General features: G+C 41.5%; 6 protein-coding genes and 1 pseudogene across 22 annotated transcripts; 2 read left to right on the top strand and 5 right to left on the bottom strand.

Annotated features, from left to right (window-relative positions):
- Positions 1-15,170: 15,170 nt before the first annotated feature.
- LOC111975342 (volume-regulated anion channel subunit LRRC8C) lies at positions 15,171-61,095 on the bottom strand. Of its 4 annotated transcripts, none has more exons than XM_024003574.2 (7): positions 60,887-61,095; positions 32,905-33,050; positions 26,473-26,856; positions 25,700-26,298; positions 24,964-25,285; positions 21,913-22,275; positions 15,171-21,697 (listed from the first exon to the last, which is right to left on the bottom strand). In XM_024003574.2, the coding sequence occupies exons 2-7, from the start codon at positions 33,040-33,042 to the stop codon at positions 21,131-21,133; spliced, it is 2,373 nt and encodes a 790-aa protein (XP_023859342.1). In that variant the 5' UTR covers positions 33,043-33,050; positions 60,887-61,095; the 3' UTR covers positions 15,171-21,130. The 4 variants fall into 4 exon arrangements, with proteins under 4 accessions (XP_023859342.1, XP_023859340.1, XP_023859343.1 ...); XM_024003572.3 differs by having other exon boundaries at positions 32,905-33,047; positions 60,887-61,094; XM_024003575.2 differs by having other exon boundaries at positions 26,482-26,856; positions 32,905-33,047; positions 60,887-61,094.
- A 5,047-nt stretch (positions 61,096-66,142) lies between these two features.
- On the top strand, positions 66,143-78,525 carry glrx2 (glutaredoxin 2). 10 transcript variants are annotated; one of them, XM_024004008.2, is made up of 5 exons: positions 76,568-76,649; positions 76,775-76,863; positions 77,409-77,478; positions 77,555-77,731; positions 78,178-78,525. In XM_024004008.2, exons 1-5 carry the CDS (start codon positions 76,575-76,577, stop codon positions 78,340-78,342), a joined length of 576 nt encoding a protein of 191 aa, XP_023859776.1. In that variant the 5' UTR covers positions 76,568-76,574; the 3' UTR covers positions 78,343-78,525. The 10 variants fall into 10 exon arrangements, with proteins under 10 accessions (XP_070303749.1, XP_070303750.1, XP_023859783.1 ...); XM_024004011.1 differs by lacking the exon at positions 76,568-76,649 and adding an exon at positions 76,678-76,695; XM_070447648.1 differs by lacking the exons at positions 76,568-76,649; positions 76,775-76,863 and adding an exon at positions 66,143-66,474 and having other exon boundaries at positions 77,409-77,464.
- A 104-nt stretch (positions 78,526-78,629) lies between these two features.
- LOC111975603 (ubiquitin carboxyl-terminal hydrolase isozyme L5) lies at positions 78,630-87,994 on the top strand. 3 transcript variants are annotated; one of them, XM_024004006.2, is made up of 11 exons: positions 78,630-79,005; positions 79,550-79,613; positions 83,388-83,493; positions 83,993-84,118; positions 84,243-84,304; positions 84,541-84,671; positions 85,325-85,388; positions 85,494-85,596; positions 86,457-86,570; positions 86,716-86,814; positions 87,042-87,994. In XM_024004006.2, the coding sequence occupies exons 1-11, from the start codon at positions 78,930-78,932 to the stop codon at positions 87,084-87,086; spliced, it is 990 nt and encodes a 329-aa protein (XP_023859774.1). In that variant the 5' UTR covers positions 78,630-78,929; the 3' UTR covers positions 87,087-87,994. The 3 variants fall into 3 exon arrangements, with proteins under 3 accessions (XP_023859774.1, XP_070303748.1, XP_023859775.1); XM_070447647.1 differs by lacking the exons at positions 78,630-79,005; positions 79,550-79,613 and adding exons at positions 81,558-83,004; positions 83,135-83,242; XM_024004007.3 differs by lacking the exons at positions 78,630-79,005; positions 79,550-79,613 and adding an exon at positions 81,558-83,242.
- A 2,989-nt stretch (positions 87,995-90,983) lies between these two features.
- LOC111975786 (regulator of G-protein signaling 21) lies at positions 90,984-92,749 on the bottom strand. The gene is made up of 5 exons (XM_024004367.2): positions 92,601-92,749; positions 92,394-92,492; positions 92,152-92,213; positions 91,725-91,891; positions 90,984-91,600 (listed from the first exon to the last, which is right to left on the bottom strand). Exons 1-5 carry the CDS (start codon positions 92,687-92,689, stop codon positions 91,406-91,408), a joined length of 612 nt encoding a protein of 203 aa, XP_023860135.1. The 5' UTR covers positions 92,690-92,749; the 3' UTR covers positions 90,984-91,405.
- Positions 92,750-100,937: 8,188 nt separating this feature from the next.
- LOC111975292 (regulator of G-protein signaling 21) lies at positions 100,938-103,203 on the bottom strand. Of its 2 annotated transcripts, none has more exons than XM_024003492.2 (5): positions 103,021-103,203; positions 102,603-102,659; positions 102,092-102,156; positions 101,789-101,955; positions 100,938-101,603 (listed from the first exon to the last, which is right to left on the bottom strand). In XM_024003492.2, the coding sequence occupies exons 1-5, from the start codon at positions 103,104-103,106 to the stop codon at positions 101,415-101,417; spliced, it is 564 nt and encodes a 187-aa protein (XP_023859260.1). In that variant the 5' UTR covers positions 103,107-103,203; the 3' UTR covers positions 100,938-101,414. The 2 variants fall into 2 exon arrangements, with proteins under 2 accessions (XP_023859260.1, XP_023859262.1); XM_024003494.2 differs by having other exon boundaries at positions 102,092-102,153.
- Positions 103,204-105,798: 2,595 nt separating this feature from the next.
- LOC111975985 (regulator of G-protein signaling 21-like) lies at positions 105,799-112,141 on the bottom strand (annotated as a pseudogene).
- Positions 112,142-121,044: 8,903 nt separating this feature from the next.
- LOC111975336 (regulator of G-protein signaling 21) lies at positions 121,045-123,687 on the bottom strand. 2 transcript variants are annotated; one of them, XM_024003559.2, is made up of 5 exons: positions 123,531-123,687; positions 122,936-123,005; positions 122,765-122,856; positions 121,880-122,046; positions 121,045-121,692 (listed from the first exon to the last, which is right to left on the bottom strand). In XM_024003559.2, exons 1-5 carry the CDS (start codon positions 123,595-123,597, stop codon positions 121,516-121,518), a joined length of 573 nt encoding a protein of 190 aa, XP_023859327.1. In that variant the 5' UTR covers positions 123,598-123,687; the 3' UTR covers positions 121,045-121,515. The 2 variants fall into 2 exon arrangements, with proteins under 2 accessions (XP_023859327.1, XP_023859328.1); XM_024003560.2 differs by having other exon boundaries at positions 122,765-122,835.
- Positions 123,688-136,828: the final 13,141 nt, after the last annotated feature.

Genomic DNA, 136,828 nt, shown 5'->3' with positions numbered 1-136,828 from the left:
ATGGTTCAGTGCTTACAATTTAGGCTGTGTGTAGAATGGGGCATAAAGGAAATTACCTCTACTAATAACTTACTACTAGATTATAGTGATAAGGAAAACAACATACACATTTGGCTTGTGTATTCATTTGCCTATAACTATTCATAATTCCATTATTTTTRCATAAAAAWGAGAATACTTCAAAATGAGAAGATCCTGCCATGGAAAAGATGACTGAGCGGACATAAAGGGCAAAGGAGGGGAAATAACTCACACCATGCAGCAGGACACCTTCAGCTGTGGGGTCTTTGTAATGCAGGTTTGATAGGTATATTTTCAATAATGAATGGTTAGCTGTTATGTGACAATTAGGTAAAAAACTCTATTTTATTTMTTTGGTGTAGATGGCCAAGGAAGTTGCACAGAACTTCCCCAACATCCCCTCCCAAATTGATATGGAACCTTCAAAAACACATGGAGCAACTGCGAAAAGAAATGGCTGAGGATATACTAAAAATGTCTGGTATGTAATGACATTTAATTCAAAGTAAATGTAAATTCTTTATTTTTATGTAGTTGTGTGGGACAGCCATATGTTCAGTTCATGCCTATGATTTCAGAGTTCAACAATGCCAACAACTGCTTCATGTGTGCCACTGATAAAGAACCTGGATGTGACCCAAAGACTGACTGGGTTAGTAACTTTATTTAACATGTTTAGAATCTTTTGACAACAGTGACGGCATGTAAGACAATTTATGATATAACACAATGGACGGCTAATTCGTCACACTGCATTGATATTTGATATTATTTGTAACGTGTTACACTTTGTTTTGTTTTGATTGAATGTGTTGCATGCCAACTGAGGTTCCATGTGCTGTGCCTAGGAATGAAGATAAAATAGTTCAACAGAGTAAAGAACACAAACTGGAAGTGCAGTCTTTGTTGTTGAAAATGTATGCTATACCCCATCCACACTGAAGAGGCTCGGACATGTACATCAACCAGGGATAAAGAGAAAGTTAACACGGTGAAATGTTTCGTACTTAATTGAAGTTAAGTGTCTGTTGACATGTTGGAAAAGATTAAAGGTCTACAATTTGTTTAATTTGTCAATATTATATTTTTATTYATTGATTTACTGGCCACCATTACTGTGGTTACATGTTCAGTATATGTATTGACCAGCAAACCCACTGCAGCCTACCTCACCAGCTCACTCTCCATCCCTGCTTTGGACAATTAATAACATGACTCTCGTACTTTGCCMTTTTCCTTTATGGTTGATATTAACAACGAAAGGATATATTATCTGTCTCTCTCCTATTGTGTACCGCTGTTAAATACTGTGGAAAAATAAAAAACTGGGAAAATAAGTACTTAGAACTACCAATTATTGTAGAGAAATATGAAAGAAAAGGGTAAACACAACACTGGACTGTACCCCTTAATTGTCAAACTAATTTTAATGTACAACAATATAGAAGATACATAACTAGAGGTTATGCAATATGGGTGTATATCCACTGCATGCTTCTTGGGTGTGTAAATTGACAGCCCAACTGGCTATTCGACTTGGAAACGAGCACTCCTCTTTCGTGTACCTGAGTAGAAACAGTAGCGACTCAGCGGGTGATGAAAATACTAATGACTATTATTTAGTAAGACGAAAGACACGCAACGTAAATAGGCACTTGGACTATAATAAACAAAATAACAACACGAACTAGACAGACCTAACCACTTCCGCAACTCACCTAAGAAACTCACTAAAAAACTAGACATACAAACACTTAGAAGCCCACCACGTATTTTACAGAAACGAAAGCAACCTCGAAATGAAAAGCAAGGAGAAAATGAGAGACGGCAACCTGAGCAAATGGGACAATCTGAGAGAACACGCAAGAGCAAGCGACTCGATGTAAATGCAGTGTGTGCACACAAAACAGCACAAGCGACAAATCCAGATTCTACAATCAATACAGATTTGAGCTAAAAAAACTATCATGTCATATAGATTCTCGAATTAATGGCGGTAGTATAACACGCAAACACGCGCAGTATGACTGAAATTACAGGAAAGCCAAGACCCGCGTCACACAAACCACGATAGAAAACACACAATAGCCTTTGCCTCACCCAATCTCACGACCCTGAGTATGCATAATCGACATAACAAAATAACAGTTACAACAGGTTAGGTAGGGACAGTCTATTATGCAATATTTGAAAAGTTATGAATAAGATGGTACGTTACACCATGCGTGATTTTTTACAGTACAGTCACATTTTAAATTTTTCAAACGACAAAAGTCGAGTGAAGTGCAAAAGGGTAGGTCAGCGAACATAGTTCGTTCAGCGATTCCGACAAAGGATGTCGTTCTTGAAGAGTTCTAGCATTTCTGAAAATTATTTTGAATAAATCTTCGTAGAGATGGCAAGGGACTGTGAAGCAGCTAACAGATTTGCAATAAGAGGGCCCGGGTGGAGGAGGGGAAACGTTTTGGTGGAAGCACCGCCAAGGTCAACATGCCTCAAGAGAGCTATTGACAACTCTTGACTAACACTCATATTTGGAAAAGATAACATGGGTCAAGATTCATGTTGAGGTACCAGAATGCGATAAAGCTATTTATGGTGATGTTCAATGTGTAGGCCCACGGAGTGTTAGGACATTCTGAACCTACTTGTTTGAAAGTGAGCGAGAGTACATGACCAAGGGAGCTAGTCAGAATTCTACATTTTGAGACAAACATTAATTTGTAGCTAAATCTTGTGAGAGTCGATAAGTGGTAACAGGCAAATACAAGACGGTTGGCAAAGTAGTGGATTAGATCGCGAGCTGAGCTAGACATTCCTGAACGCTTTCGTATTTGAAGTCACCTCTTTTAGGTGCGATATGATTAAAGACGTACTATTTGAAATTCGAATTACATTTGTAAAAATCTCTGACGTAAGTCCATGGAGATAATCAATAGTGGATTTGGTAATCTGCAAAGGGGTGTGCAATAAAGGCGATGGACCGACTGCTTACAGAGTGGAACATTTTATGAAGAAGCGAGTTATGGAAGTCACAAGGTCAACGAGGCAACCAACGGGAAGAAGGCTGATTGAAAAATAATACTATTAGAGTGGTTGAAAGAATCCATGTAGAAGCCTAGGATCAAGAGAACACGTGAAGATGAAAAATGGATAAGGAACTACAAGGGTAAGTATGCAAAGAAAAGTAGATAAGGCCCGCGACATGAGGAGAGAGTAACAGTGTAATGGAACAATGGTGTGACAGTAACCAGAGGGTCACATCGACCAGGAGCTAGGTAGGGACAAGATTACAAAGGAAGAAAAAAATGAGTGGAGAGACCATGTGAGAGAAAAACGCGGACCATAACGAAGAGTGTGCCACAATATAAGAAACAGCGGTAAGTCAGTGGAACATTTGGGAACCTATGTTCTAAAAGTCACTAGGTGCACATGACCAAGGAGCACCGATTGAATTCTACAGTTTAGGAAAAATTCATGAATAAAAACCATGTGAGGATGAAAATGAGACAAAGCTAAAGGGTGTGCAATGTGGTGTTACTAAGCATCGGGTAGCTACAACCGAGTTTTGAAAGTGTTGGAGTAGTTTTAATAGGAGCTATTGACATTGGTGAAAAATGATGATTTTGTCACAAAGTTGACAGGTCTTGCCCAACTGCTGTTGGTAGGACGTAAGGAAAACCAAGGCGAATATCCGTCGAAAATATACCAGTCCTGAACTGTCTTAGCCTCGGTGTGAGAAGGTAATTGACGAATGGCTGGAACACAAAGAGTAATTATTTCAGCCATGTTACCGTTGTCGAACATACACAGCACTGTTTGTCAGTGGCTTCTATGTCTCGTGCTTCCGATCAGGAAGAAAGAGTGTCTGACGAAAATAATGTATAGGGTAGGTCAAAATGTCTTGCACGCCACTCAGTCTTTGAGGCTCTCAGAGATCCGCATTAAAAACATGTAGTTTGGAATATAGAAGAATAGAAATACAGGACATTCATATACATAACATGCGAATGCCCCACAATACTAAATCAAGAGAATGATAGAGAGAAGACGAGAGGTAAAAGAGTAAGCCCGACCAAAACAAGAAAATAGAAAACATTAAAAGCTATCGACAGTCAGAGGCGTGACTACCACAGCCCCCCCCCCCAAAGGTGCGGACTCCGGCCGCAAAACCTGAACCTATAGGGAGGGTCTGGGTGAGATCTACTTACCGGCGGAGGCGGTCTTGATGAGGAGAGGACGTGGACACCGGCTCCACTTCTGGCTTGGCCCACTTTAGTAATGCCTCTGGAGCGGGAACCCTCACCGCCGACCCCGAGACATAGAGACGCAAACTGGACGTGATGGTCGAGGAGGGTCGGAGTGAGTGGCACCTCCGGACTGACGGGGGGCGGCTCTGGCAGCTCTGACAGGGAGGAGACTCTAGCAGCTGCCGGACAGGAGGGCGAACTCTGGCAGCTCCGGACAGGAGGGAGACTCTGGCAGCTCCGGACAGGAGGGAGACTCTGGCAGCTCCGGGACAGGAGGAGACGCTAGAGGCTTCCGGATTAGAGGGCGTCTCTGAGGCTCCGACTAGAGGGCGTCTCTGAGGCTCCGGACTAGAGGGCGACGCTGGAGGCTCCGGCTAGAGGGCGACGCTGGAGGCTCCGGCCTAGAGGGCGACGCTGGAGGCTCCGGACGAGGCTCTTGGCTCTAGGATGGCGCTAGCGCTTGAAGGCGTCGGCAGTGGAAAGGCTCCTCAGAGTGCCATCCGCTTCAACCGGGCATGGTCCTTGGAGGGGCTCGTGCCATGATCATCACTGGAGTTGCATGGATCGATGACTCGAGAGGCTTCGTGCCAATGGAATCATGAAAGCTTGGATAGGCATCATGGCTTGCCATGGATACATCCACTGAGTGCTCGTGCCATGGACACATTGGAGTTATTCATGGATATGGAGCTTCGCTGCCATGGATCATCACTGGAGCCTTCTTGCCATGGATCATACTGGATGCTATCTGCCATGCGATCATCACTGGAGGCTTCGGCCCATGGATGCATTCACTGGGAGGCTTCGGTGCACAACGAGAGGTGTGGCCAGTGCATCACTGGAGGTTACGTATGGCCATGGATCATCACTGGAGGCTTCTGCGCATGGCATCAGCACTGGAGAGCTATCGGTTGCCAATGGATCATCACGTGCAGGGTGCTGGTCTCTGGAGGCCATGGATCATCACTGGAGTGGAGAGACACACAGGCACTGCTCTGGGAGCAGGCACACAGGACTATGCAGGCTGGGGAGACATGCAGGAGGGTTAGGGCTTAGCACAGGCACAGGACTCGCCAGGGCTGGGGAGACATGCAGGAGGCCTTGTCCTTGGCCGAAGCACCGGATACACGGGGCGTGGAGGGGGACGGCGCACTGGAGGTCTCGAGCAAAGAGCCTAGCATCAACCCGTCTGGATGTATCGGCTGCTTTTGGCCCTGCGACATAGCGGAGAAGCAGGCACAGGACGCACTGGGCTGTGCAGACGCACTGGAGACACAGTGCGCAGAGCTGGCGCAGGATAACCCGGGCCGAGGAGACGCACTGGAGGCCAGATGCGCTGAGCCGGCATCATCCCTCCTGGCTCGATGCCCACTCTAGCCCGGCTGATTCGAGGAGCTGCGATGTAGCGCACCGGGCTATGCGTGCGCACTGGGGACACCGTGCGCTTCACCGCATAACACGGTGCCTGCCCGGTCACTCTCTCGCCACAGTAAGCACGGGGAGTTGGCTCAGGTCTCCTACCTGACTCCGCCAAATTGCCCGTGTGCCCCCTCCCAATTCTGCGGCTGCCTCTCGTGCACGTTACCTCGAGCCAATTCCTCATAGTGTCGCCGCTCCGCTCTAGCTGCCTCCAGCTCCTCTTTCGGATGGCGATACTCTCCTGGCTGTGCCCAGGGTCCCTTGCCGTCCAATATTTCCTCCAGTGTCTAGGAGTCCATCAACCTCTGCTCCCTGTTACCCCGCTGCTTGGTCCGTTTGTGGTGGGTGGTTCTGTCACGGCATTCATCGGAAGAAGAAGAGGAATCGTCAGACCAAAATGCAGCGGGGTACGTGTTCATCTTTATTCGCTTAACTGACTGAACACTGAATACAAAATAACAAAAAAAGAATAGCCGAAACAGTTCTGCAAGGTGCAACCAACACTAAACAGAAAATAACCACCCACAACTAACAGTGGGAAAACAGGCTACCTAAGTATGGTTCTCAATCAGAGACAATGAAAGACAGCTGTCCCTGATTAAGAACCATACCCGGCCAAAACATAGAAATACAAAACCTAGACATACAAACATAGAATGCCCACCCACATCACACCCTGACCAAACAAAAAATAGAAACATACAAAGCAATCTACGGTCAGGGYGTGACAACATCACACCCTGATCTGTTTCACCTGTCTTTGTGCTTATCTCCACCCCCCTCCAGGTGTCGCCCATCTTCCTCATTATCCCCAGTGTATTTATACCTGTGTTCTATGTATGTTTGTTGCCAGTTTGTTTTATTTCTTCAAGCATACCAGCGGCTTTTCCTGTGCTCCTGTCTGTCGTTAGTTCCTGTTTTCAAGCTTTCCTGGGTTTTGACCATTCTGCCTTMCCTGAGCCTGCCTTCCCTGAGCCTGCCTGCTGTTCTGTACCTTTCGGACTCTGCTCTGAACTACTGACCTCTGCCTGCCCTTGACCTGTCGTTGGCCTGCCCCCCTGTTTTTGTAATAAACTTTTGTTACTTCGAAACTGTCTGCATCTGGTTCTTCTCCTTAGCCTTGACAGTTAACATTTGGAAGGAAAGGAAATTAGGAAAGGAAAGGCAAAAATGGAGCTAGAGAGGAAAGAAGGAAAGGGATCTAGAAAAGGAGGGAAGAAAAGGGAGCTAGGAAAGAAAAGGAGGAAAGAAAACAAATCCCAGAAAGGATAGGAGGAATGGGAAAGTAGAATAGGAGGAATGGAAAGGAGGATAGGAGGAATGGAAAGGAGGAAATTAAAGGGAGCTAGGAAAGGAGGAAAGGAAGCTAGGGAAGGAAAGGGTTCAAGGAAGGGAAGCTTAGAACGTATAGGAAGAAAGGAAATGAGGAATGAAGATAGGAAAAGAAGCTAAGAAAGGAAGAAAAGGAGCTAGGAAAAAATATAAGGTGACCTTGGAAAGGAAAGGGAGAAAGTGAGCTAGGAAAGCACTGTTGGGGAGGGGAGGAAAGGAAAGGGTGCTATCATAGGATGCAATGAAAGGAAGCTTGGAAAATATTAAATGAAGTAAGAAAGGAAGCTAGGAAAGGAGGAACGAAAGGGAGCTTGGATAGGAGGAAAGAAAAGGATGAAAGGGATCTAGGAAAGAATAGGAGTTCACATTCATGTGGTAGGGATTAATTACGGCCGGTAGATGGCGATAGTAAACTATTGGATTTAGTGAGAGGTGAGTTTTATCTGCCCTGGGTTACTTATCTCCCTGCTGGATTATAATGCATTCCTATGGGAGTTTACCTATAGTGACATATACTGGACAGGTTTGCTGTCCCATTCCTTAAAAGTTACAGAGTATGTAATATTATCTATCATTGTAACCAGTAGACTTCAGATAACATTAAAGAAAATGTTTAAGGGTTTGAATGTAAAACAAAACTTAAACTAGAGTGAAATCATTGACATTTTTTGTCAATGATTTCACTCTAGTTTAAATTTTGTTTTACATACGTAATCCGGTTAGAGCACTTTCTCACCACTTTCCACTTTTTTTTTTAAGGACACATAATTATATATGCCATATCTCTCCACACCACCTCAAACATTTAAGCAGTCATTGGGCATTATATAGCAATTATTTATGGAAATACAGCCATGTGAATCCTGTCCTATTTGGTGCCATGGAACTGGTTGCTGGCCATATTGGAAAACAGCTACCCTACAGTGTAATAGATTAAATCTGCATTGTTACTATACTTAGACACGTTGTGTCATCATAAAGGAATTTTGTTCAAATGGGTTACTTACAGTACCAGTCAAAAGTTTGGACACATCTACTCATTCAAGGGTTTTAATTTATTTTTACTATTTTATACATTGTAGACTAATAATGAAGATATCAAAACTATGAAATAACACAAATGGAATCATGTAGTAACAAAAAAGTGTTAAACAAATCAAAGTATCCACCCTTTGCCTTAATGACAGCTTTGYACACACTTAGCATTCTCTCAACCAGCTTCATGAGGTAGTCAGCTGGAATGCATTTCAATTAACAGGTGTGCCTTGTTAAAAGTTAATTTGTTGAATTTCTTTCCTTCTTAATGCGCTTTAGCCAATCAGTTGTGTTGTGACAAGGTAGGGGTGGTATACAGAAGATAGCCCTATTTGGTAAAAGACCAAGTCCATATTACGGCAAGAACAGCTGAAAGAAGCAAAGAGAAACAACAGTCCATCATTACTGTAAGACATGAAGGTCAGTCAATGCGGAACATTTCAAGAACTTTGAATGTTTCTTCAAGTGCAGTCTCAAAAAGCATCAAGCTCTATGATGAAACTGGCTCTCATGAGGACCGCCACAGGAAAGGAAGACCCAGCCTTACCTCTGCTGCAGAGGATAAGTTCATTAGAGTTAACTGCAGAAGAGATTGCAGCCCAAATAAATACTACACAGAGGTCAGAAACATCTCAACATCAACTGTTCAGAGGAGACTGCGTGAATCAGGCCTTTGTGGTTGAATTGCTGCAAATAAATCACTACTAAAGGACACCAATAAGAAGAAGAGACTTGCTTGGACCAAGAAACACGAGCAATGGACATTAGACCGGTGGAAATCTGTCCTTTGGTCTGATTAGGCCAAATTTGTGATTTTTGGTTCTAACATGTCTGTGTGAAACGCAGAGTAGGTGAATGGATGTGTGGTTCCCACCGTGAAGCATGGAGGAGGAGGTGTGATGGTGTGGAGGTGCTTTGCTGGTGACAATGTCAGTGATTTATTTCGAATTCAAGACACACTAACCAGTATGGCTACCACAGCATTCTGCAGCGATACKCCATCCCATCTGGTTTGTGCTTAGTGTGACTATCATTTATTTTTCAACAGGACAATGACCCAAAACACACCTCCAAGCTGGGTAAGGGCTATTTGACCAAGAAGGAGAGTGATGGAGTGCTGCATCAGATGACCTGGCCTCCACAATCACCCGACCTCAACCCATTTGAGATGGTTTGGGATGAGTTGGACCGTACAAGTGCCAACAAGTGCTCAGCATATGTGGGAACTCCTTCAAGACTGTTGGAAAAGCATTCATCATGAAGCAGGTTTAGAGAATGCCAAGARTGTGCAAAACCGTCATCAAAGCAAATGGTGTGTACTTTGAAGAATCTCAAATAGAAAACATATTTTGATTTGTTTAACACTTTTTTGGTTACTACATGATTCCATGTGTTATTTCATAGTTTTGGTGTCTTCACTATWATTCTACAATGTAGAAAATAGTAAAAATAAAGAAAAACCCTTGAATGAGTAGGTGTGTCCCCCCCAAATAAATCCCACATTTTGTGATATCCAATTGGTATTTACAGTCTTACGGACGTGGGAGAGGCGAAGGTCGAGAGCCATGCATCCTCCGAAACATTACCCCGCCAAGCCAAACTGCTTCTTGACACAATGTTCGTTTAACCCGGAAGCCAGCAGCACCAATGTGTCATAGGAAACACYGTACACCTGGCGACCGTGTCAGCGTGCATTGCGCCCAGCCCGCCGCAGGAGTCACTAGACCGCGATGGGACAAGGACAACCAAGTCGGCCAAACCCTCCCCTAACCCGAATGACGCTGGGCCAATTGTGTGCCGCCTCTCCCGGTCTGCTGCGATGTGGCACCAGGTGTGTCCAAATTTTTGACTGGTACTGTATCTCCCTGCTGGATATAATGCATTCCTAAAGGGATTTTATCTATAGTGATGTGTACGTGACATATTTCCTGTTAAATKTCCTCAAAGTGACACAGTATATAATATATTATATATCATTGTAACCAGTAGACTTCAGGGATGATGTATATACCTTTTTTGGAGTGTAAAAAGTAATTTTGTATTTAATACTTGCTTTTCATCATTGTTGCGATCATCAAGGTAAACGCAAAGACCATGTGGGTTTGGTTGTTCCCCAAACCAATACAAACATTTTAATTTTACATTTACATTTAAGTCATTTAGCAGACGCTCTTATCCAGAGCGACTTACAAATTGGATCTACACTACATGGCCAAAAGTATGTGGACAACCCTTCGAATTAGTGGATTTGGCTATTTCAGACACACCTGCTGCTGACAGGTGTATACAATCAGTCACACATCCATGCAATCTCTATAGACAAACATTGGCATTAGAATGGCCCGTACTGAAGAGCTAAGTGACTTTCAGCATGGCACCGTCATAGGATGCTACCTTTCCAACAAGTCAGTTCGTCAAATTTCTGCCTTGCTAGAACTGCCCCGGTCAACTGTAAGTGCTGTTATTGTGAAGTGGAAATGTCTAAGAGCTACAACGGCTCAGCCGCGAAGTAGTAGGCCACAGAAGCTCACAGAACAGGACCACCGAGTGCTGAAGCACGAAGCTCGTAAAAATCATCTGTCCTCATTTGCAACACTCACTACCGAGTTCCAAACTGCTTCTATAAGCAATGACAGCACAATAACTGTTCGTTGGGACGTTCATGAAATGGGTTTCCATGGGCGAGCAGCCACACACAAGCCTAAGATCACCATGTGCAATGCCAAGTATCGGCTGAAGTGGTATAAAGCTCRCTACAACTGGACTCTGGAGCAGTGGAAACGCGTTCACTGGAGTGATGAATCACGTTTCACCATCTGCCAGTCCGACGGACGAATCTGGGTTTGGTAGATACCAGGAGAACGCTACCTGCATGAATGCATAGTGCCAACTGTAAAGTTTGGTGGAGGAAGAATAATGGTCTGGGGCTGTTTTTCATGGTTCGAACTAGGCTCCTTAGTTCCAGTGAAGGGAAATCGTAACACTACAGCATACAATGACATTCTAGACGATTCTGTGCTTCCAACTTTGTAGCAACAATTTGGGGAAGGCCCTTTCCTGTTTCAGCATGACAATGCCCCCGTGCACAAAGCGTGGTCCATTAGAAATAGTTTGTCAAGATCGGTGTGGAAGAACTTGATTGGCATGTACAGAACCCTGACCTCAACCACATCGAACACCTTTTGGATGAATTGGAACACCGACTGCGAGCCAGGCCTAATCGTTCAACATCAGTGCCCGACCTCACTAATGCTCGTGGCTGAATGGAACCAAGTCCCCGCAGCAATGTTACAACATCTAGTGGAAAGTCTTCCCAGAAGAGTGGCGGCTCTTATAGCAGCAAAGGGGAGACCAACTCCATATTAATGCCCATSATTTTGGAGTGAGATATTCGACGAGCATGTGTCCACATACATTTGGGACCATGTAGATCTGTAAGAGCAGGCAAATGCATTTTCACTATTGATCTATAGGGAGAGCTACAGGCCAACCTGAGGCTTGTTGAAATGGCACTATCAGGTAATGTTCAACGTAAAAAAATATACAAGTATGCCAATTTTCACGCTTCAATACCAAATCGAACAATATGGCATTTTTGGGGAGCTTATTTACTGAACTATATATATGTGGTCATAGGCAATGTTTCTTCTAAACTGCGCGCAGCTCCCGGAGACTGCAATGCAGAACAAATATCAGCCAGCGAAGAGAAGCACGAGATTGAACTTCACTCAACTTTCTAGTTTTCCCCGTTAACAATATCAACGTTTCCCTTTACTGTGTAATCGAATCAACGCAATATTAGCAATTTTCAATGCAACATCCCGAAACAAAACGAACTATGCAAGACTTAGTATGTAAAACTAACTATGCWAAATATTTTATTGTAGGCACAACGCATCKGAGTAGGATTCKATTACATTGACATGCATAACTCAACCATACTCTACATAGACCGGTGCAGAATAACCAAGATGTTTGTTTTGAGATTAAAGCTCAATCCTCATATCCTGTTCATGTTCTTTGCTAGTTAGTGAGTTATTAGCCCAGCTATAGACAATTTGTTGTCAGTAATCGCGAGTGATTGCTTCCTACAATAATTCTAAACGTTTACATATCTAGATATCTTTGAAAAGCTAGTCTGGTAAAGAGCTTTTTGTCTTCAATAACAGCTTTTTCCATGTTAAAAAGTTTAATGCATGTATTTTATCTATTGTTTTTGATGGTTGGTCATTCTGGAAGGCCTACATTGTGATCATATAGCCACAGTTGCCTACTTGACCAACGTCAGAAACTGTTGATACAGCCTCAGTGTTCACAGTAAACACGCACTGGAAGTTGATAAAAATATTCATGTAAGTAGTATAATATACCAACTCAACGATTCTATAAGATGCTCAATATAATGTATTTTCAGAGCCACTGAAATTACTGTCACAGTAATTCAGGCTTTAAAAGAAGGAGCATTGTTCATGTCAAACCAACATAGTGTTTGCTGTACCTGTAGGGGGACCATTCTTTCTAACCCCCTAAATTTTACCCCCTTTTCAACGTATCCAATCGCTAGTAATTACTATCTTGTCTCATCACTACAACTCCCGTACGGGCTCGGGAGAGACGAAGGTCGAAAGCCTGGCGTCCTCCGAAGCACAACCCAACCAAGCCGCACTGCTTCTTAACACAGAGCGCCTCCAACTCGGAAGCCAGCCGCACCAATGTGTCTGAGGAAACACCGTGCACCTGGCCCCCTTGGTTAGTGCCAACTGCACCCGGCCCGCCACAGGAGTTGCTGGAGCACGATGAGACAAGGACATCCCTACCGGCCAAACCCTCCCTAACCCGGACGACGCCACAAGGACCTCCCGGTCGCGGCMGGCTGCGACAGAGCCTGGGCGTGAACCCAGAGACTCTGGTGGCGTAGCTGGCGCTGTGATGCAGTGCCCTAGACCACTGCGCCACCCGGGAGGCCCTAGACCTGTCTTTTCAACATGAGTACAGCATGAGGTAGTTGATTTCTGTCCTGCTATTCAAAACATTCAATAAGTGCTGCATCAGAGTAAGAGTGGGTTCAATCATATTCATTCCTTACATAAAGCCCTGGCCTATTATATGCTGCCTCTATAACAACTGTTAAAGACTATGGTGTATGGCATCTAAAAAACACTTCCCCAAAGGGGTGTAATGAACTCGGTCACACAGAAATAGGCCAGGGCTATCATGTTTTGTTTTATGTGAGGATGCCTAACCCAGTGCCCACCCAAAGCTCGAACAAATATGGCCAGCACATTGTTCACAATAGCCGTGTTTTGTTAATCTTGCTCCACCTGGATGCTCTCGACCGGCGCTGCAGAGTAATTGAGGAGAAGACCAGCTAAATCTGGTATATGTGAGGTACAACTGAGGTACACCTGACAAAACTAAACAAATAAAAACATGGAGACATTTTTATATGTCAAATCAAAGGAGATGATTACGATAGTTGACCCACTTTGCAGTGTGTCAAGCAGAGAGCGGTGCAATAAAGAACTAAATTATTCTGTATTATGTTAGCCCTACATGTAACAAAATGAACATCTGGGACAATACAGTTTGAGCCATTACACCGCTAAAACAACTAATAGTTTTATCCCATCATTTCAGAAATGGCCCTGCTGRATATATGAGCCAAGGTGGTACTCAAAACCAATATAATTAACTATAGGTTATGGGCCTAAGTTGTAAAGCGATAAGGCAATTAATAGTTCTCCTCCCTTGTTTTCTTCTGTATTGAAACATTAGCTCTGTGGAGTCAACACAGTTGCATAAGACTCCACCCAGTTCCGTATATATGGCACCCAAGTCATTTCCATGATGACTACTGTGTACTCTACTCCTTCCTGTTTGAGGCATAAGACTACGTGTCCTCGCTGGGAGGGCCTCGTCAAGCTCAAACGACAGCCTGGTASAGCCCAGCTCCCCCACCTACTGAACAACAAGCTCACCCACAAGCTCAGCCTGGATCACTTCCAAGAGTTCTTCAACACCATAAAGACCTCCAGTGGCACTTAACTACTGTGTTTGGAACTGGAGCCGTTGTAAATCTATCGTTTTCTGCATCGTAGTGGCCAACTACTTGTTTTCTTTCTTGTTCTAAACAAATACCATCATGACCTCCAGTTGTGTCAGGTTACATACCGACTGCTGCTGGTCTACTGTCTGTTGTTTCACCTTAGCTTATAAGAGAATAGAGTTTTACATTTAATATTGCAACCCTAAAGGACTGGTGGAGGAGGCACTCCACTTTAGATGAGTTACAAAGCAATAATATCCTAATAGAGTGGAGAATTCCACAGCTAATCTTTTCATGTGTAATAACTGATAACTGATTATAAGCAGATATTAAACACAATTAAACTGTTTGAACCTCAGAACAGCCCGCCACTAGCTTGCCAGCTTCTAAGAAATACACACAAAATGTTAAAATACAATAGGTCATGGATTTCTGCATTAAAATATCAGTCTGTTTGGCTAGGTGGCAAATGGTCCAATCAAGTACCGATCGAGCAATGTATGTACCGATCGAACAATGTATGTTGTCCCGAGAATGGACAGTTTGATGAGCTGGTGATCCTTCTTCTCTGCGTCTGAGGGCATTGTGTACATCAACAGGGTACGGATATCATCAGCCTGAGGAAGGAGGCGGATGTGGTCAGAGGGAGAGTTACTGGGTGATAAGGGGTTTCCCTAGCCATGTGTGTCAAAATATATTTGATGGGAATTATTGTGAACAGACTACATCCTTGTCAGACAGTTGTGCAACTAGAAAAATATAACACATGCATACATTCACTATGTCTACCATTTTGAGTAAAGAAATAATGAGAGCTCTCTTGTTTATGTTGASAATCAACATATAATACTGATGGTACCGTGTCGTTGGGGTAGGCCGTTGTTGTAAATAAGAATTTGTTCTTTACCGACTTGCGTAGTTACATTTAAATAAATCAAAAATATGAAAAATCAAAGACTAAGATTCTAGCTGCAAAATGGATGGTTTAGAGATTTTATTTTTAAAGTCCCAGATCTTAGAACTGCTTYGTGATTTCTTCCTCTTTCATGACTCAAAAAGTACATCACTTTACAAACAATATTTTTTTTATTGACAACCCAGCATTGTTTGCAGATTAGAACCTTTTAGCACCAAGTTCAAAGGTGTTTGTGCAGATAGATGTTTTTTTYCAACGTAAATTGACTTTTTCACAAATCTGACATATCTCACATGTGAAGGAACTCTAAAATATCCAACTCTATGTGAATGACTAAACTCAGCAACAAAAAAAAATATCATTTTTTCAGGACCCTGTCTTTCAAAGATATATCGTAAAAATCCAAATAACTTCACAGATCTTCATTGTAAAGGGTTTAAACACTGTTTCCCATGCTTGTTCAATGAACCATAAACAATTAATGAACATGCATCTGTGGAACGGTCATTAAGACAATAACAGCTTACAGACGTTAGGCAATTAGGGTCACAGTTATGAAAACTGAGGACACTAAAGAGGCCTTTCAACGGACTCTGAAAAACACCAAAAGAAAGATGCCCAGGGTCCCTGCTCATCTGCGTGAACGTGCCTTAGGCATGCTGCGAGGAGGCATGAGGACTGCAGATGTGGCCAGGGCAACAAATTGCAATGTCCGTACTGTGAGACGCCTAAGACAGTGCTACAGGGAGACAGGACGGACAGCTGATCGTCCTCGCAGTGGCAGACCACGTGTAACAACACCTGCACAGGATCRGTACATCCGAACATCACACCTGCGGGAAAGGTACAGGATGGCAACAACAACTGCAAGAGTTACACCAGGAATGCACAATCCCTCCATCAGTGCTCAGGCTGTTCGCAATAGGCTGAGAGAGGCTGGACTGAGGCCTTGTAGGCCTGTTGTAAGGCAGGTCCTCACCAGACATCACCGGCAACAACGTCGCCTATGGGCTCAAACCCACCGTCGCTGGACCAGACAAGACTGGCAAAAAGTGCTCTTCACTGATGAGTCGCGGATTTGTCTCTCCAGGGGTGATGGTCGGATTCGCGTTTATCGTCGAAGGAATGAGCGTAACACCGAGGCCTGTACTCTGGAGCTGGATCGATTTGGGCGATGTGTCACAGCATCATCGGACTGAGCTTGTTGTCATTGCAGGCAATCTCAATGCTGTGCGTTACAGGGAAGACATCCTCTTCCCAGGCTCATCCTGACATGACCCTCCAGCATGACAATGCCACCAGCCATAGTGCTCGTTMTGTGCGTGATTTCCTGCAAGACAGGAATGTCAGTGTTCTGCCATGGCCAGCGAAGAGCCCGGATCTCAATCCCATTGAGCACGTCTGGGACCTGTTGGATCGGAGTGTGAGGGCTAGTGCTATTCCCCCCAGAAATGTCCGGGAACTTGCAGGTGCCTTGGTGGAAGAGTTGGGTAATATCTCACAGCAAGAACTGGCAAATCTGGTGCAGTCCATGAGGAGGAGATGCACTGAGGTACTTAATGCAGCTGGCCACACCAGATACTGACTGTTACTTTTGATTTTGATCCCCCCTTTGTTCAGGGACACATTATTCAATTTCTGTTAGTCACATGTCTGTGGAACTTGTTCAATTTATGTCTCAGTTGTTTAATCTTGTTATGTTCATACAAATATTTACACGTTAAATTTGCTGAAAATAAACGCAGTTGACAGTGAGAGGACTTTTMTTTTTWTGCTGAATTTATTTTAACCAAAATGACAGTTAGAACCTTATAGTTCCGAGGTCTCGAGTTACTGGTACGTAGGTATGTGTGGTTTATCTACAAAAGTAAAGGTACAAATAATAACACGCAATAATGTGCATAATTATGTGGCTGTTAACTTATATAATATGAATATCAATGCAATGACAATATACAAATACAATGTAAATGAGTAAAGCTATACATAATTAGTGCAGCAATGCAACAAATCTCATGGCAAAGAGGCTGCAAGAGCATGTGGCATAGAAGACAAAAGCTAGAGCAAGCTAGCGGTGGCTACATAGCATAGCATATGGCAGGCAATCAAACAATATAAAGCTCACGAAAAGATTTCAAGCAGCAAAGCAATAGCCACAAAAAAGAGGCCTTAATTAGCATAATAATAATAAACGCTCAAAACGCTCAAAAGGTAACAACTGCTGGATCCAAAATAGGTATTTTTGCAAAGGTCACAAAAAAATATAATCTTAACGGCTGTTCATGCAATAATCAAAACAACATTGTAAGCAYACAAGAACCCAAATTAGGGTTTTTGTTTAGACGTAAATCTAGATATTACTTCTAAACAAAAATGGGCGCAGTTGACGATGGGGTCTTTCTGCCTCCAAGAATCCTGTGCATCCTTGCCTGATGTGAGTGTGTCATGTACTAAAGAGTGGACTATGGGCAGCGCCATTGAGGGCATCTCCATTTTAGTAGTACATTTTCTCCAAGTAGTACATTTTCTTCTTCTACTACTTGAAGTTAGGGCTGGGCATGGTCTAAAAATTATATCTCGATTTTTTTTAATTTGTGGGTGATTCCCGATATATCTTTAAAATKTTTACAAATGTTTTCTCTAAATATGCTTTGTTGTACAATTAACGGTAAAATACACTGCATTTTAAACAGTCAGCAATACTCTAATGAATTCAGTGCTTGCAAAGTTATATTTAGGCTCAATATAAGCCTTCCACAACCATAAGACCCACTAATAAATGCAGTATTTTATCTAAATAGTTTAACCTGGGTTTTTGCAATACTCACTGATCTGGCTTTCAAGTCTGTCTATGAAAATGATCTTGTTGTTACAAATTTGACCAGAACCATGCATAATGCACATTCACTAATAATGACCAACTTCTTATCRCAGGCATTTCGCTGATGTCGTTCATTACGAGAAGTAGCCTATACTACAGAAATGTGAAGTTGAAAATAAAATAGGTTTGCTAATATGGGTAATTGTTAATGGGTCAATTGATGGCTACAASCATCAAATTAGTAGTAGTAGTTTAAAGGATAATTAAAAAAAATGTGGTGCACACACACACCTCTTAAGGATCAGACCCTTATTTTCCATTTTTGCCTAAAATGACATACCCAAATCGAACTGCCTGTAGCTCAGGACCTGAAGCATGGATATACATATTCTTGATACCATTTGAAACGAAACAYTACATTTGTGGAATTGGGAAATTAATTAGGAGAATATAACACATTAGATCTGGTAAAAGATAATACAAAGAAAARAACATGCATAAAAAAAAATGTRTTCCATCTTTRAAATGCAAGAGAAAGGTCACAATGTATTATTCCAGGTTAGGCGCAATTTAGATTTTGGCCACTATATGGCAGCAGTGTATTTATTTAATTTAACTAGGCAATTCAGTGAAGAACAAATTCTTAGTTACAATGACAGCCAACAGGGAACAGTGGGTTAACTGCCTTGTTCAGGGGCAGAACGACAGATTTTTACCTTGTAAGCTCTGGGATTTGATCCAGCAACCTTTTGGTTACTGACCCAACGCTCTAACCTGCCGCCCCTAGGCTACCTGCCGTGTATGGGCAAAGTTTTTGACTGATCCAATGAACCATTGGATTTCTGTTCAAAATGTATCAAGTCTGCCCGAATGTGCCTAATTGGTTTATTGATACATTTTCAAGTYCATAACTGTGCACTCTCCTCAAACAATAGCATGGTATTCTTTCACTGTAATAGCTACTGTAAATTGGACAGTGCAGTTAGATTAACAAAAATGTAAGCGTTCTGCCCATATCATTTGTCTATGTCCTGGGGGACATAGGGGGGGGACACTGATCCTGTAGAGGTTAATGTTATAAACGTATCGTTATATTTATCGTTATCACATCAATTCAGGCAATTTATCACAATATAGATTTTTGTCACCCAGCTCTATTACCAAGCACAAGCCCCCAGGTGCTAGTGAGTAGACAGCTCATCTTTATACTTAAAGTCAAGCCAACTTGGATCTATTTGCTAGCTAGCAAGGTAGAACAGTTGAATTATTATTAACATACCCTTCTGTACATCTCCAACTGTTTGAAGAGCATTCTAGCCTGTCCACTTTGTTCAGATGTTGAAATCAAGTGGACAACCTTATTTCTTAGGAGAATGAGTTGCCGATTCCTTATATAATTGCACATGTATAAAACAAAGACAACTAGTATAACAGTCTGTGGCTAAAATGCTTCTATAGGTATGTGGTACTGCAATGCCAAGCGCAACAGAAACTGAGCATTAGTTTTCTAGAATCAATGCTCATTGACAATCTTGTTTTAGTAGGAGGAGACATAAAAAGGGTATCAAGGGTTAAAGTTCTCCTCTAAACCTTTGAAAAACTTCTTATCATGAACCATTTCCAAATAACATGGTATGTAGCCTCATGGTACATATCTTAGTAACTTAGTTTGAGAAAAGCTAAGGGATTGGTTTGGAGATGTCTGATTTATTGATAAATCAGAAAATCAGATTTTATGGGTCTGTCCATTTAATCCTTTAAGCTACTAACAATTAACTATGTAACACTTATCACCCAAAAATATTCTCAWAGACAAAAGTCAGATTCACTCCAATGTTGGTCTTTGGACTCATCACAATAGTCCCTAAAGAGTTAACATTGATGCATTCAAAGATATTCACACTATACCAGCAGATGCACAGTAGCACATACGCTAATATGCTCAAATATAATAAAAATACTTTAAGCATGCTTTCCAGTGTGAGCTCACTGCCTCTATAATATCTGGCMTACTCACATGAAAGAGGGAACAGCTGTCGTTGGTCTACTTATTGTCCCCTTCCCACTCGCTCCACCCTCCCCGAAAAAAAAAAAAAGCCAGTGAGATATCTTCTTTCCCTACAGTCTCTGGGGCACCCCTTCCGCAGGGTCAGGGCAATAAGTAGACCAGAGTGGCCCCGCCTCGATCAGGAAAAATGTGGGTGTGGGATGTTTCGCTTCTCTACCGTCTCTGCCGGAATAGAAAGGAGGTGCCTTCAAACCTGCCCGTTTTTGTACCTAGCCATAGAGCTGGTTAGATGGCACACCTGTCTGAATGCCATTTGTCCTTGAATGCTTCTCCCCACTTTTACCCCACAGACTAGAGAAWTCTTAACAATTTCCATTCTATCTTTCGATTATAAGCCTGCATTCTATCCAGTTTATGTTGAATTAAAAGYGTGCTAGACAAACTGCACAATACATTACAGTGTAATAAATAACAGTATCGACAATACAAGAACAAGCAATCTAGTAATTGATATCTTCTGATGGACAGTATACCTTAGCTTGGTCCCATATCTGTTTATGCTATCATCCCGCTCATTGCCACTCCATGGCATGCAAAACATTACGAGTACAAGCAGTCGAATGTTAGCACAAATCAATGACTGTATATATGAATGGACAAAGACATCCATCACATGACACCATTCCTTTCCTATGTGAAGATGCAATAGCGCATTGACCACGAAGATTGTCATTTATTCATTCACTATAATGGGGATCCTGTTTTTTGCTATCAATGCCTGCAAAACCGCAGTCAGCCATGAACTTCCGTGGCTTCAATTAAAGTGGGCATTTGTTGTCCCCTGGCACAAATAGGCTGGTACCAGGGCTAAGTATACCTTGCCTGTGACTAATTATATTGTTAAGAACCATTAAATTACAACATAAAGCTATATTTCCTTCTGTTATATAGCAACACTTAGACATAATACTCAAAAACATACACCCATGAATATCATAACTGTTCCCCATTACGAACTGAGGGTATAGTGTTTAGAGTTTGATCATGATGAGCTAAGTATACAGTAAAATCTACCATTTTGGTCGACTATGATTGTCAGATTAAGACATAATTGGCATTTTATTTTTGCACAGACATGTAAATTGGCTTGTCCAAGCCAGAATGGCCCCTTATGGCAGAAGCCAATCTCCTGTTTATGTAAGGCAGCTTAATGTACAAGTACAACCCTTGGAAAGGACGCTAGTGTATGGCAGGGCCTTTTGCATAGATTCTGTAAGGCATTTCACTCAGCCTTCATTTTGTCTCTGATATCCGAAGGCAAGGTTTCAAACAGAACGTCCTCCACCACTAGGCCGCCACGCTTCAACGCCCGGCAGAACCGCAGCTCTGGAGGCAGGAGCTCAAAATGGTTGCCCTTCAGTTCCAGGTGTGTCAATAGAACCAGGTATGAGATTTTTGGTGAGAGCAACGACAGCATATTCTTGCCCAGCTTGAGGGTTTTGAGCTTCTTGCAAAAGAAGAGCTCATCTGGGAGGTTCTCGATCTTGTTGCACGTGACAGAGAAATACTGAAGACTCTGTAGGACGCCAATCTCCGGCGGAACGAACCGGATGTCGTTGTTGGACAGGTCCAAGTAACGAAGCTTGTTGCATAAGAACAGGTGCGGGGACAAGATCTCTATCTTGTTGTGACTGAAGTAGAGGCGCTCCAGGCTGCCCAGCTTCTTGATGTGCTCAGGGATGTAGCAGATACTGTTGTGCCAGAGTTTCAGGCACGTCAGCTTGTGGAGGTGCTGGCAGCTGACTATCTCCTCAATGGAGCGCAGGTTGTTTTCCTTCAGGTCCAACTCCTGTAGAGTTAAGAGTAAAACATTTTTATTATAAGTGTCATTCCACAATATTACAGCAATTGGCCATACATATATTTTTTTGCAACCCGGGTTGTGTGAAACTGTATGCAATCATAGCAGGCAGTTACAGCAAAGCACACCTGTAGGCCGACTACTCAGAGTTTTGAGACACTGTAGACGATCATATCAGGCAATCATAGTATGGTATATCATACCTGTAGGTTTGTGAGGCTAAAGACAGCATGTGGGATGCGTTCCAGGTCACAGTGCACTAGCTCCAATTCAGTCAAGTTCACCATTTTCTTCAGGTTGTTGAGCATCACCAGCTTGGTGCCATCATTGTAGATGTACAGCCTCTGCAGGTGGCTGGACACGTCTACGATGGACTGGGGGATCTTTGTAAAGTTACTTTTGATCGAGAGGGTCTTCAGATGCTTCAGCTCCCTCAGGGACTCCAGACCCACATTCTTCGAAGCGTCAGGACTCAGTGAGCCAATGAGGTAGAGCTCCTCTAGATTCCGCAGGTGGTACAGCCAATGAGGCAGCTCCCTGCTGTCATCAAACTTCACCCTGAGCACCTTAGATAGAGATAGATACTTCATTAATCCCTGCGTAGAAATTAAATGTCAACAACAGCAGACAAAATACACATGGGTTGTTCCAATAAAATGAGTGCCTTTGATATTTTAAGTAGAAATTGTACACAAATGTTGAATTTTAAAAGCATCCCTGAGTCGCCTCTTCACTTTTGACGTTGAGACTGCTGTTTTGTGGGTACTATTTAATGAAGCTGCCAGTTAAGGACTAGTGAGGCGTCTGTTTCTGAAACGAGACACTCTAATGTACTTGTCCTCTTGCTCAGTTGTTCACCGGGGCCTCCCACTCCTCTTTCTATTCTGGTTAGACCCAGTTTGCGCTGTTCTTTGAAGGTAGTACACAGCGTTGTACGAGATCTTCAGTTTCTTGGCAATTTCTCGCACCTTCATTTCTCAGAACAAGAATAGACTGACTAGTTTCAGAAGAAAGGTCTTTGTTTCTGGATATTTTGAGCCTGTAATCGAACCCACAAATGCTGATGCTCCAGATACTCAACTAGTCTAAAGAAGGCCAGTTTTATTGCTTATTTAATCAGGGGAACAGTTATCAGCTGTACTAACATGATTGCAAAAGGGATTTCTAATGATCAATTAGCCTTTTAAAATGAATAACTAGGATTAGCTAACACATGCCATTGGAACACAGAAGTGATGGTTGCTGATAATGGGCCTCTGTATGCCTATGTAGATATTCCATWAAAAATCTGCCGTTTCCAGCTACAATAGTCATTTACAACATTAGCAATGTTTACACTGTATTTCTGATCAATATGATGTTATTTTAATGGACAAAAAAAATAGATGTTCTTTCAAAAACAAGAACATTTCTAAGTGACCCCAAACTTTTGAAAGGTAGTGTACATTCAACACCGAGGCGCATTCGGTGATTACTCACATAGATGCACACATTCCTACAGGTTACAGACGATGTACAGTGCCTTCAGAAAGTATTCACACCCCTTGACTTTTCACATTTTGTTGTGTTACAGCCTGAACATGAACTTGATTAAATTAAGATGTGTTGGTCACTGAAATACACACAATACCCCATAAAGTGAAATTATGTTTTACATTTTTTACAAATTAATAAAAAATGAAAAGCTGAAATGTCTTGAGTCAATAAGTATATACCCCCTTTGCTATGGCAAGCCTTAATAATTTCATGAGTAAAAATGTGCTTAACAAGTCACAAAATAAGTTGCATGGCAATAATATTGTTTAACATGATTTTTTAATGACTACCTCATCCCTGTACCCCACACTTACAATTATCTGTAAGTTCCCTCAGCCGAGCAGTGAATTTCAAACACAGATTCAACCACAAAGACCAGCCAGGTTTTCAAATGCCTCGCAAAAAAAGGGCACCTATTGCTAGATAGGCGTATCAATACCTCCAGTCACTACAAAGATACAGGCATCCTTCCTAACGGAGTTGCCGGAGAGGAAGGAAACCACTCAATGGTGACTTTAAAACGGTTACAGAGTTTAATGGCTGTGATAGGAGAAAACTGAGAATGGTTCAACAACATTGTAGTTACTCCACAATACTAATCGAATTGACAGAACGAAAAGAAGTAAGCCTGTACAGAATACACATTTTCCAAAACATGCATCCTGTTTGCAACAAGGCACTAAAGTAATACTGCAAAAAATGTGGCAAAGCAATTCACTTTTTGTGCTTAATACAAAAGTGTTATGTTTGGGGCAAATCCAATGCAAGACATTACTGAGTACCAATCTCCATGTTTTCAAGCATAGCGGTGGCTGCATCATTTACATTTACATTTTAGTCATTTAGCAGACGCTCTTATCCAGAGCGACTTACAGTAGAGTGCATACATTTTATTACATTTTTACATCATGTTATGGGTATGCTTGTAATCGTTAAAGACGGTGGAGTTTTTCAGGATAAAAAAAACCCAGAATGGAGCTAAGCACAGGCAAAATCATAGAGGAAAACCTGGTTCAGTCTGCTGTCCACCAGACACTGGGAGATTAATTGACCTTTCGCAGGACAATAACCTAAAACACAAGGCCAAATCTACACTGTAGTTGCTTACCAAGAAGAACGTTCATCAGTGGCCGAGTTACAGTTTTGACTGAAATCTGCTTACAAATCAATGGCAAGACCTGAAAGTGGTTAACTAACAATGATCAACAACCAATTTGTCAGAGCTTGAATTTTGAAAAGAATAATGGGCAAATGTTAACTTTTTATTTTTATTTTTACAAATGTTAGAATTTCTTCTATCAGGTATTTCGTGTAGACCGTTGACAAAATATGACAATTAAATACATTTTAATCCCACTTTGTAAAACAACAAAATGTGGAAAATGACAAGGGGTGTGAATAACTTTTGAAGGCTCTGTAACTAGGCTTAGGACCTCTAGACAAAGCGAGTGCATCAATATCCATAGGCTAGTTATTGGGGTCATAACAATACTTGACTCCAAAAACACTACAGTAAATACTACCATAATSTCATCAAAAACAATACAGTCCGCAAAACACTACAGTAATTACTATAGTATATACTACATTATAAACTGGGTGATTTGAGCCCGGAATGCTGACCCACATACTGTACGAGACAAAAACAGAATACAGAATAAAAAGTCAAGAGAAATACAAAAAAYATGCCACACCAAATGACTACCAGAATAGCATACCTTGAGTTTTTCCTTGAGGAAGGAAGTGGCTGTGGTGTGGATCTTTAAGCAACACTGATACAGAGACAGCTCCTGGAGGTTTTCCAGCTGGGCGATGGAAGCTGGGATGGTTACGTTGTTGATGATCTCTAGCTTCAGGGAYTGGAGCTCTGTCACCTCGAAGATGGTGTCCGGGAGCCCAGACAGCATGAACAGCTGCAGCTCCAGTCTGTCGTTGTGGTTGGTCAGCAGTCTCTGACGCAGCTTCTCTGGCGTCCATTCATGGTTCAGGTTCAGCTGTTTCAGTTTGTTCTCGCTGACCTCAGACAGGAACACTGCGAACCTGAGAGAGAGACAGAAAAGAAAGAGAGAATAAGAAGATTACTTTATTGTCCAAAAAACAATGTAAAAGGATGTGCAATGGAAACTTGTCTTCTGCTTTATTCAAATCAAAATCATATTTGTCACATGCACTAAATAAAACAAGTGTAGACCTTACCATGAAATGCTTACTTACAAGCCCTTAACCAACAATGCAGAGTATTTAAAAGTAAGTTTGAAAAATGTGCTAAATAAACTAAAGGAAAAATAGTAACACAATAACCCCTTCGAAGGGTTGGAGCAGATGGCAGCTATACATTGGCACATGAATAGTTTGTTTTACAATTGGAGGCATTACATACTTATCAATAACAACAAAGAGCTGAATCACTTGAAAGAATTTACAATTGTCTAATTTAAAGAAAAAGTTTTGCACCTCTTGGAATACAGTGGATCATACTGGTCGATCATGTGCARCATGAAGGCAAAGTCATTCTTCACGTCTGGGATGTCATCGATTCCCGTTTCTTGCCGCACATATTCAAAGGAGTACTCCTTCAGCGAGCGGTAGAAGAGCCAATAGGAAGTGTAGAGGCAGGTGAATCCGTACACAGCCACGAAGCACAGGTAACAGTACGACAACTTAGAGAACAGGTGGGCCATGGTGTGATTACAGGAGAAATGCTTATATCCCGTCATGTCCTGTATGTCCACACTGCACTTCACTGTGATCTGCACCTCAGAGACTAAAGCACTGTTATACGCGATGATGAGGAGGAACTTGAACACTTTGAGAACAGTCTGGCGAACATACATAACATAGAGGATGTCCCCCTCTTCGACGTGCAGGCGGAACTTCTTCACCTTCTCAAATAGAGCTTTGGCCTGTTCTCCTTCCTTCTTATCCAGGGCGCTGGCTGTGGGCTTGTCCACTACGATCTTCTCTGGGATGGATTTKAGGGACTGGGTCTTCTCCAGGCTGTCCAGGTTCCCCTCTACAGACACATTGAGGATCGCTCTACTCTTCTTGATGTCCTTGAATTAATTCATGAATGAATGGATTAATGCATTTTATTTAAAATATATCCAATATAGGGCTGTTTTCAGGGATACAGATTGAGACTAGTCCTGGACAAAACATAATTTTACGCATGCACACACCCACACACAGTAAATACATACATAAATACAGTACATACAAACACATACCAACAATACCTTCTCCTCTGGGTTCTCTCCAGACACCTCRGACAGAGCTCTRGTAGTCCAAGGGGAATCAAAGCACTTTCCCAAGATGGAGATGAAATGCTCTATCTTAGAGCTGGAGCCTGGGAACTTGAACCAGAAATTGCTACACACCATGAAGATGAGGGTGTGTATGAGGACTAGGTAAGGGAAGTACTTGGCGTACCAGTGCAGAGCTTTCTCATAGCACATCTGGTTGATGAAGCTATACTGCTGGAAGTCTAGGTTCGTTTTCCGGCCCATCATCTCGTGCACATCCGGCTGCACAGCAGTTTTATTTGGTAAGAGTATTGTTTGGTTGTACATGGTCATTTTTTGGGGAAGGCAGATGATTTTGTCCTGCCTCACCTGAAAGAAAACAAAGAACAAACAATAACTCTGCAAGCCAAAATTGTTTCTGTGAAAGATCCCAGAACATTCGTTAGGTCACGACAAATGTTCTCATAACACAAAAACTGTCCAGTTGTGCTGATGATTATACAATGTTTGTATAAAACATTTGACTGATGTCGACAGAAAGTTGCTCTCAACTTTTGATGCAGCAGTATGTTCTAAAACATTACTGGTGCATTGTGTTATTACATTACCTCAACAACGAATGAGCATGTTTGGGGAATGTTCTGTGGTGCTTGTTGCAGATGTTGTTACAATGTTATTTCATTTAAAATAAATCTGAATTAAAAATACATTTTGTTATCAAAAACATTCCTTGAATGTTATTGGGATGTTATCATCCTAATGTTAGATAAACCCCTAACTAAAACTTAATGGGAACCTTAGCTAATGTTCTGGGAATGTTCCCGGTTTTCTGKGAAGAATCAAGCTAGCAACACAGCAACATCAAAACTTGGAACTTGAAACTAGTCTATTACATTAAGTTAGTTAGATACAGTGATCATACAAACAACGGGGGGAATATCTGATAATCTGGCCTGGTTTCCCAAAGGTTCATCATTAGAACCTTTTGTCGGAGGATAATTAAACCTCTGAGCTGTTTCCCAAAACCATAGTTACTAAAGTTGCATTTGAAAACACTTGTTATTTACAGCTAAGTGCATTGTTAGATGCTTTTTTGCCTTCTTCGTCACTTTATTCACAGAAGATCAAGATGTTTATCTGTCTGAAAATGATGCTGATTACTTCAATTACAACCAAATGAAGGATACAAATATGCTTCAAATGAAAGCCGAAATGACTGCATTAATTAAGGATCGGACCCTTTTYCCCCCCAATTTTCGTCTAAAATGACATACATGTACCCAAATCTAACTGCCTGTAGCTCAGGACCTGAAGCAAGGATATGCATATTCTTGATACCATTTGAAAGGAAATGCTTTGAAGTTTGAGGAAATGTGAAATTAATGTAGGAGAATATAACACATTAAATCTGGTAAAAGATAATACATGTGTTTTAATATTTATTTTGTCCCATCATTTTGAAATGCAAGAGAAAGGCCATAATGTGCTAGTCCAATTTAGATTTTGGCCACTAGATGGGAGCAGTGTATGTGCAAAGTTTTAGACTGATTCAAGGAACCATTGCATTTCTGTTCAAAATGTTGTATCTAGACTGCCCAAATAKGCCTAATTGGTACATAACTSTCACGACTTCCACCGAAGTCGGTCCCTCTCCTTGTTCGGGCGGTGTTCGGCGGTCGACATCACCGATCTTCTAGCCATCCCTGATCCATTTTTCATTTTCCATTGGTTTTGTCTTGTCTTCCTTCACACCTGGTTCCAATCCCATCAATTACATGTTGTGTATTTAACCCTCTGTTTCCCATCATGTCCTTGTCGGAGATTGTTTGTTTGTATGTTTGTGTATTTTGTATTGGTGTGCGACGGGTTCTTGTACCCACTTTTATTTATCTTGTAATTTTGGTTATGGAGTTTTGTTAAGTCTATTAAACAAGTCCATTTATACCAAGTTCGATTCTCCTGCGCCTGACTTCCCTGCCACCTACACACACGCTATTACAGAATCTCCAACCAGGATATGATGGGAAACAGAGGGTTAAATACACAACATGTAATTGATGGGATTGGAACCAGATGTGAAGGAMGACAAGACAAAACCAATGGAAAATAGATCAGTGATGGCTAGAAGATCGGTGACGTCGACCGCCGAACACCGTCCGAACAAGGAGAGGGACCGACTTCGGCGGAAGTCCTTGACAATAACTATGCACTCTCCTCAAACAATTGCATGGTATTCTTTCATTGTAATAGCTGCTGTAAATTAGATAGTGCAGTTAGATTAACACAAATTTAAGCTTTCTACCCATATCAGATATGTCTATGTCCTGGGAAATGTTCTTGTTACTTACAACCTCATGATAATCACATTAGCCTACGTTAGCTCAACCGTCCTGTGGAGGGGACACCGATCCCATACAGGTTATATATAGGTTACATGGGCCTATAMATTTCAATCATATTGAAATAAATTCTACAGTATGTTCAATCAATTGAGTTCTATTTTGACAATAGGCTACTGTCTATAATTTATGACTCAGTGTATTGCATGTGTAACATGTGCACAAGGATGTGCCCAATCGGTAATTTAGCGCATTCTTATTAGGTAAGCATTATAAGCCGCCTCAATATTTGAAGCCATATGTGGTAATATCTCTAGGAGCTGATCCGTCATCAGTATTGCAGCGTAATTCTAATGTTATGGGAAAATTTRAATGGAGTAAGCTGATTCGAGAGCAGCGCTGCTTTTCTTTTGGTCTTATCAGTATCGACACATGGTCTAACGACACATTTAGCGAATATTCTCTCTACGTGGTGTTTGGGAAATGCATGTTACATCTTCACCTGTTGTAGGAATGATGCATCGTTAAAACACTCGTAAGCCTAAGTTCCATTGTTATCAGGAAACCAGGCCATGTCTCATTTTCTGCTCTGACGTCACTGGTAGMGATGTGACTCAGACAGGAAATAACCAATTAGTGCTTTAGCCAACCGCAGACTGAAGAGGGAGACACTCACTCTAATGCAATACTGTACCAAAAAAATAATTTGTTATGCTTTGACCTGCCATTGCATCTTTTATAAACACTTAAAACATATAGATATTTTTTTCTTTTGAAATCATAGATGAATCATGGACCCAAGTTGTGGTGATGTAATTACAGTGASAAAAACAAAAWAWAWWTTTTTTCTTCTTCAGCGTCGAAAGGTTTTACATAGATCCAGATCAGTGTGGTTTATGGGACAGAGGAAATTAGGCTCATGATTGTGCTGCACCAGTACAGGGCAGGAAAGGAGAAACACAGTCGGGCCTGCTGAGTATAATCTCTGGAGAGAGGAGCAGCAGAAATATTTATTTCTATATATACTCTCTATCTCTCTCTCTCTCTCTCAATCTCTCCTCTTGCTCACTTTCTCTCACTCTCACTATCCCTTTCCCTCTCACTCTCTCCCCTTGCTTACTCTCACTCCTTCTCCTGCTCTGTCTCTCTGCCCTCCCTCCTTCTCTCCCTATATGTGGTAGCTAGTGTGTAGAGCTATTCATTGGCTTCTCTCTGTTATAATGTCCCTTTGGCCGAGCCAGTGTTAACCTTCACTAATCTAAACTCAGACACACAGTCCCATAAAGGCAGGAAATGTATTAATTAGAGCTAGTACACTGTCTTATTTGACAAGGCTGCAGTTCGCCAATATAAACGGATGGAAGTTATCACATGGGTGGTGTTTTGAMAAACTGGTCCCAGGCAGTGGTGTAAAGTACTTAAGCAGTACTTTAAAGTATTTTTTACTTAAGTAATTTTTTGGAGTATCTGTACTTTACTTTACTATTTATATTTTTGTCAACTTTTACTTTTTCTCCACTACATTCCAAAGAAAATAATGTACTTTCTACTCCATACATTTTCCTTGACGCCCAAAAATACTCATTACATTTTGAATGCTTAGCAGGACAGGAAAATAGTCTAATTCACGCACTTAAAGAGAAAATCCCTGGTCATCCTTACTACATCTGATCTGGTGGACTCACTAAACACGAATGCTTTGTTTGTAAATTATGTCTGAGTGTTGGAGTGTGCCCCTGGCTGACAGTAAAATTAAATTGTGCTGTCTGGTTTGCTTAATAAAAGGGATTTAAAATGGTTTATACTTTTGATACTTAAGTATATTTAAAACCAAATATTTTTTACTTTTACTCAAGTAGGATTTTACTGGGTGACTTTCACTTTTACTTGAGTCATTTTCTATTAATGAATCTTTACTTTTACTCAAGTATGACAATTAGGTACTTTTTCAACCACTGGTCGCAGGGCAATTCGCAAGATGTGGTAAGTGAATCTGTTCCCTCCATTTAGTATGAAATATTACGTTAGGTTACATTATGAATAGAATAGCGATCGTACAATATCATACGAATTAGAGGACGTATAGTCTCAAACATCTTAACCAGTCATTCAAAAACAACGAATTGGATGAGTTAATATAATATACATCTTGGAGAACGTATAGTAGCATACGTCTTTCTCTGAGACCAGGTTGATTGTTGTGTCCTAACAACAAAGGAGCGTTTCGGGGAGAATTTACATTGTCATTAGTTCTCCTAAACACCAAAGGTTTATATAATTTATGTAGCAGGTTAGGTGAATTGGGTTAAAGTTAGAATAAGGGTTAGGGGAAGCTAAAATGCTAGTTGTCCCTGACGTGGCTCGAACACGCAACCTTTCAATAGATAGGGCTTTCATCCTCCCTGACCAACCTCCCTACTGTTGTTTTCTAACTAACCTTTAGTGCATATCATATGTCTTCGAGGTGCTCAGAAATACCAATTGTATGTTTCATGTGGCTCTGAGGCCAGGCTTGTTTTGAAATTGCCCAAAATTAACAAACAGTGAAAGCACCTTTTCTAAACACTCATTCTGTCTTTTTGTAGAGATCCTTCCCCTCAGCTCAAGGGGACAACAGGGGATATTTCTACCCTAACAAAGTTCCTATCAATGGTGTTTGGTGGTTTCAAAAAAGTATTTGTTCTAATCTACAGGGGTTTATATATAGATGGAGCCCCTATGGGCACTGGTCAAAAGTAGGTCACTACTTAGGGAATAGGGTTAATTTGGGACGCAGCCTAGAATCAGCAGATCGAGCTCCACCATCTSCAATTGATCAGAGTGGTGAAGAGAAGTGACAGGTTATGGGCCGCTGGAATCATGACTACATTCCAAATGGCCTCCTATTCTGTATTTATTGCATTACTTTTGACCAGTGCACTTTAGGGAATAGGGTGCCATTTTGGACAAACCCATTTGTTTATGAAGAGGGGGTGGGGCAGGCGAGGTGCCATTTTTGGTGCGCGGTGCAGTGTGTGTTTCCCATGTGTTCCCCATGTGTTTATGAAGAGGAGGTGGGGCAGGTGGGGGGGCCATTTTTGGTGCGCGGTGCAGTCTGTGTGTGTTTCTGTGTGTTTGTGGAGTGCAGAAATTTCTTCCCCTTCCGCTGGTAAACTCCAGCCAGACTGCTGCTTATATGAACCTAACCTCCTCCCCAGGCTTGAATTGACGGGACGTTAAAAAAAATATGAAAATCACCCATCAAAATGAATGTTCTATCACAGCAAACATACTATTTTTGCAGTGCACAATTGATTCTTAGTTCGGGGATATAAAGTTTATATTTGAAAACTTTCTGATTTCCCAAACTCACTTCCTTGTTTAGCACATTCTTTGCTATGCTCGCACATTGAAATCCACAAAGAGGGGGAGGTTCTAGATGGTGCTGGAGTGAAAGATCAGCCAATTAAAACCTGCAGATGTTTTCTCCACGCCTGCCATTGACTGCCATTTAAGCCCCGTTCTGAGGCGCTCTGAAACCAGATGTCTCGCCAGACAGAGCCAGCTGGTGGGTGAGATTAACATGAACCCAACATTGGGTTGTTTGTCACTGCAGGACCGGCCACAATAAAAGGTCTAGAGCTGTCACCCTAATTACTTCTTATTTACCATTTATTTTAATATCTGCTATTCAGCAAGTCACTTTAAAGACTTGATTTAACCATTTCAACATATCTCTAATTATATCTAGGTGGTACTAGCAGATAAAGTAAACATAATATATGCTATAAAAACATGACTGTACTATACACAGAACATAAGGCAGACTATGTGAACTACAAGAGTAAAACTTAAAACTACATAATTACAACCAGAAATCTGAAACATAACATAACTTCAACCAGTTTTGCCCTCTGGGTATAGGCTTATGCTACAAAATGTTTAGAATGTGTATGCACCTCATAGAAACAATTGCTTATTCATACATACTTTTATGGAAGAGATTTTGAAGCTGTCTGATGCTACTGACCTGTCGGGTGCATCCGAACACTCAGATCATTAGCATGACCACACACAGAGAGGTAGTCTGTACACTAACCTGTAGGGTGCATCCGAACACCCCGATCATTAGCATGACCACAGAGAGGTAGTCTGTGAACACATCCCACCAGGGCTTCAGAACCCGGAACTGTGGCTGCTGCTCTGAGAACTGCCGGAACTCCGTCACAGGAATCATGGCTCCTGCTGGGACAGAGCTGACATTGGGATTGTTTGCAAACAATGCATTTGTAAATAAACAATGTATAGCATAAAAATATGTTTAGTCCTTGCGTGCCAGTTATTACAACCATAGCTCCATTTATGAATTTAAGTGTGGTGACATTTCTCCATCCTCATCCCATTGCTTTGGAGCAAACCAAGTGGCAGGGCAGATTTTTCCCCCCAACAAATTAAGGATTTTGCCTTTAAGCCTCCATTTAAATCCCCTTGTCAATTTCCTTGAGGATTCTGACCTATACGTTCAATATGTTCAATATGTCACGTATACTCCCTCTCCGGCCTCGGTCATCGGTCACCTAGGTCATCAGGCTGCTGATTATCCCGCACACCTGTCACCATCGTCAAGCGCACCAGCGCCACATGACACTTTCCTGGACTCCTTCACCTCCTTGATTATCTTCCCTATATCTGTTACTCCCCTTGGTTCTTTCCTCAGGTGTTATTGACTCTATTTCATGTCGGTGTGTTGTTTGAGTTTCGTGTGAAGTGTTTTGTTTATTTTTTAAAAACACTCACCTCCTGTACTTGCTTCCCAACTCTCAGCGCACTCATTACAAATATGGCCAGCTTCTAGACTAGTTTGATAACATTAAAGATTTGACTGTACAACAACCAAACTCAATAAACTGGTGTGATGTATCAATAAACTGAGGCATGATAAAAATAACATGCATGCCTTGCCCACCTGAGGATCTGTCTTTTCCTGTGTTTAGGGGTGCCAAATCCACTTCAGTTAAATCTCGCTGGACTGATTACTTTCATTTTACTCCTGCGACTCTTTCATACTTTTGCTGTCATTTTTTCCTGTTAACGTTACGACCTCGGAAATGTTTAAGTAATGATCTGTCAAGAAAATGGGTTTTGTGGGATACATTGGCTTTCAGTTGAATCTATAAGAACGCTAAAGCTTCGTCTAAGATTAACACACCGTCTCGACACTTACTGTACATCACAAGAAAGAGAAGAAATAACTTTATTTTGATGGGTGTTCATTTGTGTAATTGAAAAAGGTACAATTTAATACAGTTGATACAGTATGTCTACAAATTAGACAGAGCAAGTGTTTGGTAGTTGCAGCCAGGGACTTAGTGGAAGGGTAAATGCCATTTATGCCCCTTTTTATTTGTGAAATTGAATTTACTCACCTTTTTATTTWGTTAATTATCGTTTACCCACATATTATTGCGTTCCGAGCATTTATCAATGGTCTGAACGCTAATATTATTGATCTGAGTTCTAATTACACCTGCCTCTGTGAACGAATGGAATCATGATTCGGTTATGCTTGTTATACTAAAGCGACTGAAATGACTGCAACACTCAAAGAGCTGCAGTTAGTTTCAGAGTGGGTGGCAAGGAATAAGTTAGCCCTAAATATTTTAAAAACTAAAAGCATTGTATTTGGAACAATACACTCACTAAACCCTAAACCTCAACTAAATCTTGTAATAAATCATGTGGAAATTGAGCAGGTTGAGTAACACTAGATTGTAAACTGTCATGGTCAAAACATATTGATGCAGTAGTAGCTAAAATGGGGAGAAGTCTGTCTTTAATAAAGCGATGCTCTGCCTTCTTAACAACACTATCAACAAGGCAGGTCCTACAGGCTCTAGTTTGTCAAACCTTGACTACTGTTCAGTCATGTGGTCAGGTGCCACAAAAAAGGACTTAGGAAAATTGCAATTGGCTCAGAACAGGGCAGCAAGGCTGGCCCTTGGATGTACACAGAGAGCTAATATTAATAATATGCATGTCAAATCTCTCCTGGCTGAAAGTAGAGGAGAGAATGACTTCATCACTACTTTTATTTATGAGAGGTTGAATGCACCGAGCTGTCTGTCTAAACTACTGGCACACAGCTCGGACACCCATGCATACCCCACAAGACATGCCACAAGAGGTCTCTTCACAGTCCCCAAGTCCAGAAGAGACTATACTATGGGAGGCACACAGTACTACATAGAGCCATGACTACATGGAACTCTATTCCATATCAAGTAACTGACGCAAGCAGTAAAATTTGATTTTTAAAAAACTGATAAAAAACACCTTATGGAACAGCGGGAACTGTGAAGCAACACATACATTGGCACAGACACATGCATACACACACACACACACATATACGATAAGATACATACTATACATACACATGGGTTTAGTACTGTAGATACGTGGTAGTGGTAGAGTAGAGGCCTGAGGGCACACAGTCTGTTGTGAAATCGGTGAATGTATTGTAATGTTTTTAAAATGGTATAAACTGCCTTAAGTTTGCTGAACCCCAGGAAGAGTAATGGGGATCCATAGTAAATACAAATACAAATGTTTGCCTGATACCCCCAGATTTGCATTGTTAGCAGCGCATTCATTCACCAACAGAAAACTGCCCACGGCACAGGCCGAGACGTGAAACAAACTACCTCAGCCCAGGCCAAAGCTGGCAAAATGTCCATCGACTCCTGCCTTGTCAACAGATATCCCTCAAAAAATATATCTATATTTCAGTCAGGTGGCTAGCTAGCTAGCTAGTGCAAGGGCTCTAGCTACTGTTAGCCAGATAGCTAGCTAACATTAGCTATAACTAGCTGGCTAGAAGGATGAAGTTAGAACCTAACTTTAAAAGGAGCCTGACCTAAGCAGGAGCAGTTGACTGAAATTAAGATATAATCTTAACAAAAGATAGGATAAATAAATTCTCATAACAGAATAAATTTGCTTTACTATCCAGGTTTCCATCCAATCGTTTTATGCGAGTAAAGTACATGCCGGATAAAAAAAAATTTAATGGCATGTCTGATGGAAACAGTACATTTTTGTTAAAATTTACAAATGTTGACAAAAACAAAATAGCCAGACAAGGTAGTATCTTTTTGTGTGGGTGAAATTAATTATGCGAGAAATGTCAGTGGAAATGCTTTTAATGTGCAAATATTGATATAATAACCATCATATCGAAGTAAACTTGGAGTCACGTGATGACGTGTGGTCCTCCCACTACGAGACGTCTTATAAGGCTAAAGATTAAATAAGTTRTGATTAACTTTACAAGGTGGTGAAAGTGCTAGATGATGAGCTAGATGCTCCTTTCCAATAAACATTGAGGGTCTTATTCTGGTGACATGTTCATCGATGCTTGGCTGCCATTTGACATATAAAATGTTTTTTTTTTAAATGTATTACATTTTATTTGTCACATGCCCCAAATACAACAGGTGTCACCTTAGTGAAATGCTTATTTACGAGCCCCTAACCAACAATGCAGTTTAAAAACAGAGAGAAATAAAAGTAACAAGTAATTAAAGAGCAGCAGTAAAATAACAATAGCGAGACGATGTACAGGGGGGTACTGGTACAGAGTCAATGTGCGGGGGCACCAGTTAGTCGAGGTAATTGAAGTAATATGTACATGTAGGTAGAGTTATTAAAGTGGCTATGCATAGATGATAACAACAGAAAGCAGCAATGGTGTAAAGGGGGGGGGGGGAAATGCAAAAAGTCTGGGTAGCCATTTGATTAGATGTTCAGGAGTGGCTTGGGGGTAGAAGCTGTTTAGAAGCCTCCTGGACCTAGACTTGGCACTCCGGTACCGCTTGCCGTGCGGTAACAGAGAGAACAGTCTATGACTAGGGTGGTTGGAGTCTTTGAAAATATTTAAGGCCTTCCTCTGACACCGCCGGTATAGAGGTCCTGGACGGTAGGAAGCTTTGTCCCAGTGATGTACTGGGCCGTACACACTACCCTCTGTAGTGCCTTGCGGTCGGAGGCTGAGCAGTTGCCATACCAGGCAGTGACACAACCAGTCACGATGCTCTCGATGGTGCAGCTGTAGAACCTTTTGGGGATATGAGGACCCATGCCAAATATTTTCAGTCTCATGAGGGGGAATAGGTTTTGTCGTGCCCTCTTCACGACTGTCTTGGTGTGCTTGGATCATGTTAGTTTGTTGGTGATGTGGACACCAAGGAATTTGAAGCTCTCAACCTGCTCCACTACAGCCCCGTCAATGAGAATGGGGGCGTGCTCTGTCCTCTTTTTTCTGTAGTTCACAATCATCTCCTTTGTCTTGATCACGTTGAGGGAGAGGTTGTTGTCCTGGCACCACATGACCAGGTCTCTGACCTCCTCCCTATAGGCTGTCTCGTCGTTGTCGGTGATCAGGCCTACCACTGTTGTGTCATGGGCAAACTTAATGATGGTGTTGGAGTCGTGACTGGCCATGCAGTCATGAGTGAACAGGGAGTACAGGAGGGGACTGAGCATGCACCCCTGAGGGGCCCCTGTGTTGAGGATCAGCGTGGCGGATGTGTTGTTACCTACTCTTACCACCTGGGGGCCGCCGGTCAGGAAGTCCAGGATCCAGTTGCAGAGGGAGGTGTTTAGTCCCAGGGTCCTTAGCTTAGTGTTGAGCTTTGAGGGCACTATGGTGTTGAATGTTGAGCTGTAGTCAATGAATAGCATTCTCACATAGGTGTTCCTTTTGTCCAGGTGGGAAAGGGCAGTGTGGAGTGCAATATATATTGCATTATCTGTGGATCTGTTGAGTGGTATGCAAATTGGAGTCTAGGGTTTCTGGGATAATGGCGTTGATGTGAGCCATGAACAGCCTTTCAAAGCACTTCATGGCTACAGACGTGAGTGCTACGGGTCGGTAGTCATTTAGGCAGGTTACCTTAGTGTTCTTGGGCACAGGGACTATGGTGGTCTGCTTAAAACATGTTGGTATTACAGACTCGGACAGAGAGAGATTGAAAATGTCAGTGAAGACACTTGCCAGTTGGTCAGCGCATGCTCGTAGTACACGTCCTGGTAATCCATCTGGCCCTGCGGCCTTGTGAATATTGACCTGTTTAAAGGTCTTACATGTATCGGCTGCGGAAAGTGTGATCACACAGTCGTCCGGAACAGCTGGTCCTCTCATGCATGTTTCAGTGTTAGTTTCCTCAAAGCGAGCATAGAAGTAGTTTAGCTCGTCTGGTAGGCTTGAGTCACTGGGCAGCTCTCGGCTGTGCTTCCCTGTGCAGTCTGTAATGGTTTGCAAGCCCTGCAACATCCGACGAGCATCAGAGCCGGTGTAGTACGATTCAATCTTAGTCCTGTATTGACGCTTTGCCTGTTTGATGGTTCGTCGGAGGGCATAGCAGGATTTCTTATAAGCTTCCGGGTTAGAATCCCGTTCCTTGAAAGTGGCAGCTCTAGCCTTTAGCTCAGTGTGGGTGTTGCCTGTAATCCACAGCTTCTGGTTGGGGTATGTGCGTACGGTCACTGTGTGGACGACGTCATCGATGCACTTATTGATGAAGCCAATGACTGATGTGGTGGACTCCTCAATGCCATCGGAGGAATCCCGGAACATGTTCCAGTCTGTGCTAGCAAAACAGTCCTGTAGTTTAGCATCTGCTTCATCTGACCACTTTTTTATTGATCGAGTCGATAGAATTATGGTCAGATTTGCCAAATGGAGGGCGAGGGAGAGCTTTGCATGCGTCTCTGTGTGTCGAGTGAAGGTGGTCCAGAGTTTTTTTCCCCTATGGTTGCACATTTAACATGCTGATAGACATTTGGTAAGACCGATTTAAGTTTCCCTGCATTTAAGTCCCAGGCCACGAGGAACGCCGCCTCTGGGTGAGCATTTTCCTGTTTGCTTATGGCGGAATACAGCTCATTGAGGGCGGCCTTAGTGCCAGCATCGGTCTGTGGTGGTATGTAGACAGCTACGAAAAAATACAGATGAAAACTCTCTAGGTAGATAGTCTGGTCTACAGCTTATCTTGAGATACTCTACCTCAGTCGAGCAAAACCTCGAGGCTTCCTTAGATATCGTGCACCAGCTGTTATTTACAAAAATACATTGTGCTCCGCCCCTTGTCTTACCAGATGCCGCTGTTCTATCCTGCCGATACAGCGTATAACCAGCGCGCTGTATGTTGATAATGTCGTCGTTCAGCCATGACTCCGTGAAGCATAAGATATTACAGTTTTGAATGTTCCATTGGTAGTTTAATCTTCCGCGTAGGCCATCGATTTTATTTTCCAAAGATTGCACGTTGTCTAGCAAAATGGAAGTCAGTGGGGGTTTATTCGATCGTCTACAAATTCTCAGAAGGCAGCCCGCCCTCTGGCCCCTTTTTCTTCGCCTTCACTTCACGCAAACGACAGGGATCTGAGCCTGTTCCCGGGAAAGCAGTAAGTCATTCACGTCAGGCTCGTCAGACTCGTTAAAGGAAAAAAAGGATTCTGCCAGTTTGTGGTGAGTACTCGCAGTTCTGATGTCCAGAAGTTAATTTCGGTCATAAGAGACGGTAGCAGCAACATTATGTACAAAATAAGTTAAAAAATAAGTTACAAACAACGCAAAGAAACAAACAAAAAAACACAATTGGATAGGAACACCTAAAACGTCAGCCTTCTTCTCTGGTGCCATCTTTATGAGAATTATTTATCTTATCAAACATACTGTATTAAAATGTTGTATTCTATACCCATCTCACTCTTTTGTCCATGATAATCTCATTACGGCTATATGTGCGCTCTAGCTAACAACATGCAGATAGAGTACTTTATCTGCACCCTGCCGCACTGTTGGCTAGAGCACACGCGCCAATACCAGAGTGGGCACACTCGCTATATAGCACAATTTTTTCACGAAAACCATCAGTAGAGTTGAAAATGCAATGGAAACCTATTTAACTTGTATTTATTATTCGTTACATGGGAATTTAACTGTAAACAGTATTTTTATGTGCAGTACGTCATCACACACATGCGCATATTGTTTTAATGCAGATTTTAGAATATTCTCATGAAAATCTGTCGCCATTTGGATGGAAACCTAGCTACAGAGAGTAGTGAGACAGACAGTGGTGAGGCAGGCTGCAATGCAGGAGGCAAAGAAGACACAGAGAGAGGATGCAAGCAGAGAGAGAGAGGTTAGTAGTACAGGGTTTCCTAGCTTGAGGGGTCCCCTGAAATATATATAGGGACCCTGGAGAGATTTTTTTATCTTAAATAACAGATAAAAATGTTGTATTCTATACCTATGTGAAGAGAAACAAATTATTAGAGTCAACTAAGGGCCTTTTACACTGTTAGAATGCACTTTTATGCCATTATGTTTTGGGACAGCATGTGGGGCCTAACATTTATTGAAATATAAAGACAATTTAAATAAAAAAGACAATTCAATATTATTCTTAAATATATAAAAATCTATTGAAAAAAAAAACTGTTTTACAGAGAGTAGTGACACAGACAGTGGTGAGGCAGACAGTGGTGATGCTGAGGCAGGCTGCAATGCAGGAGGAAGCAGAGAAGACACAGAGAGAGGAAGCAAGCAGATAGAGGTCACAGTGGTACCCAAACATGGGTCCGGGGACCCATGTGGTGTCCCCTGAAATTTAAATGGGGTCCCATTAGTCCCATTATTTCAGCTTTAATTTCTTTCATCACATTCCCAGTGGGTCAGAAGTTTACATACACTCAATTAGTATTTGGTAGAACTGCCTTTAAATTGTTTAACCTGGGTCAAACATTTCGGGCAGCCTTCCACAAGCTTCCCACAATAACTTGGGTGAATTTTGGCCCATTCCTCCTGACAAAGATGGTATAACTGAGTCAGGTTTGTAGGCCTCCTTGCTCSCACATGCTTTTTCAGTTCTGCCCACAAATTTTCTGTAGGATTCAGGTCAGGGCTTTGTGATGGCCCCTCCAATACCTTGACTTTGCTGTCCTTAAGCCACAACTTTGGAAGTATGCTTGGGATCATTGTCCATTTGGAAGACCCATTTGCGACCAAGCTTTAACTTCCTGACTGATGTCCTGAGAAGTTGCTTCAATATATCCACATAATTGTCTACCCTCATGATGCCATCTATTTTGTGAAGTGCACCAGTCCCTCCTGCAGCAAAGCACCTCCACAACATGATGCTGCCACCCCCATGCTTCACAGTTGGGATGGTGTTCTTCGGAGTGCAATCCTCCCCCTTTTTACTCCAAACATAACGATGGTCATTATGGCCAAACAGTTCTATTTTTGTTTCATCAGACCAGAGGACATTTCTCCAAAAAGTATGATCTTTGTCCCCATATGCAGTTGCAAACCGTAGTCTGGCTTTTTTATGGCAGTTTGGAGCAGTGGCTTCTTCCTTGCTGAGCGGCCTTTCAGGTTATGTCGATATAGGACTTGTTTTACTGTGGATATAGATGCTTTTCTACCTGTTTCCCCCAGCATATTCACGAGGTCCTTTGCTGTTGTTCTGGGATTGATTTGCACTTTTCGCACCAAAGTACGTTAATCTCTAGGAGACAGAACGCGTCTCCTTCCTGAGTGGTATGACGGCTGCGTGGTCCCATGGTGTTTATACTTGCGTACTATTGTTTGTACAGATGAACGTGGTACCTTCAGACATTTGGATATTGCTCCCAAGGATGAACTAAACTTGTGGAGGTCTACAATTGTTTTCTGAGGTCTTGGCTGATTTCTTTTGAATTTCCCACAGGTACACCCCCAATTGACTCAAATGATGTCAATTAGCCTATCATAAGCTTCTAAAGCCATGACATCATTTTCTGAAATTTTCCAAGCTGTTTAAAGGCACAGTCAACTTAGTGTATGTGAACTTCTGACCCACTGGAATTGTGATACAGTGAATTATAAGTGAAATAATCTGTCTGTAAACAATTGTTGGAAAAATGACTTGTGTCATGCGCAAAGTAGATGTCCTAACCGACTTGCCAAAACTATAGTTTACTAACTTCTTATGGGCAGGTGGGATGGTAGTGTGCCACCTGGCCAACACCCAGTGAAATTGCAGAGCGCGAAATTCAAGCTTTATTTAAGCTTTATTTTGATGTATTACACTTGTGATTTTATGAAAGTTAAATATTTATAATTCTGTAGTTTGAATTGTACCTTAAGCGGAAGCAAGCAGAATGAAACAGGGATGGACCTACCTGAATTTGTCTAAGAGAAACTCGTTTGGCTTTGTTTGCTTCCATTTGGTTCTTAAACGGTAAACGGTTTCCATAATGACTACACCCCCGTAGACCTACTGGCTGGCCTAAACATAAACAAGCAGTTTTCAATACACCCACACCCAGCAAAGTCCACTTACTATGTCATGGACGCACGCAYTAACACTAGCGTGTGTTGTCAGAGTCCAGGGCTTCAGGAAAAAGGTTAGTTGGTTGTGGCCCAGCTGTTGGTGTGCAGGGCAGAGGTTTATAAGAGAGCTCCTCACTCTGCCACTGCTTGCTGAAGACTGAGAGAAAGTGGCAGGAATTGGGTATCTGTGACCCCAGATGACTGGCTGTGATTGGCTGACCCCACAGTTGAATAAGGCAATCCTAACAACCTGGCCTGGCAACAGAGGTGTGAAGTGCAAGTTTATGGCCCCTTAGGCTCCAGTGGGGGTGGGGGTCTACTTTGTGCAGTTAGAAGTCCCAAAGTTGTGCCTCTTTGTCCCAGTTTCTCTCTATGTCCTCTCTCTCTCTCTTTTCCTCCCTCACTCTCTCTCTCTCTCTTTCTGGTCACCTTCAGCAATCTGCTTATTACGGGTATCACTCTGAAATCTATCCATATTTTTTCCCTCCAGGATTTTGGGAATGAAGCACTTTAATATCTACTTCCCTGGAGTCAGATGAACTTGTGGATACCATTTGTATGTCTCTGCGTGCAATTTGAAGGAAGTTGATAACTAGCATTAGCACAATTGCTAACTAGCATTAGCGCAATGACTGGAAGTATATGGAAACTGCTAGTATGCTAATAGATACCATAAACGTCTAGTCATTGTGCTAACGCTAGTTAGCATTGGCCCGCGAAATGAACTTCCTTCATACTGGATGCAGAGAAAAATGGTATCCATGAGTTCATTTGACTCTGGGGAAGTAGATAAAGGGATCCATTGCCAAAATCCCAAAGTATTCCTTTCGAAACAAATAGTCCAACCATATAATGTGCAATTTACTGTATAAAGTCCATTATGTCAGAGTGTCCTAAGTTTCAGCTTAAAGCTGCAATATGTAACTTTAAGATGACAGACCAAATTCACATAGAAACGTGAGTTATAGATCTTCACATTAAAGTCTATGAAGCGGTAGATCTGTTCTATGTGCACTATTTCTATGCATCCTRTTTTTAAGTTCAGTTTTTTTATCTTTTACTTTCGTTTTTTATACCAGCTTTAAACAGCTAAAAATAAAATATTATATTTTGGGTTATTGCAGCGGTTTACATGGTACAATGATTCTCTACACTTGTTTTGTCACAGAAACTGAAATAAGGTGAACTATTAGAATTTTAGCAACCAGGAAATGACAATTTCTCCATATTGCACTTTTAACTGCAGGAAATGCAATACACAACTGACTGATTTTTTAGACAGGAGTTCCATAGAAGGATGCCTTTCTTTGGAAAGTTCTGACTCACGGGAATTAACATGATTCTACTCTGTCCGCAYTTTAGTGCACAAGTAAAACAATACAACTCAGAATAGAAACCCACTGGGCACAAACTGGTTGAGTCAATGTCATTTCAACAATACAATTCAATGTGATGACATTGAATCAAAGTGATTGGATATTTTTTTCATCCATTTCTACCCTAAATCCAATGAGATGGTTAACATATTTGTTTATTTCACTTTAAATTTGCGTTCGTTGACAACTCAAATGTACAGTGCATTTGTGAAAGTATTCTGATCCCTTGACTTTTTCCACATTTTGTTACATTAGAGCCTTATTCTAAAATGGACTATGCGTTGTGCAGACCTCACTACCCTCTGGAGAGCCTTGCGGTTGTGGGCGGAGCATTTGCCGTACTAGGCGGTGATACAGCCCGACAGGATGCTCTCGATTATGCATCTGTAAAAGTTTGTGAGTGTTTTTGGTGACAAGCCAAATTTCTTCAGCCTCCTGAGGTTGAAGAGGCGCTGTTGCCCATTCTTCACCAGGCTGTCTGTGTGGGTGGACCATTTCAGTTTGTCCGTGATGTGTATGCCGAGGAACTTAAAACTTTCCACCTTCTCCACTACTGTCCCATCGATGTGGATAGGGGGGTGCTCCCTCTGCTGTTTCCTGAAGTCCACAATCATCTCCTTTGTTTTGTTGATGTTGAGTGTGAGGATATTTTCCTGACACCACACTCTGAGAGCCCTCACCTCCTCCATGTAGGCCGTCTCATCGTTGTTGGTAATCAAGCCTACCACTGTAGTGTTGTCTGCAAACTTGATGATTGAGTTGGAGGCGTGCATGGCCACGCAGTCATGGGTGAACAGGGAGTACAGGAGAGGGCTGAGAACACACCCTTGTGAGGCTCCAGTGTTGAGGATCAGCAGGGTGGAGATATTGTTTCCTACCCTTACCTCCTGGGKGCGTCTCGTCAGAAAGTCCAGGACCCAGTTGCACAGGGCGGGGTCGAGACCCAGGGTCTCGAGCTTAATGACGAGTTTGGAAGGTACTATGGTGTTAAATCCTGATCTGTAGTCGATGAACAGCATTCTTACATAGGTATTCCTCTTGTCCAGATGGGTTAGGGCAGTGTGCAGTGTGATTGCGTCGTCTGTGGACCTATTGGGGCGGTAAGCAAATTGGAGTGGATCTAGGGTGTCAGGTAGGGTGGAGGTGATATGATCCTTGACTAGTCTCTCAAAGCACTTCATGATGACGGAAGTGAGTGCTACGGGGCGATAGTCGTTTAGCTCAGTTACCTTAGCCTTCTTGGGAACAGGAACAATGGTGGCCCTATTGAAGCATGTGGGAACAGCAGATTGGGATAGGAATTGATTGAATATGTCCGTAAACACACCAGCCAGCTGGTCTGCACATGCTCTGAGGACACGGCTAGGGATGCCGTCTGGGCTGGCAGGGTTAACGCGTTTAAATGTTTTACTCACGTTGGCTGCGGTGGAGAGTCTGCAGGATTTGGTAGCGGGCCGTGTCGGTGGCACTGTATTGTCCTCAAAGCGAGCAAAGAAGTTGTTTAGTTTGTCGGGGAGCAACACATCGTGGTCCGCCACGTGGCTGGTTTTCTTTTTGTAGTCCGTGATTGACTGTAGACCCTGCCACATACCTCTCGTGTCTGAGTCGTTGAATTGCAACTCTACTTTGTCTCTATACTGAAGCTTAGCTTGTTTGATTGCCTTGCGGAGGGAATAGCTACACTGTTTGTATTCGGTCATGTTTCCGGTTGCCTTACTCTGATTAAAAGCAGTGGTTCGTGCTTTCAGTTTTGCGCGAATGCTGCCATCAATCCACGGTTTCTGGTTGGGGAAGGTTTTAATTGTCGCCGTGGCWACAACATCACGGATGCACTTGCTAATAAACTCGCTCATTGAATCAGCGTATACATGAAATTTGTTGTCCTACGCTATCCGGAACATATCCCTGTCCACGTGATCGAAGCAATCTTGAAGCGTGGAATCATATTGGTCGGACCAGTGTTGAACAGACCTGAGCACGGGCGTTTCCTGTTTTAGTTTCTGTCTGTAGGCTGGGAGCAACAAAATGGAGTCGTGGTCAGATTTGCCGAAAGGAGGGCGAGGGAGGGCTTTGTATGCGTCGCGGAAGTTAGACTAACAATGATCCAGAATTTTTTCAGCCCGGATCGCGCATTCGATATGCTGATATAATTTAGGGAGCCTTGTTTTCAGATTAGCCTTGTTAAAATCCCCAGCGACAATAAATGCAGCCTCAGGATATGTGGTTTCCAGTTTACATAGAGTCCAATGAAGTTCTTTCAGGGCAGTCGAGGTGTCTGCTTGGGGGGGATGTACACGACTGTGATTATAATCGAAGAGAATTCTCTTGGTAGATAATGCTGTTGATAATGCATTTGATTGTAAGGAATTCTAGGTCAGGTGAACAAAAGGACTTTAGTTCCTGTAGGTTGTTATGACTACACCACAACTCGTTATTCATAAGGCATACACCCCCTCCCTTCTTCTTACCAGAGAGATGTTTGTTTCTGTCGGCGCGATGCGTGAAGAAACCAGGTGGCTGTACCGACTCTGATAACGTATCCCGAGTGAGCCATGTTTCCGTGAAACAGAGAATGTTACAATCTCTGATGTCTCTCTGGAAGGCAACCCTTGCTCGGATTTCGTCTGCCTTGTTGTCAAGAGACTGGACATTGGCTAGTAGTATACTCGGGAGCGGTGGGTAATGTGCCCGTCTACAGAGCCTGACCAGAAGACCGCTCCGTCTGCCCCTTCTGCGGTGCCATTGTTTTGGGTCACCTGCTGGGATCAGATCCATTGTCCTGGGTGGTGGACCAAACAGATGATCCGTTTCGGGAAAGTCGTATTCCTGGTCGTAATGTTGGTAAATTGACGTTGCTCTTATATCCAATAGTTCCTCCCGGCTGTATGTAATAAGTCTTAAGATTTCCTGGGGTAACAGTGTAAGAAATAATACATTAAAACCTCTCTAGGATAGGGGGCAGCAAATTCACTATTGGATAAATAGCGTGCCCAATTTCAACTTCCTTCTACTCATCCCCAGAATATAAGATATGCATATTAGTAGATTTGGATAGAAAACACTCTGAAGTTTCTAAAACTGTTTGAATCATATCTGTAAGTATAACAGAACTTATGTAGCAGGCAAAACCAGGAGGACTAACCATAAAAATAAAATAAAAATTAAGTCACTGTCTGTTCAATGAGTTTCATTGGAATACTGGATTTCTAATCACTCTTTTTTCAGTTCCCACCGCTTCCCGTCCCACATATCCTAGAGAAGTTAAAAAAACAAAATACTGCATAGTTTCCTAAGAACGCGAAGCGAGGCGGCCATCTCTGTCTGCGCCGGATACAATCATAGCCATCACTCTGGTTGTAATTCCGATAGTGTCCACAAGATGGCAGCAGTGTATGTGCAAAGTTTCAGATGGATAACTTGAAGTCCCCAGGTACATTAGTGCAAATCATGAAGGAGACATTCGCATTCATATTCCATTTTTCCGCAAGAATATTGTCAAATCTGTATACTTGGACTTTGATTTAGCTTTCCAAGTATTAGTAGCCATATTATAAGTTCAACATTTGCAAAACAACCAGTTTTCATAACTTCAGAACTCTGAATATCCTCATAATGTCCAAAATAAAAAGGCATGCTGTCGTACAAGGTTAGAAGCTACATTTTACGACTTATACATGGTTTACGGATACTCCCGTGAAGCCCAGCGCATTGGCTATCTAGCTAGCTTTGTTTGATAAAGATACAGTCGTTCAAGTGATGGCCGCCCGTGTCATCGGCGTGCCATGAAGGTGTCGCTCTCTGACCAAATATGATGTCCTATAGGATATACTATACCCCTAATGAATAAGTGAAGTCTTGTTACCTTCTAGGATCTCAGAGGAATAGATACGAACATGATTTGTCTCTTTGAAACAACGTTTAGGGTGAGATTTTCACAGATTCCTTTCTTTGCAAATTGAACGAGTGGAAATACAAAATCAATCGTGCATGCTATATGGACCTTTTTAGGATATGAAAAATGATTTTATCTAACAAAACGACACTTAATGTTATCTCTGGGACCCTTTGGATGATAAATCAGAGCAAGATTTCAGAATGTAAGTACACATTTCACCTTCAGAGGTGAATTTATCAAACCTATCGTGGTGAAAAAACAGTTTTGTTGTTAGGAGCTCTCCTCAAACAATAGCATGGCATTTTTTCCCCTAGATAATAGCTACTGTAAATTGTACAGTGCAGTTATATTAACAAGAATTTAAGCTTTCAGCCGATATAAGACACTTCTATGTACAGACATTTGTTGTTACTCTAAAATCAGCAATCTTGACATAACGCGCTGAATGATTTACAACTGTCCCGTTGACGGGACGCTGATCCTTAATTAAGTATGATGCTACAAGCTTGGCACAGCAGAGAATCTTGTTTTTCATGGTCTGAGAGTCCTTTAGGTGCTTTTTGGCAACCTCCAAGTGGCCTGTCATGTGCCTTTCATTGAGGAGTGGCATCCATCTGGCCACTCTACATTAAAGCACTGATTGGTGGAGTGCTGCAGAATGGTTGTCCTTCTGGAAGCTTCTCTAATCTCAAAATGATGGCAGCCATTGTTTTCTTGGGGACCTTCAATGCTGCAGACATTTTTTGGTACTCTTCCCCAGGTCTGTGCCTTGACACAATCCTGTCTCGGAGCTCTACGGACCATTCCTTCAACCTCATGGCTTGGTTTTTGCTCTGACATGCACTGTCGACTGTGGGATCTGTAAAATGGTATAGAATCAGCTTGATCCCCTCTGTCGAAGAAGCGTGGACTTCCTTTTTTGAAATTTTCATTGGTATTTTTTTTAAAGTTTTTTTTTTTTAAGTTCAGCACCTGGTTCGACCGTGATCTTGCAGAGTTACTCCACCTCAAGAATTGCATTTGGCGAAAGGCTCGGCAAACGCATACTCAGGCTGACTGGCTCTCGTTCAGACAATTGAGAAATAACTGCACTCAGGCTATCCAGAAAGCCAAAGTTATTTACTTTAAGGAGCAGTTCTCTCTTTGTGGGTCTAACCCCAAGAAGTTCTGGAAAGCAGTTAAAGACCTGGAGAATAAACCCTCTTCCGCACAGCTGCCCATGTCCCTTAATGTTGATGATGTGGTTGTTACTGACGAGAAGCACATGGCTGAGCACTTTAATCACCACTTCATTAAGTCAGGATTCCTATTTGCCATGCCTCCTTGCCCGTCCAACATTTCCTCATCTCCCACCCCTTCTAATGTGACTAGCCCTGACGCTTCTCCCGCTTTTTCCCCTGCCCACAACAAAGTTTATCCCTGCAGGTGGTCACTGAGTCCAATGTACTAAAGGAGCTCCTKAAACTTGACCCCCAAAAAACATCTGGATCAGATGGTTTAGACCCTTTCTTCTTTAAGGTTGCTGCCCCTATCATCGCCATGCCTATCTTCAACTTTTTAAACCTGTCTCTCCTTTCTGGGGAGGTTCCCATTGCTTGGAAGGCAGCCACAGTTCGTCCTTTATTTAAAGTGGGAGATTAAGCTGATCCTAACTGTTATAGGCCTTCTATTTGGCCCAGTTTATCAAAATTGTTGGAAAAACYTGTCAATAATCAACTGACTGGCTTTCTTGATGTCTATGTTATTCTCTCTGGTATGCAATCTGGTATCCGCTCAGGTTATGGATGTGTCACTGCAACCTTAAAGGTCCTCAATGACGTTACCATTGCCCTTGATTCTAATCAATGTTGTGCTGCTATTTTTACTCACTTGTCTATGGAGCTTCAGGAAACAAATATAAGCACTTTTTAATTCATGCTAAGACTCCATATGTTAGGGGGTTGAATTATATTTTGGGAATTTTTGCACTTTGAATGGTAGACCATTCCATTCTCGTGGGCCAGCTAAGGAGTATTGGTGTCTGAGGGGTCTTTGGCCTGGTTTGCTAACCATTTCTATCAAAGAGTGCAGTGTATAAAGTCAGAACATCTGCTGTCTCAGCCACTGCCTGTCGGCAAAGGGAGTACACCAAAGCTCAATCCTAGGCACCACACTCTTCTCAATTTACATCAACAACATAGCTCAGGCAGTAGGAAGCTCTCTCATCCATTTATATGCAGATGATAGTCTTATACTCAGCTGACTCCTCCCCAGATTTTGTGTTAAACTCTCTACAACAAAGCTTTCTTAGTGTTCAACAATCTTTCTCTACCCTTAATCTTGTTCTGAACACCTCCAAAACAAAGGTCATGTGGTTTGGTAAGAAGAATGCCCCTCTCCCCACAGATGTGATTAATACCTCTGAGGGTTTAGAGCTTGAGGTAGTCACCTCATACAAGTACTTGTGAGTATGGCTAGACGGTACACTCCTTCTCTCAGCACATATTAAAGCTGCAGGCTAAAGTTAAATCTAGACTTGGATTCCTCTATCGTAATCGTTCCTCTTTCACCCCAGCTGCCAAACTAACCCTAATTCAGATGACCATCCTACCCATGCTAGATTACGGAGACATCATTTTTAAGTAAAGGGTGAGGGTGCTCTCGAGCGGCTAAATGTTATTTACAATTCGGCCATCAGATTTTCCACCAACACTCCTTATAGGACACATCACTGCACTCTATACTCCTCTGTATACCCATTGCAAGACCCACTGGTTGATGCTTACTAATAAAACCCTCAAACCTTATCCTCCACATACAACACCTGTTCTGCCAGTCACATTCTGTTAAAGGTCCCCAAACACACACATCCCTGGTTCGCTCATCTTTTCAGTTCGCTGCAGCTTGCGACTGGAACGAGCTGCAACAAACACTCAAACTGGACAGTTTTATCTCAATCTCTTCATTCAAAGACTCAGCCATGGACACTCTTACTGACAGTTGTGGCTGCTTTGTATGATGTATTGCTGTCTCTACCTTCTTGCCCTTTGTGCTGTTATCTGTGCCCAATAATGCTTGTACCATGTTTTGCGCTGCTACCATGTTGTTCTGCTGCCATGTTGTGTTGTCATGTATTGCTGCCTTGCTATGTTGTTGTCTTAGCTCTATCTTTATGTAGTCTTGTGTTGTCTCTCTTGTCGTGATGTGTGTTTTGTCCTATATTTTAATTTTATTTATATACACTACCATTCAAAAGTTTGGGGTCACTTAGAAATGTCCTTGTTTTCGAAAGAAAAGCAAATTTTTTGTCCATTAAAATAACATCAAATTGATCAGAAATACTGTGTAGACATTGTTAATGTTGTAAATGATTATTATAGCTGGAAACGGCTGATCTTTATGGAATATCTACATATGTGTACAGAGGCCCATTATCAGCAACCATCACTCCTGTGTTCCAATGGCACGTTGTGTTAGCTAATCCAAGTTTCTCATTTTAAAAGGTTAATTGATCATTAGAAATTCCTTTTGCAATTATGTTAGCACAGCTGAAAACTGTTGTTCTGATTAAAGAAGCAATAAAACTGGCATTCTTTAGACTAGTTGAGTATCTGGAGCATCAGCACTTGTGGGTTCGATTACAGGCTCAAAATGGCCAGAAACAAAAAACGTTCTCCTGATACTCTTCAGTCTATTCTTGTTCTGAGAAATGACGGTGCGAGAAATTGCCACTAAACTGAAGATCTCATACAACGCTGTGTACTACTTCCTTCCACAGAACAGCGTAAACTGGCTCTAACCAGAATAGAAAGAGGAGTGGGAGGCCCCAGTGCACAACTGAGCAAGAGGACAATGAGGTATCTGTTTTTCTAAAAACCTGTTTTCACTTTGTCATTATGGGGTATTGTGTATAGATTGCTGAGGATTGTTTATTATTTAATCAATTTTAGAATAAGTCTGTAATGTAACAAAATGTGGAAAAAGTGAAGGGGTCTGAATATTTTCCGAAGGCTACTTATATATACATACACGTTTTTATTTTTCATTTTATTTAACCTTTATTTAACTAGGCAAGTCAGTTAAGAAGAAATTCTTATTTACAATGACTGCCTACCCCGGCCAAAGCCTCCCCTAACCCAAACGACGCTGGGCCAATTGTGAGCCGCCCTATGGGACACCAGATCATGGCCGGTTGTGATACAGTCCGGGATCGAACTCGAATCTGTAGTGACGCCTCTAGCACTGCGATGCAGTGCCTTAGACCGCTGCGCCACTCGGTCCCACTAATAGGTATGTTTCAAGTTTTATTATTCGTATGTAGATATGGTATACACTGTCCAATGAAATGCATACTTGCAGGTTCCTTCTTGACAATGCAACAACAGTAAGAAATAATAAACGATAAGAATACGAACATAAAGTAAATGGCTCAGTAGAATAGAATAAACATTTCACCCATACAGTCCCTTCAGAAAGTATTCATACACTTTGACTTATTCCACTTTTTGTTGGGTTAAAGCCTGAATTCAAAATTGATTAAATTGATTTTTCTCACCCATTTAAACATGTTTTTAGATTTTTTTTTGCTAATGTATTGAAAATGATATACAGAAATATCTAATTTACATAAGTATTCACACCCCTGAGTCAATACATGTTATGATCACATTTGGCAGTGATTACAGCTCTGAGTATTTCTGGGTAAGTCTCTAAGAGCTTTGCATACCGGGTTTGTACAACATTTGCACATTATTCTTTWAAAAATTCTTCAAGCTCTGTCAAGTTGGTTGTTCATCATTACTAGACAAGCATACCCATAACCTGAGGCAGCCACCACCATGCTTGAACATATGAGGAGTGGTACTCAGTGATGTGTTGTGTTGGATTTGCCCCAAACATAASACTTTTTATTCAGGACAAGTTTTAATTTAGTGCCTTATTGCAAACAGGATGCATGTTTTGGAATATGTTTTATTCATTACAGGCTTCCTTCTTTTCACTCTGTCATTTAGGTTAGTATTGTGTAGCAACTACAATGTTGTTGATCCATCCTGTTTTCTCCTATCACATGCATTAAACTTTGCAACTGTTTTAAAGTCACCGTTGGAGGCAACTCCGTTAGGAAGGACGCCGGCATCTTTGTAGTGACTGGGTTTACTGATACAACATCCAAAGTGTAATTAATAACTTCACCAGGCTCAAAGAGATATTTAATGTCACCTTTTTTTTACCCATCTACCAATAGGTGCCTTTCTTTGCGAGGCATTGGAAAACCTCCCTCGTCTTTGTGGTTGAATCTGTGTTTGAAATTCACTGCTCGACCGAGTGACTTCACAGATAATTGTATGTCTGTGGTACAGAGATAAGGTAGTTATTCAAAAATCATGTTAAACACTATTATTGCACACAGCGTGAGTCCATGTAACTTATTATGTGACTTGGTAAGCAACATATTTCTCCTCAACTTATTTAGGCTTGCCATAATGAAGGGGTTGAATACTTATTGACCCAAGACATTTCAGCTTTTCATTTATAATAATTTGTAAAAATCTCTAAAAACATAATTACACTTTGACATTATGTGGTATTGTGTAGGCCAGAGACATTAATCATTTTTAAATGCAGGCTGTAACACAACAAAATGTAGATAAAGTCAAAGGGTGTGAATACTTTCTGAAGGCACTTTAAGTATAATACAGGAATTTATAGTCCAATAGTCCAAATTGTGCAGTATTTAGCAAATATAATACGAGTCTGGTAGCAGAAGTTGTGATGTGTGTGTAGCATGAATGTATATAAACGTCCCTTTTTCAGGACCCTGTCTTTCAAAGATAATTCATAAAAATCCAAATAACTTCACAGATCTTCATTGTAAAGGGTTTAAACACTGTTTCCCATGCTTGTTCAATGAACCATAAACAATTAATGAACATGCACCTGTGGAATGGTCGTTAAGACACTAACAGCTTACAGACGGTAGGCAATTAAGGTCACAGTTATGAAAACTTAGGACACTAAAGAGGCCTTTCTACGGACTCTGAAAAACACCAAAAGAAAGATGCCCAGGGTCCCTACTCATCTGCGTGAACGTGCCTTAGGCATGCTGCGAGGAGGCATGAGGACTGCAGATGTGGCCTGGGCAATAAATTGCAATGTCCGTACTGTGAGACGCCTAAGATTGTCTCACAGTGAAAGAATTTGTGTAACAACACCTGCACAGGATTGGTACATCCGAACATCACACCTGCAGGACAGGTACAGGATGGCAACAACAACTTCCCGAGTTACACCAGGAACGCACAATCCCTCCATCAGTGCTCAGACTGTCCGCAATAGGCTGAGAGAGGCTGGACTGAGGGCTTGTAGGCCTGTTGTAAGGCAGGTCCTCACCAGTCACCCCCTGCACACCCACCATTGCTGGACAGGACTGGCAAACAGTGCTCTTCACTGATGAGTCGTGGTTTTGTCTCACCAGGGGTGATGGTCGCATGCGTGTTTATCGTCAAAGGAATGAGCGTTACACCGAGGGCCTGTACTCTGCAGCGGGATTGATTTGGAGGTGGAGGGTCCGTCATGGTCTGGGGCGGTGTGTCACAGCATCATCGGACTGAGCTTGTTGTCATTGCAGGCAATCTCAACGCTGTGTGTTACAGGGAAGACATCCTCCTCCCTCATGTGGTACTCTTCCTGCAGGCTCATCCTGACATGACCCTCCAGCATGACAATGCCACCAGCCATAGTGCTCGTTCTGTGCGTGATTTCCTGCAAGACAGTAATGTCAGTGTTCTGCCATGGCCAGCGAAGAACCCGGATCTCAATCCCATTGAGCACGTTTGGGACCTGTTGGATCGGAGGGTGAGGGCTAGGGCCATTCCCCCCAGAAATGTCCGGGAACTTGCAGGTGCCTTGGTGGAAGAGTGGGGTAATATCTCACAGCAAGAACTGGCAAATCTGGTGCAGTCCATGATGAGGAGATGCACTGCAGTACTTAGTATCTGGTGTAGCCACCAGCTGCATTGACTGTTACTTTTGATTTTGAACCCCCCTTTGTTCAGGGACACACTATTCCATTTCTGTTAGTCACATGTCTGTGGAACTTGTTCAGTTTGTCTCAGTTGTTGAATCTTGTTATGTTCATACAAATATTTACACATGTTGAGTTTGCTGAAAATAAACGCAATTGACAGTGAGAGGACGTTTCTTTTTTTGCTGAGTTTATATGTGTGTGTGTGTGTGTGGATGTCTGGGTGTTTCCATGAGAGTGCATGTGTGCTAAGATGCGGAGAAACAGAGCAGGTGGTCAGTTCAAGTGTTTGTGTATAGCTTGTAGGGCTGGGCAGTATACCGTTTTTTTGCGATATACCAGTATTGATGCATGGACTGGTTTGGGTTTTTACTTTACCTTCTATAACGTTATTTGAATGTTTGGTTTGTTAAATGTGATACACAGTGTCTAACGTCCATTTTTATAGTTTACCACATGCCACTTGTTAAATCCACTTCAATCAGTGTAGATGAAGGGTAGGAGACAGGTTAAAGAAGGATTTATAAAGCCTTCACACAATTGAGACATTAATTGTGTATGTGTGCCATTCAGAGGGTGACCGGCCAAGACAAAATATTTAAATGCCTTTGAACGGGGTATGGTAGTAGGTGCCAGGTGCACCGGTTTGTGTCAAGAACTGCAACGCTGCTGGGTTTTTCATGCTCAACAGTTTCCCGTGTGTATCAAGAAGTGTCCACCCCCCAAAGGATATCCAGCCAACTTGACACAACTGTTGGAAACATTGTAGTCAACATGGGCAAGCATCCCATTAATGTGTATATAGTCTTTAGCACTAAACAACTATCAAAACATGTCTCAAGAGAGCTACAGCAAAATATTTTAGTACTTCCAATAACACTAATATTTTAGCACTTTCAAGCCCAAAAAATGTGATTGTATGTGATTGTGATGTGATTGTGATTTTTGTTATAGATGTTTCTATAAGCCAAAGTATGAATTTTTCTGTTGTGGCGATTTAGAGCATCCAGACCAGGCCTCGTCTAAGGGATGGCGTACTCTGGAGATTCCTTCAATATTTTTGTAATTACAAGACTGCTCTGAAACAGAGACCTTGGTCTCAACATGACTCTGTTTTAAAATAAAGGTTCAATTAAAAACAGCTGCACTGTTTTAAATAGACCACCATGCCAGTAAAAAACAATACTCTTTAACCAGGGTTGGTCAGCATACAAGTTTGTCTGAAAGTCACAGACAGATTCTGAGCATTTCACTGTGGAGACTATACAGTACTACTAACATCTCTAATTGTACTTCACAGCATTGAGTATGTTTACATGCAGACTAATAAATAGATGTTAAACTGATTGTAGCAGTAGGCCCAGTATTGAAATAGTCATGTAAACACCTTTCCTTGCTTATCTTAATTGGCATAAGGTCAAAATCGAAGTAAGCATACGCCGATTAAAACATCTAGTTTTCTAAGCAATCTTTCAAATTATTAGGACATGTAAACAGCTTAATTGGCATTCCAGCTGTGTATTTGATCTACGCATATGCCAGCACCGTTAGCAAAGTCTCCCTTTTATGAGTGAAGTGATTTCGGAAAAACTGAAAGCATGCATCTTAGAAATAGTTTTCACATACAAACCTTATGTCCCAACTCAGAATCAAAAAGGTTTCGCAAAAATAACATGGTCACTGTGGTAGAATTGTTATTTTGATTACCAATTTTCTGCATTTATCAAAAGTCCCATCAGGTAGCCTGATTTTTATAATATGGATTATATTAATCTGACTATCCACAATAATCATATTATTATGTGTTTGCTCATTGTTTCTTTGAAGAGTTTATGAGTAAAAGGACCACCAAGTTAAGGAGTAAAAGGACGACCAACTTTACCCATTTCATGTAAAAAATGTAAAACTGCTATTGGGTAAAACTGTAGCTATTTGAATATAACGTTGAATCTCCCTTTCTCTTAAAATCAATGTATTAAGATGATTAGACGTTTATTTATTTTTTCACAGTTATTGTCCATGGACGGTTACACTATAATACGACAATTGTGCCAGCGCTAGATCCCACCCAGTCTCCAGTCAGTCCCCAGGATAACACATCCTGTTCAATATGGATTCATTAGTTATTCATTAGGACCAGGGAAAAACACTGTAGAAATTATTAGACTCTAGGGTCCCTTTGAGAGAATAGAGTGAACTTGTAACAATAGGTCTTAAATGTTAACAATAATGCAATAACGTCAGGCTTACGTAGGACAAATCCTTTAACAATAACTTGTACAATGGAAACCGGAAATATATTATAAGCTACAACTGGTAAATATTATTCAACCGCATAATGCAAACTGCTGAGCCTATTTTCTGATCTTAAAGCAGACTGTTAGATTGGTCTTTCCCAAAAAACAACAACCATAAACCATCCCCTCTGGACAGGATATTGACAAACAGTATAAGGCTATTCTATGGTGTGAATTCTCTGCCTCGTATAAATAGGCACTCATTCTACTAACCAGTTAATCATATACCCTGTGAAGCCATGGGGTGGAGAAGCAGAGGGGTAGGAAATGGGGAATAGGTGATATCATTATCCAAACTACAGTAATCTCCACCACTTTCATATTTCTACCCTTTAAACAAAATAATAAAGGCTAAGTGTGGGCAGTCAACTAATTGAGTTATGTGGTATATGCCTAACTCAATATCAGCAGTCTTTAGTAGCAGTACCAGAGTGCAGAAGGCTCAGGTTACATGGGCTATAGACAGGCGAAAGTAAAAAATCTTTATCTATTTCTCTTAAAATAACATGGTCGCTTTGGTAGAACGTTTATTTCTATTTCCCCATCAAGTAGCCTATTTCAGATGTGTCCATGTAAACAGGATTATTAGGTCAAATGCTGTTCTTGCAACGGATGTAAACATTTAAATCAAACTATCAAATTAATCTGACGATTCACAATTATCGTATTATTGTGTGCATGTAACTACTCATTCTAACAAAATGTAAACAACATGGACCTTTACAATCAACCATAATACAATAACAAAATGTGCCTTATGCCTAATTCACATTATATCTGAGCAGTCCGTTGCATGGTGCCGGATGGCATTCATTTCAAGGGGGACCGTCGCAATGGAGTCGTATCGCAATGTTGCAGTTGAAGGCTCTGTTGAGAAACGGATGCCGCATACATATCATTTTTTACAAACTTTGAGTCGTCTTTAGTGCAGCTAGAGTCGGTCAAAAGAACAGGAATTACCAAACCACAGAACAAGATGAAATGTGGTTTTCGGTGATGGCTTTATCGAATAAGTAGCAATGTGTAAACAATTACCCATTCCTATAAGTGAACACTATATTAATAGTAATGTCAAATAATACACTTTGGCTGTTAAGCAAATTACAGTGCATTCGGAAAGTATTCAGACCCCTTGACTTTTTCCACATTTTGATACGTTATAGCCTTATTCTAAAATGCTTATGAAAAAAATCATCATCATCAATCTACACACAATATCTCATAATGACAAAGCAAAAATAGGTTTTTAGAAATGTTACACATTTCATAAAAATTTAAAACTGAAATATCACATTTACCTAAGTATTCAGACTCTTGAAGCACCTTTGGCAGCGAGGACATTCAGAGACTTGTCCGAAGCCACTCCTGCATTGTCTTGGCTGTGTGCTTAGGGTCGTTGTCCTGTTGGAAGGTGAACCTTCGCCCCCAGTCTGAGGTCCTGAACTCTCTGGAGCAGGTTTTCATGTACTTGGCTCCGTTCATCTTTCCCTCAATCCTGACTAGTCTCCCAGTCCCTGCCCCTGAAAAACAACCCCACATCATGATTCTGCCAACACCATGCTTCACCATAGGGATGATGCCAGGTTTTCTCCAGATGTGAGGCTTGTCATTCAGGCCAAATAGTTCAATCTTGGTTTCATCAGACCAGAGAATCATGTTTCTCATGGTCTGAGAGTCCTTTAGGTGCCTTTTGGCAAACTCCAAGCGGGCTGTCATGTGCCTTATACTGAGGAGTGGCTTCGGTCTGGCCACTCTACCATAAAGGCCTAATTGGTGGAGTGCTGCAGAGATGGTTGTCCATCTGGAAGGTTCTCCCATCTCCACAGAGGAACTCTGGAGCTCTCTCAGAGTGACCATCAGGTTCTTGATCATTACCCTGACCACGGCTTGTGGTTCCAAACTTCTTCCATTTAAGAATGATGGAGGCCACTGTGTTCTTGGGGACCTTCAATGCTGCATTTTTGTGGTACTCTTCCCCAGATCTGTGCCTCGACACAATCCTGTCACGGAGCTTTACAGACAATTCCTTCGACCTCATGACTTGGTTTTTGTTCTGACATGCACTGTCAACTGTGGGACCTTATATAGACAGATGTGTGCCTTTCCAAATAATTTCCAATCAATTCAATTTACCACAGGTGGACTCCAATCAAGTTGTAGAAACATCTCAATGATGATCAATGGAAACAGGATGCACCTGAGCACAATTTCAAGTCTCATAGCAAAGGGTCTGAATACTTATGCAAATAAGCTTACTTTGTTTTTTATTTGTAATAAGTTTGCAAAACTTTCTACAAACCTGTTTTCGCTTTGTCATTATGGGGTATTGTGTGTGTAGGTTGTTTTTTTAAGGCTGAAACATAACAAAATATGGAAAAATACTTTCCGAATGCACTGTATATTATATGACTGTTGTCTGACGTTTTACTTTTTGGTAATGGTAATGACGTTTGTTTTTAATTATAATTATTAGGTGGCGGTCGCTAGCTACAGTATCTTCAACATAGCTTTTAAAGATTTTAGCTACCTAGCAGCTCTGTAGGCTAGTGTGACTTGGCAGAAAGTTAGAGAAAGAAGTTGAGGAAAAGTAACTAAGTGAAACATGTTTTATTATCACTTGAAACAATGTTTCTCCTGTCTTAAATGAAAAGGTTTAATTTTGCAATCTCCCAAAACAAATGTGATCACTGACGAGAGACTAGGCTCTCCTCCATCATGTTCTGCATTGTGAGGCTTAGTCCTGAGTGGCTCAGTTGATAGATCAGGGCACTTGCAATGCTACAATAACGAAAATGTATGCATTCACTACTGTGTGTTGCTCTGGATAAGAGTGTCTGCTAAATTACTAAAATGTCAATCTTATGCTCTCCGTAGCGGAAAAAGATTGAGTGGAGATGACGTACGGTGTAATGAAATAAGTCACAATGTGTACAGGGCTTGTCCCTAGTGATGTCCGTCCGACAGCCTTGGTTCTATAGTGGATGTCGATGGGTGTTTTCTAGGGCAGCTGTGTTCTTGTGGATCCGGGCTGCGTTCAGTACAAAAAAACTGAATGCAACGTTCAATTAAAACAGAAATAGTGCTGTTCTGAACGACCAGTTGAAAAATGGGGAGGGGTTGGGTTGGGTTGTGGGTTGGGGAACACTGTCAGAATGGGCATTGCCTTTTAAATACATCACTCATTGCTTCAAGCCACACCCCGCCACAAGAAAGGGAAAGGGGTACCTAGTCAGTTGCACAACGGAATGCATTCAATCGAAATGTGCCTTCCGCATTTAACCCAACCCTTCTAAATCAGAGAGGTGCGGGGGGCTGCCTTAATCGACGTCATCAGTGCCCTGGGAGCAGTTGTTGTTGGGGGTTGACTGCCTTGCTCAAGGGCAGAAAGGCAGACTTTTCCACCTTGCCGGCTCGGGGATTCGAACCAGTGTACCTTTCGGTTAATGGCCCAACAACCTAGGCCTACCGAAACCCGATTATGACAATACTTTTTGGGGGGTTCAAGGTTATTGTCAATAATTGTCGTTACACTATCATACGATAGTCTATAATATAAGATATACATTTAAAAAAAGAACATTCCCTCTAGACAGGATATCGACAAACTCAAGGCGTTAGTCATAGGCTATACAGTATAAGGCTAATCTATGGTGTGAATGATCTGCCTCGCATAATAAATAGGCACTCATACAGTTAACCAGGTATTCATATGGCCTGTGAAGCCATTTCACAACTACTTTTCTCCTATTTTCTTTTTGAGAAGAGGGGTAGAAGATGCGGGAATAGGTGATATAATTATCCAAACTTGAGAAATCCCCACCACTTTTCATATTTCTTGCCTTTAAACAAAAGAATAAAGCCTAGACAATGTGTGGGCATAAAACTAATTGAGATATGTGGCGTTTGCCTAACTCAATATTAACACTCTTCGGTAGCAGTGCCAGCTAGTGCAGGAGGCTCAGGTTACATGGGCTATAGACAGGCGAAAGTTAAAATGTTTATCTATATCGATGTGTAGGCTAATTTACAGTAAAACCCAAATACAGTCACAGATAATGTTACGAAATTTGCCCTATGTAAACAACATTGACCGTTACCATCAGTACAATAACAAAATATTACTTACCCCTGATGTTCGTCCGCCTATAGGTTCTGTTTTTTTTTGTGTAGCGGCAGCGATCATGTCATTGTGGACCAGTGCTGCGCTCAGTAGGCTACGAAACATCGGGGTGCAACGTTCAACTGAAACGGTGCTGTTCTGAATGACCAGTTGAAAAACGGGGAGGGGTTGGGGAACGCTTTCGGAATGGCTGCTTCCCTTAAAAACGTCACTAATTGCTTCAAGCCACACCCCGCCACACCCATCAAACCGAGCAAATGTAGGCCTGTCGAAAGTCTGTTCAAGAACGTTGAAGATCGTTTTTGGGAAACGTGTCTTCCATTATAAACAACCACGAAATATAGCAAACGTTTAATCTAACTGAACGCACCAGTGGTGTGACCTCCGCTTTTTGTGAGCTAGCTAGTTCAATGCTAACGGAAAGTTGATTGTGGGGTAGATTGTTGTATTATCTGGAAGACCATCTCAGATTTGTTCAAGAAAAGGAAGGACTACCCTTGATTGGTTCCAGTTAGTAGGATCAAAGCTTTGGCAATGAAGGAAGTGATGTCAATAGTCAAGGCTGTGCACAGACCTTTTGGGGGACATGTTCTCAAACAAAAAAAAGGTCACTCTTTGAGAAATTATTATTTTAAATTAATAGGGGAAAGCAGCATGAGTTAAGTATTTAGCAAAAACTATTTTGAACTGCAATAAATGCTGCACTTATTATTAACAATGACCCAACACAATTCCAGTCAAAATAAAATATTGTAAAAAATACTGTAGTCATCCGTTAAACACTGTAAAAATAGAAAGTCTTAAAACACCATGATTGTGATTTGAAATCATGAAAAGTAGGGACCCTAAACTGAGATCTTGGGAGGGTGTTTGAATGTAAACCCAATGTAAGTGGGATTACACACAGAATGTGTTTTAAAACAGAAATGCAGTACTCTGAAACACCAAAAGTGTTTTTAAGAAAGCTTTGTGAAAGCCCTTTTTGGAGTTTCATCGCATGTACAAGGAAGCATGAAAACACAAAAACTGTGTTTCTCATACAATCAAAATACAAATGGTTTATAGCCTAAATGTTGATTGATGATGAGGGTCTATGAAGAATATTTTTTTTGTAGAATACCACCTTTAATTATTTATGCTTTATTTTGACAGATCAGAAACAGGAGAGGCAGTAAGATGGTACATTTCATAAACATTTTACAACTCAACCACATAGCCACATTGTAAGAAATTATTCTGGGGTGAATTGAAACTGACCCCCCAAAAAATAAAACATACACTGAGTGTACAAAACATTAAGAACACCTTCCTAATATTAAGTTGCACCTCCTTTAGCCCTCAGAACAGCCTCAATTCTTCGGGGCATGGACTCTATAAGTTGTCAAAAGCGTTCCACAGGGATGCTGGCCCMTTTCGACTCCAATGCTTCCCACAGTTGTGTCAAGTAAATCTCGCTTAGGGCCCCGAAAAGGCCTAGAGCCGGTCCTGAAAACACATTATCTTCACACATAGACAGCTGCAACTCAATAATCAGCTAGGCCTATTGCCAAGCACGTTGCCCAAATTGCGGGCTTCCAAAATAGTCATAGGCCTACACACTTGTGATTTGAAACACGATTTTATAAACCTGTCAGCAACGGGTCTGGCTGAAATAGCCAAATCCACTAATTTGTAGGKGTGTCCACATACTTTTGTATAAATAGTGTATCTCTAGGAGCTGATCCGTTGCCATTATAGAGGAATAATTCTAATGCTAAGGTAAGATTTGAATGAGCAGCCCTGCCTTTCTTTCGATCCTATCAGTATCAACCCAATGTTGGGGAGTAAAACAGCCATCACTAACACAGAGAGGCTGCTGCCTACATACAGACTTGAAATGATTGGCCGCTTGAATAAATGGATCACTAGTCAATTTAATAATGTTTATATACCTTGCATTACTCATCTCATATGTACAGTTGAAGTCGGAAGTTTACATACACCTGAGCCAAATACATTTAAACTTCTTTTTTACAATTCCGGACATTTAATCCAAGTATAAATTCCATGTCTTAGGTCAGTTAGGATCACCACTTTATTTTAAGAATGTGAAATGTCTGATTAAAAGTAGAGATATTAATTTATTTCAGCTTTAATATCTTTCATCACATTCCCAGTGGGTCAGAAGTTTACATACACTCAATTAGTATTTTGTAGCATTGCCTTTAAATTGTTTAACTTGGATCAAATGTTTCAGGTATCCTTCCACAAGCTTCCCACAATAAGTTGGGTGAATTTTGGCCTATTCCTCTTGACAGAGCTGGTGTAACTGAGTCAAGTTTTGTAGGCCTCCTTGCTCGCACACGCTTTTTCAGTTCTGCCCACAAATTTTCTATAGGATTGAGGTCAGGGCTTTGTGATGGCCCCTCCAATACCTTGACATTACTGTCCTTAAGCCATTTTGCCACAACTTTGGAAGTATGCTTGGGGTCATTGTTCATTTGGAAGACCCATTTGCGACCAAGCTTTAACTTCCTGACTGATGTCTTGAGATGTTGCTTCAATATATCCACATAATTTTCCTCCCTCATGATGCCATCTATTTTGTGAAGTGCACCAGTCCCTCCTGCAGCAAAGCACCCCCACAACATGATGCTGCCACCCCCGTGCTTCACGGTTGGGATGGTGTTCTTCGGCTTGCAAGCATCCCATTTTTGCTCCAAACATAACGATGGTCATTTTGACCAAACAGTTCTATTTTTGTTTCATCAGACCAGAGGACATTTCTCCAAAAAGTATGATCTTTGTCCCCATGTGCAGTTGCAAACCATAGTCTGGCTTTTTTGGGGCGGTTTTGGAGCAGTGGCTTCTTCCTTGCTGAGCGGCCTTTTAGGTTATGTTGCTATAGGACTTGTTTGACTGTGGATAAAGATACTTTTGTACCTGTTTCCTCCAGCATCTTCACAAGGTCCTTTACTGTTGTTCTGGGATTGATTTACAACTACAAAAATGTACATCTACAAAACGCACCAAAGCACCAAAACGCACCAAAGTACGTTCATCTCTAGAAGACAGAACGTGTCTCCTTCCTGAGCGGTATGACGGCTGCGTGGTCCCATGGTGTTTATACTTGCATACTATTGTTTGTACAGATGAACGTGGTACCTTCAGGAAATTGCTCCCAAGGATGAACCAGACTTGTGGAGGTCTACACATTTTTTCTGAGGTCTTGGCTGATTTATTTTGATTTTCCCATGATGTCAAAGAAAGAGGCACTGAGTTTGAAGGTAGGTATTGAAATACATCCAAAGGTACACCTTCAATTAACTCAAATGATGTCAATTAGCCTATCAGAAGCTTCTAAATCCATGACATCATTTTCTGGAATGATCCAAGCTGTTTAAAGGCACAGTCATCKTAGTGTATGTAAAATTCTGACCCACTGGAATTGTGATACAGTGAAATAATCTGTCTGTAAACAATTGTTGGAAACATTACTTGTGTCATGCACAAAGTAGATGTCCTAACCGACTTGCGAAAACTATAGTTTGTTATCAAGACATTTGTGGAGTGGTTGAAAAACGAGTTTTAATAACTCCAACCTAAGTGTATGTAAACTTCCGACATCAACTGTATTTCAACTGTATTTTATACTATCTATTGCACGTTGCCTGTGTCGCTCTGTCATTGCTCATCCATATATTTAAATTTATATATTCTTATTCCATTTCTTTACTTAGATTTGTATGTATTAGGTAGGTAGTTGTTGTGGAATTGTTAGATTACTTGTTAGATATTGCTGCACTGTCGGAACTAGAAGCACAAGCATTTCGCTACTCTCGCAATAACATCTGCTAACCATGTGTATGTGACCAATAAAATCTGATTTGAGTAACTGATCACATGTAATCAGTTACATGTAATCTGATTACAAAAAAACTAACTTTATTCAGTTACGTTACCAGCAAAAATATTGCAATCAGATAACAGAAAAACTAGATGATTACTTCTCGGATTGCGAAAAAATACATTGACACCCCACTGGGCACACACTGGTTGAACCAATGTTGTTTTCACATCATTTCAATGAAGTTACATCGAACCAACGTGGAATAGACGTTGAATTGGCGTCTGTGTCCAGTGGGACCTTTCTGTTTTCTCTATGAAATTCAATTCAGCATTGTAAAAAGGTTCAAGTTTAAGGTTGTTCCAATCTTTTTAAATTCAGCACACAATGCAAATAGTCCGGGTAGCCATTTGATTACCTGTTCAGGAGTCTTAAGGCTTGGGGGTAAAAACTGAGAAGCCTTTTTGATGACCGAGTCTGCAGTAACATAGCAGGCATAGAAGAAAGCTGCAGCAAAATTGATACTGTGAGATTTCTAAACGTTTAAAACCATGACTAGAGAGACTGTCAACGAATACAGCAAAGAGGTGCGTTCATGTTTAAGTTCTTACTCAGCACTATCAACACTTTGTATTCAACACTTTTATAACCCATAAAATGCGCGTTCTTCCTATTTCCACTCAGCGCTACAACAAGCAGTGCAGCAGAAATGAATGAGTAGGAAAGTGTATCTATAGGTTTGCATTGTTGTTATTATTAGTGTTGTGGACATATTTGGTCAATCAAATTTCACAAATACCGGGTTCAATTAGACTTTTTATTAGTTCATAATAAAAGCTGAGCTGGATCATGAATACTGGCTTCCAGTCTTGGCACAAACTACTTACACATTTGTCTTCCTTATGTCATACTCATTGTAACTTCTCTTAATGGCTCATCACCTCTGGCATTTAGCAACCATTATCATATTGCCTTCATATTAGGACATGCAACCTGTAGAGTCACAGAAATAGTTTCATGCATGTAGGACCATAGCAACAGACCTTGGCACTCTACAGGATTAACCAATACATGACATCCTGCTGACTCCACTGAAAGGGGAACCCCTGTTCTGGAAAAGACCCAAGAGGTGTAACCATAGTTGGCCATTACAGTTACAAGAATAACCATGTGCATGTCTAACGGTGTCCAATGACCTAGAGCACATATAGAGTACTAATAAATAATTGCCACTTAAGTACTGAAAAATTCACAATATTAGCGGCTTGGGTCTTTTTTAATATCAAGGAATATTTCACTGTCTCTGTTCATAGGATTAAGAACGTGAATTTGTGCATGAGACAGAAATAATGCGGTGCGACTCGGTCAGTCTTTTTGGTCAGTGTCAGTGGAGGAAAGGGAGAGTGTCAGTGGAGGAAAGGGAGAGCGGAGGGATGTTGAGAGACGGACCCTCAGTCTGCTGCTCTCTCCCTCCGCTGAGACTGACCATCAGATGCATCACCATCGGCCCAGTAAAATAAAAAGCAGTGACCAAGGCCATTCTCCCCCGATTGCTCAGTTTGGCCGGGTGGCCAGCTCTAGGAAGGGAATTGGTGGTTCCAAACTTCTTCCATTTAAGAATGATGGAGGCCACTGTGTTTTGGTACCCTTCCCCAGATCTGTAACTCGACACAATCCTGTCTTGAAGCTCTATGGACAATTCCTTCGACCTCATTGCTTGGTTTTTGCTCTGACATGCACTGTCAACTGTGGGACGTTATACAGACAGGTGTGTACCTTTCTAAATCATGTCCAATCAATTGAATTTACCATAGGTGGACTTCAATCAAGTTGTAGAAAAATCTCAAGGATGATCAATGGAAACAGGATGCACCTGAACTCAATTTCGAATCTCATTGCAAAGGGTCTGAATACTTATGTAAATAAGGTATTTCTGTTTTTCATTTTTTACAAATTTGCTAAACATTCTAAAAATCTGTTGTCACTTCGTCATTATGGGGTATCATGTGTAGATTGATGAGGGAAAAAATTATTGAATACATTTTTAGAATAAGGCTGTAACAAAATGTGGGAAAAGGGAAGGGGTCTGAATACTTTCAGAATGCACTGAATACAGATGGTTCAAAGGATCCAGTCAGTGGTAGRGTGGGGGCAGGGGTGTATATCCCAGATTTCAATGTTAGAGTATCTAAGCGGTTAACTGATTATGTGTCAGTGTATGCAGCCGAGTTGACGACAAAGATTATAGGTTTTAGATGAGTGGAGGAGGTGAAACCACTCAGAGTGGTGATCTGCTCTGATTCAGCTGCAGTGTTGAGTAGTATGAAGACTGGCAGGTCGGATAGGGGAGACTTGTTTGTGGAGATGATGGTGGTGTTAATAGAATTGGAGAGGATGGGAATGGTGGTAAGCTTTTGCTAGGTTCCCGTCCATGTGGGTGTGGAGCGTAGTGAGAAGGCTGAGGTGGTGGCTAAGAGTGCTGTGAGTAGAGAGGGGGTAGATATTCAGGTCCTGTTGGGCCGCAGTGAAGTCAAGTCCTTGATCTGGGCGAAAGGGCTCGATCTTTGGCAAAGGGAGTGGGATGCTAGTAGTAAGGGGAGGCAATTTTATCATGTGTACCGGTCAGTTAAGGATGAGGCAGGGAGTATGGGATGTAGGAGAGACGAATTTGTGTGGAGTAGAATCCTGTTAGGGCACACAGGTTTGAATGCCAAGTTGTGAATGATAGGGAGACATGAAAGAGATCTGTGTGATGAGTGTTTAGTGGAGGAAACAGTGGAACATGTGTTGATATTTTGTAAACTGTATGACATAGATAAATCAAATCTAATTTATTTATCACATGCGCCGAATACAACATGCTTAATTACGAGATTTACAAGACCTTAACCAACAATGTAGTTCACGAAATAGAGTTAATAAAATATTTACTAAATAAACTAAAGTAAAATCTAATCAATCAAAAAGTAACACAAGAAATGTGTTAACGAGGCAATATACAGGGAGTACCGGTACCGAGTCAATGTACAGGTTAGTCGAGGTAATTTGTAAAGTGACTATGCTTAGATAATAAACAGCGAGTAAGCAGCGGGGGGGGGGGGGGACGACGACTTGGGTGACTGGAGTCTTTGACAATTTTTTGGGCCTTCCTCTGACACTGCCTAGTATATACACTACCATTCAAAATTTTGGGGTCACTTAGAAATGTCCTTGTTCTAGAAAGAAAAGCTAAAAAATTGTCCATTAAAATAACATCAGATTGATCAGAAATACAGTGTAGACATTGTTAATGTTGTAAATTACTATTGTAATTACAGGTTACAAAGTGGCTCAGTGACTCGTGTTTGCATCTCAATGTGAAAAAAACTGTTTGCATGTTCTTCACAAAGAGGGCAACAGATGCTACTGAGGATGTCTATGTGTCAGGGGAGAAGCTCCAGGTGGTATCCGATTAAAGTACCTTGGCATCATACTTGATTCCAACCTCTCTTTTAAAAAGCATGTGAAAAAGGTAATTCAAATAAATTCACTAGCTAATTTCCGATTTATACGAAATTGTTTGACTACAGAGGTAGCAAACTGTACTTCAAATATATGATACTCCCCCACTTAACATACTGCTTGACTAGTTGGGCCCAAGCTTGCTGTACAACATTAAAACCTATTCAGTCTGTCTACAAACAGGCTCTCAAAGTGCTTGATAGGAAGCCCAATAGCCATCATCACTGTTACATCCTCAGAAAGCATGAGCTCCTGAGTTGGGAAAATCTTGTGCAATACACCGACGCATGTCTTGTATTCAAGATCCTAAATGGCTTGGCCTCCCCTCCACTCAGTATTTTTGTTAAACAGAAAACCAAAACATATGGCAGCAGATCTACAAGGTCTGCCATGAGAGGTGACTGTTATGTCCCCTAAGGAAAAGCACCTTTAGTAAATCTGCATTCTCTGTGGAGCTTCCCATGTCTGGAATACACTGCCATCAGACACACATAACTGCACCACATATCACACTTTCACAAAATGCTTGAAGACAGGGCTAAAGGTCAATCAGATTTGTGAACATGGTCCTAGCTGTGTGTTGCCGCTTTCCATGTCTGTTGTCTGTAACTTGTGAGGTGTGGAAACACTTTAGGTTTTATGAATTTGTCTTGCGCTTTTTTGTTCTATGTTGCCTCGTCTGTATGCTACGTCTTGCTTGTCCTATGTTGCTCTGTCTGTATGCTACGTCTTGCTTGTCCTATGGTTGCTCTGTCTGTATGCTACGTCTTGCTTGTCCTATGTTTCTTGTCTGTATGCTATTTCTTGCTTGTCCTATGTTGCTATTGTCTATATTGTAATTGTTTTTAATAACCTGCCCAGGGACTGCGGTTGAAAATTAGCCGGCTGGCTAAACCGGCACTTTTACTGAAACGTTGATTAATGTGCACTGTCCCTGTAAAAATAAAAATAAACTTAAACTTAGCTGAAACAGCAGATTTTTTATGGAATATCTACATAGGGTACAGAGGCCCATTATCAGCAACCATCACTCCTGTGTTCTAATGGCACGTTGTGTTAGCTAATCCAATTTTATCATTTTAAAAGGCTAATTGATCATTAGAAAACCCTTTTGCAATTATGTTAGCACAGCTGAAACTGTCGTTCTGATTAAAGAAGCAATAAAACTGGCCTTTAAACTAGTTGAGTATTGGAGCATCAGCATTTGTGGGTTCGATTACAGCGCTAATGTCCAGAAACAAAAAACTTTCTTCTGAAACTCGTCAGTCTATTCTTGTTCTGAGAAATGAAGGCTATTCCATGTGAGAATTGCCAATAAACTGAAGATCTCGTACAACGCTGTGCACTACTCCATTCACAGAAAAGCGCAAACTGACTATAACCAGAATAGAGAAAGCAGTGGGAGGCCCGGTGCACAACTGAGCAAGAGGACAAGTACAATTAGAGTGTCTAGTTTGAGAAACAGACGCCTCACAAGTCCTCAACTGGCAGCTTCATTAAATAGTACCCGCAAAACACCAGTCTCAACGTCAACAGTGAAGAGGCGACTCCGGATGCTGGCCTTCTAGGCAGAGTTCCTCTGTCCAGTGTCTGTGTTCTTTGTGTTCTTTTGCCCATCTTAATCTTTTCTTTTTATTGGCCAGTCTGAAATATGGCATTTTCTTCGCAACTCTGCCTAGAAGGCCAGCATTCCAGAGTTGCTCTTCACTGTTGACGTTGAGACTGGTGTTTTGTGGGAAATCCAGGATCCAGTTGCAGAGGGAGGCGCTTTGTCCAGGGTCCTTAGCTTAGTGATGAGCTTTGTAGGCATTATGGTGTTGCACGCTGAGCATTTCAAGGTTCTGGAGTGGCCTAGCCAGTCTCCAGATCTCAACCCCATAGAAAATCTTTGGAGGGAGTTGAAAGTCCGTGTTGCCCAGCAACCAGCCCCAAAACATCACTGCTCTAGAGGAGATCTGCATGGAGGAATGGGCCAAAATACCAGCAACAGTGTGTGAAAACCTTGTGAAGACTTACAGAAAATGTTTGACCCTCTGTCATTGCCAACAAAGGGTATATACAAAGTATTGAGATAAACTTTTGTTATTGACCAAATACTTATTTTCCACCATAATTTGCAAATAAATTCATAAAAAATCCTACAATGTGATTTTCTGGATTTGTTTTTCTCATTTTGTTTGTCATAGTTGAAGTGTACCTATGATGAAAATTACAGGCCTCTCTCATCTTTTTAAGTGGGAGAACTTGCACAATTGGTGGCTGACTAAATAATTTTTTGCCCCACTGTATATGATGAACAGAGAGTAGTAGTAGCGTAAAAGAGGGGTTGGCAGGTGGTGGGTGGGACACAATGCAGATAGCCCGGTTTGCCACTGTGCGGGAGCACTGGTTGGTTGGCCCAATTGAGGTAGTATGTACATGAATGTATAGTTAAAGTGACTATGCATATATGATAAACAGAGAGAAGCAGCAGTGTAAAAGGAGGGGTTGGGGTAGGCTCGTGTCACTGGGCAGCTCGCGGCTGGTTTCCCTTTGTAGTCTATAATATTTTTCAAGCCCTGCCACATCCGACGACCGTAAGAGCCGATGTAGTAGGATTCAATCTTAGTCCTGTGTTGACGCTTTGCCTGTTTGATGGTTCGTCGGAGGGCATAGCAGGATTTCTTATAAGCGTCTGGATTAGTGTCCCGCTCTTTGAAAGCGGCAGCTCTAGCTTTTATCTTGGTGCGGATGTAGCCTGGTATCCATGGCTTCTGGTTGGGAAATGTACGCACGGTCACTGCGGGGATAACGTCATTTGTGCACTTATTGATGAAGACGGTGACTGAGGTGATATATTCCTCAATGCCTATGGATGAATCCCGGAACATATTCCAGTCTGTGCTAGCAAAACAGTCCTTTAACGTAGCATCCACATCATCTGACCACTTCCGTATTGAGCGAGTCATCATGTTCAGATTTGACAAATGGAGGATGAGGGAGAACTTTGTATGCGTCTCTGTGTGTGAAGTAAAGGTGGTCTAGAGTTGTTTTCCCCTCTGGTTGCACATGTGACATGCTGGTAGAAATTAAATCAGTTTTACCTAAGTTTTCCTGCATTAAAACTTTTTTGGATAGGGGGCAGCATTTTCACTTTTGGATGAATAGCGTGCCCAGAGTGAACTGCCTCCTACTCTGTCCCAGATGCTAATATATGCATATTATTATTACTATTGGATAGAAAACACTCTGAAGTTTCTAAAACTGTTTGAATGATGTTTGTGAGTATAACAGAACTCATATGGCAGGCGAAAACCTGAGAAAAATCCAACCAGGAAGTGSGATATCTGAGGTTGGTCGATTTTCAACTCGGTCCCTATTGAATGCACATTAGGATATGGATCTGTTTGCACTTCCTACGGCTCCCACTAGATGTCAACAGTCTGTAGAACCTTCAATGAGGCTTCTACTGTGATGTGGAGCTGGATGGGAGCTGTTTGAGTCAGTGGTCTAGCAGAGAGCCAGGTCCTGGTCACGCGCATTTCACATGATAGCGACCTGCGTTCCATTGCTTCTCTACAGACAAAGGAATTCTCCGGTTGGAACGTTATTGAATATTTATGATAACAACATCCTAAGATTGATTCTATACTTAGTTTGACAAGTTTCTTCGACCTGTAAGATAACTTTTTGAAGTTTTCGTCCGACGTTCGGCTGGACCTGCACAAGTGTTTGGATATGTGTACTAAACATGCTAACAAAAGTAGCTACTTGGACATAAATAATGGACATTATCGAACAAAACAACAATTTATTGTGGAACTAGGATTCCTGGGAGTGCATTCTGATGAAGATCATCAAAGGTAAGGGAATATTTATAATGTCATTTCTGATTTCTGTTGACTCCAACATGGCGGAATTTTTATTTTATTTTCTGAGCGCCGTCTCAGATTATTGCATGGTTTGCTTTTTCCGTAAAGTTTTTTTWAAATCTGACACAGCGGTTGCATTAAGAACAAGTGTATCTTTAATTCTACGTAAAACATGTATCTTTCACATCAAAGTTTATGATGAGTATTTTATGTTATTTGACGTGGCTCTCTGCAATTTCTCCGGATATTTTGGAGGCATTTCTGAACATGGCGCCAATGTAAACTGAGGTTTTTGGATATAAATATTAACTTTATCGAACAAAACATATATGTATTGTGTAACATGAAGTCCTATGAGTGTCATCTGATGAAGATCATCAAAGGTTAGCGATTAATTTTATCTCTATTTCTGCTTTTTGTGACTCCTATCTTTGGCTGGGAAAATGGCTGTGTGTTTTTTTGACTTGGTGGTGATCTAACATAATCATATGTTGTGCTTTCGCTGTAAAGCATTTTTGAAATCGGACACGATGGGTAGATTAACAAGATGTTTATCTTTTATTTGCTGTATTGGACTTGTTAATGTGTGAAAGTTACATATTTCTAAAAAATATTTTTGAATTTCCCGTGTTGCCTTTTCAGCGGAATGTTGTCGAGGGGTTCCGCTAGCGGAAGGCATGCCCTAGACAGGTTAACCTCTTGACGCTAGGGGTCAGAATTTTTTTTTCTTAAAATATCGTTCCCAAGGTAAACGGACATTTTCTCTGGCCCAGATCGTAGAATATGCATATAATTTACAGATTAGGATAGAAAACACTCCAAAGTCTCCAAAACGGTCAAAATATTGTCTGTGAGTATAACAAAACGTATTCTGCAGACGAAAACCTGAGAAAATATAACCCGGACGTGATATATATTTTTTTTCATCTGTGTTTCCTGGACCGTCTTTCTTCCATTTAAAGGGGTATCAACCAGATTCCTTTTCCAATGGCTTCCTCAGGCTGTGACCAGGCTTTAGACATAGTTTCAGGCTTTTATTTTGAAAAATGAACNAACCAGATTCCTTTTCCAATGGCTTCCTCAGGCTGTGACCAGGCTTTAGACATAGTTTCAGGCTTTTATTTTGAAAAATGAACGAGATTTTTCATAACTAGTCAGGTGTCCTCCGAATAGTTCCTGCGTGCGCGAGAGGAGCTCTCCATTTTCCGTTTGTCTCTTAATGAATAGGTTATGGTCCGGTTGAAATATTATCGATTATGTTTGTTAAAAACAACCTGAGGATTGATTATAAAAAACATTTGACATGTTTCTACGACCATTACRGATACTTTTTGGAATTTCTCGAACGGAACACGGCTTTAGTTTTCTCAACATAGTGCGCAACCCAAATGGCGTTTTTTTGTGATAAAAGTAATATTTATCGAACAAAAAGAACATTTGTTGTGTAACTGGGACTCTCATGAGTGGAAACATCCGAAGATTATCAAAGGTAAGCGATTAATTTTATTGCTTTTCTGACTTTCGTGACCAAGCTAACCAAGCTAATATAAGGCTAGCTGTTGTAGCATTGAAAGCTACACTCACAAAAGCTTGGATTTCTTTCGCTGTAAAGTATATTTTCAAAATCTGACACGATAGGTGTATTAACAACAAGCTAAGCTGTGTTTTGGTATTATAATATTATAAATATTTTTAGTAATATTTTTTAATCTGATACGTTTGGAAATGTTCATCTTCCTTTCAGGACCGGAACGAGGCTGTAGTTTTCTCAACATAACGCGCCACCCAAATGTCGTTTTTTGTTATAAAAGTAATATTTATCTAACAAAAAGAACATTTATTGTGTAACTGTGTTACGGCAGATTTCCTCCTCTTCGTCTGAAGAGGAGGTGTAGGGATCGGACCAAGACGCAGAGTGGAAAGTGTCCATGTTTTATTAAGRAAATAAACTGAACACTACTCGAAACAAAATAACAAAGAGAATCTAACCGAAACCAGTCCCGTGTGGCACGAACACTGACACGAAATACAAACACCCACAAACACACACGTGAACCCCGGCTGCCTAAGTATGATTCTCAATCAGGGACAACGATTGACAGCTGCCTCTGATTGAGAATCATACCAGGCCGAACGCACAAAACCCCAACATAGAAAACAACACATAGACAACCCACCCAACTCACGCCCTGACCATACTAAATAAATACAAAACAAGAGAAAACAGGTCAGGAACGTGACAAACTGGGAGTCTCGTGAGTGCAAACATCTGAAGATTATCTAAGGTAAGCGATTAATTTTATTGCTTTTCTGACTTTCGTGACCATGCTAATTTGGGGCTAGCTGTTGTAGCATTGAAAGCTACACTCACAAAAGCTTGGATTTCTTTCGCTGTAAAATATATTTTCAAAATCTGACATGATAGGTGGATTAACAACAAGCTAAATTGTGTTTTGGTATATTTCACTTGTGATTGCATGATTATAAATATTTTTAGTAATATTTTTGCATTTGGCGCCCTGCAATTCTAGCGGTTGTTAAGGAAAGTGATCCCGTAAAAGGGATCTGTAGCACAGAGAAGTTAAAGTCCCCGGCCACTAAGAGCGCCACTTCTAGATGAGCATTTTCTTGTTYGCTTATGGCATTATATAGCTCGTTGCGTGTGGTCTTAGTGCCAGCATCGGTTTGTGGTCGTAAATAGATGGCTACGAATAATATAGATGAGAACTCTCTTGTTAGCTAGTGTGGTCTACAGCCTATCATGAGGTATTCTACCTCAGGCAAGCAATACCTCGAAAATTCTTTAATATTAGACATCGCGCACCAGCAGGTACTGACAAATACACACACACCCCCACCCCTCGTCTTACCAGACGTAGCTGCTCTGTCCTGCCGAAACACGGAGAAGCAAGCCAACTCTATATTATCCATGTCGTCGTTCAGCCAAGTCTTGGTGAAACATAAGATATTACAGTTTTTAATGTCCCGTTGGTAGGATAGTCTTAACTGTAGATTGTCCAGTTTGTTTTCCAATGATTGCACATTGGCCAATAATACAGAGGGTAGTGGTGGTTTACCTACTCGTCAGCGAATTCGTATAAGGTACCCCACCCTCCACCCCCAATTTCTCTGAATTTTCTTCACGCTGATGACGGGGATTTGGGCCTTGTCTCGAAAAAGCAGTATATCCTTCGCGTCGGACTCATTAAAGAAAAAACTCTTCATCCAGTTTGAGGTGAGTAATCGCTGTTCTGATGTCAAGAAGCTCTTTTCGTGCCTCCCGGGTGGCGCAGTGGTCTACGGCACTACATCACAGTGCTAGCTGTGCCACCAGAGACTCTGGGTTTGAGCCCAGGCYCTGTCGCAGCCGGCCGCGACCGGGAGGTCCATGGGGCGACGTACAATTGGCCTAGCGTCGTCCGGGTTAGGCCGGTAGGGAAATCCTTGTCTAATCGCGCACTGGCGACTACTGTGGCGGGCCGGGCGCAGTGCGCGCTGACCAGGTCGCTAGGTGTACAGTGTGTCCTCCGACACATTGGTGCGGCTGCGTTCCGGATGCGGATGCCGCTGTGTTAAGAAGCAGTGCGGCTTGGTTGGGTTGTGTTTCGGAGGACGCATGGCTCTCAATCTTCATCTCTCCCGAGCCCGTATGGGAGTTGTAGCGATGAGACAAGACAGTAACTACTAACAATTGGGGAGAAAAAGGGGATAAAATAATGATAAAAATAAGCTATTTTTGGTGATAAGAGAAGGAGCATCATTATGTACAAAATGAGTTACAAACAATGCGAAAAAAACTAACAAAATAGCACAGTTGGTTAGGAGCCCGTAAAACGGCAGGCATCCCATCCGGCGCCATTAATCTCTAAGGAGAGATTGTGTGAAAATGTTAGAAAGGCTGGACAGGGTTGGGGTTTGGGTAGTGTAGTGGGGGAGGGAAGTGGTGTTTAGGGCTGTGTTTCACTTTCTTAGAGGAACAGGACTCATGAGGAGAATTGAAATTAGGTAGGCCGTGACAGGCCTCACCCTCCAGTAGGTGGCGGTGTATGCACATTAAAAGTTGGATGTGATCTGCCAACCCAATCTCAAAGAAGAAGAAAAATTACGTTTTCTCACCACCAAATATGGTAGTGAGAGGAAGTCCAGTCGCAGGATGGAGGATGGAACTAGGTGAAACTGGGCTGACATTCTGCTAATTTTGTCATCGATGAAACATCTTATCTCAATACATTTTTCTGTTCCCAAACCTAAAATATGTAACGAAAACAGTGCACAAATTTTTACAGACTTGCCGGTTTGCCAAAGTTTGTTAAAAAATTGCTTTTTTTAGAAGGAGCGCAAAGTCGAATCGAATTAGTGCACACGCACACTTCATAGAGAAGGCGTTCCTAACAGAAATATACAAATACTTGCTACAACGCACCAATAGGATCTCGATAGTTTGTGGTTGGCTTTGCCCACCTCCTTGCTTGTTCTGCCCACTACGCTTCATTTGCTCCCACTGTAACTGACGCAGATGAACCTTCTTGGGTTAGTTATACATATCTTTGACCCACCCCTCTTGTATAATAATGTACTTCCGGTAGTCAAGGTAAGCATGTGCGGCCAATTGTAAATCGCAAACAGAGCAAGTGGAGGTAGTGTTCACACAGAAACGCTAATGTTTTTCTACACTACTGAGTGTATATTAACCGCATGTTCCACCTCCGCCAACAGGTTGATTCTATGTTATTTGCTTTCTCTTTGCTAATGATGTTAGCGCGAGGAGGACTCCTGTCCAGATTCGTATGGAACGGTTGCCGAAGGTCACTTTCCCTGCTAGTTAACATTGAAATGCCAATATTAAATAATAATGTCAGTATAATATAATGTATGTAGGCAGCCATGTGTTACTCATTTTAAACTATTGTAATATATTTGGACGGCGAAACTTGAAAGCTAGGGAATCAAATGTGACCAACATGCTAATGTTTACAAGTCTCGTGAAAATAGGTAGCTAACGTTAAATGATGGTTGCGGTAATCTTTATCCCACCGCAAATTAATCCTTCAGATTAGTACACAGCCAGTGCCTTGCTGTGAATGTTCGACGGGTTGCTAGCGAACGCTACAGATAGCTAGCTGACATCAGAATGGACACAAAATACAAACTGAGTCTCACCTGTTTGATTGTTCTATTATCACTGATAATGGGGATAATCTCTTCTGCACACGCCTTGAAATGTTTAAGGTTATTGCTACAATATTTTCATTGATGGGTTGGTGCATGTCTGTATCAGTGCTTTAGCTAGCTAGTTATCTATTTACTGACATAACGTTGGCTAGTTAAAAACCTGTGTGTGTCCTTTCAGGATGGGAAACTTCACATCCTTCAGCTCAAGTGGTCTGTCAAGCACAGCATCGTGTGGTCAGTTTCTACAGGTTAGATTTAACATTTTTATCTCATGATTCTGTGTGTGTTGGTGACTTGGTCTGACATTGATTTTCTTCTCTTCAGGAGGTGGTGTCTCATAACTGCATCGTCATATTTTCCAAGACCACTTGTCCATATTGCAAAATGGCCAAGAATGTATTCAATGAAATTGGTGCTACATACAAGGTGATAGAGCTGGATGAACACAATGATGGAAGACGACTACAAGAGGCCTTGGCGCAGATGACCGGTGCCAGAACAGTATGAAACAACCTCATGTTTATATCATGACCAATTTGCATTCTCCAATCAATTTTGCCATGGCGTTTTACATTGCTATATGCTGAATTACGTATTTCATTCTATCTCGCATATGCCACCTTAGCTTTAGTATAATAGATAATTCTCTGTAACCCTCAAAGTGAAAAGTAGGTTGTTGAGTACTGTTCATGTTTTACCCTAAATGCCATACATACTGTACATCTATGTAAAGTACATATCTGCTGATTCTACTGGTGAGACATTTGACCTGACTGTATGTTGCTATCTTGTTGTTGATAGCAATAGCACTAAGTAAACACAACTGGTACCAGACCAGTAGGAACATTGTTCTTATTATTTTGCACACAGAGAACAGCTGAACTGAACTCTAGTTTAATGAGCACCATTTAGTGTGTGCTTTTTAATGGGATTACTTGTGGTTACAGGTTCCGAGGGTCTTCATCAATGGAAACTGCATTGGAGGAGGCTCTGACACAAAGGAGTTACACCAGAAGGGAAAGCTGCTGCCGCTGATAGAACAATGTGCCCCGTGCTGCGTGAAAACTAACTCTGAAGGCTCGGGCAGCGGACAGTTTGAGTCCACCAAATGACTAACCGTTCTATTTCTCACTGTAATTTGTCCTGTGTTTATTTAATGTTTCCTCGACTTTGTGTGATACATTATATGGGTTCTATGTGGTTTATTTACCAAGATGCACACTTGTTATCGTCACCCWTCGTCTACATTCAGGGAATGTATAGTATTTTAATGAATTAAACTCCAATATTTTCAAGGGAGGACTGTGCCTAATTATTTGCATGCCCGTGAAGTAAGAAATACATTAACTGGTTTAACATGATACACTGGTTAAAATTATGGTAGCGCTTCATAATAAAAGCTAAAATGTGTTATTTTTAGCGAAGTAACGTGGCAACATTTGAAATGCCCAAGGAATGACAACTATATATAATAGTATGTAGAAAATAAATGTAGGCCTATGATGACAAATAATTTGCACAGACAGCCCCCCTTGCGCGATTTGCACACGATTCCTGTTGAAAGACATGCCGGGAGATTTTGCTTGAACACAATTTACGCAGCGGATTGATTCATTTTACTAGATAACTCGCCACTACAGATATAAGCTTGTCTACTGCAATAACATTACTTGCCCTACAGTTCTTGAAATAAATAMAAATGGCTGGAAGCGCAGGAGAATGGTGTCTTATGGAAAGTGATCCTGGGGTTTTCACAGAATTGATCAAAGGCTTTGGTGAGTGTGCTATATGCTAGCATGCTACTAGTACTTTCTAGCAAGATTGCCTACAAGCCATAGCAAAGTCTGAGCTAATTAAGTAGCCTTGGCTACGCACATCTTTTGTGACCGTAGTGTTAGTTTGCAGTGCAGCAAATTTCATAATAAGAATCAGATTGAACACCATCTAGCTATCTGCTACAGCCAACGTGCTAGCTAGGTGGCGTCATTTATTCCAGCGTGGTAGCTAACTAAGCATGATGAGATAGCATTAGCATGACACCCACTGGCTCTGTATCTGGGTTAGCTAGCTGACTACTGAAATTCCTTTACAAGCTGACAYATGTTTACTGCATGCTTTTCCAGTTGAATATTGTACACATTACGAAGGCCTAACTAGTTAGATAAACTGGTCATAGTTGATGCAATCCTCTGCGAATTCAAATGGCTAGACTAGTTAAATTAAATAGCTAGTGTCCTGTCCACTATCCATATAGTTAGTTAGTTATTGCTTTAAATTATCATAGTAACTAACCCAGATTTCCCCTTTCTACTAACCCAGGTTGTAAAGGAGCTCAGGTGGAAGAAATATGGAGTATGGAACCAGAGAACTTTGAAAACCTGAAGTAAGCTATGCCCTAATCTCTTTGCTTCGAAACACTTCACAAATGCATAATATTGCTGTGACGCTGTTGACTAACCCCATTCCAAAGAGACTGCAATGAAAACTAATGGGACTGTTGGCATCAGAATCTGGGGTGTGAACAGCATTTCTATTCATGCGTTGATTGACATGGTAATAGCCCGATAGTATTGGAGAAAAGTTGAAAAAACGGACCCCTTGACGCTGTACGTTAAATTGTGACCTGTCACGACGTAACGTACATCAAATCAAATTTATTTATATAGCCCTTCTTACGTCAGCTGATATCTCAAAGTGCTGTACCTAGCCTAAAACCCCAAACAGCAAGCAATGCAGGTGTAGAAGCACGGTGGCTAGGAAAAACTCCCTAGAAAGGCCAAAACCTAGGAAGAAACCTAGAGAGGAACCAGGCTATGAGGGGTGGCCAGTCCTCTTCTGGCTGTGCCAGGTGGAGATTATAACAGAACATGGCCAAGATGTTCAAATGTTCATAAATGACCAGCATGGTCAAATAATAATAGTCACAGTAGTTGTCGAGGGTGCAGCAAGTCAGCATCTCAGGAGTAAATGTCAGTTGGCTTTTCATAGCCGATCATTAAGAGTATCTCTACCGCTCCTGCTGTCTCTAGAGAGTTGAAAACAGCAGGTCTGGGACAGGTAGCACGTCACGTGTAACAGTTTAACTTTAGACCGTCCCCTCGCCCCGACACGGGCGCGAACCAGGGACCCTCTGCACACATCAACAACGGTCGCCCACGAAGCATCGTTACCCATCGCTCCACAAAGGCCGCGGCCCTTGCAGAGCAAGGGGAACCACTACTTCAGGGTCTCAAAGCGAGTGACGTCACCGATTGAAACGCTATTAGCGCGCAGCACCGCTAACTAACTAGCCATTTCACATCCGTTACACACGCATAATGCACTCATTCTGTGTCGTACAGCCTCTCTCGCAGATTAAAAACAAGAAAGGGACAGGTGATACCTAGTCTTTTTTAAATTTTATATATATTTTTTATTAACAACAAATCAATACAGAAAGTACATGAGGGAACACAAGTATATATAGATTATATACAACGGACAATCGAGCTAGGGGGTACAATATCACATAACAATTACACAAGGACCTTAAGGGACATACTTACAATTCTAACAGCTTTTTTGTTAGTAGAGTATTTAACTGTCTTAAAATACAGTTCAATTTATTTTTGTCGGGTAAGAAAATGTATTTTTTTGTTTGTAAATTTACATTTGTGTATATGAAATTTGGCCAAAAGAATAATGAAATGAATGACATAAAAATGTTTCAGCTTTTTTTTTTCGTATGTAAAGAATCCAAGCAGTACATCTCCACAATAGTGTAAAATCTTCAGAAATGTGTTCAATTATAAATCTACTGATGTCTTGCCACAGTTTTCTTACATGTATACAATGCCAAAAAAGATGCAACACTGTTTCTGGGTGGTCATTACAAAAGGAGCAATTTGAATTTATGTTTTCCTTAAACTTCTTCATATAGTGGTTGGCAGGGTAATATTTATGAATACTTTTAAAGGAAACCTCCTTAATTTTGTTAACCAGTAGGTATGTGTGTGGCAACATCCAAACTTTTTCCCAACAGATATTATAAATAAATCCATTCCAATAAGGCATGACATAAGGTAAAGATACAACATCCTGCTGAAACAAGGTTCGTATCGCTCTGTTGTTGAATGGGCCAAAAGAGAAACAAATCTTTCCTACTGATGAGTCAACAGGGTCAATAGAAGGTAGGCTCTGAGGGTCAGGTCTTGACACGTTCCTGAATAACAGAGCAACACCTGAGGGAATGGCGTCTAAAACAATTGCAAAATCTTTAGGTGTTACAGGGACCTTGTACATTTACATTTACATTTAAGTCATTTTTGTAAAGAGATAGGAATTCCTTATAACTGAGTAAAAGACCCTCTGCATTTACCAGTTGGCTCACCAATAGGATATTATTTCGGAACCAATATTCTAAAAACAAAGAAGTATTTTTATACAATATATCCCGATTATTCCATATATAATATCTGTGTGGACAAAAATTGTGTTTATAAATTAAGAACTATGACAAGAAAACCTGCCGATGAAAAGCAGAAAGTTTCACTGGAATTTTGTCAATATTATAATTGCACAACAACATGAAGTTAAGGCCACTAAAAGTAGAGAAGACATGATGAGGAATAAAATTCCAGATAGAAGTGGGTCTTCTTCTTAGGAATTGTTTTATCCAATTGATCTTAAAAGTATTATTTAAAGTAGTAAAGTCCAGAAAATTCAGTCCACCATTCTCATAAGTGTTCATTACAACAGTTTTCCTAATGTAATGGGTACGGTTTCTCCAAAGAAAGTTGAAAAGCATCTGGTCTATCTCCTTGCTTATTTTACTGTCAAGATATAAAGATAGAGCGCCATATGTTAGTCTAGAGATAACTTCGGCCTTGGTTATTAGGACTCTACCTTTTAAAGATAAGTCCCTCTGTAGCCATTGATTTAGCTTCTTCTGGGTATTTTTAATAAGAGGGTTAAAATTTAGTAAGCCTCTAGACTTCTGATCCTTTGTAATGGTTATGCCTAAATATGTAAGTTCTTCTTTTACTGGAATACCATAATATGAAGGTGTCACACAATCTTTGACAGCTATGAGTTCACATTTATTAATGTWAAGGTATAGACCAGACGCTTTGGAAAAGGATTGTATCACATTGATCGATATGGGAATTTGGTTAGCGTCTTTCAGAAAAAGTGTAGTATCATCAGCCAGCTGGCTTATAATAATTTCTTTACCAGCTATGGAAATACCTTGTACAGGACTATTTTTTTAAGRATTTGCAAGAAGTTGGGTGATTAATAAAAACAGATACGGGGAGATAGGACAACCTTGCYTAATTCCTCTCTTTAACTCAAATCTAGGTGAGGTGCCATATTTCAATTTGATAGAGCTGTTACCATTTGCATAGAGAGTCTTAATAGCCTTACAGAAAAAATTCCCAAAGCCAAGTCTCTCAAGGGAGTGGAAGAGAAACTGATGCTCTACTGTGTCAAATGCGTTATAAAAATCTAAAAATCATATGAAGCTATCCTCAGTTATTAGGTCTGAGTAGTCAAGTATGTCTAATACTAGTCTGACATTGTTAGAAATATGTCTGTTCCTCATGAAGCCAGACTGTGTTTCATCAATGATTGCATCCAGGACACACCTAGTCAATTGTACAACGGAATGTATTTTTGCGTCATCACTGCAAGCCATCATGACTCTCAAAAGCCGCGACAGCCGCTGTTTACTTCTGAAGATAACTTTAGCGCCGCCCTAAAAAACTGATTCAAATTCGACACTAACCTTCAAATAGGTATGTAATGACACATTATATAAACTCTTTATAGTGTTTCATTTACATTTTAGAGGTGATAAATTGGACAGATTGAATGAAAAAAGCTGTTTCCCTACATGGCTTATCTACCACTTTCCCTATTACGCAGTAGGTTTCGCTTCCCTACCAGCCATTTTTAAAAAGATCGACGGAGCTCATTGCTTTCTTCAATCATGCAGAGACGGGCGGCATGAAGGTTTCGTCATTGATTTTGCTGGTAAGGGGAGAAATTGTGCTTTTTCTCAAATTACAGTTGACCTGGAAGTATTCCGTTTTTTGGGCGCTAAAATTAGGTCGAATAGTAAGTTACAGCGCTATGTACAAAAGTGTGTTAGCTACTAGGCTTCTCTTTCTTCCCCCAGACCAGTTCATGGGTTGATCTTCCTGTTTAAGTGGCAGCCAGGTGAGGCACCAGCAGGCTCTATCGTTCAGGATTCAAGACTTGACAACATCTTCTTTGCCAAGCAGGTACATGGTTTGGTTAGACATCTTTGACAAGGGGGAAATKATATATTCATTGTATGTATTGCAGAGTTTGCACATATTCAAAGTCATCAGAAGGGTTTTCAGAAGTCACTTTCCTCCTGGCACTGATTCTGCTGATAGCAGCTATTTTGAAGAAGAGTCTACTTGCAGTAACTGTGTTCAATGTATTGACTGCATTTGGGATCCTGAGTGGTGCGGTGGTCTAAGGCACTGCATCGCAGCGCTAGAGGCGTCACTACAGACCCGGGTTCGATCCTGGGCTGTATCACAACCAGCTGTGATCGGGAGTCCCATAGGGCGGCGCACAATTGGCCCAGCGTCGTCCGGGTTAGGGGAGGGTTTGGCCRGGGTAGGCCGTCATTGTGAATAAGAATTTGTTTTTCACTGTACTGCCAAGTTAATAAAATTTTAAAAAGTAACTCTGGTTAAGATCATCTGGCAGGATCTCATATGTCTAATGTCTTTGTGTGTGTTGTTTCAGGTGATAAATAACGCATGTGCTACCCAGGCCATTGTCAGTGTGCTGCTGAACTGCACTCACTCTGACATGCTGTTGGGAGAGACACTCACAGAGTTCAGAGAATTCTCACTCAGCTTCGATGCTGCTGTAAGTTGCATGATTCTGGTTAGCGGATACTTTGTGCAGGCTGTTCTTTCTTTATTGTCAGTCGGTGTTTTGTCCTTGGGATGTGCATAACACCCACACATTGATGATATTATCTTCTATAAAGATGAAAGGTCTGGCTCTCAGCAACTCTGAAGTTATTCGACAAGTTCACAACGGCTTTGCCAGGTGAGTTGACTCTTGATTTCAGAGAATGATAGTCTCACCGCAGACATCACTAGACAAATCGAAGGCTTGGCTGTATGCAGACAAACTGCCATTTTGTTTGCATGTAGTTTTTCAATAGACAGAGTTTGTGAGAAAAAAGGCTTTGGATTTAATACGATGTTAGTTGCACTGCTAATGAGATATAACTGTTAATTTCTTATTTTTGCCATGTTATTTTATTGTTTCTTTGTTTTCAGACAGCAGATGTTTGAGTTTGACGCCAAGTCTTCAGCGAAGGATGAGGAAGCATTCCACTTTGTGAGTTACGTCCCTGTCAACGGCAGGCTCTATGAGCTGGACGGACTACGTGAAGGGCCCATCGACCTCGGTATGCACATATGGGTCATATACACTGAGTATACAAAACATTAAGAAACATGAATCCTTTATTGATCATTGGGTTTTTCATACTCAACAGTTTCCTGTGTGAATCAAGAATGGTCCACCATCCAAAAGACATCCAGCTAACTTGACACAACTGTGGGAAGCTTTGGAGTCAACATGGGCGAGCATCCCTGTGGAACGCTTTTGACACCTTGTAGATTCCAAGCCCTGATGAATTGAGGCCGTTCTAAGGGCGGGGGGGAGATGATGACTCCATTTTAGGAAGGTGTTCCTAATGTTTGGTATACTCAGTGTAYTTAGATTTATAGAGAGAGAAAGTTGTTTTATTGTCCTACATAATTTTACAAGTAATAGAGAACTGAATTTGAAATAAGCTGCCGTTTCATATTCTTTTGGATGGCGATTCAGCGTTTTTTCTAGTGAATTGGGAGTATGGGTAGTGATGTCGTGAACCAGACAAACCCTATTCTAAACTATATGCTTGTTGGCCATTGATATATAGCTTTTCTCTTTGGTTGTATGACTGGGAAAAGTAGGATACATGCTTGCATGTGTCTAGTCACTGCTCTACCATGAAATTTATATTTATTTAATAACGTTATTTATAGTTTCACCCCCTCTTGTTTTGTGTTTCAGGTGTATGCAACCAGGACGATTGGATCAACGCAGTTCGGCCAGTGATTGAGAAAAGAATACAGAAGTAAATATTTTGGATCCATTACATTTTGACCACTGTTGAGTAGTGCGTCATATTGATGCTGTTTGTGTTTATGCTTGCTTGTGCATCTTCCGTCACTCTTGTCAGGTACAGTGAGGGAGAGATCCGCTTCAACCTGATGGCCATCGTGTCAGACAGGAAGATGATTTATGAGAGGAAGATAGCGGAGCTGCAGATCCAGCTTGCAGAGGTACTGTAAGTGGTGTCACTGTTACCCATGATGCCCATGGGGCAGCCTTCAGGCCAGGACCTTCCAATTGCCAGCCCTCCAGGGCCATGGATAGACTTCCACCCATGTCACTATCATTTATCAAGTCCTTTAAAATTGCTGCTAATGATGAAAGATATAGTCTAACTGCAGTAAGTAACGTTGGTCTCATTCCAGTGTTTTCCATTAGCCGGTAATTGCTGGCATTTGGCAGATAAAATTAATAAATAACCAAAAAATAAAAACATTGCAATCCGGCAGAAAATATCCTGATAAAAATAAAATCCTCTATAAATCACATTGCTATGCATGGAGTTTGGGTCAGATTSTATTTCAATCGTATCATCATCTGCTCTGCCTGTCTCTTGAATTTGCACTTCTCTCAAAACATTTCTCTCAAGTTTCCCATCACCAGTGAGTCAGACACTGCTGTATGTAGGCAGAGTAGAAATGTTTAGCTAGTTTTTGACATTTTGCTAGATGAATCCCCCTACAGACATTTACACCAAGGAGGAGTATTAAGACAAAGTGATTTTAGCTTTCCTTCTCTTTAATCTAATGCCTGGTCGAGCAGCTATCTTAAAAATGACAACTGTACAAATCAAGCTAGCTAGTCAACTAGCTACTGTATCAAGCATGGAGGCACAGACATTTGGAAAGATAAATTGACACGGAAACAGGATATTGACAAGTGGGCACTCCTAAAAAGCATTACCATACATGTGGTGGCATTCAAATGGTTTTCTATTTGTTATGGCCGGGAAATCTCACATCTCTCCGGAAAACAAAAATCTGGTTGGACATTTGACCGAATGGAAACACTCTCACCCTTTTTTTTTCAGGAAGAGCCAATGGACACAGAACAGAGCAGCACCCTCCTCAGCTCGATCCAATCAGAAATTGCCAAGTATCAGCTGCTGATTGACGAGGAGAATCAGAAACTCAAACGATACAAGGTGTGTTCACTGACCATGGGTCAAATAGCCAACAAATACAATGGTATGGGCATTTGGCCAACAAAAACAATGATATGGGCATTTAGTGAGGTTTTTACACATTTTAATGTTTGCCTTAAATATAATTATTTTTGCTTTGTTAAAGATCGAAAACATCAGACGAAAGCATAACTACCTACCCTTCATCATGGAACTACTGAAGACACTGGCAGAATACCAGCAGTTGATACCTTTGGTGGAAAAGGTGAGATCTCTTTAGCTGATGCAGAAACTTGAATTTTGTGTGTATAATTTTGTTGTATGATGGTAGTTGAAGGTTCTCTACAAGGTACATGCAAAATATGGCAAACTTTAGTCTTTTTTAACTGTTTTGTAGTATAGTGTTATATAACTTATATCCACTAGAGGGTGATATTTACCTCTTACAGACATCTGCTCACTGGCACTAACTAATGTATGTCATCTCCACAGGCAAAGGAGAAGCAGAGTGCCAAAAAAGTCCAGGAAGCCAAGTGAACACAGTCACTAGTGCTGAGTGATTAACCAACATTTAGTTTTTTTGGGGGGGGGTTATAAAACAACTAATCGACCGACTTCAGTTTAATTACTTTAATTCCATTTAGTTTTTTTTTTGTGAGCCCAACGCAGAAATCAAGTCAAGAACTATGTGGGACGCTGGTCTGAAGGTAATTAGATACACACAGACCCACAACGACAAGAGGGATAGAGACAGTTTGTGAAAGTATGCCTTATCTACTTTGAAGAACTAGTCAAATGATTTCATCAGACAGCTCTGCATCATAGGCTACTTAGGCATGCTAGCTAAATATGATGACTAAAGACAGTACATTATAGGGAGCACATAGATACTGTTACTGGCTGCTACAGACTGCTACTGCCTGAGCAGAGATGAGATGATGACTTTAAGGAATAAAAAATAAAGTAATCAAATAAAAACTTAGTAATATACACAACTGAAATATTGTATTATTTCATAGTAATTTCCTATTTTTCTATTGATATCTACTCAATGTGTACCTGACAAAGACAATGSAATATTTTTAATGTTTTGGCAATTGAATGCTCACTATTTTTGGCTTTGAAATTTCCATTAAAAAKATCTATTTCATAATGCATTTAATGTTGAAAATAATAATCGAAAATCGTGAKTATATTTTTTATAATTGAACCGAAACCGAACCGACCTCAAAAAGCACAAATGGCTCAGCACTAACACTCATCAGTCGTCGTATTCATGTGACCCCCTCCCCCCACAGACATGAGCACACGGGCAGTGGGATAGATACGAACTGTGTTGACTCCCACCCACGTCTACCCCTAAGCTGTAATGTATGCCTGGAAAGATATGTTTAAATGAACCTGTCTTATTTTCATAATAAAATGTGTTGTAGTTTGATTGTTAATTGCATTCTGTCATAGTGTAGGCCCATATGGTCAAGTTTGTGTGTGTATGCAAGTAAGTTTGCAGGTTTAATAGTATTCAACTCCCATCATTATTAGTATCCATAAATAGTCATTAATGTCACAGATCATGTTCTATCCCATGGTGTATGATCCCCAAATTCCTTGATGCTGCTGGTCTTATCAGCAGGTTAGCATTTTTCGTCATGGATCTTGTTCTGGAGGCAGCTCTGCAGTGGGCACTAGCTGGTGGAGTCATAAAATCAGATTTAATCCTAACCTTAACCACACTCCTAACCCTGACTGTAAATTAAGACCAAAAAGCTCTTTYTTGTTTTCATGAAATGTTTATATTATAGTCAATTTTAACTTTGCAGCTGGTCTATATAAGAGGAAATCACTCAGACATGACTCATGACAAATGTCAACCTATGTCTAATCACTAAGAGCCGCCTACGATGTCACAAACATACAGGCAACCCTGTATTGCACCTATCAGTAATTGACTGTACAAAGCAACAGTGTCATATCCAACTGCCTTTAGATAAGTGCCACACAGTCTAAAATAAGCATATCGAATCAGGTTAAAATTCTTTAGATCAGGACATTAGTCATGTTTCACCTTAGGGACCATTACTGAACCTCTTAGCTGGCGCAGTGAGTTTTGACCATGTGACGTTAGGTTGACACAATGACGCAGAATTCTGACGCAGAGTTGGCTAGTTGTAGTCAGCCATGTCCACAACACTGGCAGACTATAGCTAACCGCATCAAACAGTCATTTCCTCCTTTTACCTTCTGCAGATTGTGCCTTGCATAGGGCCATGACTTGCAGACAGCCAGACACATACAGACGCTGTCCTTCCTCTGTTTTTCATCGATAGCCATGTTTTGTGACCAAATGTGTATTTCATTTTTTAGTACTCGTAACTTGGTTTTAGTATGCCTGATCTGTAGCCTACAGCTTTAAAGTACACTAAAGTTCTGCCAATGAACATGCATTTATATATGATTTAAAGTGTTCTTATGAGGAATTGTTTTTCTGCAATATATACGATTAGAACATTTAATGTTTCCTTTTAGTTGGGTGCTGTAGATCCTGTTCTCAAGTTGCCAAACTATTTTTAGCAAAGAAAATGAAATCTGGACCTTTTGAGTACTGTAAGAAACTTGGGAGTCCTTTTCAAGCATGAAACCTCTTCAATCTTACGGCTCCATGTATACTAATAATTAAGAAATTATGTGCCTGATGCTTTACTCATGCCTTTCTGGGTTTGAATTTACTGTACTTAGGCAGACGTTTACAACTTACCCTCTTCTATGTGTATCCTTTCTGTGTATACAAGAACCTAAGCACTCCTTGGAGCAGAATCTGCTGTTTGCAGGCCTGCCCAGTTCCACTGTAGGAGCATATAAAACAAGTTTCGCAATCCACCCAAAAGAATAGAAGGAACACTTACTTCCTGAAAATAGGCCGCGTGCATGTGTCATGAATAGATAGTGTATGTTTGGAATACATACCAACTGAGCTTTAATATGTTCTTTTAAGGTGTTAAGTGCTATGAAACTGACATCTCTGCACAGTTAGAGCATACATTGTAGTACTCTGTTTTCCTGATATGGCTGAGTCCATATATAGCTTAAGCACAAACTCAGAGGGAGAAAGACATGCAAGGATATGTTTTCTGATTCTCGTGGTGGTGTATTAGTATCCACCACCATAGTTCTTGCACAGTTTTGACTGGATGTTTATTGGGGGGGGAAACTGCCCTTTTGCAAAACTATTAGCCTGTTGCTAAGAAACATATTCAGTTGTTTCTGGTCTGTTTGGACTAATGTGTTAGATGTATGTCTTATTATGCCTTCATGTTATGAGTGTATGGAGTTATTTTTGAGCTGTTTGGGTTGAGATGTGTTAGGAGAGAAATTGTCCTATATTAGGCCTGTGAAATATCAACACAAGCCATGGGTCCTAGTACTACAGGCCAGCTGTCTGAGAGGAGAGGTGTCTGGCTGTCTGTTCAGTGTCAGCTTTTACTATGAGCTCATGCACATCCTTACTAACAGCGCTCTGTCATGTCAGGAAAGTGACACAAAGTCTGCACATCCTCAGTGGTACAGAGATACAGTACCTTACGTCAGTCATGATGTTCACATTTGCATGGGGACCACAGAACAATTCTTACTGGAACCTCTTATTGATATGATCCCATCCCGCTGTGGGAACACACTGTTCCATTGGAAGCAGAATTACGTGTTCTACAGACGTTATTTTACTGGTAGAGTGCAGTAGATGGATTTCATCCAGGACTTGTGAGAAAGGGAATTGATCTGATGCAGGTATTTATGTCTTTTGATGTTTGAGTTTGTTGAGTAGATATTAGCCCTGGAAGGGAGAAGACTGGGGAGACATCATGTAATCTCTTTACACCAAAACATTCCCTTTCTCAGCTGCCTCAATGTAGGCCTACTGCTGGGAAGTTGTAAGGTACAACGTGCTTCTACACCTGCAGTGCTTGCTGTTTGGGGTTTTAGGCTGAGTTTCTGTACAGCACTTTGATATATCAGCTGATGTAAGAAGGGATTTATAAATACATTTGATTTGTATAGTTTATCATGTCATGGACAGTCATTCGCTGTCATATTGAAAATATGGTTTGTTATTTCAGTTGGATCTGTGGTTTTTTAATCATTACTAACACTGTGTTAAAACCTTCAGGGCCCAGTAACGAGAAAATACATTGTTTCTGAATTCAACATTATTTTATTTGACATTAATATATTTAACAAACGATAAATAATGAAAAACAGTAGTGTTGCAGTCCAGCTGCCACCATACCTTTACATCTGTCATTTGTTTTATTTACAGCAAGTTCACCCACGATGACCTGAACTACAATGTTTAGTGTAAACACCTCTATGCAATGCAAACATTCACCTCCATTCACCTCTCCAGCGAAACAGTTGCCAATGTAAACCTATATGACTGGTCCCAGAAAGTACTTGCGCACATCATATACAATCAATTGCAAGTAGTTAGTAGCCAGTTATTTACCGGTACTGGTGTTTGGTGAAATTGACTAAAGTGCATTCAAACACAACTGGATAAGCAATTCCATTTTGAGCCAATATCAAAACAACTTTACATCTGATCTGCATAATCATGTGTATAAAGGTCCTGGTGTTGTTTTGTCTGACTGCAAAACCAAGGATGCACAGTTGAATGAACATTTTTCAAGTGTAAAGGCAAAGCTATTTACAGCTAGTTTATTAGCTGTACTTCCTACACTACATCATTGCCAATGACCATATGGCTCAAATGTGAAATGGTTTTACATTCCATGTAACTTCATGGTGTCAGTGCAACTTCATGTAATGCGTGACTATATAGCCAATCCTTCCGAGTAGTAATCTTAAAACTTGAGATATTTCCCCTCTCCCCTGGCGACGGCACACAGTTCCTTGTAGAGCTCAGAGTGGATGAAGCGAGGGTACGAGTTGTTCTCCATCAGGTTAAACACCTTCTTCTGGGCCGACAGGAAACACGTCAGACTGGGCAGACGCAGGCTCTGGATGATAGCATCCTTCGTCTGGTAGTCCAGGTTGATCTGCAGCCAAACATAGAGACAAGAACCACAGTAAGTCTTTGTACAATCAGAATGATCACACAATGGCATTAGATAGATGTGATTTGGGAAAAAAACAACTAACAGTAGTGAAAGGTAATCTCACCTCTTTTGGAGCATCACACTGGATAAACTCTTCATAGATGCTTCTGGCCCTCGACGACAGTTTCCCTAGAGACGTGATGGTCCTGAACTCCTCACAGGCCGTCCAGAACTCTATGTTCTCATCACAGAACTCTGACTTCAGGAATATCTGAAACGCTGCCTTTCCATCTGCAGAACAGAAGGAGGAAGGAATGAGGGAGAGAGAACAGAGAGGGAATGTCAAAGCAAGCAGTGGAAGAAGCCTTCAAGCTAAGTTGAGGTCAAGGGTCAAATATCAACCAATCAGAGGTGCAGTTTAGTTACAACTGTACTTCACTTCAAGTTGACTCACTTAATTCGTATAAATTGTTACCCAATGACCTTTGTGCCAGTTTCATACAATCATGCTGCTATCATATGAGCTATAACACTCAGGGGGTGGCACTTACATTTGTGACTCAGGAGTTTGTCAAGTGACTGTGCCCATTGGTTGACTTCCTCCACTGTTGGCCTGAGGAAGAAGAGAAAAGTCATATTAGAGCAACATGTACAAGAAGCATACTGTGGTAGTAGTAGTAAATACTGCTTATATTGATACATATTAAGTTGGATCATTATTAGAATATAGATCCTTATCATAGTCCTTACTTTACTTCCATAATAGTACATAATTCAAATCCCTGAGCCTCACCTGTAAGATCTTCCTGCCATGCATTTTGAAGAAGAAGAAGAAGAAGAAGAAGAGGTGATCTTCAAAAGATAGCGTATCCTTGTCCTCCAGTTTCTCTTCCTGAAAAATTCAATAATTCCTGTTAGGATAATGTGACTGCTATCATTGCTGAACAATATCATAACAACCAGCATTAATAATACAAACATTAATCATTAAATAACTTACTTGATTCCTTTTGTATCAATAGAGAAATCCGATGCCTTCATACAGTCTGTACACGCCATGTTCCTTTCTGATACAACACACTCTCTCATGATTCTGTGGTGAAACACTGAATATAGTCCTGACTATAGCAAGCAAGTTAATCTACCTCTCTCTAGAGCAGTCAGAGCACTTTATAGTTTCTCTCTGATATCGTCATGCTAGAAAGGTGGGCCTAGAGTAACAGATCTGTAACCTGATTGGCGCACTCTATGTAAACAGTTGACTAGCCCATCCGCTGATGGTAAGAGCCTGAGGGAGAAAAAGGCAGTGCTAGGGAATGTGATTGGCTGTTTAGTGTAAATGTTTACACTACTGAGAGTGCTTGTGCTTCCATTTTTAACTCAGGGTGAGGCGGTGAGCCAATGACGTAGAGGCACACCAAGGCCCTCCAAAACCATAATAAAGTTTAGAGGACTGACGAGGATAGGATTGGTCAGAGGGTGAGTTTGAAACCTTGTTTTGTCAACATGAACATTTGTTTATCATGGGCCTTGATGCCTTTTCTGAGTTGGGGTCTTTCCTATCCACTTAAACTGAAATTCTCCAAGTCTCAGGATAAAAGTTACAGCAACATCAAAGGAAATTATTGTAATATACTTCATACAATTAAAAACGTATTTCGCTCCTAGACGCAAGTCTCAAATTCCCCCAACCCCCACCTAATAGCAGTTGTAAAGACAAACATATATTTGATTAACTAAACCAATCAGATCTAATCAAGCAGTAGGAGATGTCGTAAGAAAAGAAGGCATGGAAAGTGTGATAATGTGGAGGACTGAACATGATGCAGTTTCCGCTTCACAACACAACGTATAGGCCCTACTGTAAGATACATACTGATTGGAATGCTGTAGCCCATCAAACACGTTTTCTTACATTCCTGTTTCTGGGTTGTAAAAAATAGCAACATGGGAAGAAGGGGTTGGAAATAAATTGCTTGATATTGTACTGCACTGTTGAGGGAGCTAGTAAGTAAGCATTTCGCTGCACCTTTTATACCTGATGTAGACCATGTACGTGACGAATACAATTTGATTCTCCAAGTTTTTCCCCCCATTTTATTCCAGTTAGAAATGAGCTAACCTGCAATTAACTTAGTAACTCCCTTCATTAGATTGATATGAAAGAGGAGGGACATTACCGGATGCAACAATGTGCCAGGTAATGCAGTTAACCACTATCTGGAATAATTAGGAGGGTCACTGGTTAGGTTTTGAGGTTAACCACTTTGTTTTCTGTATAGATGACCTAAACCCTTTCACCTCTAAACTCTTTCACCTCTGCTCTCCCCCTCTCCTCTTTCTCCCTCTCTCCTACTTCTCTCTTCTACCCCTTTCTCTCTCTCTTCTTCTTACCCCCTTTCTCTCTCTCTCTTACCCCCTTCTCTCTCACTCACTCACTCACTCTCTCACTCTCTCTCTCACTCTCTCTCTCACACACACCACCACACCACACACACACAACACACACACACACACACACACACACACACACACACACACACACACACACACACACACACACACACACACACACACACACACACACACACACACACACACACACACACACATACACACACACACACACACACACACACACACACACACACACACACACACACACACACACACACACTGAATAGATGGTTGTATTCGTCCAACTGACTCAGAGTGATAAGTGAGTTATCAGCATAGTGCTCCAACCTGAATGACTGGTTCTTGCCCCACCAGCATGGTCATTTAATAGCGCACACATCACCTGGCTTCTCACTAGCTTTGCATCTTTCCACACTTTTATTTATTTTACTATGTTAATATGTATTTGAAGCTGTCAGAAGATGTCTGGGTTCATGCAAATGCATGGTGGATGTGATTTGAATAAGTTTGTCCTTACCCAGAAAGTACAGCATACTGCAGGTGGAGTACTGTATGTCACTGTGGCACCACCAAAAAAAAGTAATGGAAAATCTGTGAATTTGCATAAATACGGGAGCAATGTTTTAAATGTTCCGTAAACACAAAGTGGTATATTTTACATCAGTGTCATTTAATTACTGCTCAACGTCATAGTCAATCGGTGGTATTACAAGTAGGCAGAATTCCTCAAAAGAGAATACAAGTGTTTGGATCTTGCCATGGGATTGATACCAGAGGGCTAGTGATTGAATTCAGATTGCCTATTAACAGTGCATTCGGAAAGTTTTCAGACCACCTGATTTTTTCCCCACAATTTGTTACGTTACAGCCTTATTTTAAAATGTATTTAAAAAAAAAATGTAATCATCAATCTACACAATACCCCATAATGACAAAACAGATTTTTGGAAATCTTTGCAAATTTATAAAAAAATTCAACAGAAATGCCATATTTACATAAGTATTCAGACTCTTTGCTGTGAGACCCGAAATTGAGCTCAGGTGCATCCTGTTTCCATTGATCATCCTTGAGATGTTTCTACAATTTGATTGGATTCCAGCTGGGTAAATTCAATTGATTGGACATGATTTGGAAAGGCACACACCTGTCTATATAAGGTCCCACAGTTGACAATGTCAGAGCAAAAACCAAAACATGAGGTCGAAGGATTGTCCGTAGATTTCCGAGACAAGATTGTGTTGAGGCACAGATCTGGGGAAGGGTACCAAAACATTTCTGCAGCCTTGAAGGTCCCCAAGAACATAGTGGCCTCCATCATTCTTAAATGGAAGAAGTTTGGAACCACCAAGATGCTTTCAAGRCCTGGCAGCCCGGCCAAACTGAGCAATTGGGGGAGAATGGCTTTGGTCAGGGAGGTGACCAAGAACCCGATGGTCACTCTGACAGAGCTCCAGAGTTCCTCTGTGGAGATGGGAACACCATCCCAAACATGAAGCACGGGGGTGGCAGCATCATGTTGTGGAGGTGCTTTGTTGCAGGAGGGACTGGTGCACTTCACAAAATAGATGGCATCATGAGGCAGGAAAATGATGTGGATATATTGAAGCAACATCTCAAGACATCAGTCAGGAAGTTAAAGCTTGGTCGCAAATGGGTCTTCCAAATGGTCAATGACCCCAAGCATACTTCCAAAGTTGTGTCAAAATGGCTTAAGGGCAACAAAGTCAAGATATTGGAGTGGCCATCACAAAGCCCTGACCTCAATCCTATGGAAAATTTGTGGGCAGAACTGAAAAAGCTTGTGCGAGCAAGGAGGCCTACAAACCTGACTCAGTTTCGCCAGCTCTGTCAGGAGTAATGGGCCAAAATTCAGCCAACTTATTGTGGCAAGCTTGTGGAAGGTTACCCGAAACATTTGACCCAAGTTAAACAATGTAAAGGCAATGCTACCAAATATTAATTGAGTATATGTAAACTTCTGACCCATTGGGAATGTGATGAAAGAAATAAAAGCTGAAATAAATCATTCTCTCTACTATTATTTTGACATTTCACATTCTTAAAATAAAGTGGTGATTCTAACTGACCTAAGACATGGAATTTTTACTCTGATTAAATGTCCGGAATTGTGAAAAACTGAGTTTAAAAMCTTTTCTCAATAGGGGGGCGCTATTTCGACTTTGTAAAAATTCGTTCCCAAATTAAACTGCCTCGTACTCAATTCTTGCTCGTACAATATGCATATTATTATTACTATTGGATAGAAAACACTCTCTAGTTTCTAAAACCGTTTGAATTATATCTGTGAGTAAAACAGAACTCATTTTGCAGCAAACTTCCTGTCAGGAACTGAAAAATCTCAAATCGGGGGCTCTGTTCCAGGGTCAGTTTATAAATTTGCATTTAATCTATGGGTCGACATGCACTGCATACGCCTTCCCCTAGATGTCAGTAAGCAGTGAGAATTGGAATGGGGTCTCTGGGTAGTTCTGAGGCCGTATAAACGCTCTTGGAACCGGGTGTGCAGTCTTTTCAACGTTCGCCATGACGCATGACAGACCTCAGGATTGCATTCTGAAAAGCTCTCGTTATAGGCTTTAGATATATCCGGCTCTGATTTTATTCGATATAGGTGTTAAAAACATCATAATGTAGTTATTTTAAACCGAGTTATATCAGTTTATATCAGTATATTGCGATTTTCGGTATTTCATTTGTGCTGCGTTATAGTGAGTTGGACACGTCTTCGTCACATGGCTAAAGTTTGCTGCTAATTCCAAAGTTGAAGACGACAATTTACAACCGAGCAACGATTCTTCTGGACAAAGGACAACTTGCACAAGATTCTGATGGAAGCTCATCAAATAGTAAGAACTATTTATGATGTTAATTCGTTGTTCTGTTGAAAAATGTAAAACTACTATTCCGCCATTAATTTCGGTGCGGTCTCGCTTTAACGCACGCTGTATGTCGTAGTAACGTTAATTTTAAAAATCTAACACGCTGTGTATTGCTGTACGCTGTGTATTTTTCATAAATGTTTTATGATGAGTATTTAGGTAATTCACATTGGTCTCTGTAGTTATTCTAGCTGCTTTGGTGAGATTTTGTAATGGTGGCTGCAATGTAAAACTATGATTTATACCTGAAATATGCAAATTTTTCGAACAAAACATATGCTATACAATAAATATGTTATCAGACTGTCATCTGATGAAGTTGTTTCTTGGTTAGTGACTATTTATATCTTTATTTGGTCGAATTTGTGATAGCTACCTATGCAGTAAAAAAATGGTGGAGAAAAAAAAGTTGGGTCTTTTGCTATTGTGGTTAGCTAATAGAAATACATATTGTGTCTTCCCTGTAAAACATTTTAAAAATCAGAAATGATGGCTGGATTCACAAGATGTGTATCTTTCATTTGGTGTCTTGGACTTGTGATTTCATGATATTTAGATGCTAGTATTTACTTGTGGCGCTATGCTAGGCTATGCTAGTCAGCTTTTTTACTGATGAGGGTGCTCCCTGATCCGGGATGAGTACCAAGTAAAAGTTAAATGTATTTGGCTAAGGTGTATGTAAACTTCTGACTACAACTGTAGTTATATAGATAGGCCTAGACCATCCTACTGCACAGAATTTAAACCACAACCATCCTATCCAGCAGTGTGGTGTGTGGGTTGGGGTTATGGTTAGGGTTCAAGTTGGGGTTGATGTTGGTGTTGGTGTTAGGTTAGGGTTAAGGGCAGTTAACCACATGATATCCGGACATGTGGTCATCATAGTACCTGGAAAGGGAGAGTGCCTGACTCACAATCACAACCTCTAAAATCAATAACTGTGTCACTTTATCTATATTTACCTTTTAAAATGATGAAAAAAATCAACACCTGCAATGTGTTGCAGATTTTCCTTTATTCAATATTGAATCTGTGTTGGTAACATGGTAGCCTAATCCTATGTAAATATTATTCTGCCCAGCCAGCCCATGCATACTGTACTCACCCAGTCAGATGAAAAGGTCATTCACTTCTCAGACAATAGCCACATTAAGAAACTACATTCTTGTTGATATGCTTGGCGAGGGATCTGTTTTCCTTGGAATAACTCTCACATGTACATGATCCTTCCTCATACTGTATGAGTCACGTATTCAACTGTCACAGCATCCATTCATCCATCCATCTTTGACAAACTTTGAGCAGAGGCCATGCATGTGGTTGTAGCAAGCAAAAAAAAGGACTTAGTGTTAACACTTTGGTATTTTTGTTCTAGATCATTATTAGCACAGTACATCTGCGTCTCTGTGTGTCGTGATTCCCATTGTGAATTGGCACTAGCAGGTAAATCACCAAAGGTATTGAGGACCACAACACAGAGAGGGAACTGGTCTGGTGTGTTTATTGTGATTTACCAAGACAGTAATGCTTCCAAAAAGCCTTATGTAGTACTGTTTCCCACCAGTGAAGTATATTCTGTCTCCAACTACGATTTTTAAGCATCCATAGTCAGGAAGCACTATTAGTGCTGTTTTGTTTCTGAGGCCAAATAAAAGCTTGGCAAGTCATAACTTGGCAAACATTACAGTGGTGTACAATGACCACATAAAACACTACACTTTTCTAGCCATGCAAAATAACATGTTAGGCCCACTGCCATTGCCATGATGAAACACCTTTACATGCAGTGTCATGTTGTCATAGTTATTAACACAAGGATCACAGTCTCTTATCAGATATCTATTTACTGTAAAAACACATTACTTCTCATAATCACCATGGTCTTGTGATGAGAAACTGAAACTCAGCAGCTCTTCCTGTTTCTGTTGTTCATGATGCAGAAAAAAACTTTTGAAACAAGACAGTAGTTTTTCAGATAAAAACAAAAGCATGTAGAATAGACATTTTAGCTGAAGTATAACACAGGAAGGCACAATTTATAATACAATATTTACACATGTATCAGGTAACGGGGGATATGGGGGCATGTTTTTAAATTGGGCATTATTAGTCATAGTAAATAAGAGTCTGGTAGCAGCAGATGTATGTGTAGCATGAATGTATATAGACTCACCGGCCAGTTTATGAGGTACACCACCCCATTCACGAAAATGAATCGCTTCTACAGACTGTGAGTCACGTGGCTTGCTATATAAAGTAGGCAGACAGGCATCGAGGCATTCAGTTACTCTACGATTTAACGTTAGAATGGGCAAAGTGAGTGACCTAAGCAACTTTGAGCGTGGTATGATTGTCAGTGCCAGGTGTGTTGGATCCAGTATCTCAAAAATGGCTGCCCTCTTGGGCTTTTCACGCATGACAGTGTCTAGGGTTTACCGAGAATGGTGCGACAAACAAAAAACATGCAGTTAGTGGCATTCCTGTGGGCGACAACAGCTCGTTGATGAGAGAGGTCAAAGGAGAATGGCAAGAATCATGTACTCTAACAGGCGGGCCACAAAAAGACAAATATTGGCACAGTACAACAGTGGTGTGCAGAACAGCATCTCGGAATGCACAACTCGTCGATCCTTGTCACGGATGGGCTATTGCCACAGACGACTACACCGGGTTCCACTCCTATCAGCTAAAAACAAGAAGAATCCGCTCCAGTGGGCATGTAGTCATCAACACTGGACAAATGAGGAATGGAAAAACATTGCCTGGAACATGACAGCGAGTTCAGTTTACTTGAGTGGCCTGGTCAGTCCCCAGACCTCAACCCAATGGAGCATCTTTTGGATGAGATGGAACTGACTGTTCACAGCATGAATGTACCGCCGTCCAATCTGCAGAAATTGCGTGATGCCATCGCGTCAGCATGGACCAACATTCTTGTCGAACATTTTCCCAATAACTTGTGGAATGCCCCAAACAATTCAGGCTGTTCTGGAGGCAAAGGCGGGTCCGACCCGGTACTAGATGGGTGTACCTAATAAACTGTCTGGTGTGTGATTTATTTGTATTTTTATTGAGACATTTTATTTTTGCACATTGAGATGATTTCACGTGCATTGGAGACCATCAAGTGTGCTCAAACTCATGATTTACTATATGGTAATAGCCCTCTCACTACTTTCTGGGAAGGTGGTGTGTCAAGGGATAACATTTAACATTAGCATGTGACATTGATTTGGCAGTACTATTGTCACACATTTATAAATGTATACCATGCTTCATGGAATAGTGATATTATACTTTTGCTGGTAAAACATTGTCGTGATAAATCATGGACTGTCTGAGACATTTACTATGTAATGAGCTGTAAAGATTAAAGCTATCGCTATGTGTAATGTTGGTTTTTAATTTAGTTKTTGAGAGTGAGCCCGAAGAGATTTTTGCTAATTAGTGATTGACAACAAGTACCTTGTCTGCAAATAATTTTATCATTTAATGTCGTCCTACATAATCATAACTTTTTTTACAAGCATTGTAAAAGTCAGCGTCCAAACAGTGACTGTGTGTTATAAATAGTACAACATGCAAATCTGAATGAATAAACATTCTATTGTGCAAGCTCAGTAAGCAATCAGAAACATTCTGTATCAAATAAGTAGGAGTTAAGTTCAATATACAAAGTTGGACATAGACTATTCTTCTCTCTACAATTGCACAACTTAACCTATACTTCTCAATAGGTCATTCTTAAATGACAGAGAGTGTAAGAAGTCTTTAACTGCCTTACAAGTGTAAAGATCCAAATGCCTTTCACAAAACTTGACTGATTTTCGAGACTAAATATTCATAGTGTAAAGGAGAGTATATTCGGTTTGGCCGATATGCGCTGAATACATGCTCTTTCCTTCATTACATTTCTCCTGACAACGTAGGTTAGTACTGCTAGTGAAAGTCCACCTCAAGTCCATCTCATGTCTTATCACAGTATCATAGGCTTCCTGTTACACGCACACAGACACACACACACACACACACACACACACACGGACACACACGCGCGCACACACACTCTTCTCTGTCTTTATCAAGACAGGAAGCACCTCCGGTTGAGTGGGGACTGCATGGTTCTCTGACGTTGTGTTTCAGTTCAATCGTCATTCACTATGTGATTCATTCACTGTCAAAGACGATCTGATCACTTATGATACGACATGTCACTCCCAGAGTCACTGATAGGACAGCAGTATCCAGTTCAAACACGCATCACCGTAGAGTTCCCCATATCCTCTCTGCTTTTCCTTCTGTCTTTGCTTCTTTATTTTTCTCTTGGCTAATCCTGCTTGCAGAGTGTTTCAGGGTTTGGTCCTGCATTGTGGGAACCATGTTTTGTAGGGCATGGCCTGTCAGTCTCTCTGTGCTTGGTCAGCCTTCCATCCTGTAAAAGCCCAAACATTCCAGTTACTGTTTTCATGTTCTCCTGTCGTCTTCTCCTCTCCTATCATCCCTTGACGGCGTCAGCGGCGAGGGACTCCAGGAGGGATCTGTAAATGTCTGAGCGTAGGAAGCGAGGGTACGAATCTCTCTCCATCAGCCCATAGACAATCTTCTGGGCATCGTCGAAGCATTGGAGGTTAGGAGTCTTCACAGCCCTCTTGATCTGCTCCCTTGTGTAGTAGTCAATGTTTATCTGGAACAAGATTCATTTAGATTTACAAAGTACAGAAGCATTTCATATAGCATGTCTGGAGACATTTGAGGGTGGTTTAATAACTGGATGGTGTTGATGAAATACATTGAAACATCAATGAGGTTACAGAGGGTTATTTGAATCTCTAACATGTAGCCATGTACTGTAATACATAACAGTCTTACCTCTTTAGGAGCCCTAGCCTTTATGAACTGCTCATAGATTTTCTTTGCCTTCGATGACATTCTGAACGATGACTTGATTTTCTTGTACTCCTCACACGTCAGCCAGAACTCAATGTTCTCAGCGCTGAATTCAGACTTCAGAAAGGTTCTGAAGGTGGCCAGTCCATCTGTGGGGAAGAATAAAAACAAACCAAGGCATGAAACACTTATACAGCCCCAAGCCTGCACACATGGAGTTTTTGTTTTATCTGATTTAGCTACTTATCTCTAACTATTTTGATCGTCTCGTGAAGTAAAACTTACATTTAGATTCAAGGAGTCTCTCCAGTGACTGAGACCATTGTTGGGTATCTTCTAAACTTAGCCTGCTGGGAAGAAAATGTGTGTTTGATGACTCAACTAGAGTCAAATCTGGGTAAAAATTATCTGGTATTTGATGTGAGGACAAAAGGGCACATAGAATCAACATAATTAAGAAATTATTTTAGCCGCACAGTTATCAAGTTCTTTCACGTATCAAACACTTGGGCCTTTGTGTGTGTGTGTGCGTGCGTGCGTGCGTGCGTGCGTGCGTGCGTGCGTGCGTACGCGTGTGTGCATGCGTGTGTGTGTGTGTGTGTGCGTGCGTGCGTGCGTGTGTGTGCCTGTGCTGTGCCAAAGTTAACATAAGTCCTGAAATTTCATTTGAATCCGCACACACTACCATAGATGGACGCTAGAACACACATGGTATTTGAACAATAAAATACATGCAAAATAATAACAATTAGCATCAATGCAGAGTGACAGTGTAAGGAAGAGTAAGATTCCTTACCTCTCAGATGTGGAGTGTGAGAACATGCATTGCAGTCGGCAAATAAAGTTCTTTCCCCTATGGAGAGAAAAAGAGAAATGTCATGATCGTCTCATAAAACAAGACTTATTCCATTGCTGTATAAGGACATCTCAGTAAGTAGTATCTAGGTAGGAGGTATTTACAGGTTTAGTATAACATATGCAGTGTTTATATACAATATGTGGCCTATAGTATGTAGTATTAAGCTAATACGTATGTAAAAGCATTTTAAAATAAACTATACAAATTATTTTGTATTTAGAAAGTATATTACACATCCATAGTATTACTAGACTACATTGAATATAAAGCTTATTACTTATACAAAAGCTCCACAGTACATTTACCAAATTCCCCAGCTGTTGACTGCATAAAAAAATCTATAAGCTAAACTCACAGGTTCTTGTTCCTCCTCCTGTCGTCCTGCTCCATATTGAAGTGCTGTGTTTGTGTCAGTGTCTCTGTGATGATTAGGCTGGGCATGTTTTAACTCCACACTCTCTGTCTCCTGGTGCTGCTCATGCTGCGATGGATCACTCTCTGTATGGAGGGGTCTCCCCCCACTTCAGGCCTTATATGCAGGGCGCCGCGTTGCTTAGGGGCTGGATGGTGAAACACTGAAACATCAGACCCAGCCCAGCAAACCGTAGCAAGAGAGGAAGCCTCTCTTTCTCTCTTCCTGTGACATGCGCTCTCTCTTTTTGCGACGCACTCTCTCTCCCCCTCTCTCTGTGACATGCTCTCTCTCTCCCTCTGTTTTTAGGGAGGGTCGAATATCCCTTTGTTAAAAGCATGCTCTGTATGTCCACAGTATTTTTTATCTTCACTGCTCAGATGCAAATGACAGAGACAGTGAGAGTAATAGGCAAATCATGACCTTCGCTTACTGCGTTTTTGTACCCTGTTGAAACATCATTGGGATGTTTAAGTTATATCCAAAAGCATGCACCACAAGTTGTGTTTCTTTCTCTGAAGGTTGATGGTTTACAGGGAAAACCCCTGTGAATGGATTATCAAAGGCAAACTTGCTCTATTGACAAATATTAACAGCAGTTTTGGTCTGATCGATATAGAGCGATTACAGTAGGCAACATCAGATTTTTCACTCTCTTCTAACTATCTTTTGCATACAGTAGCCAAAGTCATATAAACCTCACTTGCCAAATGATCTTTACCAGTAGGCAGCCATGTCCAATGGCCTGTCTGTCATTCTGCACAGTAACTGACTGGTCCTCCTCAACTTGCCCAAAGATGGCCACAAGAAGTCAAGCACAACCAAGGGACACCAAAACATGTCCAATTATATTTAATGTGCCTTGTGCCCTCTCGTCCACACCACCACAACTACCTTTATATAATACAGTAAAGCTCAACTGACCAGAGGTTTTAAGTGAACACACCGCAATCGCCTGTGTGATTAACACCATACAAACAGTATCATTTCTAGAGGTTCCTGAGTGACGGTATTGAGTAACTCAGACAGTGTCTGAAATGCACTGCACATTACCCACTTCCCTTCGGCTGTTATGACAACCGCTTGGGACTGAGCAAAACTGTGTCAGACTGTGTGTGAGGGACAAGGTGGCTTGATGTCGCCTACGTGCTGTGGTGATATAGGAGAGGTGAGCTCTTGGTCATCTAGCAAGAACATTGCCTTACACCAGCAGCCCTCAGCCCCTCCAAAAAATAAATAAATAATGTTTGTAAATATAATATATTATACCATGCTCTAGGCTTACTGAGCAAATTAATAGTAAGATAAGGCACTATTGTCTGGTCTTCCCTCTATCCAATAGAACAACAACTCTCACATAATACAATCCCTTTGAAGTCTGCTTTTATTCATAACTTTGTATGTGTAATAAAATGTAGTTTATCTCAGAATCGTCATGCAATGCTCAATTGAAGATCCTGCTGAGTTAGCCTCCAGGCATTTGTGTCTTTCAGCGGTTTGGACATCTAGATGGAGCGAAGAAGTGTGCATAGTTGCTAAAAGTAGCCATAGAAAAAAACAGTTGTTCCTTGGTGATGAGATTACGTCCCTAACAAGGTGAAAAATTCAGGGTGATTTGCCACGCATCACTGCATATGACTGAATCCACTGGTGGGTGTCCTGAGTCAAACTCACAGTTATTGTTAGAGCCACCCAGATGGCCTTTTTAAGACACAACTTTGAGGAATAGGGCCATCTACAGAGAGGGGTCAAGAGTGACAGGGCTAATTTTTTTCCAACTTCATGACACTGTTAATGGGCTAGCTCTGGCTAATTAGCTGGGACAGTTGACATGTGAGCACAACAACCTTACAGGTAGGCAGGTAGCAGGCTGTGGAAAATGTTTTTGTGTGAGTCTCCTTGCCCACCGACCACAGACAATTACTCAGTGTCATAGGACAAGTCAATGATAACCCTCCATCCTGACAACATTTACATCCTGATTTATGGAAGTATAATGTACATTTGAACTGACATGATACATCCATGCTATATTAGTATTTACAGAGTTAAACAAATAACGGTTATTTGTTGACGGATACATATAATGTCCAATTAACATGGAATGAAGAGACAGATTTGTTCTTTTTCCACAACAAAGGACACTTTAATAGAAGATTGAACAGCTTTATGTTCTGCATTTTTGCAACCATATGCAAGTTATTTCTGTAACCATTCATAACTTAAGTCCTTCCATTTAGACATTCTGTACCGTCGTTCCAATCTATATAAATTCCCTAGAATTTGACTTTTGATGCAAACGCCACTTTTGACTCGTCAGTCAGTCTACAGCATGGGTGTCATACTCTTTCCATGGAGGGCCTAGTGTATGCAGGTTTTTAGTTTTTCCTTTCAATTAAGACCTAGGCAACCAGGTGAGGGGAGTCTTTAATAATTAGTGACCCTTATTCATCGATCAAGTACAAGGGAGGAGCGAAAAACATGCATTTACTCGGCCCTCCTTGGAATGAGTTTGACACGTGGTCTAGAGGTTGGAATGGATGTACTGTTTAGTACTCTGAATCATTGTCACCACTCATCACCACACACCACTCATTTCTAATCCTTCTCCATACTTTATATTCATTTATTCTTCATCTACAACTCATAAGTCATTTCCTGTGGTCATTCTCCTTGTTTGACTTTGTGAATCTTGACTACAAAACCCCTGATCCCTGACCTCTACCAGAGGGTCCTGGCTTTGCGTCTGAGCCCTAGGTAGGCGTCTGACCTGAGGAACCTGGGGCATGAGTCTCTCTCCATCAGTCTGTACACATTTCTCACTGCCTCATCAAAGCAGCACAGACCAGGAGACTTCATGGATGTTTTGATCTTCTCACGGATGTGGTGGTCAACATTAATTTGTAGGGGCGAAACACAAACCATGAAAAATAGTGTGAAGGGAAAATTTTATGAAAGGCCTGAGCTGAACGGTATTGTCATCTTTCCACCTTAAGCTTGCCAATTCATTCATTCATTGCATGAGCTTGCTCAAATCATATCTTGTCCCATCTGCTTGCTATCTGTATCTTGAAAGAGTAATTTTCCCATGTCAGAAAGTTACAATGGTTGTCAAATGATTCTGATGAGAGGCTGTTATCTTTGCCCGTCATCTTGCTGTCTCTATTATGAAATAGCCTTTTCCCACATCAGCAAAGTACATGGTATTATCTAGTCACACTTTAGGAATTATAGCTACATTTGTGGGTATAATACTTTAGCTTGTAATATGTTAGCATTTGGATAGCTGCTACTACCAAGGTGAAAGCTGAAGCATAGCCTGACTAACTGACCCCTCACTAGGCCTGGGGATGGAGGAACTCCTGGTAGATCTCTTTTGATTTTTCCAGGAGAGGTCGGCTGGTGAGGTGTTCTCTCTGTAGTCACGGCATGCTAGCCAGAACTCAATATTCTCCTCACGGAATTCATACTGCAGGAAGGATCTGAAGGCTGCAAAGAACCCTGTGGGATTAGCATGCTAAAGTCAGAAGGTGGTCTTATGAGACTGTACTATTGAAGATAATGAATGTACTCTGGGCCAACGTAGTTAAAACAGTTGTCCTTACTTTTGTCCTTCAACTCTTTCTCAAGAGTTGGTTGAATTCTTCTACTGTCCGCTTGACGACACGTTCTTGGATTAGATGGGTTTTGTAAATCAATATTACTATTTGACATGTTATTGTTGTGAAATAGTCTCTACTGTTGCTGTACTTACTTTATTTTTGTAGAAAAGGAGTCATCATTTATCTTCTGTATCAGAATACACTGAATGTCTTTTTTCTATCTTTTCCGGCTTAAAAGGATATCGATCCTGTGGAAATTGAGGAAGTAGTATACATTAAGATCTGATCTTGATATATTACCAATAGCTTCTCTTTATTTCTGTATTGGTGTAAATATAAAACACTTACTGCATTTTGTTTTATTATATTATATTTGTGTGTTTTTATATATTGATTGCTTAAAAGGCCCCTTTCCTAGATATATACAGTACCAGTGAAAAGTTTGGACACACGTTCTCATACAAGGGTTTTTCTTTATTTTTACTATTTTCTACGTTGTAGAATAATACTGACGACATCAAAACTATGAAATAACACATATGGAATCATGTAGTAACCGAAAAAGTGTTGAACAAATGTGACATTCTTCAACGTAGCCACCCTTTGACTTGATGACAGCTTTGCACACTCTTGGCATTATCTCAACCAGCTAAACCCTGTTAAAAGTTAATTTGTGGAATTTCTTTCCTTCTTAATGTGTTTGAGCCAATCAGTTTTGTTGTGACATGGTAGGGGTGGTATACAGAAGATAGCCCTATTTGGTAAAAGTTTATTCAAATAAGCAAAGAGAAACGAGAGTCCATCATTACTTTAAGACATGAAGGTCAGTCAATGTGGAAAAATTGTGCAGTCTCAAAAACCATCAAGCGCTATGATGAAACTGGCTCTCATGAGGACTGCCACAGGAAAGGAAGACCCAGAGTTACCTCTGCTGCAGAGGATAAGTTCATTAGATTTCACTGCACCTCAGATTGCAGCTCAAATAAATACGTCACAGATATCAAGTAACAGACACATCTCAACATCAACTGTTCAGAGGAGACTGCGTGAATCAGGCCTTCATGGTCGAATTGCTGCAAAGAAACCACTACTGAAGGACACCAATAAGAAGAAGAGACTTGCTTGGACCAAGAAACACGAACAATGGACTTTAGACCGGTAGAAATCCATCCTTCGGTGTGATGATTCCAAATGTAAGATTTCTGGTTCCAACCGCCATGTCTGTGTGAGACGCAGAGTAGCTGAACGGATGATCTCCCGTGTGTGGTTCCCACCATGAAGCATGGAGGAGGAGGTGTGATGGTGTGGGGGTGCTTTACTGGTGACACTGTCTATGACTTATTTAGAATTCAAGGCACACTTAACCAGTATGGCTAACACAGCATTCTGCAGTGATACTCCATCCCATCTGGTTTGCGCTTAGTGGGACTATAATTTGTTTTTCAACAGGACAATGACCCAAACCACACCTCCAGGCTGTGTAAGGATTATTTGACCAAGAAGGAGAGTGATGGAGTGCTGCATCAGATGACCTGGCCTCCACAATCACCCGACCTCAACCCAATTGAGATGGTTTGGGATGAGTTCGACCACAGAGTGAAGAAAAAGCAGCCAACAAGTGCTCAGTATATGTGGGAACTCCTTCAAGACTGTTGGGAAAGCATTCCTCATGAAGCTGGTTGAGAGAATGCCAAGAGTGTGCAAAGCTGTCATCAAGGCAAAAGGTGGCTACTTTGAAGAATCTAAAATCTAAAATACATTTTGATTTGTTTATGAACACTTTTTTTGTTACTACTTGATTCCATATGTGTTATTTCATAGTTTTTATGTCTTCACTATGTAGAAAATAAAGAAATTCCCTTGAATGAGTAGATGTGTCCAAACTTTTTTTTTTACCCCTTTTTCGTGGTATCCAATTGGTAGTTACAGTCTTGTCTCATCGCTGCAACTTCCTTATGGACTCGGGAGAGGCGGAGGTCGAGAGCCGTGCGTCCTCCAAAACACAACCCAACTAAGTCGCACTGCTTCTTGACACAATGCCCACTTAACCCGGAAGCCAGCCATCTGTTGGGGGAAATACCGTACACCTGGCAACCGTGCCAGCRTGCACTGCGCCCGGCCCGCCACAGGAGTAACTAGTGCACGATAGGACAAGGACGTCCCTGCCGGCCAAACCCTCCCCTAACCCAGACGACGCTGGGCCAATTGTGCGCCGCCCCATGGGTCTCCCAGTTACAGCCGGCTGCGACAGAACCTGGACTCGAACCAAGAATCTCTAGTGGCACAGCTAACACTGCAGTGCCTTAAACCACTGTGTCCAAAGTTTTGACTGGTACTGTACATTAGCTTACCTTCTCGTCTGTGTCATATTTTGCAGCAGATCCTTAAATTCATTGATCCGTATTCATTGATCCTATTGATCCGTATCAATAGTTTTGGCATCTTCATGTAAATGACAGTGTTTCCTCCTAGGAGATAGCTGTACACTGTATGGGCATCTCAGGAGTCTCAGGAGAGATTTGTTCTGGTGACATTTGGGACTTGCTGGTGCAGGCCGCCCCTAGATACTGTACCTCAGGTATAAACACACAGCATAGCTCCCCTGGGGCATTTACATTCCTGTACAATTCTAATTTCAAATTTCTTCACATTTGCCTCCACTTTCTTCCACCGTTTTCCCATTCATCAATATAATGGAACTTTTGAGGGATATTTCCTACAGTGTTTGTATTTTATAGTATAAATAGTACATATATTACTAAATCACACTCTATGAAGACACATCTTTCATGATTCAACACTATAATTATTCCCTCTGAAGACATTGCATGCCAGTGAATGGAAATGACCATATTTTAAAACAGGAAGATGTTAAGGAGCAGTGTCTGTCTGCCCACCTTAATATGATCATCAGGGTTTACTCACATCTATACTCCTCCACATACAACTTCCTGAGAACATCTGTCATTTACTGTGAATGGTAACTTTTATAACATAAGAGGGGGAATAATATGTAATAGAAAAAGGGGCCAAGGCAATCTAAATGGGTAACCATCATACTGTCCTATCAAGGTGTGTCTGTTAAACTGGGAGTGGTCCGATATTCTCATCTATTGCAACAAGGCTTGTGACTCAGATTATATTTATCTTCTTATTGCTGCTTTATTTTGTCTTAGGTTACCATAGCCATAGATAAGAATAGAAAGACTCACTGAAATTGTAGTCACATGGAATTTCATAACATGCAAATCATTTTTTTGAAGCTTCCCCCTAGAGTGTTGTGGTGTGTTTGTGGACTCCTGTGGAGAGATCGGCTGGTCACATCTACCTATAGTTAGTGTGAGTATATACAAACCCTGATACTGATGGTGTGTGATGTGGAGGGGTAAAAGCAGAAGGGCAACACACCTACTGAGAATCTCCTCATGTATATCTCATTTGACATGCTTGACTAATGGCTGGGTCCCAAAGGGGCTCACAATGAACACAGATAAACCCTGACAGAGGATATGAAAATTCATGTTGTTTGTGCTAGTGGAAATGGAAAAACTAAACCCCAGGAAGAAATAATTAATATACTCACATAGATGTGACCTTTTGTGGTGATTTGATTTGTGTTTCTTGTGTTATGTGTTTTGCACCAATAATGTGGTTATATGTGGATTTATAATTCCATACATATTTTAGGGATTCATTGTGAACTAACTACGTTTTCCATTAGATACATACGTACATGCAGATACTATTAAAATACATTGTCTTACACAAATACAACTAAACTAAATAGAGGTGTGTCTTGGTGAATCAGATTTGGACAAGGATGAACAGATGAGTCATACCCTAGGTACAGTATGTACTGTAGCGTACGTGTGTGCCTGTGTGTGTGTGTGCCTGTGTGTGTGTGTGTGTGTGTGCCTGTGTGTGTGTGTGCCTGTGTGTGTGTGTGCATCTGCGCGTGCAGCATTCTCTCACTTTACTTCCACTCACAGAAACACCAATGACCAGCCCCATATCATATCACTACCCGTGTGTTGAAATTGTATCAGTAACAGAGTAAAGGTGTGAGAGAAAACACAACAATGGTATCTTATGGGGAAAACACTTTGGTAACACAATGTTCCATGGAAGTCCTGCCTGTCACCCTCAGTGAAGATTAGATTATGAATCTGAGATGTATGACTGGTTCTTAACAGAAGTAATCTACAACGACACCCTTTTGAGGTCTGTGTGTGTTTTGTTTTGTTTATTTTGAAGTTTGTGTAGCAGGATGGAAAAGATTACTATGGGTGATCCAGACACTCATCCAATCTCTTTTCAGGAGACTGAAAAGATTTGGCATGGGTCCCCAGATCCTCAAAAAGTTCTACAGCTGTAACCATCGAGAGCATCCTGACCGGTTACATCACCGCATGGTATGGCAACTGCTCGGTATCTGACTGTAAGGTGCTACAGAGGGTAGTGCGTATGGCTCAGTACATCACGTTTCCTGCCATCCAGGACCTATATACTAGGCGGTGTTAGAAGAAAGACCAAACATTTTTCAAAGACTCCGATCACCCAATCATAGACTGTTCTCTCTGCTACCGCACGGCAAGCGGTACTGGAGCGCCAAGTCTAGGACCAAAAGGCTCCTTAAACAGCTTCTACCCCAAAGCCGTAAGACTGTTGAACAATTAATCAAATTGCCGCACCCCCCTTTTGTTTTTACACTGCATCTACTCGCTGTTTATTATATACAGTATGTATTAATCACTTCACTTTACCCTTACCTACAAATTACCTTCACTAACCGGTACCCCCGCACATTGACTCGGTACCGTACACCCTGAATATAACCTCGTTATTGTTATTTTATTATGTTACTTTTAATTATTTTTTACTTTAGTTTATTTGGTAAATATTTTCTTAACTCTTTCTTGAACTGCATTGTTGGTCAAGGGCTTCTAAAAAAACATTTCATGTCGAGGTCTACACTTGTTGTATTCGGCGTGTGACAAATAAAGTTTGATTTGAACATGTGGGCTACAAATAATCAATCAACTTATTGGCTGACTCAGGTGTGTTAGTGCTAGGCATAGACAAATGTCTGTATACACGGCCCTCCAGGAAAGAACACTGTATTGTCATTTTTTGGGTATTATTTCATCACAGGGTGTGTAACTACCAGTCAGCCATGATGTTGCATCATAGGATGCGGACATTGGGACATGTCGACTTGCAGTCCACAGTCAACATGATTGACAGAGAACTATATTGATACTGTAAATGGCTGCATTTATTTTATTTTTGTATTTTATTTTTACAATACAAAACTAAACATACACATACAAATGACAACATACAGACCCACACAAACATCCACAACATCACCCCTGGCCAGACACACCTGCTCACACCCCCGCTCACACCCCCATCTCCAGCGCCAGCATCACTCTCGGCCACATGGCCTCAAACTGTACCATTTTGTTTCTTTCTGTCGCCCACTACTTTCAACATTTAGATAATAAATAATTTGACATTTCCACTGTGTTAACTATGGAGGATTGGTTGATTTCCAGTTTTTAAGTACTGTATATCTTTTTTAGAAATGGTTAACGAGAAAAGTATCATCCAACCCATCCGGTATCTCTCTGCGCCCTCATATGCCATGTCTTGAAATATACAAACAGACAGATTAAAAGTACATTTACATTGTAAATGGCTCAATTCTTAGAATGTGTATTTTTACTCTAGCACTTGGACACATTATAGCAGGCAATTACTTCAGTCAAATTTCATTCAATTTTTTTTTTTTTACAATCGAAGTCAACATTCATTCAACTTCATTTAATTACTTACTATATAAAAGGTAATTGTTGACTGTATAGGGCAACTAAAAATCCCTAAAAATCCCATTATTAGTATTTATAGACTATGACCTGGAGGTTAAACCCTGACAGAGGGATTTTATATTGTGATATCTGATGTGACATTCCTAAATGTTTAGTGGAACTATACTGTGCTACTGTATCTTCCAGCAGAGAAAGTTACCCTTAGAGCAGCTATTTCTCTCTCTCTCTCTCTCTCTCTCTCTCTCTCTCTCTCTCTCTCTCTCTCTCTCTCTCTCTTCTCTCAAGTGGAGCCTCGGGCTATGACACCTATTATGAGGTCTTTAGATGACTGGCTAATTAAATGTAGCTGTAATTATATTATAATGAGTAGCTAAGAGACAGCAGATGAAACAGTCAATTCATTAATTGCCTGGCCTGTGAATAGAGTAGGACCCTGTTAGCTCTGTTAGTCTGTCTGGGTCTATCTGGGAGAGGGACGGCCACACCACTGTCCATAATGTACATTGAACCAAAACAGTTGTATTTGTGGTAGAGCATGAAGTCTTGTAGAGACAATTTTTTCTGTTCTGTAATTTTGTTATTGTGTCAGCAGACAGTTGGTAAGGTTATTGTTTTGTCATTGACTTGTCTGCTTCCTTGTAAGATGGTGTGGTACCAAGAAAGAGGTTCTAGATCTGCTTGGTAAATATCATTTTGGTTTACAAAGAATGCACTCAAATCAACTTGCACCTAATCATCTCTGACATGACTAGAAACATAAGCTTTCTCACATTCGCAATAACCATGAGTGAACAAACGCCTCAGGATGTCAATGTAACCGTTTATTTCCACCGATTACAGTGTTTTGGCAATCCCTATTGTGAAAGTGCTACTGATTGTAACTCAATTTAGCAACATAGCGTCAATTGTGAAATTCTGTACTTCAATATTAAACATTTTGAGAAAGGAGACTCAGTCTTGCCTCAGTTCTCAGTTTTCAGTTTTGTTCTTACTGTCAATAATATCTGAACTGCTAGCAGGAGTTGTTGCATTACACTAGCATCTCACTAACATCTCATGAAATAAATCATCTTTACAATAATAACCTGGTAACAGCACAGCCATTTACATAGTGTAAGAACAGGAAGGCAGATTACTACAGTGTTACAACATGAAGGTACAGTAGACAATGTAAAGAGGCATATTATCAGATAATTATTGTATATTGGGGAAAAACTGCAAATATATGAGGACAATCTCATCTCAGGAGTGCCAATGTTATTGTCAAACTATGCAAAGCAACTTTCAAATGCCAGTGTGCTGCTGAAACTTTATTGACACATAAAATAAGTGGACGTGCACACACGTACTATTCTGCTGCCGCGTATGACGTACACACCTACGATAGGTGAGGCTATCATACTTTTGTGATGCAGGACTCAATGTGGGTCCCAATAGTCTAAAGTGGCTTCCTGTTCTCCTCCTTTCCTTTACCTGCAATCGGAAAACCAGTGGAGAGGTAAAAGCACTATGGACTAGGTGCTACAGCGAGCTGGCACCCATTGTCAGGGTTATAGAGTGTTGGGATGAGGGACACCATTTTCCACAGCTCTAAGTGTTGGGATGAGGGACCCCATTCTGCACAACTCTAAGTGTTGGGATGAGGGACACCATTCTGCACAACTCTAAGTGTTGGGATGAGGGACACCATTCTGCACACCTCTAAGTGTTGGGATGAGGGACACCATTCTGCACAACTCTAAGTGTTGGGATGAGGGACACCATTCTGCACAGCTCTGAGGACAGGGTGGGTGTCTGTGTCTGCAAAACCCTCACAGACTTCCTCTGAACTGAGGTGGAAGTGAAACGGCTTGGCATCCAAGGAAACAGGAGATTCAGGAGAAGTCAGACTGACAATGTTATATTTTGTGGTTTCTGAAATCCCCTCATAGAAAAAACAGCTAAGGCATTATGGTTCTAATTCCCATGTCTGTCGGGCCTTGGTCAGCAGAATCTACAGTGTGGTTGCAAGGACTAGAGACTTGGTTCACTTGTTCACAAAAGTGGAAAGAGTTTATGCAATAGCATTATTCAGAAACAATAGCATAGGGCCCTGTTAAATGTATAGGTTGAGATAAAGAATATATTTTAAAAAACTAAGCTGGTCCATGGTTCATTTGCTCATGAATTTGAATTTCTCTTTGAAACTTTGACTCATAATTCATCATTTGTTCAGAAAAAAGTTATTGCTTCTGTTACATGGTGCATTTGAAATGGCTTCTTTGCTGCCATCTAGTGGATTTTAATAAGAAACCGAGCTGTACATTCAGTAGTAGAGTAATGCTGAGAAGGGAGCAAATATGATAAAATAATTTCATTTGAAAAATATTAATCTAACTCTCCTCAAATACTGACTTTCCGAACATACCTGCAAACCCTTCATCATATATACTGAACTGTTAACCTTTACTGTCAAAGCAGCATCTGGGGTGAGGGAATCAGAGGTGAGGAGTGTGTGTGCGTGTGTGTGTTCAGAATGGGGTGTTCAGAAGGAACTAGGGATAAGGTATGTTCCCAGATAATGTAAGAAACCCATTTCTAAACCTTTAATGCTTAGTATTAGAGTGCAGAAAGCCCTACTGCAGGAGGTAAGCTGTGAAAGAACTTCAGCCTTTCCCAGTCAGGACCAGGGACAATTTGTGGGACTCAGCAGAGTCTCAGACACCTTATCTCCCTCCCTCCGTGAGTTCTTCCGCTGCTACTTTACCAGACCCAAAGTCCCAGGGAGTTATCTCTTCTCCTCTGCAGCCCAGAGAAGGCTAACCTGCTGGGGCCTCACGACCTCTATCCCCTCCCTGTCTGTCTCCCAAATCAGCACCCAGCCATCACAGGGGTCTATCAGAACAGGGATGGGATGGGATTAAATTAAACAGAATCCATAGAACATATTTGTTGGTACTGTCCATCGATGGCTCGCTTTTGGAGTCAGGTCCAGGAATAGTACTTACTATCTCATAATATTTCAGATGGACCTGCAAACTGTATTGTTAGGGGATTTGAAAAACCACGATAGTCAATGGGAAATATCATTATAGTCTTGGGTATAGTATTTATTTTTAGGCAAAATCAGTGGAATGTTACAAATAGGGAGGTTCAGGACCTTTGTAAGATATCATAGTAAAATGGGGGAGAGCTGTGGGATAATCTTAGAAGAGGTAGGAAGAGGTAGGGTTTCAGATATTTTCAGACACACCAAGAGATGATTGAGAGGCTTTCAGAACTATCCTTCTTCCCAATGTCCCTGGCCCTCTGCCAACCCAGAGGGACATGTGATTAGCATGGCATGAAGTCTCTACCATGTTGTGAGATTTCACAGTGTTTTTGTCTGTCCCTGCCTGTTTATGTAACCAGGTTTTAAAGGAATAAAGACAAAATAGTGTTTCTCTATGTAATGTCACCTTTAACTACCACATTAAAACTTCACTTTACACTTGGAACTTGAAGTCATGTTTCTTTGTTTCCAAATATATTATGCTGTGTTATTGTCTTTTCTTCAGGCCCAAACAATGCCCTGTCCTATAATTGACAGAGATATTGTTTATGTTGCTTTGATCCAATCTTTGTATTGGCTCAGGCAGATTTGTATTATCATCCCAGCCCTGAAAGGGAGATAGACAGAGGAACAGATTATTTTTATGCAATAGTATGTCTTGTAGAGACCTAAATCCCTGCTGTATCCCTGGGATGGTGTGGTATTATGTAAATGTTACCGTGTCACTGGTCTCATCTCGTTTAGAACCCTACTGTCTTATTAATGTTCTGTCTTCAAGTTTAATATTCCAAATAACAGACGCCGTCTTGGTTAGAGAACTTTTCTCTCTTCTGAAGTTAGACAGAAACACATGCACATACCACAAACAGACACACAAGCAAGCACACACGCACGCGCACACAAGAACATTAACAACCTCAGTCACCCGAGCCATGGACTGTTCACTTGGTCACCGTCTGACAGAAAGAGACAGTACATCTGCATCAGAGCTAAGACCGAGAGCTTCTATTGGACCATCAGACTGTTGAAGAGCCATCTCCACTAGCATCACCAGTTATGCACACTCACTCACTCACTCACTCACTCACTCACTTCACTCACCTCACTCACTCACTCACTCACTCACTCAACTCACTCACTCACTCACTCACTCACTCACTCACTCACTCACTCATCACTCACTCACTCACTCACTCACTCACTCACTCACTCACTCACTCACTCACTCACTCACTATCACAAACACACACACAAGCTATCACAACAAACAGACACGCCACACACACACACACGCACAGAAACACAACCAAACACACACACACTCACTCACACACTAACTCTCACACATTCACACAGCCAACGCTGCATTCCATGTATAGACAAAAACCACTGGACCCTACTGCATTCTCAACATACTCATTCTAGCTCATTCTAACATTTCATCTACTGCATTTCATCTACTGTAAATCGTATTATAGTTACACTGTTTAAACACACTGCATATTTATTTACAGTACCAGTCAAAAGTTTGGACACACCTACTCATTCCAGGGTTTTCTTTATTTTGTATTTTTTGTAACACTTGTATGGTTACTATATGATTCCATATGTGTTATTTCATTATTCTACAATGTAGAAAATAGTCAAATAAAGAAATACCCTTGAATTAGTAGGTGTGTCCAAACTTTGACTGGTACTGAATATACTGGATTCTTGACATAGTTCACTCTAATAAATCTACTGCTGTACATCTCGTTCCTAGCTGATCTTGTGTAAATTACCCCGCTGTAAATACATATAAATTGCATTTGATTACTGTTACAGTGCTATTTGTATTGTTAATTAGACTCGTTCCCAATTTTCTTGATTTCTTGATATATATAAATATATTTATTTTATTTATTATTTGTGTACTTGTTTGGCATTTTACTGCATTGTTAGGAATAGTGGGTGCAGCAAAATGCTTATGGTACTATAACATCTGCTAAACGCTCGCTCGCTCGCACACACACACACACACACACACACACACACACACACACACACACACACACACACACACACACACACACACACACCACACACACACACACACACACACACACACACACACACACACACACACATGTCTCATCGTTATCGGTGATCAGGCCTACCACTGTTGTGTCATCAGCAAACTTAATGAGGGTGTTGGAGTCGTGCCTGGCCGTGCAGTCATGAGTGAACAGGGAGTACAGGAGGGGACTGAGCACGCACCCCTGGTGGTCTGCTTGAAACATGTTGATATAACAGACTCAGACAGGAAGATGTTGAAAATGTCAGTGAAGACACTTGCCAGTTGCTCAGCACATGCTCGTAGTGCACGTCCTGGTAATCCGACTGGCCCTGTGGCCTTGTGAATGTTGACCTGTTTAAAGGTCTTACTCACATCGGCTGCGGAGAGAGCGTGATCACACAGTCGTCCGGAACAGCTGATGCTCTCATGCATGTTTCAGTGTTACTTGCCTCAAAGCGAGCATAGAAGTTATTTAGCTCGTCTGGTAGGCTCATGTCACTGGGCAGCTCTCGGCTGTGCTTCCCTTTGTAATCTGTAATAGTTTGCAGGCCCTGCCACATCCGACTAGTGTCGGAGCCAGTGTAGTATGATTCTATCTTAGTCTTGTATTGACACTTTGCCTGTTTGATGGTTCGTCGGAGGGCATAGCGCGATTTCTTATAAGCTTCCGGGTTAGAGTCCCGCTCCTTGAAATCGGCAGCTCTACCCTTTAGATCAGTGCGAATGTTGTCTGTAATCCATGGCTTCTGGTTGGGATATGTACGTACAGTCACTGTGGGGACGACGTCCTCGATGCACTTATTGATAAAGCCAGTGACTGATGTGGTGTACTCCGCAATGCCATCGAAAGAATCCCGGAACAAATTCTAGTCTGTGCTAGCAAAATCGTCCTGTAGTTTAGCATCTGCTTCATCTGACCACTTTTTTATAGACTGAGCCACTGGTGCTTCCTGTTTTAATTTTTGCTTGTTTGCAGGAATCAGGAGGATAGAATTATGGTCCGATTTGCCAAATGGAGGGCGAGGGAGAGCTTTGTACATGTCTCTGTGTGTGGAGTAAATGTGGTTGAGAATTTATTTCCTCTCTGGTTGCACATGTGACATGCTGATAGACATTAGGTAAAACTGATTTAAGTTTCCCTGCATTAAAGTCCCCGGCCACTAGGAGCACCGCCTCTGGATGAGCGTTTTCCTGTTTGCTTATGGCGGTATACAGCTCATTGAGTGTGGTTTTAGTGCCAGCATCAGTCTGTGGTGGTATGTAGACAGCTACAAAAAATACAGATGAAAACTCTCTAGGTAGATAGTGTGGTCTTCAGCTTATCATGAGATACTCTACCTCAGGCGAGCAAAACCGCGAGACTTCCTTAGATATCGTGCACCAGCTTTTGTTTACATCAATGCATAGGCCCCCGCCCTGTGTCTTACCAGAGGCTGTGGTTCTGTCCTGCCAATGGAGTGTATAACCCGCCAGCTGTATGTTCTTAATGTCGTCGTTCAGCCACGACTCGGTGAAACATAAGATATTAAAAAAATGTATGTTCCATTGGTAGGATAAACGTGCTTTCAGTTCATCCCATTTATTTTCCAGCGATTGAATGTTAGCTAGCAGAACAGAAGGTCAGGGCAGGTTAGCCACTTGTCACCTGATCCTCACAAGGCACCCTGATCTCTTTCCGTGAAATCTCAGTTTCCTTCTCCTTCTCCGGGATCTAGGCATGGTCGGGTGTCTGTATTATATCCCTCCAGTCCGACTCATTGAAGAATAACTCTTCTTCCGGTTTGAGGTGAGAAATCCAGTTCTGATGTCCAGAAGCTCTTTTTGGTCATAAGAGATGGTAGCAGCAACATTATGTACAAAAAAAGTTACAAAAAACTTGAAAGAACAAACAAAATAGCATGGTTGGTTAAGAGCCGATAAGACGGGTGCCATCACAGTCTAACCTCAACCAAATGTTTTCTGTAGTTGCGGATCAGACCTGCACGACGGTTAGGAGGAATTTTGGACCATTCCTTTTTACAAATCTGTTTCAGTTCAGCAATATTCTTGGGATTTCTGGTGTGAACCGTTCTCGAGGTCATGCCACAGCATCTCAATCGGGTTGAGGTCAGGACTCTGACTGGGCCACTCCAGAAGCCGTATTGTCTTCTGTTGAAGCCATTCTGTTGTTGATGTACTTCTTTTTGGGTTGTTGTCCTTCAATTGGCGGACAGACAGACTGATGAACATCAAAGCTTTTAGAAATTATTTTGTAACCCTTTCCAGCTTCATGCAAGTCAACAATTCTTAATCTTAATCTTCTGAGATATCTTTTGTTTGAGGCATGGTTCACATCAGGCAATGCTTCATGTGAATAGCAAATTCACAAGTTGTGAGTGTTTTTTATATTGGAGGGCAACTCTAACCAATCTTGTCTGATTGATTGGACTCCAGGTTAGCTGACTCTTGACTCCAATTAGCTTTTGGAGAAGTCATTAGCCTAGGGGTTCACATACTTTTCCCAACCTACACTGTGATTGTTTAAATTATGTATTCAATATAGACAAGAAAAATAAAAACATGTGTGTGTTGTTAGTTTAACACTGTGTTTGTCTACTGTTGTGACATTTTTTAACAATTTACGTAGAATTCGAGATCATTCCAAAGAGTTCACATACTTTTTCTTGCAACTGTATACGTTTGGCCGGAAACACAATTAAAGTGCCTATGTGTGTGTGGATGTGTGGGACTCACTGAGGGAAGCAATGAACATGGTATCATATCCTAGAGCAGGTTGGTATGCGTTAAATTTAATTGTGTCTATGTTTACAAGTGGAAGATGCCAGGTGTATATCCTTGTGGAGGTCTGTATGTGGAGGGAAGATGGTGTGTTGGAGTGGAGGCAGGTGGTTGATCCTTCTAGAGTACATGGCCTCCTGCTGGGAGATATAAAAGGTGTCGATGGGTCCATACTCAGAAAGATGTTGCATAAAGCTTACTTTATTTTTTTTAAAGTATTATTATTTTCGCTGCATACACAGACGTTGCTGGGGAGAAACTATACATGCCTGGACTGGTGTTACACATAACACCGAGAGGTCAATTTAACTGTAAACAACATGAAATCCCACTGTACAATGTGTGAAAACACAACACACAAGAGAGAGGCAGAGATGGGACCAAACACAACACACAAGAGAGAGGTCTCAAAGATGGCCCACTGGCCTGGTTGCCTAGGGAACAGAGCGTTTGGGGTTGCTCTGGGTCTGAGAGATAAAGAGGAACAACATGAGGGTACGACTGAGAGAAAGAGACTATGACCTCAGCTGATGCTGCACTGATTGTGTTGGATTGGCTTTCTGAATCCTAATGACATACACCCGCATACACAACATTGCATTGGGTTGGCTTATTGAATTTCTGTCATAGACAGAAACAACACATTAATAAAAAAATTGACTGAAACTCTTTTTCATGGCTTTAATGGCAGGTCTGACATATCCTAGTTTTCATAGACATCAGGAGAATACCATGAATTATTACAGTCAAAAGTAATAATCAATTGATAATCAATGGATAATAATAAGTTATTAAACATACATAATGCTTTATACTCTAAATAAAGTCAGTACTGTATAACATTTGTAATCATATCTATTATCTATAATATTAGCATATTTATATGGAGAGTATCCCACCTTACGTTGAAAATATTTTGGTTGGCCACACCTCAGAATACGATTGGGAGCCACTGAGCTAGATGATGAACTATTATTAGAGAGACTACAGAGCATGGGTCCTGTGTTTTGTGCTCCAGCCCAGAGTTAAACCATGCTGAACTAACATGGGCAGCTAGTTAGAGCGGAGAGAGTTGAATCCCTGTCAGCCCACAGACTGTTGGTTGTTAGCAGGTATTATTCTCCACCTGGTTCTGGAATCTCAGCTGGCTTCTGATGGTTCTAAAAGACCTTGATAGATTTCAGATTTCAGGAATCTGGGATAACAGTCCTTTTTCATCAGCTTGTATATCAGTCTCTGTGCCTTGTCGAAGCAGCTCAGGGTCGGCTGAGACATGCTGTTTGTAATCTCCTGCCTGGTCCCACAGTCGATGTTTATCTGGAATTGAGTAATGAATGAAACATTGCCTTTGTGTAGCCATCATGTTGGACAGAGAGAGGGACACAGACAGAATGATTGAGAGACAGCTTGAGGGGGAGAGCTAACGATTAAAAAAATAAATGAAAGAAAGAGAGAGGGGGAAAGAAGATTAAGCTACACCATTCCGTCTGATGACTTTACGTACCTGTCTGGGAGCGTCGACCTGTACAAACTCTGTGTAGATCCTTTTGGCTGCTATTGCTATCTCATTGCTGGTGGTGATGGTCTTGTACTCCTCACAGGCCAGCCAGAACAAGATGTTCTCCTCGCTGTACTCTGTCCTCAGGAACTCTCTGAAGGCCAGCTGCCCTGCTACACGGTAGAGACATAAAAAGGAGATGGTGTGAAACAGACTCACATTCACACAGGCAGGCACATACATGTAAGCATGGCCACTGACCATGACCTGCAGAACACAGGTTTAGTTAGAGAGAGCAGGCTAGCCCACAAAGTTGTCAAACTGGTTCAGGAAATTGACAGGGAATTATTGACAAGGAGATGCTTTTTCAAGCTCACCAGCAGATGTTCTGGGCTTCCATTTTTAAATGGGACATTTACAGTTGCTGACCAATGCAAATAAATTAGCAAACAATATAATAACTTTTGTTGCCTAAAAAAACATGTACAATGTCATAAAACATGTTTAAGATGTGAGTGAACCATTGCAGATGTCTTATGGGAGAATAATTGTCCTTTGTAGCCTACTGTTCCTTTTCAAAATGCTTAGCCTACTTATGAAGCCATGCAGGTGTGCCATTTTTCATTAGTCTTTTGGGAACACAAACAAACAGCAAACTGCATTACTCACACTAATTGCTTAATATAAATCACAGCTGGAGAACTGACTCTAATCGACACAAGACAAAATATGTACAACGACAGCCAGCTTGTCCCCCCTGTTCCAATGACTTTAGGCTTATACTGGTAACACTTCCCTGCACATGTTTTGGTAGGACTGTATCAACAGTACCAATCAACAGTATCAACAGTAGTAGAGAGAGAGATAGTAAAGAAGAGTACATTGTCTTACTTTTAGACTCCTGGAGTTTTTTCAGGGATTGTCGCCATGACACAACTTCATCGATGGGGGGCTTGGGGGCCCTACAAAAACAACAAAAAAGCCTAGAGACTCTTAATTTTATTTTTGAGGATGATGATGTTCAAATGGTTTACATTTATACAGAACAGAATGTTGACTTACTTCCTGTACATGCCCCTTCGCTTGATATCAGACCTTCTAACATGAGAGAGTGATGATGGAAACAGCTGATCTAAAATGAGGGAGAAAGAAAGACAGAGGCAACAGAGAGCACAGGAAGCCTGTCTAGTCAGAGATGTTTTTTGCCCAAAAAATGCAAAAGCAGAACAGCAACTGGCCAGTTTCCCTATGAATTATGGGACAGAAACAGGAAATCTCATAACTTCAGCAGTCAGAATCTACAGCCGTTTAAGAAGACACTGGCCATCCATTATGATTATTGATTCATTAATCGATAATAAGTATTAGCCAGAGAAAAAATATTTTTGACCAATCATCCATGAGCATTGTTCTGTATCAAACATTTATTTTATACACAAATGTGAATAGAGACTACCTATCTATGAACTACTAACCACTTACAATGAAGCATAACTCATTTGTGCCTAGAAATGCAAAAACGGAAGCAAACCAATATACTGTAGGTCAACCAACCATGTTAAGTACGGAATGAAAGGAATGTGAAAGGAGTGGTCATGTCACAAGCATTTCTCTATTTCTCTATACAGCCGAAGCAAAGCTCAAAGCTAATACTTACAATGTATGCATATGATTACAATATCCCTGAAAAGCAGAGTTTGTTCGTCCTGAAGATCAGCACTCATATATATGCTCAACAACTTCTGATGTTTTTCCCAGTTCTAGTTAGACTTCCCTATTATATTCCCCTGTTTGCTATTCCCCTCTGGCTAGAGCACACAAGTATCCACATGTTGGGCTGGGAGGAGGATTGGCAGATGGGAGGGTTAAGAGGTGACTCAGAGTTTTTATTGTGCTTTTTTACTTTGAAATTCCTAGGATGGGAATCAGGGAAGCTTGAAAAATCAGAGAGAGATGTTTGACCCAGTTCAACGACAAACTCTTCACCCATCACTCTCCTATGAAGTCAGACAGCAGAGGAGAGGAGGAAGGGAGGGAGACACCACTATCTCTGCCAAATGGGGGGGACTGAGACAGACACTGTCGTCCCCCAGCTTTGAAAATTACTGATGACAGAACAACTGGCAGTGTAGTGAGCAAAACGAGACGACTGACAGTAACAGGGACAGAGACAGCAGAGTGTCTCTACCTGTCCACCCCTCTCCAGTACCGACGACTGATTTATGGACCCTCAGCGGGACGCTCTGGGCCAGCTAGGAGAATGAGAACAGGTGCTGTAAAACACTGCTGCTGTGACTGCTGCAAAACCTGGCAGATCTGATCATTCCCTCCCCTGAGCCTCTGTGCCATGTTCCATAATGTATGCAGGTATTTGTTCAGCCCAGCGCTTACACACCTGATTCAACCAAAGATGGACTATTTTTGAGAGCATATATTAGGTGGCTAGTGTTGTATCAGGTGTCTTACAAAAGCCTGTACACACTGCTGTCCTCCATAACCATTACTGGCCATCCCTGTTCTGTGGTGTCCCCTGGCCTTTTACTTGATCTGTGTCCAGGAGCAGATATAAAACCTGGCTTAGCCCTTCTCCTATTTGTCTTGCATTAATTCCCTCTGAACTAATGCCATGGCAGGTGAAGGCCAGTTTATTCATTGGGCTCAGTGCTTCGGCCAAGCTGAATGAAACAGCCTTTCATCTCCCAGCCAACCTCCCTCAATTCATCCATTCACAAGGTGAGAAATTTCTGTCCTGTTGAGGCTTGTGATGAATTCATTTGTTTACCTTTATTTATTGACCTTTGTGCACTGAAGAGGATGTGTGGGCCAGCGGGGAATGACTCATGTATCAGTGATAAATAATGCCTGTAAAATATACAACATCTATAGTCTTAAAGCAGATACCTGCAGTAAATAGTGAATGTTTTATAACACTGCATCAACAAACATGAGATTTTTAAATGAGCTACAATGCTAAACAAAGATTTCACAAGTGTAAATGTAAACAGAAAGATATCCCTGAGTAGCCTATACCTCCTTAGACACTTTTAGGTAAACAGTGTGTAAACTTCCGGCTATTTACAGAGGCAAAAGAGACTCCCTGAAGTAGTTTGGCTCAGCTCATCTCCTGTTTAGAACAAGTAACACTGCTCTCCATGCATACTGAATACATATTTTATTTTATATAGGGAAATCATAACATTGCAATGATTCCTGATCAAATCTCTCTCTATTGACTCGAATTCATTCTCTCCATTGGGAGATGGAGAAAGATGGAAAAATAGAGAGACACAGAACGAGATGGAGAGACAGGGGATACGAACAAGCGATTTGAATTGAATTATTATTTTCTTAATTAATTTTTCTCATGAGAGGAGAAATAGGACTGGGATGTTCATATCTAATTCATTTGATTTGTATTCTCACAAGGAGTCATGGTGATTACCATGCCAAACTGATTGGAGAGTTGACTAGCCAGCAGCCTTCATCTCCTCTCTTCTGTTTACTCTGTGGCAACACTACACCCTAGTTAGCATTTGACCACACAGCTTACAGGGAGAAACCCCTGTTCACTTCCAATGTTACAATAACAACAATATCCCCCTCTAACCCCCCCCCCTCTCTCTGTCTCTCTCTTTTTCCATTTGGTGTACAGTACAGTACCTGATTGAATGCATCACCCCATCCCAAGATGATATCCCATGACCACCATACCATCAGCCACTGTGGGGAGCTCTGTCTCTACTAGGATTCTCTCCCTCTCCTCTCCTCTCTCCTTTGGCAGTGAGGTTTGCCTTGCACAGAGTGGCTGTGGGTCGCTGTTGCTCATGTTAAAAGCTCAGCTGGGAGGACGGCGCCCAGGACCACTGATACATGGCCTTAGTGTTTGGCTCTCTGGCTCTGTGTCTCTGTGGCAGGACATACCATCTGGGTTGGGGGGGCACTCCTGATCCAGAGCATCAATGTTATTACTTACAAAGGTTTTACCTTTTCTCTGTCTGGGTTCCCATTTTATGTGTTGTTTGGTCTGCCTGGGTTGCTGCCGCTTTCCGGCTGTAGGTGTGTAATGAGTAATCTGGCGGTCTCCGTGTGTCTGTGTCCCTTCACAATAACACCAGTCTGACTGCAGGCTCACCCCACAATAACAGTTCCATGCAGAGCCGCTGTACAGTACAAAGGGCTGTGGCTGTCATGAAATTTTGTCAGCCGGTGATTGTCAAGGAAATAACTACAGGTGTCACCGTAATTTACCGTTAATTAACATAAACACATTTAGCATCTCGTGGCTTCCTACATAGCCTACAAGCCTTGTACCTTGGGAACATCTACATTTTAAAAAGTAAAACAAATCTATATAGCCTACACCATCACAATACATACATTATTTATTTTAGACAGGTCTAAAAAACATAACACGAAAAAATATGTACAGTTGAAGTTGGAAGTTTACATACACCTTAGCCAAATACATTTAAATTCAGTTTTTCACAATTCCTGACATTTAATCCTAGTAAAAATTCCCTGTCTTAGGTCAGTTAGGATCACCACTTTATTTTAAGAATGTGAAATGTCTCAATAAAAGTAGAGAGAATGATTTATTTCAGCTTTTATTTATTTCATCACATTTCCAGTGGGTCAAAAGTTTACATACACTCAATTAGTATTTGGTAGCATTGCCTTTAAGATTGTTCTAAACTTGTGGTCAAAGCGTTTTGGGTAGCCTTCCAACAAGCTTCCCACAATAAGTTGGGTGAATTTTGTCCCATTCCTCCTGACAGATCTGGTGAAACTGAGTCAGGTTTGTAGGCCTCCTTGCTGCACATGCTTTTTCAGTTCTGCCCACAAATTTTCTATAGGATGGGTCAGGGCTTTGTGATGGCCACTCCAAATACCTTGACTTTGCTGTCCTTAAGCCATTTTGGCCAAACTTTGGAAGTATGCTTGGCGGTCATTGTCCATTTGGGAAGACCCATTTGCGACCAAGGCTTTAACTTCCTGACTGATGTCCTGAGATGTTGCTTCAATATATCGACATAATTTTCCTCCTCATGATGCCAATCTATTTTGTGAAGTGCACCAGTCCCTCCTGCAGGCGAAGCACCCACAACATGAGTGCTGCCACCCCCGTGCTTCACGTTGGGATGGTGTTCTTTCGGCTTGCCAATCCTCCCCTGTCCAGCGTTCTGACCCTGTTTTTTGTTTATTTCTTTGTTTTAGTGTGGTCAGGCATCGAGCCACGTCCGTCAGTCAGGAGCCGTTAGGAGCCGTCCGTCCGTCAGGAGCTGCCAGAGCCGCCCGTCAGTCAGGAGCTGCCAGAGCCCGCCGTCAGTCAGGAGCTGCCAAGAGCCGCCCGTCAGTCAGGAGCTGCCAGAGCGCCCGCCAGTCAAGAGCTGCCGGAGCCGCCCGGTCCGTAGCTGTTGCCATCAGATGGGGGGAGACCGGTGACAAAGTCCAGGGATTGTGTGAAACCAGGATGGTGAGGGACAGACAGAGGTTGAAGGAGACCAGCCGGAGCTTGCCGAGGAGTCTTGTTCTGTGCACAGATCGTGCATGCGACAATGAATGCGGAGATGTCAGGAACCATTGTCGTGATGTTGTATTAGTTAATATGACTGTTGCTCATCGAATTATTAAAGGTTTCTAATTGCGTGAATAAATGATCAAGCAATTATTAACTCATTAACCTGGGGCACCATGGGAAAATTAGTTTTATTGAGTTCCTATTTCCCAAATTAAACTCAAAGAATATCAGAATATCGATTTTACAACAGTCGCTAATTAATCAGTTTCCTCTACAATCTCATTCTGAACGTCGCATAATCCGGGAATCTGCACTGACCCGGGTCCCACCAATGAGTTCGTACCACACCAATCTTAGTTGATTATTTATTTACTAGAAAGCTAAAATGATGATAAAAGATACACATACACATAAACACAGTCTAGGCTATTGATTAGAACTTAGTATAACGGGCCAATACACTATGGTGCGTGTTACCCAAAATGGGGATTTAAAAGTGAGAGAAAAAGAGAAAGTACACGAGAGAAATATACATTTGGGTGCATTTGTCAGCTATGCTTAATTTAACCCTAGCCTTGCCCCAAACTGCCGCTCTTATGGGTCAGAATATAATGATGTAATTACGTGTGGGAGGTCTCAGATGGGAGCTCCGCGTGGGTCGTTTAGGCTTCTCAATGACGCACTTCTCCGGCGCAACTCTCTGGTTGTCCTCACGATGTCAGTGTCCTTTTGGTCTGATTCCTCGCCCTTGCTCTGGGAGGGGTCTTCTGAGGACAGACAGCTCTGTAGCTCAGGGCTCACAGCGTAGGAATGAAACAGTGTAGATACCACGATTTGATGGAGAATGGAGGTTAGGTGGTCCGGCTTGAATTCGCCCGCTTAGACACAGCTACTCATCAGTAGCATGGGTAGAAAAAGATTTCACCTTGGGTTGAATTTTGGGTTCGTTGACTTTTTAGACCTTGGCTGCAGCTCGGGTCACTTAGTCTGATATGTTACTTCTTAACTCACATGTATTATACCCTCTGGTCAGAAGTGGGCGTAACCGCCTTTAGGGCAATTCTCTGGGCGTACCAAGTTAAGAGGCAAGGTCTAAATTTTACTCAAATCCAATTTTAGACAACTTCACATTTCATCTTTACCAAAACATTCTCTTTGATTTGGACATTTTCCACACAACATACAATGTATAAACATCAAGTATATACTAGGAAAACTCTTAAAGTTACAATGTTTTCGTAATAACGTCATCTATTAACCTTTAATAACAAAACAAAAATGACATGAATTTCAATATTCCATCTATCGTCATGATCACCATTGTGGCTGACGGAAACCATTGTTCCAAAGTCCCTTTATTGCATGTTTAATGTTCTGAGGCTGGTTCTCCACAGTGAGAGGACAAAGGATTTGTCTGTGGCCTAAGATTTACCATGGGCGTGAGGGGTCATAAAACCCCCACATCTTCATACCCCTAGATCTCTCCTCCTCTGTTGGAGGTGAGAGATAATCTGTAGGGTTGTGGTCTCCTGTAACCTGACCTGATCAGGACAGTCATGACACCATGGTAAGCCACCAAAAGTGTTGTTGCACAAAGGCCAGGGTCGGCTGGGAGCCCGTGTCGTAGGCCAGCCTGGAGGAGGTCTGGTGGTGGTCTGATTGAAACATGTAGGTATTACAGACTCTGTCAGGGAGAGGTTGAAAATGTCAGTGAAGATACTCAACAGTTGGTCAACGCATTCTTTGAGTWCACGTCCTGGTAATCCGTCTGGCCCAGCGGCTTTGTGAATGTTGACCTGTTTAAAGATTTTGTTCACATCGGCTACCGAGAGCGTTATCACACAGTCATCCAGAACAGCTGGTGCTCTCGTGCATGCTTCAGTGTTGCTTGCCTCGAAGCGAGCATAAAAGCATTTAGCTCGTGTCTGGGTTTCCCTTTGTAGTCCGTAATAGTTTTCAAGCCCTGCCACATCCGGGATTCTCTGCCTCTAACCCTATTACAGGGGCTGAGTCACTGGCTTACTGGTGCTCTTTCATGCCGTCCCTAGGAGAGGTGCGTCACTTGAGTGGGTTGAGTCACTGACGTGATCTTCCTGTCTGGGTTGGCACCCCCCCTTGGGTTGTGCCGTGGAGGAGATCTTTGTGGGCTATACTCGGCCTTGTCTCAGGATGGTAAGTTGGTGGTTGAAGATATCCCTCTAGTGGTGTGGGAGCTGTGCCTTGGCAAAGTGGTTGGGGTTATATCCTTCCTGTTTGGCCCTGTCCGGGGGTATCATCAGATGGGGCCACAGTGTCTCCTGACCCCTCCTGTCTCAGCCTCCAGTATTTATGCTGCAGTAGTTTATGTGTCGGGGGGCTAGGGTCAGTTTGTTATATCTGGAGTACTTCTCCGTCTTATCCGGTGTCCTGTGTGAATTTAAGTATGCTCTCTCTAATTCTCTCTTTCTCTCTTTCTTTCTCTCTCTCGGAGGACCTGAGCCCTAGGACCATGCCCCAGGACTACCTGGCATGATGACTCCTTGCTGTACCCAGTCCTCCTGGCCGTGCTGCTGCTCCAGTTTCAACTGTTCTGCCTGGGGCTATGGAACCCTGACCTGTTCACTGGACGTGCTACCTGTCCCAGACCTGCTGTTTTCAACTCTCTAGAGACCGCAGGAGCGGTAGAGATACTCTTAATGATCGGCTATGAAAAGCAAACTGACATTTTCTCCTGAGGTGCTGACTTGCTGCACCCTCGACAACTACTGTGATTATTATTATTTGACCATGCTGGTCATTTATGAACATTTGAACATCTTGGCCATGTTCTGTTATAATCTCCACCCGGCACAGCCAGAAGAGGACTCATAGCCTGGTTCCTCTCTAGGTTTTTTCCTAGGATTTGGCCTTTCTAGGGAGTTTTTCCTAGCCACCGTGCTTCTACACCTGCATTGCTTGCTGTTTTGGGGTTTTAGGCTGGGTTTCTGTACAGCACTTTGAGATATCAGCTGATGTAAGAAGGGCTATATAAATACATTTGATTTGATGAGCGTCAGAGCCGGTGTAGTACAGTTCAATCTTAATCCTGTATTGACGCTTTGCTTGTTTGATGGTTTGTCTGAGGTTATAGCAGGATTTCTTATAAACATCCAGATTAGTCTTTCGCTCCTTGAATGCGGCAGCTCTAGCCTTTAGCTCGATGCGGATGATGCCTGTAATCCATGGCTTCTAGTTGTGATATGCACGTACAGTCACTGTGGGGACAACATCCTCATTGATGAAGCAGGTGGTGTATTCCTCAATTTATTTATATTTAACTATGCAAGACAGTTAAGAACAAATTCTTATTTTCAATGACAGCCTAGGAACAGCCTTGTTCAGGGGCAGAATGACAGATTTTTACCTTGTCAGCTCAGGGATTTGATCTAGCAACCTTTCAGTTATTAGTCCAATGCTCTAACCACTAGGCTACTTGCCATTGGATGAATCCCGGAACATATTCCAGTCTGTGTTAGCAAAACAGTCCTGTAGTGTAGCATCCACATCATCTGACCACTTCCGTATTGAGCAAGTCACTGGTACTTCCTGCTTTAGTTTTTGCTTGTAAGAAGGAATCAGAAGGATAGAATTATGGTCAGATTTGCCAAATGGAGGGTGAGGGAGAGCTCTGTATGCATCTCTGTGTGTGGTGGTCTAGGATTTTTTCCCCCTGGTTGCACATGTGACATGCTGGTAAAAATCTGGTAAAACTGATTCATGTTTGCCAGCATTAAACTCCCCGGCCACTAGGATTGCTGCTTCTGGGTGAACATTTTCTTCTTTGCTTATGGCCTTATAGAGTTGGTTGAGAGCGGTCTTAGTGCTAGCTTCGTTTTGTGGTGGTAAATAGACGGCTACAAATAATACAGATGAGAACTCTCTTGGTAGATAGAGTACCTTATAAGCTGTAGACCGCACTACCTCAGGCGAGCATTACCTCAAAACGTATTTAATATTAGACATCGCACACCAGCTGTTATTGACAAAAAGACACACATTCCCACCATTCGTCTTACCAGAGGTAGCGTCTCTGTTCTCCCGGTGCATGGAAAATCCTGCTTGCTCTATATTGTCCGTATCTCCGTTCCACCACGTCTCAGTGAAACATAAGATGTTACAATTTTTAGTGTCCCGTTGGTAGGATAATCTTAATCGTTCGTTCCATTTTATTGTCCAATGATTGCACGTTAGCGAGAAGAATGGAAGGCAGTGGGAGTTTACTCGCTTGCCTCTTGATTTTCGAAAGGAAAAGAGGCCCCTTTTCCGGTGTCTTTTCTTCACGCAAAAGGCGTGGATCTGGGCCTGTTCCACTGAAAGCAGGATATTCTTCTCGTCGGACTCGTTAAAGGAAAACTGTTTCTTCCAGTCCGGGGTGAGTAATCGCTTCTCTGATGTCCAGAAGTTATTTTTGATCATAAGAGATGGTAGCAGCAACATTATGTACACAATAAGTAAAAAAATAAGTTATGGATCCATAACGAAATAAACATCTGCATTTTGAAAGAGTATTTTTACCATTATTTTATTAACGAAAGCATAATGATGTTGATGAAGAAGCCACATTTGCCTCGGGGTCCATCCCAGTTGGTATTCTGTGGAACCATGCGTTTATTCGGTGCTGCCCATTGTCCAGCCCCACGGATGGTTGTCGGCATGGTTGTATGCTCTGCAAATACACGTTCACATTGTTAGTACACAATTATCGATTTTATTACACAGTATGCCTACACATTGATAGGCTATATACATTTATTTTTAGGAAAATGCACTGAAACCAAAGTACCTTAAGTTTTGGTGATCCTCTCAGCTCCGTCTCATTTTCAAGTCCTCTGGTGGTTACATTCCTAACCCTGGAATGGGTAGCACCATAGAAAGAAGCTGTAAGCTATGTCTGTAAGCCGGAAAAGGGTCTGCTCGGACCAAAACACACTGCTGTCTGGGTTTGCAACATTGACCCAGGGCATACACTGGGTCAAGACGCCAGCAGAGTAAGTAGGCCTGTCACGATCGACATAAAGATGAGACCAAGACGCAGCGTGAGTAGAGTTCCACATCATTTTAATCAACTGAAACTCACCTAACAAAACAACAAACAACCAGCCAAACGAAACGTGACGCTACAGGTGTGCACTCAGGCAACTCAATGTAGACAAGATCCCACAACACAAACGAGGAAAATGGCTACCTAAATATGATCCCCAATCAGAGACAATGATAAACAGCTGTCTCTGATTGGGAACCATATCAGGCCAACATAGACATACAACACCCCTAGACATACAAAAACCCTAGACATACAAAACCCTAGACATACAAAACTAGCGTACCCACCCTAGTCACACTCTGACCTAACCAACATATATAGAAAAACAGAGATATCTAAGGTCAGGGCGTGACAAGACCTTTATGTTGTAAAATAAAGGTAAAATAAAAATAAATAAATAAAATACCTACAACACTTACGGCAGACCTACAATATATCTACAAATATTTGTTTAATCTCTACTTGTAGGTCTCCTGATTTAAACCCGATCTAACTTGTTTGGCATCAACTGAAAACATTCATCTGTAACTCTGCCAAGCCTAGAGTACAAGCAAAGAAGGCCATCAAGATGTTTTGGCTTGAGAAATTGATGATACAATTCTCCCCCTACCCTCCTTCTTGGCAAGTCTATTGTCCTGCTAATAGCTCATAATGGGTGGATGGATGGCTTCTTTTCTATTCCAATGTATTCAAGGAATGTATTAATTACAGACATTTGCCATTCTCATTCTCAGACTGGAAACGTTGTTTGCAGAGTTCACAATCTCATTTTCAAGTCCTTGTTAAAAAATAACGATATTTTGGAGATGATTTTGTTTTCAAATAATGGAAAGTGAGCGGTTATAAAAGGCCATTCTTGAACATGGGGTGAGACAATAGGCCCTTTTAATTTTGTCTGGCTTGCCATTCTGTTAGGTTCTAATTCTCAGAGTAAAAAACTCAACGGATACTATGAAAGCTTAACCAAGTTTAATTCTTCCCAGAGGGTGCCGTTCCAAATAGAATTGAATATTTTTTGCTCATATAATTTAAACAGGTCGTTCTCCGCCTGACAAATGTTTTTACAGCTTGCAACAGCATAATCAGTGCTCTAACTCCCCCTTGCGCTGGTCTGGAGCAATGAAGCAGTGACGCAGGGTAACATACTAAACCACAAATTACCTCTAAATCCCGCGGCATAATCTCAAAACTTTTAATTGAGGAACCACACAACTGCGCTTGTCCTACTTATCGAATTCCGAGGCGCATATTGAAGATGTTGGAAGAACTGTCCACATTTTCTTTTCGTCAGCCAACAAGATGAGTAGGCATAACGAACAGCAAAAGCACTAGCCTATGTGAATCTACTATCCCTCATAGTACAAAAGTAGTACAAAAGACCATTATCATACATGTCATCAATGCACTTAAATAGCGAATGGAGGACGCTTTTCCTGTAGTTCATTTTCATGCCAGCCAGGTAGCCTATGCTCCTGTTGTAAAGATAAGCAATGTGCTTAATATTAGGAAAGTTGAGCAATAAATATAGTAGGCCTAGCCTATAAAAAGCTGATGGGATCCTACTCTTTTTAATAGAGGCCATCAAAACTCAGTATTCTCATGCAATTACGTAGCCCATAGAAATCTTGTGCAACATAAGCTCATGGTCTCTCATGAAGTGTTTGATTAGATTTTTTATTACATTTGCATTGATGTCAGAATGATTAGAGGGACAAATGATTAGATTGCTGAATATCAGGCAGTTAGCAAGTTTGGTAGGCTACTAATGACCATCAGCATCATTAGAGCTTGGAGAAGCCTAGTTACCTTCAATAAACATTCATGTGGAATTTGACTGCGGTCATGACTTGTAACCGCCGGTGTGGCGTTAATAAGGTCACCATAACAACCCTAACAATACCCCTGTTCAACACAGTCTTTGCTGTCTGTACTTGTTCTCTCGAATCGTCTTCTCGCCACAGACTGGCAGGGTGGGTGCCATTGTGCCAGACATATTGTAACGATCGTCTGTTGAAGAAGCGGTGGACCAAAGCGCAGCGTGGTAAGTGTTCATGTTTTCTTTATTAAAACTGAACACTGAGACAAAATAACCAAAAATAGAACAACACGAAACAGTTCTGTCTGGTGAAGACACAAAAACAGAAAACAACTACCCACAAAACACAGGTGGGAAAAGGCTACCTAAGTATGGTTCTCAATCAGAGACAACGATAGACAGCTGCCTCTGATTGAGAACCACACCCGGCCAAACACACAGAAATAGAAAACATAGAACACAAAACATGGAATGCCCACCCCACCCCAACGCCCTGACCAAATCAAAATAGAGACATTAAAAGGATCTCTAAGGTCAGGGTGTGACACATATTCACGGACACAAACGAGACAAAGGAAAAGTATTTTACATGACAAGACAACAGATGTATTTTTTTTTCTCACCTTTTTTTAACCAGGTAGGCCAGTTGAGACTAAGTTCTCATTTACAACTGCAATCTGGCCAAGATAAAGCAAAGCAGTGCGACACAAACACCACAGAGTTACACATGGGATAAACAAACGTACAGTCAATAGCACAATAGAAAAATCTATATACGGTATGTGCAAATGTAGTAAGATTATGGAGGTAAGGCAATAAATAGGCCATAGTGGCGAAATAATTACATTTTAGCAAATAAACACTGGAGTGATAGATGTGCAGAAGATAAATAGAGAGACACTGGGGTGCAAAAGAGCAAAAAAATCAATAACAATATGGCGACGAGGTAGTTGGGTGGGATATTTACAGATGGGCTGTGTACAGGTGCAATAATCAGTAAGCTGCTCTGACAGTGTAGCGACTGTTGTGGGTTGAAGGAGACCAAGGTGCAGCGTGGTAGGATTTCATGATTTTTAATCAAACTGAACACCGCAACAAAATAACTAAGTAGAAAACGAAAGCGAACAGTTCTGTCAGGCAACAAAACAGCTAAACAGAAAATAACTCCCCACAAAACCCAAACGGAAAATCACAACTTATATATGATCCCCAATCAGAGACAATGATAGACAGCTGCCTCTGATTGGGAACCACACATGGCAAAAACAACAAAGAAATAGATAACATAGAATCTCCCACCCGAGTCACACCCTGACCTAACCAAACATAGAGAATAAATAAGGATCGCAGACCCCGGACTGGGGACCTTCGCTGCAGGCTCCTTGCCATGGATCGTCACTTGAGGCTTCGTGCCATGGATTATCACTAGAGGCTCCGGGCCATGGATTATCAATGGAGGCTTTGTGCCATGGATCATCACTACAGGCTCCGGGCCATGGATCATCACTGGAGGCTTCGTGCCATGGATCATCACTGGAGGCTTCGGACCATGGATCATCACTGGAGGCTTCGTACGTGGAGCCGGAACAGGTCTCACCAGACTGAGGAGATGTACTGGAAGCCTGGTGCCGGGAGCTGCCACAACACGTCCTGGCTGGATACCCACTCCAGCTCGGTGAGTGTGGAGAGCTGGCACGGGACGCACTGGGCTATGAAGGCGCACTGGAGGCATAGTGCGTAGAGCCGGCGCAGGATATGCTGGGCCATGGAGGCGCACTGGAGGTCTGGAGCGCAGAGCTGGCACAACACGTCCTGGCTGAATCGCCCCTGTAGCACGGCAAGTGCGGGGAGCTGGAACAGGCCGCACTGGGCTGTGCTGGTGAACTGGGGATACCGTGCGCAGGGCTGGCGCAGGACATCCTGGACCGAAGAGACACACCGGAGGCCAGGAGCGCTTAGCTGGCACAATCCGTCCTGGCTAAATGCCCACTCTAGCACGGCAACTGCGGGGAACTGGAACAGAGCGCACCGCGCTATGAATCCGTACTGGAGACATGGTGTGCATCACCGCATAACACGGTACCCGACCGGTCACACGCTCCCCACGGTAAGCACGGGGAGTTGGCTCAGGTCTAAACCCTGACTCCGCCAATCTCCCCGTGTGCCCCCCTCACAATTTTTTTCTGGAGCTGTCTCTCGGGCTTCCATGCTAGCAGGTGACCCCTTGTATAGTTTCTCCCTCCTTGTTGCCTCCGTCTGCTCCCATGGGAGGCGATCTTTCCCAGCCAGGATATCCTCCCATGTGCATTCCTCCTGACCACGCTGCTTGGTCTTTTTGTGGTAGGGAGTTCTGTAGCGACTCTCGTGGGTTCAAGAAGGAGACCAAGGTGCAGCGTGGTAGGATTTCATGATTTTTAATAAAACTGAACACCGCAACAAAATAACAAAGTAGAAACGAAAGCGAACAGTTCAGTCAGGCAACAAAACAGCTAAACAGAAAATAACTCCCCACAAAACCCAAACGGAAAATCACAACTTATATATGATCCCCAAACAGAG

The sequence above is a fragment of the Salvelinus sp. IW2-2015 genome, linkage group LG16 (assembly GCF_002910315.2).
Source record: "Salvelinus sp. IW2-2015 linkage group LG16, ASM291031v2, whole genome shotgun sequence".
NCBI lineage: Eukaryota > Metazoa > Chordata > Actinopteri > Salmoniformes > Salmonidae > Salvelinus > Salvelinus sp. IW2-2015.
This window is presented reverse-complemented; position numbering and strand designations above follow the sequence as displayed.

Excerpts from the sequence above, each read along its gene's own strand:
- glrx2 (XM_024004008.2), top strand. The coding sequence starts at position 76,575 with ATGAACCTTCTTGGGTTAGTTATACATATCTTTGACCCACCCCTCTTG. Across the intron at positions 76,650-76,774 it reads ATGTACTTCCGGTAGTCAAG|GTTGATTCTATGTTATTTGC; the intron begins GTAAGCATGTGC and ends CTCCGCCAACAG. Across the intron at positions 77,479-77,554 it reads CGTGTGGTCAGTTTCTACAG|GAGGTGGTGTCTCATAACTG; the intron begins GTTAGATTTAAC and ends TCTTCTCTTCAG.
- LOC111975603 (XM_024004006.2), top strand. The coding sequence starts at position 78,930 with ATGGCTGGAAGCGCAGGAGAATGGTGTCTTATGGAAAGTGATCCTGGG. Across the intron at positions 79,614-83,387 it reads GAGAACTTTGAAAACCTGAA|ACCAGTTCATGGGTTGATCT; the intron begins GTAAGCTATGCC and ends TTCTTCCCCCAG. Across the intron at positions 84,672-85,324 it reads TGAAGGGCCCATCGACCTCG|GTGTATGCAACCAGGACGAT; the intron begins GTATGCACATAT and ends TTTGTGTTTCAG.
- LOC111975786 (XM_024004367.2), bottom strand. The coding sequence starts at position 92,689 with ATGAGAGAGTGTGTTGTATCAGAAAGGAACATGGCGTGTACAGACTGT. Across the intron at positions 92,493-92,600 it reads ATTGATACAAAAGGAATCAA|GAAGAGAAACTGGAGGACAA; the intron begins GTAAGTTATTTA and ends TGAATTTTTCAG. Across the intron at positions 92,214-92,393 it reads ATGGCAGGAAGATCTTACAG|GCCAACAGTGGAGGAAGTCA; the intron begins GTGAGGCTCAGG and ends CTTCTTCCTCAG.
- LOC111975292 (XM_024003492.2), bottom strand. The coding sequence starts at position 103,106 with ATGCCCAGCCTAATCATCACAGAGACACTGACACAAACACAGCACTTC. Across the intron at positions 102,660-103,020 it reads AGGAGGAGGAACAAGAACCT|GGGAAAGAACTTTATTTGCC; the intron begins GTGAGTTTAGCT and ends TTCTCTCCATAG. Across the intron at positions 101,604-101,788 it reads AGGCTAGGGCTCCTAAAGAG|ATAAACATTGACTACTACAC; the intron begins GTAAGACTGTTA and ends ATCTTGTTCCAG.
- LOC111975336 (XM_024003559.2), bottom strand. The coding sequence starts at position 123,597 with ATGAGTGCTGATCTTCAGGACGAACAAACTCTGCTTTTCAGGGATATT. Across the intron at positions 122,857-122,935 it reads CGAAGGGGCATGTACAGGAA|GCTTTTTTGTTGTTTTTGTA; the intron begins GTAAGTCAACAT and ends AAGAGTCTCTAG. Across the intron at positions 121,693-121,879 it reads AGGTCGACGCTCCCAGACAG|ATAAACATCGACTGTGGGAC; the intron begins GTACGTAAAGTC and ends ACTCAATTCCAG.